At 38.2% G+C, this 121,896-nt stretch overlaps 1 protein-coding gene, 2 long non-coding RNA genes and 1 pseudogene across 4 annotated transcripts; 2 read left to right on the forward strand and 2 right to left on the reverse strand.

Annotated features, from left to right (window-relative positions):
• The first annotated feature begins 2,515 nt into the window (after positions 1-2,515).
• On the forward strand, positions 2,516-69,244 carry LOC109256106 (glyceraldehyde-3-phosphate dehydrogenase-like; annotated as a pseudogene).
• On the reverse strand, positions 7,097-73,749 carry LOC109256110 (uncharacterized). 2 transcript variants are annotated; one of them, XR_002075513.2, is made up of 3 exons: positions 73,657-73,749; positions 28,314-28,413; positions 7,097-7,816 (listed from the first exon to the last, which is right to left on the reverse strand). It is a non-coding gene; the product is annotated as an uncharacterized LOC109256110 (long non-coding RNA). The 2 variants fall into 2 exon arrangements; XR_008418792.1 differs by lacking the exon at positions 73,657-73,749 and adding an exon at positions 39,631-40,125.
• LOC109256125 (uncharacterized) lies at positions 70,237-73,489 on the reverse strand. Its single transcript, XR_002075515.2, has 2 exons — positions 73,362-73,489; positions 70,237-70,481 (listed from the first exon to the last, which is right to left on the reverse strand). It is a non-coding gene; the product is annotated as an uncharacterized LOC109256125 (long non-coding RNA).
• On the forward strand, positions 73,677-120,614 carry DHX40 (DEAH-box helicase 40). Its single transcript, XM_019431095.2, has 18 exons — positions 73,677-73,788; positions 74,629-74,796; positions 76,067-76,212; positions 78,262-78,381; positions 78,575-78,802; positions 79,035-79,101; positions 80,052-80,183; positions 89,881-89,980; positions 92,200-92,286; positions 92,429-92,611; positions 96,607-96,687; positions 97,621-97,778; positions 111,315-111,429; positions 112,509-112,617; positions 113,319-113,413; positions 117,097-117,166; positions 117,632-117,860; positions 119,303-120,614. Exons 1-18 carry the CDS (start codon positions 73,677-73,679, stop codon positions 119,440-119,442), a joined length of 2,340 nt encoding a protein of 779 aa, XP_019286640.1. The 3' UTR covers positions 119,443-120,614.
• Positions 120,615-121,896: the final 1,282 nt, after the last annotated feature.

A 121,896-nucleotide genomic window follows, 5' to 3' on the forward strand; every position in this document is an offset into this window, starting at 1 on the left:
GGGACCTATATTCAGTTAGCAACTTAAGCTGACTAGCACGTGTGTTGAGTAATGTTTAAATCGTCAGAGTGCACATGTAGGAATTTAACATCACAGAAATTTATTTTTTCCCCATTCGTCCTTTCTAGACATTTCCTTTTTTAACTAAATTATGCAAACAACATTCAAAAAAGCAACTCAATTCAGGCTTGTTTGATAGAATCCTGTAGAATATTGATCATTAGAACTTCTCTTTTGCCACCAGACATGGACAAAGAGTCCTCTGTTCTAAGTAAATTAATCTAGGGCAAAGAAATTTCCATATTGCTTGCATTTAGTTTGGAGTTTTCCTTCTTTCTCCAAAGGCACCGTTATGTGTGTGTGTGTGTGTGTGTGTGTGTGTGTGTGCATGTGTGTATACATATACACATTATATATGGAATCATATATAAAATATATAAATATATTTTAAATAGTATGTATTACATTTTTTAAATGTAAGCAATTTAATCTTGTTTTAAGAATTAAAAATAACTCTGAGGTAATTGAAGGAGTTGCAAATTCTACAAAGTAAATAGCAAAACCATGATGTTCTGGAAATATATGGAAACATGCAAATAGTAGAAAATGTATTATTATGATAGCCAGTGGCTAAAGGTCTGACCTAAATTAATTTAATCCCTCACTAACTACTTTGTAAAACCTCAGGTCCAATGCTAACAATAGCCCTCACACAAATGCAGCAGAGGCACAAATGTATTAGACCTAAATGCCCTATAAAATGGTTTGAGACCTAGAAGATCTGTGCCCTGATACTATTTTAAAAAATTATGACTGATAAGACATTCTCAGCTTGAGAAGCCTTGAAAGAAAAATGACTCATTCCATAAAGGCATTTTTATAAGGGAAGTGGATTTAGAATATAATGGTGACATTTAGTCATTATAAAGCAGATAATTTCACGAAGAATAATTTGATATTTATAACAGCATCATTGTCAATTAAATTTTGTAAAGAGTAAAAGTGAATCAAAGGTCCTTGGTGAGCAAGGAAAGAGGAAGTGGAAGCTCTGTGATGGGGTGGTTAGCAGTTACGAGGGAAGAAAAACAAAGAAGTGATTGTACTAATTATTGCAGTTTTTTGTTTTTAATTCCACTATCTTTTAGGTCGGCATCATAGCAGAATCAAATGCCCTTAGTATTATATAAATGTATATACATCCAGGTTTCTTTTTTTTTTTATTTTTTTAAATGTTTATTTATTTTTGCAAGAGAGAGAGAGAGACAGAGACAGAGGGTGAGTGGAGCAGGGGCAGAGAGAGAGGGAGACACAGAATCTGAAGCAGGCTCCAGTCTCTGAGCTGTCAGCACAGAGCCAGATGTGGGGCTCAAACTCACAAACCATGAAATCATGACCTGAGCTGAAGTTGGATACTTAACCGAATGAGGCACCCAGGTGCCCCTATAAATCCAGGTTTCTAGATGGCCAAATCTTCTTGTGGATTTCATTGTCTCCTTCCCCCACCCCACTCCCCCTCTGGATTACTCATCTAATGTACTAGTTTCTCTTCTGCAAGGCTTCCTTAAGATTTTGTTTTGTTACAATTTTTGGTTGCTAACCCGGTCCTTGAAAGACGGTTGTTTACTACATTCTAAGAAAGCCACAAACAAGGAGTGTCTCCATTGTTCTTTGGTTACACATTCCAGTCTATTCAAATTGTGAACCAACTTGTTTTTTTTGTTTGTAGTCTATAGCCTCATATACTCTGTATTACCTCCTGAAGACAATACAGGTATTTTAAATGTCAGAAACATGCGTAAGTAATCAAACTCTATTGTATAATATATTGTGCCAAGAATGTATTTTCACACATGGTGTGTTAGTGAAGAAATAAAACCTTTAAAGTAAAGTGTTTTCTATTAGGCTACTTAATATAGAAATGGTTCATGCCCTGAGGCAAAAATTAATTGATGTGTAGGCATAACTTAGTGATTTTTAATTGAAACCTTTTTTAATTGAAACAAGTGTAAATCTGGAAGCCAAATCACATTTTGAGTCTATGGATTTATGGCTAGGATAAGTTTATGCTAAATTAGCTTTCATAAAATGTGCTTTCTTAGAAAAATAGCATTAGCTCCAAAATAAATGTTTTTGGTGGCTTTCTTGCACCCAAAACAAAATTACTGAAATTTGACAATAGCATAAAACATTTATCTTAATTAATAGTAGCACATATTTGAGAATAAAGTATGTTCAATAATTGTTTCCTAAGATCCAGCATCTGGAAATGCATTCACAACATCACCTGACCAGCAAACAAATATTTCATTTTTAGGACAGAAAAGATGAAGCTTTATCCCGTATTTACAAAGGCTACGTTTTACCAAAACTATTCATTAATCCCCTGCCCCCTCCCTTATCTGGGGTTTTGTTTTCTGCCACTTCAGTTCCCAGCCCCCCCACACACCTCCACCCCCACAGTCATCTGTGGTCAGGAAGCAAATGTTCCTTCTGACTCTCAGAAGGTCCATAGCAGCCTAAGGCTAGGTCATTTACCGCACTTCATCTCATCACATAGGCATGTTATCTCACATCATCAGGAGAAGGAGGGTGAATATAGTACAATATTTTGAGAGAGAGAGAAGGACCACATTCACGTAAGTTTTATTACAATATATTATTACTCTATTTTATTATTAGTTTTTGTTGTTAATCTCTTACTGTGCCTCATCTGTTGCTGTTTTAAGTTTATTAATTTTTGAGAGAGAGAGAGAGAGAGAGAGAGAGCACAAGCAGAGGAGGGGCAGAGAGAGAGGGAGAGAGAATCCTAAGCAGGCTGGGCACTATCAGCACGAAGCCTGATGCAGGGCTCAGGGCTCCAACTCACAAACCTTGAAATCATGATCTGAGCCAAAACCAGGAGTCAGACGCTTAACTAACTGAGCCCCCCAGGTGCCCCTGGGCCTCGTTTGTAAATTAAACTGTGTCATAGGTATGTATGTATGGCCATAGCTCATTTTATTGTGCTTCACTTTATTGCGCTCCATAAATAGTGTGTTTTTATAAATTGAAGGTTTGTGGCAACCCTGCAGGGAACAAATCTATTGGTTCCATTTTTCCAATAGCATTTGCTCACTTTCTGCTCTGTGTCACATTTTAGTACTTCTTCCAATATTTCACACTTTTTCATTATTATTATATTTGTTATGGTGATCTGTGATCAGTGATTAACCACTCACTGAAATCTCAGACAATGACTAGCATTTTTTTAGCAATATTTTAAAATTAAAGTATATACATTGGTGTGTTTTTTTAGACTTAATGCTATTTCACAGTTAATAGACTACAGTATAGTGTAAACATAACTTTTATATACACTGGGAAACCAAAAAATTCATTTGACTTGCTTTATTGTGATATTTGCTTTATTGCGGTCGTCTGGAACCAAACCTACGATATCTCCAAGGTATAGGTAAAAACAGTATATATAGGGATCAGTACTATCTGCAGTTTCAGGCATTCACTGGAGGTCTTGGAATATACCCCTGTGGATAAGGTGGGGGGAAGGGGGTGGTGGGGGAGAGGGGACTACTGCAGTATATTGTTATAAGGTCTATTTTCTTTGTGAACATCTGCTTTGTATTTCATTCATTCCTTGGGGTTTGTAGCTTGGTAAAACACAATTGGCAAATATATTTACCTAAAAAAAATTTTCTCATGACTCTTCTAACTCCCCAATTAGAATTTTAGATCAAAAAGAAAGTAAGCGATAAATGCTATTTATTTATTTATTTATTTAATGCTTAAAGGATAAAAGAACAGAATGCCTAGCTCATTTACTTCTATTAAGATGTGCATGGGGGCACCTGGCTTCAGTTGATTAAGCATCCGACTTCGGCTCAGATTATGATCTCACTGTTCATGGGCTCGAGCCCCACCTCAGGCTCTATGCTGACAGCTCAGAGCCTGGAGCCTGCTTCAGATTCTGTGTTTCCCTCTCTCTCTGCCCCCCTCTCTCTCACCGTCTGTCTTTCTCTATCAAAAAAATAAATAAACATTAAAAAAGAAAAAGACCTGCACGAAACCATAAATGGTAATGTGTTTATGTAACCTGTTTAAAATCTATCCATGTCAGAGAAAATATCAGCCCTCACTGGGTATATCAATATACAGTTCTGCAATATAAGAAAAGAAAAAGTGACCAAAATAAACTTCAAAAAGACAAACAAACAGGGGTGCCTGGGTGGCTCAGTCAGTTAAGCGTCCAACTTTGGCTCAGGTCATGATCTCGCCGTTCGTGGGTTTGAGCCCGTGTCAGGTTCTGTGCTGACAGCTCAGAGCCTGGAGCCTGCTTCAGATTGTCTCCCTCTCTCTCTGCCCCTCCCCCACTCATACTCTGTCTGTTTGTCTCTCTCTCTCTCTCTCTCTCTCAAAAATAAAATAAAAACATTTAAAAATTAAAAAAAAAAAGAGATCATGTGGGTCAGTGTATTACTTTGATCAGAGATTTCTGACCAACCAAAAGAACTGAATTTGACATCTATTCAAAATAATGGATCATTTGGTAGCAATGTATACTCTTCTTTCTGGGTTATCTGCTCAGGTACCTGTCACTGCCAATCTCTGTTTTTGGTCTAAAAAATTAGGCTTCTTGGCATCCCCCTCTACTTTTCCCCCACTGCCTGAAATAGTCTCTGTTTGGTAGTATTCAGATTAGACTTTCTAGAAAGTCTTTTTTTAGTTTGGCATTGGACCCTCATTTTAGCTCCTCCATTTGAATTCTCTAATTCTGGTGAAATAGGATTCTCCAGTATTAAATCATGATGTCTCCAGGGTAACAAAGCAGAGAAGTGGTAGGATATGCTAAATAAGGCTCTGAGCCATTTCAAATATTATGTGGAAAGCAACCAGGAATAATCAAAGGCACCATAGAATTTCAAAGAAGGGTATTCCTTGAATGAACATATATTGAAGAAATAAAATGCATGCAGAACAAAAATGGGGAAGTAAAAAATATATTCATATTTTATTTTATTTGCATGAAGAAACACTGGAAGAATAAACCAAAAACAATAAAAATTATTACCCATTAAGGAAAAGAGCTGGAGTGAGGCAAGAGAAAGAGTAGAATCTATTTGTGTATACCTTTTAGTTTGGAATCATGAAAAACAAAGTTAAGTTGAAATAAAAAATACTTGGAAGATCGGGATCGGGATCCTCAGCTCTACTTCCTGAGTTAGTTCTGTTCTATAGTTGCCAGTGGTCTCTGGCAGCTATGGGCAATCAAGACCACCACAACCAATTACAGAAAAAAGACCACCTTTTCCTCAAAGAACTCCAGTAAATGTCCCAGAATTGAGTCTTATGGTTTTTTTTTTTTAAGTTTATTTATTTATTTTGAGGACTGAGAGAGTGGGGGGAGGGGCCAAGAGAGAGAGAGAGGTAGAGAGAGAGGGAATCCCAAGCAGACTCCATACTGTCAGCATGGAGCCTGATGTGGGGCTTGAACTCATGAACCATGAGATCATGACCTGAGCTGAAATCAAGAGTCAAATGTTTAACTGAGTGAGCCACCCAGCTGCCTGAGTCTTATGGGTTTTGATTGGCCTATTTTGAACCATGTGCTCAACTCCCAATCCATCCCTGTAATCAAAGAGATAGCATGCTACCATTGGCTGTGCTGTGGGCACAGGAGTGAAGTGTGCTTCATGGGAAGTGTGATGGTAGAAAGGAGAGAAATAATACCCCAAAGGGAAACTGGGGTATATTGTCAATAAGGGATGATAGATGCTGGGCAGTAAAAACACTAAATATGTCTACCACACTCCCCTCTCAGTAAAGACCCTTTAGGAACTTTACCAGACATCTCCAGTTTTAAGGAGATGACCAAAAGTAGCTTTTTAAAAGAGACCTGAGACTCCGAAATTAAAATGAGTTTCTCAGCCTAAAACAGGCTATTCAGAGGACATGTTACTTTAGGAAGCAGGTCAGAACAATTGCTATTTTAATCAAGAAAGAGCAGCAGTTAAATAAAAATTACTTAAATCCCAAAGACTGAGATTTATGAAACAGCTAATGATGAGCAGTTTAATAGAACTGGCTTTCTTGAGTGAGACAGGACAAGAAACTATTTTTGTATTGTTCTTTTGTTATAAAAGCTGGGTAATTATTTGGGCCTTTAAACCCTCTTTGTATTTCTGAATGATGACCATAGCCAGTTCTTAAATAAATAAATACTCCACAAGGAAAAGACTGAAAAGAGGCATTCTTTGCAGCAGAGGTTCTAGCCTGTTATTCCATGGCTGGTCTCAATTAGCTTTCTGCCGCCGCCACGCATTAGTGAAAATGGCAGTGGGCGTAAAGAACATGCCCATAGGTCTGTGGAAGATTTCCATTTTCTCTTCATTTCTGGCACCACTGTAACACTTCAGCCCAGCACACATAATCAGTTGGAGTGCATGAATAAAACTCTACTATATATAGTATGAGTGAATTCCAGGATGCAAACTATATATAGTCGAGCAAAATAACAAGTTCGGTCTCATGTTACTCAGCTTGGCAGTGTTTAAAACATTAAACAGTTCTTTCCAGTCACTCCTTGTTGAATGCTGGTCTTTACTGGTGCTTCCTTTGTGCACCCTTACTTTCAGCTAGGCTGTTTTTATAAGTCTGTTTCTGGACTTTTGTCAAGTAGTCGCTGTTTCTGTCTGATTTCCATGGACAGACACGGTGGTAGCATTTCTAGGCAGGAAGAGCTCACGCTGGCCATCTGGCTGGGGGGTTGCCTGAAATCTTTTTGGAGGTTACTTGGAGGGTGCTGATGGAGACTACAGATGGAGGGCTAAAGGATTCACCTAAGGCTATCTTTTGGTGCTGCCACTACCATACAGTGTATCTTTTTGTTTTCTTATAGAAACTGCTCATTCTGGCAGGCGCTTATCCAGCCAATTAAGTAAAGCTCATCTAACAGGAAATCTCTATTTTTTTCTCTGAACTGCCGATTTCCCTCAGCAGGGAATTGAGGGATCCGGTGAACATTTATTGGGACATTGGGGACGCCGTTGTTCATGGTCTACACTGGAGTTGGGGTAAAGGGACACACAAAACCAAAAATATATGCAATGACTGGTACTTTAGTGGTGCTTTGTAGAAGTTACATTGTGGGCACAAGGGAAGGTTCCATCTATCTCAGATCGCACTCCCTATTTGTATCTCTTCTCTCTAGTGCAGAGCAGCTCATATGTCATTTCTCGCCCCATCCCATTCACTTGATTTCACAAGTATTTATTGAGTATTAACTCTGTGGTCATTGCTGGGGCTGCAGCTATGTTGGACTTTTATTCCAGTTTGGGAATCAGATAATAAAAAAGTAAACAAGATATTATATAGTAATAAGACAGGCTAAGGGATAGCTAGGGACCGTGGTGGTGGTAGGGGGCATAAAAGGGGAAGGGTTGCAATGGTAGGCACAGAGATCACAGAAAGCCTGTGTGGGGAGGTGACATTTAGCTGAGACAGGATTGGTAAGAAGTAACCAGCCATAGGGGGATCTGAGGAAAAGCATTGCTCTCAGGTAAACTAGAAGGGCAAAGGCTGTAGGCAGGGAACATTTTGGAGTGTTTCAGAAATGGAAAGGAACCAGTGTGACTACAACTTACAGTGAAGGGGGGCAGTATTGGGAGTTGAGCTTGGAGAAATCAGTAGTGGCCAGATCACAAGGTCTGTGCAATCTTGGTGGGGTTTGAATTTTATCCTCAGCGCAACTTGAAGAAGGAAAATATACTTTTCCAGTTATTGGGGTATATGTGTTTCTCATCCAGGGTACTCTCTTCAGCATCTGAAGGAAACAGAATTAGTAATTACAATATTGGCTACTTGGTGAGCACAGAATTAGAGCAAAAATAAATGAAAGGTTTTGAGAGATATTTTGCATAGGCTATGGACGGGTCCGTACCATTGGGGATTTGCCCTTTTGAATGTCTGGATATTTGTGAGCACCTGATGTACTACATACCCTTGAACGAATTTTCATTCTCCAGGTCGCCTTGATTTTTAGGGTTGACAGGAATCTCTTGTCCACACTGTCCCCTTTCTTCACTTTCACAACTTTCAATACATTGAGGATCCTCAATTTATTTATTTATTTTTAAAACATTTTGTTTGTTTGTTTGTTTGTTTTGTAGTCTTCACACTCAGCATGGAGCCCAACGCAGGGCTTGAACTCAATGACCTTGAGATCAAGACCTGAGCTGAGACCAAGAGTCAAATACTCAACCAACTGAGCCACCCAAGTGCCTGGATCCTCAGTTTATAAATAATATTTAATCACCTCAAGAATCTAATCCAAAGCCTATTATATAATGGACCTTCATCGGAAGTATGTAGTTATATAATATCCCATCCACAGTTAGTGAATGATTGTTAGAATCAGTCCTAAAGAGTGAGACTTCCAGACTTGGTCTTTTGTTTGGGGGTGAGTCTTCCTTTTAGGCTTGTCACCTATAATTACTGACCATAATATGAATATGCTTTAAAAAAAATTTTTTTAGGGGTGCCTGGGTGGCTCAGTCGGTTAAGCGGCCGACTTCGGCTCAGGTCATGATCTCGCAGTCCGTGAGTTCGAGCCCCGTGTCGGGCTCTGTGCTGACAGCTCAGAGCCTGGAGCCTGTTTCAGATTCTGTGTCTCCCTCTCTCTGACCCTCCCCTGTTCATGCTTTGTCTCTCTCTGTCTCAAAAATAAATAAACGTTAAAAAAAAATTTTTTTTTAATTTTAATTCCAGTATAGTTAACACACAGTGTTATATTAGTTTCAGGTGTAAAATATAATGATTCAACAATTCTATACATTACTCGGTGTTCATCATGATAAGTGTATTCTTAATCTCCTTCACCTATTTCATCCATCCCCCACCCACCTCCACTCTGGTAACTGTTCTCTAGAGTTAAGAGTCTGTTTTTTGGTTTGTCTCTTTGTTTCCTTTTTTGTTTTTATTGTTTTTTAAATTCCACATATGAGTGAAATCATATTGTGTTTATTTGTTGTTCTCTAACAGACTTATTTCACTTAGCTTTACACTTTCTAGTTCCATCCATGTTGTTGCAAATGGCAAGATTTCATTCTTTTTTATGTTTAATATTCCATCATATATATATATATATATATATATATATATATATACATACATATTCTTCTTTATTTATTCACCTATCGCTGGACACTTGTTTCCATAGTTTGGCTTCTGTAAATTATGCTGCAATAAACATAAGGATGCATATATCTTTTTGAATTAGTGTTTTTGTACTCTTTGGGTAAATACCCAGTAGTGGAATTGCTGGATCATATGGTCGTTCTATTTTTACTTTTTTAAGGAACCTCCATACTGTTTTCCACAGTGGCTGCACCAGTTTGCATTCCCACCAATAGCGCATGAGGGTTCCTTTTTCTCCATATCCTCACCAACACTTGTAGTTAAGATGTATATGGTTTTGATGTAAAATAGAATCTTTACCCAAAGGATCTGTCCACCTAGCAATTTAAAACCCAAATAAAATAAGTAGTGTTTCTTCTTTTTGGAACTCGTCTGCTCATTCATTCAAGTACATGGAGCTCCAGGCGGTGCAATGGGCACAGGGGATAGAACAGTTGCATGATGTACTCCCAGGCCCCGGGTCTGAAAAAGCTTTTAAGTGTATTTCCGGTCCTTAGAATGAACAAATTGTCCAATTACAAACTATATACTTATAACTGCCTGAATTTATAGGGTATGTTCTCCATTCAGCTTACAAATATCTGTCTTTAATTATCTTCCCAAGACTAACAGCCACCACACCACAGCTCCTGGTTTCTCCACTCGCCTCCCTCTTCCTTCTTCCTACCTCCAGAGCTCTTGCTGCTGTTGCCATGACAACCGGAATGAAAGCCTTGGAACCTTATATTTTATTATGGGTGCCTCCCCATAAGGACATTATTGTACATCTGCCAAACTGGACTCTGGAGGCTCTTCTTTAAATATACCATTAAGTCATGTTAAAATAGGAACTCTAGAGGCAAGATTATGATGGTGTTTAATCAGGGACCTAGGAATTCTCAAATCTTGTTTTCAACCAGCCATTTCCTTCTTTGAGGTTTTCAAAGAAAATATGTACACTAATGACAAAGCAAGATCTAGGCATGCTTTTTACTAAATGGGGCTTTACACCTAAACCCCATATGGCTTTCTAGTGACTACATCCAGGCCTGGTGGAGATCACTTTTGGCCTAAGCCAGGTTGGCCTGAGGAATCTACTTGACTAAGAAACAACTCAAATCTGTCCTCAGAGCCCCAGGCTCTGAGAGCCATCTGCCTGCTTGACATTTACCTTTGGGTGACTCTTAGACATGTTCACCGTACCAATCTTTCCATCCCTATTCTTCCCCTAGTCTTTCTCCTCTCAGTTAACATCTCCACCATTCAGCCAGTGGCCCAAGCCAGAAACCTGGGAGTCACCTTGAGTCTTCACTTTCCCCGGCCTCACCCCATTCCTAACCGTTCCCTATCAAGTCCTGTCAGCTCTATCTCCAACATGAAACTCGAAGAGGTCTGCTTCTCTACATCTCCACTCCCACCTCTTTACAGCAAAACATAGTCATCTTAGTCCTGGATTGTAATAGAATTCTGACTCTTCTCCCCAGTTCCACTTGTTTTCCCCTGAAGCCCTTCTCCGTAGAGCAGCTAGATTGTAACACTTTTTTTGTTTGTTTTTTTTTAATGTAATTTATTGTCACATTGGCTTAGGTACAACACCCAGTGCTCATCCCAACAAGATTGTATCACTTTGTACTTTGGAACTCTTCATGGCTTCCCATTATACTTGGAATAAAATCCATATTCTTCATGCTGGCCTACAGGGCTCTGCCCTGAGCTCTCTGAGCAAACTTTCAAGCCTCATCTTGTGCCATTCTCCACCTGGCCTCTACTCCAGTCATACTTTTCTTTCCTCAACCCCCCATGTGGCTTGCAAATATCTGTCATCAATTTCCTTCGAAGTCAAATAGCTGCCATAGGTCCTGGTTTGTGGACCACGTTCGTTCCTCCCACCCATGCCTTTACACTTTCAACAACTTCTGCCTGGAACACGTCTTCTCCACCCTTTGCCATCTCTTCTCCTAGTGGCTGTCTCCTCTTCAACCTTGAGGTCTCAGTGAAATGTCACCTTCTCAACAAGCCCTTCCCTGACCACCCTATCCAAAATGGCCCTCCCTCCTCAATGATCCTCTATCAGTGCATCCTGTGTATTTCCTAAACTATACTTCCCAGAATATATAACCATTTTGTTTACTTGTTTGTGTATTTACTAAGTTTGTATTCCCAAGTAGGAATGTCAATTCCTTGAAGGCAGGGACTAGATCTGTTTTATTCACACTGAATGGCACATAAGAAGAGCATAATTAGTATCTCTTAGATACATGAATGATCCTGCTTGAAATTCTGGCAGCAACATCTGCACCCAGCAAAGAAATAAGAAATTCTTTTTCCCATTCATCCTTCACTGTCCTAGTCAGGGTCTTGATGGATCATACAAATGAAGATATTTTAATGAAGGAATTATTTCTTTAAAAAAATTTTTTTATGGTTTTTTTTTTAATTTTTTTTTAATGTTTATTTATTTTTGAGACAGAGAGAGATAGAGTATGAACAGGGGAGGGTCAGAGAGTGGGAGACACAGACTCTGAAACAGGCTCCAGGCTCTGAGCTGTTAGCACAGAGCCCGACACGGGGCTCGAACTCACAGACCGCGAGATCATGACCTGAGCCGAAGTCGGCCGCTTAACCGACTGAGCCACCCAGGCGCCCCTATGTTTATTTATTTTTGTGAGAGAGAGAGACAGGGAGACACAGAATCTGAAGCAGGTTGCAGGCTCTGAGCTGTCAGTATAGAGCCCGATGAGGGGCTCGAGCCCATGAACAGCGAGATCATAGCCTAAGCAGAAGTTGGACACTTAACCAACTGAGCCATCCAGGCACCCAAAGGAATTATTTCTTTTTTTTAAAAAAAATGTTTATTTATTTAGTTTTGAGTGAGAGAGAGAGCATGAGTGTGGGAGGGGCAGAGAGAGAAAGAGAGAGGATTTCAAGCAGGCTCTGCACTGTCAGCCCTGATGTGGGACTCAAACTCACAAACCGTGAGATCATGCCCTAAGCCAAAATCAAGAGTCAGATGCTTAACTGACTGAGCCACCCAGGTGCCCCTAATGAAGGAATTGCTAACTGAGACATGGGCAGGGTTATGAGAACCAACACAGGATGTTGAGACACCAAAGACTGGCATGAGCATGGAGCGATTATACCCCCCAAAAGGTGAGGACAAAGGAAGCAAATGAATGGTGTCCCTATGGCCCAGTAAGAGCTGCAGCTTTGGAGGAAGGGCCATCCAGCTACAGATGTAGTCTGGAGAAACATAGCCACTGCCAGATTGGCAACAGCTAAGCAGGATAGGAATAGCCAAAGAAATACCCCATCCTGACTCTCCTCTTACTCTCTCATCGATGATCCATGCCCTTTCTTGGCTAAAACCAAGTAAAAACCAGCCTGCAAGGAAATGCAGGTGAATGAATACATTTGTAGCCCAGCCTTTCAAAGCACAGAGCAGGTGATAAATGGAGAATGATCAGCAGAGATGTGACTCCTAGAAACCGGAACTCAGACTGGTCTTACTCCTGTGATTTAGAGGTCAATCAAATTTGGGGTTTATGCTTGGAATATAACTACCATTTATACCATTGTGTCTAAGGAAAAACCATTTGGATTTTTTACGTAACGAACTTACTAATAAACTTGGGAACATAATTCACTAGGGCATTTATAGTGCCTTTATAGTGAACGAGTGGGTGAGGTGTTTTTATTATTAATAAACATAGCACAGCCTGCTCAAAGAAAGAAAGAAAGAAAGCTCCCATAATCTTATTTGGCTACCTCATAAATTGAATTATGAAGCATTTTGGTAATATACATAGTATCCTCACAAAATACATGGGACCAGTATCTGGCAAATTGGATTTCTAGGTCCTGTCAAACCAGTTACAGAGAAAATATAGCTAGAATTTTTTTCTGAGTCAAAAACCTTAAAGTCTTTGAGTTCCGGTTTTCATCCTGCTCTCAATAGTTGCTATGTGAGAATGTCCATTTCTGGTTCATGTTAGTCTGTAAATACAGAATTGCACCCTGTTTATTTCAGGGATATTGGTCATCTTGGAGTTTTCACAAGGTTTTACAAACTATGCTGGAGGAAATAAGAAGTGAAATGCAAGTCTTCCTAACAGCTGACAATGCAGCTTTGGGGAAAATGCCATTTCATCTTTGTAAATTTAGCACTGGGAGTTGGGGCTGAGTTGCATGGCTAGGGGAATAACCATGTCAATATACAATTCCTCTCTAAAAATCTTTGTTTTACAATATGACTTGAATGCTCAGACAGCTATATTGAATATCTCAATAGGAGTAGAAGGGCATTAGGATAAAGAGGCAGCTGCCAAATATATTGTATCTTTGTTAATTAAATGCTAGATCTGTAAATGGGGCTCCATAATAGCAAACAGCAACCTCATTTCCAATTCATTTCTCTCTTTGCTTAAAATTCTCTAAATATTGGAAATAAGAACCACCAATATTTAATAAGAATGTCCCCCCCCACCTTGTCTACTCTCTGCATTGTGTAGCCAGAAAGAATGCAGTATGTTTATTGTGTTTATTGATTTATTTACACTTACAAAAATAATAGAATGCTAGTTTAAGACAGGCTTGATTTTATCTTTCCACTGTGTAGAAAAGAAGCAAATTATTCTAGGGCTTTAAATGTTTGAAATACAGAGGCTTGTGAGGAAAATTCAAATCTGCCTCTGATTTCCCTCTGTTCTGGGATTCTGCAAACAGAAAATCCTCTCCTAAAAAAAAAAAAAATATATATATATATATATATATATATGCACACAAACACATATATACATATACATTTATATAAATATATATGTATATATATATATTTATAAACTACCTGGCACATAACCCAAGAAAAGCGAAGCAGGGTAGATGGCAAAGTGAAACATAAACGCAGTGGAAAAATGTTTGGAAAGCCACTCTTTACCAATAAATATCTTAATTAAATCATCTAGGACCTTATTCCGTAATGATATGCACTAGGTGTCTCTGCCTCCATTTAATCAGCTCAGCATTATTCCCCTTTCAGAAATGATACATACTGTTGAGGTGTATCCAGCTGAAAGACACATCAACACAAAGTGCAATGCAATTCAAATGTGGGGTTTTTTTCAGTGTATATTTTTAAATGGCCTCATTTCTTCCACTATCTATAGACTGATCATAATGGATCACCCAGGTTAAAGGATGAAGTAGAAATAAGGCACTACCACATTTATAGACACGAAAACACAGTAACTGTAGGTTTATGGAAACTAAGCTTAAGAAATATGCAAGGCACTTACTGGTTTCTTTCAGAAACCTCTAAGATGTGGGAGAAATATGTGTGAGATTTGGGCTTTCGTTTATTCAAATATGAGGAATTTGTCCGCTAGAGTCAACTGACTGATAGTAGATGGGAAGGATTAGTGTGGGTCTTATTTGGCAGGCTTCTCGGTAGAAACCCATATGCTCTCTGACATTGATTATAATTATTTTTCCATCATTCCCAGGTTAAGTTCTTAGCAGGAATGTGAGCCAACTGTCTCCCTACGAAGGCTCCTGCTGTGAAACCATTTCTGGCAATGAATCTTTAACAAAAGATCAGGAACTTGACATTTCTTTTTAAGCGCGAGAAGAAAATGTGTGCAATGTTGGAAGCAAATATAGGGATAGAAAGAGCTTCTAAACAGTCACAGGGAGGAGCAGTGAATCAGGAAGAAACATTACATGATATGCCAGTGGCTTTATTTTTGCGAAACAGCAACTAATGACTAGGTATGGAATATGTAGACTATATATTGTTATGCTTCGGTGTCTTTAAAGTAGAAGGAGGGACGATGTGTTTAATTGTTGTTTTGGACCAGGTGTATCTTTATGATTTTATATTCAACTGATCTTCAAGGAGATTGTTAGGACAGTGGTTGAAACAGAAATTTAGGATAATATTTTAAGAAACAGAAAAGGCAATTATTTTTGTTCTAATTGACTAGACCCGCAGAGTTAAAAAAATTTTTTTTTCAGAAATGATGTGTACATTTGTGAATTTATTAATCTGATTTTCAGGGCGAGTTCTTGGGGGAAAGGCTAAATAAAGTACCAGGATGCTTCCAGGGTGAGAATTTTTCATCCTCACAGTGTCCATCTACAGTAAGAAAATTGCTTCAAAATTAATTTGAACAGCAACAGATGCAGAAAATGGCATGGTGATAAAAAAAAATTTACCAAATTAAACATAAAAGAGTGTCAACTTCTCTCCTAAAGGATGGTAATTCTACCTCATGGCTTAGTGCATTGTAATGATTGGTTTCCCCATTAAAATCAAATGCAGAATATAATTAAGTAAATCCTTCAGCTTACATGTCTTTTGAAATTCCACTAGCATGGGGTGCCTGGGTGGCTTAGTTGGTTAAATGTCTAACTCTTGATTTTGGCTCAGGTCATCATCTCACAGTTCATGAGTTTGAGCCCCCTGTTGGGCTTTCTTCGAAGAGCCTGCTTGGAATTCATCTCTCTCCCTCTCTCTCTGCCCTCCCCCACTTGCACTCTTCTCTCTCAAAGTAGATAAATAAACATTAAAAAAAAATTCTGCTAGTGTGATGGGTACTAAGGAAGGAACTGGTGATGAGCCCTGGGTGTTGTATGTAAGTGATGAATCACTGAATTCTACTCCTGAAACCAATGTTACATTGTATTTAAATTTTTAAAAGATTGGCTCAAAAAATGAAATAAAATAAAATTCCACTAGCCGAGGGACTCACCAGAGGAAGTAATAAGTACTTTATTTATTTATTTTTTTTTATAATTTTTTTTAACGTTTATTTATTTTTGAGACAGGGAGACACAGCATGAACGGGGGGAGGGTCAGAGAGAGAGGGAGACACAGAATCTGAAACAGGCTCTAGGCTCTGAGCTGTCAGCACAGAGCCTGACATGGGGCTCGAACTGACGGACCGTAAGATCATGACCTGAGCCGAAGTTGGATGCTTAACCGACTGAGCCACCCAGGCACCCCAATAAGTACTTTAATGAATGCCTTTCACCATAAATGTAGTTCAGATGAGACTTAAAGTCAGCTCAAATAACATAATAGGCACTTTTAGCCACTGGACTAATAAACTTTTTTTTTTTTTTTTTGCTGAATTAGACTCTTCTAACCTTTTGGATAAAGTTCCTATTGGTATTCCTCTTCCTACCTTTGTGAAAACTGTAACCAAAATAGATGTGTACATGTTTATACACGAGAATGAGATTAAATGAAAAGTTTGATTTAAAAAGGACACCACATATTATAGAAAACCAAAATGTATCACAGCAGTGACCCCATGCATGTTACATCAAAATTCATTGCAGGAGGATAAATCATCCTTGTTTTTAGATATGGAAAATGCATATTGTTCTTCCTGTTTTAACATGTAAATTTACATTCAGTTACAAAATCACAATTCAATTTCTATCTCAAATTTTGACTGTCATTATTATATTAATAAAAAATCACATTTCTAGAAACAATTATAATTACGTATCTTTCGGGTCTATTGTTACTGTCTTGATTTGGCATAACCAATACTTCTCACTACAGATGAAGATGTTAATCATACTGGGGGAAAAAACTAATAACTATTCTCCAGTGCTAGGAAAATGAACATATCTGCCTGGATGGGAGAAACCTAAAAAATTCCAATAGTCTGCCTTATCTCTTCTATCAGCATAACAGCTAACATTTATCACATGTGCAAGACTGCTGGACATTTTACATGCATTCTCTCATTTAATTCTCATAAATCTCTTAAATATCACATTTAAGCCCCCAACAACCCTATGAGAGAGGTACAAATATCCTCATTTATACTGAGAAAACTGAAGCATAGAGAGATTGAGTGGCTTGTCCAAAGTCATACAGGCAGGAAGCCATCTTTTGTAATCCTCTGTATCAGTTGCATCTTCCAGGAAGCAGACACTGAGATGGAGTTAAGAGTGTAAGGAGTTGATTTTGGTGAAATGCCTGTAATAGAAAAAAAGGGGGAGGAGGCAGGATAGGACAGGTAAAGCCTCTGGACCCTGGTGTGGATCTGCCACTTGTGAAAGAAAAGTAGGGAGGAAAAAAGATTGAATAAGGAGATGCTTAGAACAAAGTTTTGGCCAACTCACTTGGAAGCTCTGGAGTAAAGATTGACAATCAGAGGGTATCTCTGTTGGGCAGAACTAGTCAGGCTCTCATATTTCCATCCTGTTCAGTTATTTTCCAGGGAAAAGCATGGCCTCAGCTCAAAAATTGAGTATAGTCTGAGACACTGCAGCTGGAGATCATCTGCTAATTGCTCCCCTTGCAGCTGGATGTAAGTTCTTTCTTGAAGGGGGATCCAAGTAGTACATCTTCCTGACCGTCACAGTCCACCCTTTCACCATCCAGATCCACCACTTCACATTTGGGGATCAGCTCCTCCAGGACTGTGGTGGGTCTTTCTTCTTGCAGAGAAACTTACAAGAGGGAGGTTAGTAGGATGAACTATAGTCCTTGTCACTGCAGTGGCCTTGGGGCCACAAGTGGTACTAATTCTCTCCCTTCTCCACTATCTATTCTAAATTTATTTGCCCTTATCTATTATCTCTATTGGTCTCAGTGACTTACCTGGTGGTGAAACACAACCTTCATTTCTGATGGGTCTGAGCCACTGGTGACCATACCTTTCTCAGGCTTTGGTTGCTGTACTTGTCCCTATACATTCTTAGTTGGGCAAGGAGATACTATATAAAGCACTCAGTGGATCACCTGAGTCCCATACATATTCCTCCTTCCCGCCATTTTGTAACAACAGCCAATTACTTTTGCCAAGATGGTGAGTCTTGCTTGCTCATCCGTGGACACGGGGATTAAAAATGTCCAGGCAGGAGCCATAACTTGTAGTTCAAATGGAGTTCTTGCTGGTTCCCCAATCATGACTTTTTTTTTTAAGTTTATTTATTTATTTTGAGAGACAAGAGAGAGAGAGAAGAGAGATAATCCCAAGCAGGGTCATTTCTGTCAGTACAGAGCCCCATGTGGGGCATGATCTCACGAACGGCAAGATCATGACCTGAGCCAAAATCAAGAGTCGCCCACTCAACCGACTGACCCACCCAGATGCCCCAATCATGGCTTTTTATTGGGCAACTGCTCTCAGCCTTGTGCTCTCCATCCCTGCTTTCTTTGGATGATGTATGTTAAGCAATACCCACATTAGCTGCCTATCTATTTTGCCCCTTAGGATTCTATTAACCATCTCCACAGCTTTCTTTGAGTCAAGCCCCCTTGGCTGCCATTCCACTTTGCTGGTCATGGCAATAATTGTGGGATCCCCGCCCACCCCCGCCTTGGCTTATGGTAGTTAGGTGCTGCCCCCTAGTCTCTACTGCTTCAGGGCCCCATCAGGCCCATTTTTGTCAGTGGGCCAAGCCCTATGACAGTCTCTCCTACTGGTAACCCTAGCCACCACTGAAACTTTAACTGATGCTGGTGCCTCTCTCACTAGCATATTCCTGATAGCTTTGACAAATGTAGTATTGTCTGGGTATATGTAATATACATACATGTAGTATCCTTTGGTAGGTCATCCGGCCTCACAAAATATCTATTCCAATGTGTTTACTTCTCTCGCTTTCTTGATTCTTTCCTCTACCATCTGTCAGCAATTCAGATGTTTTGACTTCATTCAGAGTGGACCATCACTTTCTCCATGTTTCTAAGAGCTGCCCTAGCAGTGAATTTGCACCATCCCCTGGGGTTCTTGCTCAATATTAAATCCCATATCCTGGGAGGGTAGAGATATGAGATTTCAATAAACTGTACTTTTTCCAGTGTTAGGTTTCAATAAACTGTACTTTTTCCAGTGTTAGGTTCTGGCTCCCTTGATCAAGCACCCTCAAAATTTCATCCCATGAGTACTCTCAGGCTCCTACTGGAACATGCTGGCTCATTTTTACAGCTCCATTTGGGAATAGTCCCTTTCCTCCTTTTTCAGACCCAGCTCAATGATCTAGAACCCAGGAGAGGAGCTGAGGCAGATGCTGATGGGGATCCCTGTTGTCTTGTGAGGTTGAGCCTTCTCTGGTGTCTTTTCACACCTGACTGCTAGCTTTAATAGAGAGGGGGCACCTCTGCAGTCTCTCAGGGTTCAGAGGAGCCCAGTGCATCAAAATAGGGGCATGTGCCAGATGGCCCATCCCATGTGTCATGGTCCCAAGTTTCACACACCAGGGATGGACTCAGCTGAGCACTCAAACATGTTTGAAGCTCTACAATACAAATTATTAAATCTGGAGTTTGTACTGTTGGCTCCACCCTCAGCTCTAGGAGGGGTCATATGACTGGCATCTGGTTAACCGAAGTGTTGCATTCTCAGCCACAGTGATTCTTTTGTGGGGAACATGTGAGCAATCCAGGCCAGTGCATGTCAGGACTTTAGATTGTTGGGAATGGGAAGTTTCTTTTTGTCCTTGGAGCTATAAGGACATTAACCTGCCACTGCTGGTCACCATCTTCCTACCATGAAAGGAATGTATGCTTGGAAATAAAGCCAGCAGAGAGATAGGAAGATCAGAGACATCCAGAGAGCTGTGGTCCTGATACCATCGTTTAACCCCTTGACTCCAGATGTGCCTGAAACCAGTATATTCCCAGACTTTTTCGCTACTTAAGCCAATACCTTCTTTTTTGGTATTTATTTATTTATTTATTTATTTATATTTTGAGAGAGAGAGAGAGAGAAAGCGCTCAGGGGAAGGGGAATCCCAATCAGGTTCTGCACTGCCAGCCCCGATGAGGGGCTCCAACTCATGAATGGTGAGATTATGACCTGAGCCGAAATCAAGAGTTGGACGATTAACTGACTGAGCCACCCAGGTGCCTCACCTTCTTTTTTGTCTTTTTAGATAATTTAGGCTTGGATTTTCATCACTTGAAAATAACTGCCTCCTGATAGTCATTCATCCAATCAGTATTGGCTGTGTGTCAGACATTGTTCCAGTGTAGAAATATAGCAGTCAACAAAATAGGCATCTCCTTGTCGGCCTACAACTTATATTCAGAACTTACATTCTAGGGTAAAGAAAAGAAGAAGGGAAAAAAGCAAATATGCAAACATTTTATATCAGTTGGTGACAGTTTTGTGGGGAAAAAAATAAGGCTGGGTAAGAGGAAGGATATGTTGTAGGATACTCAGGGAAGGACTCACTGCTACGGTGACTTTGAGGAGAGACTTAAGGTATGTTAGGGGAATGAGCCATGAGATAATCAGTAGGAAGTTTCCAGGAAGAAGGAGCAGCAAGTTCAAAGGCTCTGAGGTGGACGTATGCTTGCAGAGCAATGAGGCCAAAGTGTTGGCAATATGACAAGGAAGGAGGTGAGAATAGAATATGATGTCAGAGAAATAGCAGGTTGAAACCATCGAGGCCCTTGACAGCCATTTGAGCTTTGTAGTTTTACTTAACGTGGCATGTGAATCCATTGGCGGGTTTTAAGAAAAATAATGACACAGGCTAACTTTTATTTTAAAAGAATTAATTGGATCGTTGAATGGAAGGGGCAAAGGTAGGAGCAAGGAATCCAGTTAGGAATCTGCAATAATATAGATGAGAGTTGATGGTGGCCAGGGCAGGGTGTCCAGTGAAATCAGAGAGAAATGGACTGATATGGGGTAGACCAGACAGGATTTGCTCACTAACTGGATGTGGGGATAGGAGAAAGAAAGGAGTCAAGGATGACTCCAAGGTCTGTGGCCTGAGCGATTGGAAGTTTGGGATAAAATTACAGTCATTTTCTGTTAAGCCTGAGATCTCTATCAGATATCCCAGATCTGACACTCACACATTTAGGGGAGAGGTCTAGAATAGAGATATATGTTGGGGAGTCATCAGTGCATAGATGGTATTTAAACTGTGAGACAGAATAAAACATGAATATAGACCAAGAAGAGATATGAGGGCTGAATCCTGCAACACTTCCGTATTTAGAGGTCAGAGAAATGAAGAGGACCAGTAAAGAACACTGAGAAGGAACAACCGTTGAGGTAGTTGATTTTGTATATAGTGAAAAAAATTCTTTAAGGAGGAAGTGATTGGCCATGTAAAAATTACAAAAGGTGTTGATTTCTAGGACAAGAAAAACGAGGGCAGGAATTTTATTACTGGGCAATGTGGAGCTATTTTAGCACTTACTGCCGTCTTACATACTGACAACTGACATGATCATTTTCACTCTCCTCCCATTTAGATATAAGCTTTGCATCATTGTTTTGTTCATGAATGCATTCCTAGTATCTAGAAAAGTGTCTGGTATATGGTAAGTGTTCAATAAATATTTCTCAATAAATATTTCCTGAATGAAAAAATTTTGAAAAATAAGAAATAAATATTTCTCAATCTCTTTTACAAAAAATATCTTGCATTTTATATTTTGGTAGAGGAAGTGATTGTGTAGCACTAGATTTTGAATTATGTTGAAAATTTGAAAAGAGATTTAACCTCACCAAGGTTTTGTTTCCTTATCCATAAAATAAGCTGAACAAAAATAAGGCATGTTTGAGAATGTACCCAGAACGTAGTAGGTACTCAATGAATGCTTTATAAATCTGGAAAAGATGGCCAGACCACACAGTGGCATGCAAATGTATTCCAGATAAATAAATCATTTGACATGGTGTCATTGATTTGAGAAGTGAGTCGGAAAAAGAAAAGTAAGTTGCATTTCCAACTAAAGGTACTTGAGTGCATCTCAAAGTGAAATAAGGGCCATAATACATTCCGATTCATGTTGCTATTATGGTTGTTTCACATTAAAATACATTAGCTTTGAGGTGTGTGGGGTGTGTGTGTGTGTGTGTGAGTGCACATGTACTTTTAATCCTCTTTATCTATTTCTCACCCATCCCCCCTCCCACTTCCCCTCTGGCAACCAGTTTTGTTCTCTGTATTTAGGAACTGTTTGTGTCTTTTTCTTTGTTAATTCATTTGTTTTGTTTCTTAAATTCCACATATGACCGAAATCATGTTGCCTTTCTCTGACTGACTTATCTCACTTAGGTCCAATAATGTTGTTCCTAATGCCAAGATGTCATTCTTTTTTATGGCTAAGTAATATTCCATTGTATATGTATACTTCTACTTCTCCTTTCCCTCCATCTCCCCCACTCCTCCTCGTCCTTTCTCTTCTCCTTTTCCTTCTTAATATCACATCTTCTTTATCCATTCATCTATCCATGGACAACTGGGTTGCTTCCATATCTTGGCTATTCTAAATAATGCTTCAATACATAAAGCGTACACATATCTTTTCGAATTAGTGTTTTCATTTTCTTTGGGTAAATACCCAGTAGTGGAATTACTGGATTATTATGGTAGTTCTATTATTAACTTTTTCGAGGAAACTTCATACTGTTTTCCACAGTGGCTGTACCAGTTGCATTCCCACCAACAGTGCCCAAGAGTTCCTTTTTCTCTACATCCTCGCCAAAACTTGTTATCTCTTGTGTTTTATTTTAGCTATTCTGACAGATGTAAGGTGATATATTACTGTGGTTTTGATTTGCATTTCCCTGATGATTAGCGATGTTAAACATTTTTTATGTGTCTGTTGGCTATCTATATGTCTTCTTTGTAAAAGTATCTATTCAGTTTCTTTGCCCATTTTTAATTGGATTATTTGTTATTTTTGTATTTAGTTATATAGGTTCTTTATGTATTTTGGATATTAACCCATTATTAGATATATCATTTGCGAATATCTTCTCCAATTTAATAGGTTGCCTTTTTGTTTTGTTGATGCTTTCCTTCACTGTGCAAAGGGCTTTTTTTTTTTTTTCCTTTTTTAGTACATTGTGTCTTATTGTTCATTCTGTAGTTCGTTATAGATCTAGGATGGGTAGATTTTTTTTTTTAAGTTTGTTTTTAATTTGAGTGTAGCTGACACACAATGTTACATTAGTTTCAGGTGTGCAACATAGTGATTCAACAAGACTATACATTATTGACAATAGCCAAATTATGGAAGCTGCCCAAGTGCCCTTTCATAGATGAATGCATAAAGAAGATGTGGTATATACAGACACATTGGAATATCATTCAGCCACACACACAAAAAAAAGAAATCTTACCATTTGTAATGACATGGATGAAGCTAGAGAGTATAGTGCTAAGAGAAATAAATCAGAGAAAGACAAATACTACATGATTTCACTCATATGTGGGATATAATCAACAAAACAAATGGGAGAGAGACAAACCAAGAAACAGACTCATAACTATGGAGAACAAACTGATGGTTACCCGAGGAAGGTGGATGGGGAAGGGCATTAAGGACTGCACTTGTTATGATGAGCACTGGGTGATGTATGGAATTGTTAAATCACTATATTGTATGCCCGAAACTAATAGAACACTGTATGTTAACTATACTGGAATTAAAAATTTTTAAAAACCACGACTCTATACATTATGCTATGCTCACCACAAGTGTAGGTATCTGTCATCTTACAATACCACTGACTGTATTTCCTATGATACCTTCTATTCCTGTGACTTATTCATTACATAACTGAAGCCTAGATCTTCCACTCCCTTTCAACCATTTTACCCATTCCCCCACCTCCCTCCCCTCTGGCAACCATCAGTTTGTTATAAATAAACCATCAGTTTATGTATAGGTCTGGTTCTGCTTTTTGTTTGGTTGTTTATTCATTTGTTTTGTTTAAATTTTTTTTTTAATATTTATTTATTGTTGAGAGAGAGAGAGAGAGAGAGCAGGAGAGAGTCAGAGAGAGAGGGAGACACAGAATCTGAAGCAGGTTCCTGGCTCCGAGCTGCCAGCACAGAGCCTGACGTGGGGTTCGAACTCACAAACTGTGAGATCTTGACCTGAGCTGAAGTTGGAGGCTTAACTGACTGAACCACCCAGGTGCCCCTGTTTTGTGTTTTAGATTCCACATATAAATGAAATCATATGATATTTGTCTTTTCCAGTCTGATTTATTTCACTTAGCATAATACCCTCTAGGTCTAGGATGGGTAGACTTTGGTGAGACCACTTTCCCTACACCTACACCTTCCCATAGATTACCCTGATCTGAACCTTACAAAAAACACCAGAGTTCAGTGGAGCATATATCAAGGCTTGGAAAAACTACAAATTTGTCGAGATCAAAGTGTTAACCTCAAAAGGTTAACTAGGAAGCTCCTCATGGTAGGTTTAAAGTAGGTAAAGATTATATTTTAAAGGAGATTGGCCTTTAGCAGGGGAAAAATGTGCTGAGTGAGGAGGTTTAAAAGGGGATGGGATAATTACTTGGAGTTGAGAATTATTCTGGATTATCACTTAAGCACCCTGGGCATGTAGCCAAATCTCTTGGGTTAATATTTCTTTTCTTTTGTTTTCCAGGATTAGGCAACAGCATAGCCTTCTGTCATTTTGCATTTCTTTATCTATTAAACAGTCAACAGGTGATAACCTGCTGTCTCTTTGGACCCAGAATATTTGGCTATCATCATACCCTTAATAGATAACCATAATCAAGAACACGTTGGTATCGATGTATTAAAACTGGACATCTTGGGGTAGGGGGATGGCAAGATGGTAATTAAAGTTCTGATCCTTTGGAAATCAGGTCTCATGGCCAAGTACTAGACATTATAAGATCCTAAGAATTTGAAAGACAAATATTTAGAGAAAACCTCCAAGGACAGACTTCCAAAAAGGGACAAAGTTCATATTAGTATGCCACTCTTATAGCTCTCTTCATAAAATTATCTTTTGCCATGATATGTGGGTTATTACAACAATAGGGGAAGAGAGGCTGAATCAGAAAGGATTTTGAAATGAGACAACTGGAAAAGGGATTTTAAAGTCTTAAAGTGTACCCCTCAAGGAAATGGCTCAAAGCATCACATTGTAGATTCCTTACTTGTACTTGGACTTCACAGAGGCATAATCACTACATCTAACTGGTCTTGGGGGTGCCCAAGTGGCTCAGTCTGTTGAGTGTTGGACTCTTGATTTCCACTTGGGTCATGATCTCATAGTTTGTGAGTTCGAGCCCCACATCAGGCTTTGTGCTGACAGAGCAGCGTCTGCTTGGGATTCTCTCTCTCTCTCTCTCTCTCTCAAAATAAAAAAAAAAATTAAGGTTTATTTATTTATTTTTTGAGAGAGAGAGAGCAAGCAGGGGAAAGGCAGGGAGAGAGGAGACAGAGAATCCCAAGCAGGCTCTGTGCTGTCAGCACAGAGCCCTACATGGGCTCGAACTCACAAACTGTGAGATTATGACCTGAACTGAAAGCAAGAGTCAGACGCTCACCCACAGAGCCACCCAGGCACCCCTTTAAAAAAATTTTTTTAATGTTTATGTATTTATTTAAGAAAAAAATTTAAATGTTTATTTATTTTTGAGAGAGAGAGACAGACCATGAGCAGGGGAGGGCAGAGAGAGAGGGAGACACAGAATAATCCGAAGTAGGATCCAGGCTCTGAGTTGTCCACACAAAGCCTGATGTGGGGTTTGAACCCATGAACCATGAGAGCATGACCTGAGCTGAAGTCAGATGCTCAACTGACTGAAACACCTAGGTGCCCCAATGTTTAGTTATTTTTGAGAGGGGGCACACATACAGAATCTGAAGCAGGCTCCAGACTCTGAGCTGTCAGCACAGAGCCCGATGAGGGGCTTGGACTCATGGACCATGAGATCATGACCTGGACCAAAGTCTGACGCTTAACCAACTAAGTCACCCAGGCACCCCAAATAAATAAGCTTTAAAAAAAAACCTAACTGGTCTTTGTTATTATTACCTCATTTATTTAGCACTTTCTTAATATTAGACATTGTGCTAAGTGTTACATATATTATTCCATTTACTTCTCATAAAAATACCTATGAGATAGGCACTATTAACATTCTCACTTCATTCACAGAAAACTGAGGCTTAATCCCAGCATAGTAAGACCTTGGTAAGTAGCACCTGGATAATGGGAAATAAGTGGCTAGCTGAGGCACTAAGAAGCACAAACACCTTTTAGAGCAACTTAACCAAGGCTAAAGCATAGTTGTCATGGAATAAGAGAATGCAGAAGTCAGAAAACTGCTTTCTTAATGTTTTTAGGACTCTTACAAGAAATAGAGTAGATTAAACATTTTTAATTAGATTTTCTCATTTATTCATGATTTGCTCCCTTCCATGAGTTGGGCACTGTATTGGGACTGGGAATATAATAATGAACAAATGCAGTTTGCAGGCTATTGAAAGACGAATCATTCAAACAATGGTAATATGAGAAGCGCTATAATATAGAGTAATGTTTCCAAAACTTTTCTGCCAATGAGAATTCCCTGGGTGACTTGTTTAATAAACAGATCACCATGCTTTTTCCATGGAAGTTCCGAGGTCCTGGAATATGCTTTTTAATAAACACTGTAGATGAATCTTCTATTCAGGAAACTTTAGGTGTGTGCCCAAATGTTTCTAGTGATCAAAGGTCAGGTGTCTACCCAGGCTGGAGAGTTAAGGGTGGCTTCACAGAGGACGTGATAGCTAAATAAGAGTGTAGGGACAGGAGCCATTTCATTCTCCAGCAAGGGGACCCTCGTGCTCCCAAGTGTGAAAGTGTGAGCCAACACTGACCTATTTAGAATAGCAATTAGACACCACTGGAGCACAAAAGATGCAAAAGGAAATAGCAAATGTTAGGCTGGGGAGAAAGTTGGTGGTCAGATTATGAAGATTCTGGAATGCCATGTGAAGAATTTAGGAGATTTAAATACTTTAAAAAATGTGTATTTACTTACAAAATATAAGGAGCTCTCTCCATATAAATTAATTCAAAGGAATATTACATGCTCAGACGTCCCCTGCTCCAGGGAAACCACCGCCTTCTTTCCTTCCTCTCTCCTTAGTTCAGGCCCCTCTCCTATGGCCTTCCTTAATATACTGTGTGTGTCTAACATATCGCATATGTATATTTTATGTTTATTATTCCATATTATATGCTTATTTGTCTGCCTCTTCCACTTCGTTGTGAATTATTCTCTGAAGGCAAGGAATGTGATTTATTGTTTTTGTATCCATAGGAATGAGCAAGGCACATAATAAGTCCTTAGTGGTTTTTTTGTTTGTTTTTAATGTCTATTTATTTAAAAAAAATTTTTTTAACGTTTATTTATTTTTGAGACAAAGAGAAACAGAGCATGAACGGGGGAGGGGCAGAGAGAGAGGGAGACACAGAATTGGAAGCAGGCTCCAGGCTCTGAGCCATCAGCCCAGAGCCCAACGCGGGACTCGAACTCACGGACCGCGAGATCGTGACCTGAGCTGAAGTTCGACGCTTAACCGACTGAGCCACCCAGGCGCCCCTATTTATTTATTTTTAACGTTTATTTATTTTTGCGACAGAGAGAGACAGAGCATGAACGGGGGAAGGGCAGAGAGAGAGGCAGACACAGAATCCGAAGCAGGCTCCAGGCTCCGAGCCATCAGCCCAGAGCCCAACGTGGGGCTTGAACTCACGGACCGAGAGATCGTGACCTGAGTTGAAGTTGGACGCTTAACCGACTGAGCCACCCAGGCGCCCCATGTCTATTTATTTTTGACAGCAAGAGAGAGACACAGAGCATGAGTGGAGGAGGGGCAGAGAGAGAGGGAGACACAGATCCAAAGCAGGCTCTAGGCTCTGAGCTGTCAGCACAGAGCCAGACAGGCCTCGAGCTCATGAACTGTGAGATCATAACCTGAGCCGTAGTCAGAGACTTAACCAAATGAGGCACCCAGGTGCCCCATGCTTAGTGTTTTTTGAATGGAAGAAAGAGAGAGGGAGAGAATACTATGTTCACTCTTTTAAAAACATACATATTATTATCAGGACTTTTGACTACTCTGAATTGAATTAAAGAATAAATGCCTTGTCTCAACAAATCAGAAGCCAGTATCTGATGTGGTTTAAAAGCATAAAAAATATCCTGCTCTGTTAGTGTGAAATTAGTTCAGTAATTAAATAGCTACAGTTCGTATACAGCACATTTAAGCTACATGGCTCAGTGAGAATATATAATTTACCATATATGTTTTAAAGAGGACATTTCAGAAGTTCTAAAGGAAAGAAAGGTACACAAAAATAACTGAATTCTAGAAGTTTAACTCACTTGGGGCGCCTCGATCATTTAATTCTTGATCTCAGCTCAGGTCTTGATCTCAGGGTTGTGACTTTAAGCTCCACGTTGGGTTCCATGCTAGGTGTTCAGTCTATTTAAAAAACAAAAACAAAAACAAAAAATTTAGAAGTTTAACTCACTTAAGGTTGTTGTTTTGTTAAGAACAATTTTCACTCGAAACTCATTAGAAGATTTATATGTAAAAATACATAAAAATCTAGAATCAAAAGCAATTACTTTTTATTTCACATGCATCAATTCTCTCATTTTAGATGGAAAGCATTTAAAAATATTTTCCACTTCATCTTTAGTTTGATTTAGCTCTGATATTGTAGTCTGGCCCAATATCCTGTGATTATTGCATCAAGACAATGAAATATTGTAAAACAATCCTTCTTTTACAAAACAATTAGGTTTTTAGAAAAGTAACCTATGTTTTCCTTTTCCTCTGTCACTTTAAGTTTTCATTGTTGAAAACTTTCTAATTGCTTTTAATGTTTACAAATCTATTATTTTAAAATGATTGTATCTAAAAAGGTATTCTACAATAATTACTTTAAAATAAAGACTTGGATTAAAAACTTATTTGGATATTTGTGACAGCTAAAACAGAAAATGTCAGGTTTTAGAAAAAATTGGCTTTGAAAAAGCAATATCTTGCTCAATGTGGACATATGTGTTCTTTATAAGAACAATTTATATTAGAATCTATTGTTATTTATACAAATTTTCATTGAGTGGAGAATTGTACATCTGCCCAGTGAAGTTTTATGAAAAGAAGGAAAAGAAGTAAAACTATTAAACAGAGAAAAAATAATTTAGAAAAGATTTAGTGTAACTCCATTAGCAATTTGGATTCAGGCAATTTATCCAAGGAAGCAGTTATTTATGTTTGTGAAACTGGAGAAGAATGTTAGCTAGAAGTCTTCATTTTCTCTTGTTGGGTCATCTTACTTAGAATTATGGGTGGTTGAAGTAAAACACAATCTCAAACATCATCTGGGTGAGGAGTTCTTGACTTGCATTAGAATTACCTGAGAAGCTTTTTTTTTTTTTTTTTTTTAATTTTTTTTTTCAACGTTTTTTATTTATTTTTGGGACAGAGAGAGACAGAGCATGAACAGGGGAGGGTCAGAGAGAGAGGGAGACACAGAATCGGAAACAGGCTCCAGGCTCCGAGCCATCAGCCCAGAGCCTGACGCGGGGCTCGAACTCACGGACCGCAAGATCGTGACCTGGCTGAAGTCGGACGCTTAACCGACTGCGCCACCCAGGCGCCCCTACCTGAGAAGCTTTTTAATAAAAAGCCCTTACTCAAGCCCCATTCCTTTGCCCCCAGACCCCACCCAGTCTGACTCAATTCATCTGGCAAGGGGCCCAACATCAGTATTTGTGTGTATGTGTATTAAAATATACAAAACATAAAATTCACCCTCTTAACCATTTGAAAGTGTATAGTTCAGTAGTATTAAGTACACTCATAACGTCATGCAGCCATCATCACAATCGACCTCCAGAAATTTTTCATCTTCCCAAACAGAAACTATACCTATTAAAAAATAACTTCCTGTTCCCTCTTTCTCCTCTTTAACCACCATCCTACTTTCTGTCTTGATCAATTTGACTATGTTAGGTACTTCATGTAAATGGAATCATACAATTTTTGTTTTGTTTTGTTTTGTTTTGTTTTTGTGACTGGCTTAGCTCACGTAGCGTAATTGCCTTCAAGGTGCATCTGTGTTGTAGCACCTGTTAGAATTCATTCCTCTTTAAGGCTGCCAGTATCAGGAGTTTTAAAAGCTCTGCAGGTGATTCTAATGTACAACCAGAGCTGAGACCTACTCATCTTTTCCAACTCCCTCCTTTTTCAGATGAGAAAACTGAGATTCAGAGAGAGGAAGCGACATTCATTTATCTATCATCCACTTATTCATTACATATTTACTGCCCACCTACGGTGTTTCCAGGCACCGTGCTGGGTACAGTTAGACTCACACAAGGCCAAGTAAATTTGAACTCAGTTCTCCTGATCTGAAGTCTTTGGGCAGCTTCACAGTTCCTCTTGCTATAATACCCTCTTTTCCTTATGTTAAAAAAACTGCAAATCCCAATAGCAGCAAGATATATTATTTTCTCTGGGGCTACTTGGGGAACCAATTTTTAATATACTTTTATGTAGACTTCTATTTAGAATCACTTTTATTTTCTCAAATTGTAATCAAAGTTAAATATAGTAATCATGAATCAAGCCAAATTATTAATTTAGTTGGGAACAGCTAATTTACAGTATCTTTAAGTTTACCCTCTATACCAAGAAGTACCTGGTAAATAAAAACATAGCAGAAAATCCTTAAAATGCTATTTCTCTAAAAGATGGGTGGGAGGGGCGCCTGGGTGGCTCAGTCGGTTGGGCGGCCGACTTCGGCTCAGGTCATGATCTCGCGGTCTGTGAGTTTGAGCCCCGCGTCAGGCTCTGTGCTGACAGCTCAGAACCTGGAGCCTGTTTCGGATTCTGTGTCTCCCTCTCTCTGACCCTCCCCCGTTCATGCTCTGTCTCTCTCTGTCTCAGAAATAAATGTTTAAGACACATAGACCAATGGAATAGAATAGAAACCCCAGAACTAGACCCACAAACGTATGGCCAACTCATCTTTGACAAAGTAGGAAAGAACATCCAATGGAAAAAAGACAGTCTCTTTAACAAATGGTGCTGGGAGAACTGGACAGCAACATGCAGAAGGTTGAAACTAGACCACTTTCTCACACCATTCACAAAAATAAACTCAAAATGGATAAAGGACCTGAATGTGAGACAGGAAACCATCAAAACCTTAGAGGAGAAAGCAGGAAAAGACCTCTCTGACCTCAGCCGTAGCAATCTCTTACTCGACACATCCCCAAAGGCAAGAGAATTAAAAGCAAAAGTGAATTACTGGGACCTTATGAAGATAAAAAGCTTCTGCACAGCAAAGGAAACAACCAACAAAACTAAAAGGCAACCAACGGAATGGGAAAAGATATTTGCAAATGACATATTGGACAAAGGGCTAGTATCCAAAATCTATAAAGAGCTCACCAAACTCCACACCCGAAAAACAAATAACCCAGTGAAGAAATGGGCAGAAAACATGAATAGACACTTCTCTAAAGAAGACATCCGGATGGCCAACAGGCACATGAAAAGATGTTCAACATCGCTCCTTATCAGGGAAATACAAATCAAAACCACACTCAGATATCACCTCACGCCAGTCAGAGTGGCCAAAATGAACAAATCAGGAGACTATAGATGCTGGAGAGGATGTGGAGAAACGGGAACCCTCTTGCACTGTTGGTGGGAATGCAAATTGGTGCAGCCGCTCTGGAAAGCAGTGTGGAGGTTCCTCAGAAAATTAAAAATAGACCTACCCTATGACCCAGCAATAGCACTGCAAGGAATTTACCCAAGGGATACAGGAGTACTGATGCATAGGGGCACTTGTACCCCAATGTTTATAGCAGCACTCTCAACAATAGCCAAATTATGGAAAGAGCCTAAATGTCCATCAACTGATGAATGGATAAAGAAATTGTGGTTTATATACACAATGGAATACTACGTGGCAATGAGAAAGAATGAAATATGGCCTTTTGTAGCAACGTGGATGGAACTGGAGAGTGTGATGCTAAGTGAAATAAGCCATACAGAGAAAGACAGATACCATATGGTTTCACTTTTATGTGGATCCTGAGAAACGTAACAGAAACCCATGGGGGAGGGGAAGGAAAAAAAAAAAAAAAGAGGTTAGAGTGGGAGAGAGCCAAAGCATAAGAGACTGTTAAAAACTGAGAAGAAACTGAGGGTTGATGGGGGGTGGGAGGGAGGGGAGGGTGGGTGATGGGTATTGAGGAGGGCACCTTTTGGGATGAGCACTGGGTGTTGTATGGAAACCAATTTGACAACAAATTTTATATATTAAAAAAAAGAAATAAATGTTTAAAAAACAAAACAAAATAAATAAATAAATAAATAAATAAATAAATAAAAGATGGGTGGGAAACCTGGAGCTTTCAATTTAATGTCATCTGGTCATGGGACATATCCAAAGAATTTATGCTTAAGGCCATGAAATTATAACCTTATTTTAAAGTATATAATACCAATACTCTTAAAATATATTCTTTGTGTAATAAAAATCAGTCAATGAAGTCCAACAGTTTTTTTTAAAGTACACAAATGGAACATTTCATATTTCTTTAAAGATAAAATAATGAATTCATTTTATTTCCATAAATTTTATATACTGATAAAATATATGTGACATAAAATTTACCATTTTAACCATTTTTAAGTGTATAATTCAGTGGCAGTACATACATCACAGTGTTGTGTAACCATTACCACTATCTATTTACAGAGCTTTTTCATCATCCCAAACCAAAACTCTGTACCCATTAAATTATAACTCTCCATTCACCACTCCTCCTTAGTCCCTGGTAACCCATTTTATACTTCCTGTCTATGAATTTGCCTATTCTAGGTACCTCCTATAAATAGAATCATACAATATTTTCTTTCTGTCTAGCTTATTGCATTAGCATAATGCCATCAAGTTTCATCCATGTTGTGTAGCATGTGTCAGAATTTCCTTCCTTTTTAAGGCTGAATAATATTCCACTGTATGGACATACCACATCCACTTACTTGTTGATTGTTTTTTCTACGTTTTGGCTACTATGAAAAAATGCTGCTGTGAATGTGGATGTACAAATATCTGTTCCAGGCCCTACTTTTGATTCTTTTGTGTATATACCTATGTGAAGTTGCTGTATCATATGGTAATTCTATGTTTAACGTTTTGAGGAATTGCCATACTATTTCCCATAGAGCTGTACCATCTTACATTCCTGCCAGCAATGCACAAGGATTCCAATTTCTCAATATCCTTCCCACCTTTAGTAAAATTTCAACCTTACTTATATAAACTTTATTATATAATTCTTGATATTAAAATGTTTTTTAACCCCTCACCTTTAATTATTCTGCATTTCTAGGTTGCATGGTCCTTTCTCAGTCCAACATAAATGTTTCAATTCTTAATCTTAAACATATACCTTCTGTGTTTATAAAATATGTTCTGGGGTGCCTGGGTGGCTCAGTTGGTTAACCGTCTGCCTCTTCATCTTGGCTCAGGTCGTGATCTCACAGTTCACGAGTTTAAGCCCCACATTGGGCTCTGCGCTGGCAGTGTGGAGCCTACTTGGGATTCTGTCTCCCTTTCTCTCTGCCCCACCGCTGCTCTCTCTCTCTCTCTCCCTGTCTCAAAATAAATAAATAAAAATAAATAAACATTAAAATATGTTCTTATTGAAAACCTACAATCCATGTCGCCGATATTTCTCCAGGTTTTGCCAAGCTGAGAGTACTGACAGGGTCACATTAACAGTAATATCTGGGGACTCCTGGGTGGCTCAGTCAGTTAAGTATCCGACTTCGGCTCAGGTCATGATCTCGTGGCTCCTGAGTTTGAGCCCCTTGTTGGGCTCTATGCTGACAGCTCAGAGCCTGGAGCCTGCTTCCATTTCTGTGTCTCCCTCTCTCTGCCCCTCTCCTGCTCATGCTCCGTCTCTCTCTCTCTCTCCCTCTCTCTCTCTCTCTCAAAAATAAATAAACATTAAAATTTTTTTTGAAAACCAGTAATATCTGAAATTTTACTGCCTCATTTCTAGGCATATCTATCCTCCTTCTCCTCTGGCCCACTTGAGGTATTCCTTCTTACAAGTTATCAGGAAGTCTCCCTATGAGCTTGGGTACAGTCACTGGTGTAATTACTCCGGAAGCCACTGGAGGGCAGCAATTCCCTCTTACCTTTGACCCTAGCCCTGGAGAGGATGCAGTCATCAGGCCCATAGCATTTCTAAAATGGAAAACTCTCCAAGTGCTGCATGGCAACTATACAGAAACAGGGGTATTCCTCTTCCATACTTTTGGTCACACTTTGTCACCTGGGTTTCATAGAGTCCCATGCGGAAACTTGAGCACAAGTCTGAATCCAAGATTAATAACTGATTGAGAAAGTGAAAAAAAAGTCCCTGACAGTTTTTAGCTGGCAGCACATAGCTGGCTATGGTGTTCCCCCACTGAAGATAAACAGAGTAACAATAATTAGACAAGGTCACTTCTGTGACTATGGTAGGAAAAAGACAGTAATCATATCCGAACACGGGCAGAATGAGGACGTTAAGCAGCCAGGAAAATAAGCAAATACTCCCCTGTTCTAGCTATGTGAGTGACTCCAGCCCTCTAGGTAAAATTTAGATATCCAATCATGGAATTGTCCCTGCGTCTTGACAGAACACAATCTAAAACAAACCCTCACTTCTCCCCAAATCAATCAGTGTAAGTCCAAATCCTAACAAGACCCTCCCCACTGGTTCTTAACCTAGACACCCCCAGGTGTTCAAGTGTGCATTCTCCCTTGCTGCGGCAAGCTTACAAACCCAAGTTTATTTGACAATAGTTGTATTATCAGTGGCTTTTGCCTGGCAGACCATCTTGATCACTCTGCTCTCATTGCCTACATCCTCCTGAATCTTAAAAACATTCCTATGCAAATTGATGCCTGTGAAATGGCTGGGTTTTAGCTGAAAAAATTTTGTTTTCTGTATTTTCTGAAAATTTGCAATGAACATGGAATATTTTGAAACAAAACTTTTTTTAACATTTATTTTTGAGAGACAGAGAGTGAGCAGGGGAGGGGCAGAGAGAGAGGGAGACACAGAATCTGAAGTGGGTTCCAGGCTCTAAGCTGTCAGCACAGAGCCTGATGCAGGACTCGAACTCGTGAACCGTGAGATTATGACCTGAGATGAAGTTGGACGCTTAACTGACTGAGCCACCCAGGTGCCCCAACATGGAATACTTTTATAATAAAGGAAAGAACTGTACCTTTAAAGTAATAGAACTCTTTTGCCCACTTCTCCACTGGTAGGGAAACTTTCAAAACCCCTATAATTTTCTCCTTGGCTTACACATCAAAATGAAGTACTATACCCTTTATCTTTCTGTCAGTTTTCTATCTCTTCATTTCTCTTCACTTTTTGCTCTTTATATACTTCTTTTCTTGGTTCACACACCTATTTTCACTTCTTTTATTCCATTCTTCCCTATTTTTTTAAATGTGTATTTATTTTGTGAGAGACAGAGAGAGAAGGGAAGGGGCAGAGAGACAGGGAGACAGAGAATACCAAAAGCAGGCTCTGTGCTGACAGAGTTGGCTCTGGCTCAGTCGGCTGAACATCTGACTCTTGGTTTCGGCTCAGGTCATGATCTTGCGGCTTGTGGGTTCCAGCTCCTTGTCAGGTATGTCGGGCTCTGTGCTAACAGCTCAGAGCCTGGAGCCTGCTTTGGATTCTGTGTCTCCCTCTCTCTGCCCCTCCCCCACTCATGTTCTGTCTCTCTCTCTCTCTTTCTCTCCTTCAAAAATAAACATTAAAAAAAACATAATGTTTAAACATTATGTTTAAAAAACATAAATAAAATAAAATAAAATTTAAAAATATTTTAAATAGATTAGAGGAACAAATGTGTTCATTTTTCTTGATCACTAAACTACTCATTATCATTAGCATGTAAGAAATGATGCTAATTATGAAAAGATCTATCTTATCCAATATAATGAGACCTTTATATAATAAACTGTTTTCCTTTACTAAATATATTAATTCCTAAATTTTTAATAAATAAATTTTACTTATTGAGAACTCAATTAACTTCAACCAATGAGATTTTTGAGAGCTCCTACAGCTACATTTAATATTTCAGAGTCATGCGTATCCTTTTTTATGTCTCCCTAAATAAATCGAAGTTGAAGCTCTTGTAACTTATCAGAGCTTTAGTTCTAGAAAATACACTTCCCAGACTAGCTCAAAGGAATGCATAGGAACCAGTTTAGTTTTTAGCACAGAACCCCATACAATATGACCCCCAGAGACAGTTCAATTTTTCATATCTTCATGTTCCTACTAGCATTAGATTTTTTTAATACCAAGAAGCTTACCACTTCTCTCAGTGTGGGGACCCATATGAAAATCTTTGCAAGTTCAAAGAAAGTGAAATTATCGGGGCGCCTGGGTGGCTCAGTCGGTTAAGTGTCCGACTTCGGCTCATGTCATGATCTCAGCGTTCTTGAGTTTGAGCCCCACATTGGGTTCTGTGCTGACAGCTTGGAGCCTGCTTCGGATTCTGTGTCTCCCTCTCTCTCTACCCCTCGCCTGCTCACACACTCTCTCTCTCTCAAATAAACAAACATTAAAAAAAGTTTTTTTAAAAGAAAGTGAAATTATCATAAATAAAAACCTGTGCACACAAGTGGAAAATATTAATAAGATCAATGTGTCCTCTGTATTGTTGCATTTCTGAGGCATATCTTTATTCTGAACAAAAAGTCTAAAAGTTTCTGAGAGCTACAGGAAGAGAAACAAACAAACCAGTTTTGCCTTTTCTTATTAATTAATTGACCATTAATATATCCATTTATACTTAATGTTGTATATAATCAAAGTAAACATTTATCATAGGTTATCTATGTGCCATGTTCTCTTTTAAGAGTTTCATGAGTGGGACGCCTGGGGTGGCTCGGTCGGTTAAGCATCTGACTTCAGTTCAGGTCATGATCTCGTGGTTTGTGAGTTCCAGCACTGTGTGGGGCTCTGTGCTGACAGCTCAGAGCCTGGAGCTGCTTCGGGTTCGGTGTCTCTCTCTTGCTCCTCCCCTACTCGCGCTCTGTGTCTCTCAAATATGAACAAACATTTAAAAAAAAATTTTTTAAAGAGCTTCATGAGTATTAACTTGTTAATTCAGTAAACAACGCTAAGAGATTAATACTAACCTTATCCCTATTTTAATTAAAAAAAATTTTTTTTGAGAGAGTATATGCACATGTGCATGCAAGCTGGGAAAAGACAGCAGGAGATGGAGGGAGAAAATCTCGACTCAGGGCTCCATCTCATGACCCTGAGATCATGTCTTGAGCTGAAATTAAAAGTCAGATGCTTAACTGACTGAGCCACCCAGGTGCCCCTCTTATCCCTATTTTTAGAAAATATGCAAACTGAGCCACAGACAGATTAATAAATTACCAATGTTACTAAGTAAGTGGTAAAGCTAATATTAAACTCCAGAAATCTGGCTCTCATAGCAATAACCTCTCCTCTACAGAATATAATAATAATAAGTATGCTCTCACCCTCTTCCCTGATTCAAGCGATTCCAACCTAAACCAATTGAACACTCCATTCCTGTAATTCCTGTCCTAAACCATGGGAAATGACTGCAAATATTTGGAGTCTGTGTATCCCAGTTGAGAGGGATCCTGACCATACCACCTGTGCCACAAGCTTTCCCTGCAGTTCGTGCCTCTCACCCTCTAGATCTGCCTTGTTTCCAGTTTGAACCCAAGCCTGCTTTTCCAGCCTTTCTATGGGTTCTGTAAGTTCGTCACGTTAACTTCCAATAAACACTCTTCTGCTTGAGTTGCCAGGGTTAGTTTCTGTTTCTTGAACCAAAGAATGCAAATAGATACCATTGGAAGTTAGGGAAATGTCTGTTATTTCTTTAAATTCTCTCTGTTGTGCTAGGGCTGTACCTAGAGGAGGTGCTTAGTCATTGAGAGAGCTGACTCTGGAGCTCAGCTGCCTGAATTTGATCCTATCTCCACCAATTACTAGTTTCCTATCTTAATAATGAGGACAGGGTGCCTGGGTGGCTCAGTCGGTTAAGCATCCAACCCTGGATTTCAGCTCAGGCCATGATCTCAAGGTGGTGAGACGGAGCCCTGTGGTGGACTCCATGCTGGGCACAGAGTGCCAGCTTAGGATCCTCTCCCTCTCCCTCTGCCCCTTCTCAGGTTGTACACACTTTTTCTCTCAAAAGTAAATAAATAAATGGTAATGAAAAAGGAAAAAAAAAAAAAAAACAAACCAATGGGGATAATAATAGTACCTACCTCATAGGGTTGCTGTGAAGATTAAATGAGAGAAACAAAGTGTTTAGAAGGTATCTGCCATATACAAAGCACCCAGTGAAACTTACCTTCTTTTATTATCATCATCTAGATTTCTAGTCTATTAAAATTATTCCAACTATAAATGCAATATACAGTAATAATTTTACTCCACCATCAAAATTTAATTCTCCACATATTAAGATGTTCATTTAATTTAAAAATCTCCAGAGAGAAAGTTCCTGAATAAATCTATATTTATGAAAATATGCACTTTGGGTTCTGCAACAGCCCCTCATTTTAATATATATTCTATCTAGTAAAATAGCTCTTCTTATTTTAACTACTTTTTGAGAGACAATGCTATGAATATATTAATAGGTTAGTTTCTAGAAGGAAACCTTGTAATAAGTCTTCATTCACGCTGAAAAGATAATCTTGAAATCTGTATAGATAAAACTGCTTCATCTTATTTTGTGTAATTAATGAAGTTTTATTTTAAAAAAAAATTTTTTTAAGGTTTATTCACTTTTCAGAGACAGACAAAGTGTGAGTAGGGGAGGGGCAGACAGAGAGGAGACAAATCTGAAGCAGACTCCAGTCTCTGGGCTGTCAGCACAGAGCCCAATGTGGGGCTCAAACTCGCAAACTGCAAGATCATAACCTGAGCTAAGGTGGGACGCTTAAACATTTAACTGACTGAACCACCCAGGCACCCCTTGTCATGTGATTTTTATACATTCTTTCAAATGCCTGATGATACAAAGAAACTTCACTGATTCCCAAAGTAATCTACTCTAACATCATGCAAGATTAGTCCTTACTTGCAAGCATGTACATGAACTAAATTCTTTCAAAACATTGTCATCAAGATGATCAGAAAATGGGGCGCCTGAGTGGCTCAGTCAGTTAAGCTTCTGACTCTTGGTTTCAGCTCAGGTCATGATCTTGCAGTTCGTGAGTTTGAGCCCTGCATCAGGCTCTGTGATGATAGTGTGGAACCTGCTTGGGATTCTCTCTCACTCCTTTCTCTCTGCCCCTACTGTGTGTGCTCTCTCTCTCTCTTTCTCTCTATCTCTCTCAAAATAAATAAATAAACTTAAAAGATGATCAGAAAAGCAAGTTCATGTCTAAAGTTTTGTGGCTTGATATGAATTCCCTTGTGCTAAATTAAAACTAAGCCCATTAATTTTTCAATCTATTTTATATGCCCTCATTGCATGCAATTCCAATAAGTAGACAATGGAGGCAAAAAGTGAAAATTACACAACACAAAATTGGTTCTCAAATATTCCTCCAATAGAGTAAAAATGAGTAAAGCTTACCTCTGGTCAGTATTCATGTGGTGACCAGGGCTAGCAAGAGTACCATGAGACTCTGTGTGGTTGGATCGTTGATTTTTAAATGTCTGGAGTCTTTCAATGGGAAGTGACAGAAACTCCACTGTCTAATTTAAGCAACAAAGAGAATTGTATAGGTTCCCAGAAATGGGAAGACCAATGAACAGGGCCTGCTTTGAGCATAACTGGTTCTAGAGTGCAAATTATGTCATTAGATCTCTCCTACATTTTTCTCTCTGTCTCTCTGTTTTTCTCTGTGTGGCTTCATTTTCAGGCAGGCTTTCTTCATATAGGAGCAAAGATAATCCAGCAAATAGCCCAGGTTTACTGTATTTTCACAGTGAGCAATTCCAAAGAAAAGAGGGGGACTCTTGCTGCCTCCAGATTTACATCAATCTTTGGAAAGAACTTAGATTATGTCACTTGCTCCATCCTGGACCAATTGTGTGTCTAGGGGAATTAAGTACTCTGATTGGGCAGCCTAGGTCATAAGCCCATGTAACTGACAGACCCACCAGAATCGGAATGGGAAAGCAATAGTTTTCAAATAGAAAGGACGGAAGAAAACTCTTCCCCCCACCAAAAAAAGGAACAGATGGGCACGTGCATGAGATTTTCCCCTAGGAGTCAAAACTCTTCATGATCTAGGAGAATAAGTAAAATTCAATGGTTTTAAGAAAAGCACACTTGAGAAAATTGTCTCTTGAAGTGATGGATGGCTTAACTAGAATTTAATAAGGAAAAAAATTCAACCCACAGCATTACTGGAGGTATGTTTGTATTTTTAACTTGTAAGTAAAACTGAAGACACATTTTTATTCATACATCTTCACACAGAGAGGCACATCTTAGAGATGAATATAAGATCTCAAATTATTCTTATCCAAATGTGCCCCAACATTGTACCTAATATTTATTGATCATGATATTCCCATAGCTCTGGGTGCTTCAAATCAGATGTGGACCATACCTCTTTTAAAAAAATATCTTCCTTGTAATATTTTGATACAGCTCTGGAACTTGATCTGATCAAAACACGTTCACTTAAACTTGCATAGTAAATAATCTTTCCTTGTACCTGTCAGAACCTGCCTGACTTCCCACTTCTAATCTTCCCTCTCCCTAAATAAACCTGGCCCCTAAAATAAATCTCAGCTTCTGAAATGCACTCCTGCTTATCACCCAGGAACTTGGCACAAGAAGTTACAAACACTATTTAGACCAGCTCTAACCTCATGCTCCAACAACGGGTTTCTGAATTGTCTCCAAGACCAGACTTTCTGGTAATCAATTCTTGTAATTACACCTTTATCTGTTCCCTGTGCCTGAATCCCTGACTTAGAAATTTGCTGAGAACCATACTCTCTCTAGACCTGAAGGCACTGCCTTGTTCTTATCAGTCCCTGTTCTTATCAGACCAAGGACTGAAGGTAGGCATTATAATCTCAGCCTAAATACCTCGCAGATAGGTGACTCTCACTATTTGGAAATCTACCTGGAGAAGCATTCAACATCTACCATCTGAGACCTTCCAACTTCTTTGTGTTGGGCCCACGCTTTCTTGGATTGTAGCTTGCGGTCTTTTACTCTACCTTCTGGAGGTAAACTTAGTCCCAAGATCCAGAGCTTTATCTGTCCTTTTCAATGCCTTGTCGGTGGGAACCTACATCCAGTTCTTTCCCTTCTTTACACTTCTGAGGAGAATAAGATTATTTCCTGTCCTGCTGCATTTTCTCAATATCCTGAGTTTTATTTCATGAGAAAGTTACTGTTTGAGAAGAGCAATTTAACTGAATGCTGGTAGAGGAAGGCCATTCTGGATTGGAGTAATTTTTTTTTTTTAACATTTATTTATTTTTGAGACAGAGAGAGACAGAGCATGAACGGGGGAGGGGCAGAGAGAGAGGGAGACACAGAATCGGAAGCAGGCTCCAGGCTCTGAGCCATCAGCCCAGAGCCTGACGCGGGGCTCGAACTCACGGACCGCGAGATTGTGACCTGAGCCGAAGTCGGACACTCAACCGACTGAGCCACCCGGGCGCCCCTGGATTGGAGTAATTTTTACACTTCTTTTGTTGCTGCTCACATAAAAATACTTCATCCTTAACTTTCCTTACTGTTCTGAATTTTGTCATTTTTGTCTTTCTTGGTGTTGGACAAGTAACCCTTGCTAGTTCATAGGACTTTGAGTCACAATACTCTGATAGCCTTGGCCTCATGGGTGGTCCTATGACTAGGATCTGGCTAATTAGAGTCCCTCCAGAGTGATTGGTTCAGAGTTTAGGACTGACCAAGGATGGCCAACCAGAGATCTTCCTTAGAATTTGATGTGTACAAGTTTGGAGAGAAAAGTGGGGTAGATATGCTGTGACATAGGCTTGAGCTACTGGGCTATTCCCTACCACATGGAGAAGGGTGAAAAGCACCAAGAGTGAGGATATGAAGTGAGAGAATGAAGCCAAGCCAAATAGAGATGAGATGTACGAGGCAGAAACTTTTGATTTCACACATACTTCTGTTCTTTCCAGTATGTGAGCCAATAAACCTTTTTTTTTTTTTTTTTTGTTCAAGCTGGTTTGAGTTGAATTTTGTCTTTATAATTAATAGTCTGAACTAATAGAACTCTATTTCAAGATATTTACATATCTAACCAAGATCCACCTGCTGGAGATCTGGGGGCTGATCTCTCCCCCATCTTCCCCTTCAAGTTCCAATCCATTTGAAAACAGATTTAGAGAGGATTTCCTTGTAAACTGTGTGGAGGTAAAGTGGCTTTAGCCTGAGGCTAAATTAAGGTCTCTTTCCCAGGTCTCCTCTTAGGTAGGTCTTCCAACTCCATTCTAGAGACAGTGGGGATCTGCACGAAGGATACTTCCTCAGTCAGCAGTGCATAGGGTCATGGCCTGTCTCATAAACCCTGTCGTCAGCAGAGCATATCACCCATAGTTGATGGTATAAGACTCTAGACCCCTTTTTTCAGTCCACTGCTCCTGTTTCAAATGGTTTGTCCTGACGTCACTAATCACAAGTCACTCTTACTTGATGGTATAGAAAAAGATGGTACCCTCACAGAACCCTCAGGAAATCAATTTCTACAAGTCCTTCTTCATGGAATGTGAAGGAGAGTCACCCTGCTTCCTGGGTTCTTATCTCCCTTCCTGTCTTCTTAGCACCTCACCCTAGTTTCTCCCATATTATTCACAGTACCTTACTGACAGAGGTTGGTTTATGGCTCAGAATGGACCAATCAGAACCCATCTGTCAACTTTCTGAATTGAACTCCAACCTCTTATGGCCCACTTCTCAGGTGCAATAGTCCCCTCTTATCCGCAGTTTTGCTTTCCACAGTTCCAGTTACCCACGGTTAACTTGAGGCTCAGAAACGGATGATCCTCCTTCTGACAGAAAACCAGAAGGTCCATAGTAGTGTAACATTACATCACAGTGCCTACATCATTCACTTCACTTGATCTCATCACGTAAGCATGTTATCATCTCACATTATCATGAGAAGAAGGGTGAGTATAGTACAATAAGATATTTTGAGGGGCACCTGATACTTCAGTCAGTTGAGTGGCTGACTCTTGATTTCGGCTCAGGTCATGATCCTAGGGTCGTGGGATTGAGCCGTGCATTGGGCTCAAGCCTGCTTGAGATTCTTGCTCTCTCTCCTTCTGTCCTCCCTGGCTCGCACCTCTCTCACTCTAAAAAAAAAAAAGATACTTTGGGAGAGAGCACATTCACATAACTTTTATTACAGTACATTGTTATAATTGTTCTATTTTATTATTAGTTATTGTTGTTAATCTTTTACTGTGCCTCATTTATAAATTAAACTTTATCATATGTATGTATATACAAGAAAAAATACAGTATATGTAGGGTTCAGTACTATCTGTGGTTTCAGGCATCCATTGGGAGTCTTGGAATGTATCCCCACAGACAAGTAGGTATTACTGTAATGCCATCTTCAAAAAAGCCACTTTCCTTTCTCAAGCCCATCATATAAGCTCTTCCCCTCGATGGAATGCTTTTCCCTGTCATCTCACTTGACTAGCGTTTTGTCTTCCTTAGACCTCAAATGTGACTTCCTCAACTTAAATATTAACTCCTCAGAGAAGTCTTCCCTGGCAGTTCTATTTAAACTAGGATTGGCACTGTGATCTCCATCTCAGCCCCTTTTTTCACAACAAAAAGGAATAACCACTCTTCATCAAGCCTAGCATAAATGTACTCAAGTCTAACTATTTTTTTGGGTCTTCATTTTTATATGAAGTCTCCCATATCACGCAAAACTTACATTAAGTGATTTTTGTATGCTTTTCTCCTGTTACTCTGTCTCTTTGCCAGTTTAAATTGCAGATGCAGCCGGGGACCCTAAGAGGGTCAAGGAAAACTTTCTCGTCCCCTACACTTGAATAAAATAAACATGAAAGAAAGGATTCCCCTTTGCTCTCTTTAGCCTGTAACATGAACATACCTGACATTCCTTGGCCCTCTTTGACTCCCCACAGAGGCCATTGTCAAATGTCATCTCACCCAATCAACAGAAATCTTACTGCAAAAATATTGGTGAGTAATTATTTTTTACTGAAGCTTTCAAGGGAAACAGAGAAGTGGTCTTAATACACCACTAGCAGCATCTTTAAAAAAATTTTTTAATGTTTATTTTTTAAAGAGAGAGACAGAGACAGAGCACCAGCAGGGGAGGGGTAGAGAGAGACGGAGACACAGAATCCAAAGTAGGCTCCAGGCTCTGAGCTGTTAGCACAGAGCCCAAAACGGGTTTTGAACTCACGGAGTGTGAGATCATGACCTGAGCCGAAGTTGCACACTTAACCAAGTGAGCCACTCAGGTGCCCCAGCAGCATCTTGTAAATATTTTCTTGAACATTTTTCTCTCACTGAAGATACTCAAACATTGGCATTACATGTTTCTCTTTTCTCTGTCTCAAATCTATTCAACTTCCCTCCCTGTCTTTGATACTCTCACTTCTCCTCTTCCTCTTTCTTCCCCAAGATCTTCCTCTTTAGGTCTCGTTCCCTTCCTAAAGTGGAACACATGGTCTTCTTCCGGCTTCTTCAGTTCAGATCCCCACCTCCTTAGCTGGTACTCTGAAGAAAGGCTTTTCTCATGATACACCATTAATAGAAGATGAGAGAGGAAAAGGGATACAATCATTTTCTTTTCTTCATATTCCTTCTGTTTGAAATTGCACAAGGGGGGAAATTATTTGAGTGTGTGGTACAGCACAGAATATACCAAAATTTGAAGGCTGCAAGGACAATCCTTTGTACCTAGACAGAGTGTCTGTTGGGGCACTAAAATAATGAAGTGATTTGCCTTGGCTTGTATACTTCATTAGTGCCAGAATGGTAGTTTTGTCACTAACAGCTCAACTTGTTAAGCCTTCTCTGTATAAGTTCTAAAAGACTGCATCGTGAATGCTCTCTGTGTGACTTTTAACCCACTCATGCTCTCTCACTTAAGGTGTCTTTTATTCTCTATCATATGCAGCCCCTTTTGATTACAAAAAAAATGTACTGCTTAATCTTGCTTTGAATGAGTAAGTGCTCAAGATGCAATAGTCTTCCGGCAGGTCTTCCTTCCTTTGTCACTGGGGGCTGTTATATGAATGTGGGTCTAAGGACACTGAAGAAATTTTCAGCATTGCACCATATACGCAAATGTTCAATGTCCAACCAAATGGCTCATTCTATATGGGACAAAAATAGATGGAAATGTGTTATTTGTGATTCAGCTTGGCTTGCGGTTTTGACTTAGCAACTGATTTCATTTTTATATCCTGCTCTGTTCTCTACAGTGACTTAAAAATGTAGTGTAGAAACTTAAAAAAAAAAAGTATCTGTTATTCTCAGTGGCCCCAAATGGATCTTTAAAAGAGCCTAAAAGCAAAATAGAATGCAATTCACTGTAGATCCATCTGCTTTCAGGTGTTTTGGAGGGGGGCGGGGAGAGCATGTTAAAGAATCGTACTGCTTTCTCACTGGTTATAAAAGCAATATATGTTTGTGGTGACTATAGCATAATGTATAAAGAAGTTGAATCACCATGTTGTACACCTGAAATTAATGTAATATTGCATGTCAGTTATACTCAGTTTAAAAAACTTTTTTTAAGTTACTATTAGACAACTGCATAATTTAAAACAATTTTAATTCTAGCATAATTAACATACAATGCTATATTCATTTCAGGTGTACAATATGGTGATTCAACAATTCTATACATTACTCAGTGCTCATCACAATAAGTGTACTCTGAATCCCCTTTGCCTAGAAAATATGAATGAATGAATAAGGAACAAGTCAATACATTCAAAATACATTGTATATCTCAAGTGAAGCACTATATAAAATGTTGGAAGCTCTTGAAAGTATACATATATGAAATAAAACTCAATTTATGACTATTTTTGTATACTATCATTAATATACATTATTGTTACCATAAATCCAACTTTAACTCCACAGCTAGGCAATTGTGGCAGACTGTTACATTAGTGGCCCTCATAAACTGTATATTTTGGCATAGTCTTGTGTCATCTTGTGTCATGTACTGTCACATCAGCTCAGCTTGGCCATGTGGTTTAGATTGACCAACGTGGTACAAACAGAAGATTGGAGCTCTGAACCACTATGTATAGAAGTCCAGCAACTCTGTTGCAGCATCCACGGGGAAAAACAAGGATGCTCAGTTAGCCCCCAGATGTCTCAGCCATCTCAGGTGAGGCTCCACACATGAAGGAAGAAGCCATTTTAACATTGCAGCCCTATCAGACACCACAGGGAACAGAACAGCCATCTGTGCCCAGCTCTAATTGCAGAATAAGTCAGAACAAAAATTTGTTATTTTGCTTAAGTCTTTATGTTTTGGGGTAATCTTATGCAGCAACAGATAACTGAATCAGCAATATAATTGTTTTATAAGCAAATAGTTGTTTAAGTGCGTTTTCATTTATACTAATTCATTTGCTCACCTTTAAAAGCCTGTATCCTAGTTCCTTCTTATAGAATATTTTTTCTTCTTCATGAAATAGATCCATTTGAAGATTTAAAGAAAGCAAGATATGTTTGCTGTGGAAATTTTTAAAAGAAATGAAATAAAAATCATCAGTAAAAAAATATCATCAATAATGCCAAAACCTGAAGATAATCACTACTAACGTTTTGGGATATTTTCTTTCAGTATTTTTTCTATAAGGATGGCCAGTTTCAAGGGCATGGGACCTGTGCAGGACTCATTCAGAAGCGCCTTACCTTTGGTTTAAGGCTTTACTACTGCTATCTTGGAATTATTAATAATTTTTTTAGTGTTTATTTATTTCAAGAAGGGGGAGGGGCAGAGAGAAAGAGGGACAAAGAGAACCCCAAGAGGACGCCATGCTGTCAGTGCAGAACCCCACATGGGGCTCGATTTCAGGAATGTGAGATCAGGTCTTTTCTAAATAACAGTAATTCACTATAGCTGCACTTTCTGTTTCGTGGAGGAAAGTTTTATTAATTATAAGGGAAAGGGAATATATGGAACTAAACAATTATAGTAAACATAAAGAGGAGAAGTACAGAGAAGAACAAAAAAGGGTTAGTACATTAAATCAGGGACTCAGGGGCGCCTGGGTGGCTCAGTCGGCTGGGTGTCCAACTTCGGCTCAGGTCATGATCTCACAGTTCGTGGGTTCAAGCCCCACATCAGGCTCTGTGTTGACAGTCCAGAGCCTGGAGCCTGCTTCAGATTCTGTGTCTTCCTCTCTCTCTGTCCCTCCCCTGCTCGTACTCTGTCTCTCTCTCTCTCTCTCTCTCTCTCTCTCTCTCTCTCTCTCTCAAAAATAAATAAACATTAAATCAGGGACTCACAACATCCAACCTTCTGGCTGGGGAAGCCCTGCAGATAACAGCCCAGTTGGAGTCCCAATTGAGGGTCCTGGGCAGAGCATCCTCCCCTCAGGTGAGGCTTCTAACTAACTATTCCTGACAGGGCAACATTACCTTGTGTGTGATCTGTGGTTAGTCATTAAGTTTGCCTAAGTGCCATCCTGAGAATCTGGGTGTTTTTCTCTGTTTCTCTTATCACATCTCACAATCTTAGGATCCTGGGTGTCTGCATATTTCTCTTCCCTCCCTGATCCATTCCAGCGGGCCAGCCTGGTTTGGTTTAAGGAGGCAAGTTAATTCCTCTTGGTGTCAGGAACAGAAGAGCCAATTCTGATCCTGAGGCCAGATACGGAGCAGAAGCCAACTAAGCCTTCCATGAGTGTGTATGTGCAACTCTGGCAGAAATGCATGACAAGCCACACAAACAGAACAAGGTCCCGAGCCAAAATCAACAGTCAGACACTCAACTGACTGAGCCACCCAGGCACCCTGAAATTATTAACAATTTTTGGACAAGAGGTCCTGCATTTTCATTTTGCACTGGGCCCTGCAAATTGTGTAGCCAGTTCTGTTTACAGACATTCTTATATACACGTCTATGAATTATATGCATATATGTTTATAATCTATGTCATTAAAGCTCCAAAATTCTTCTTAAATGTTATTTTAAATACTCGCATAATATTTCATCATATGGAAACAATCATGTATTTAATTATGTTTCTATTTTTTTTATATTTATTTATTTTTGAGAGACAGAGAGACAGAGCACGAGCAGGGGAGGGGCAGAGAGAGATGAAGACACAGAATCTGAGGCAGGCTCCAGGCTCTGAGCTGTCATGGGGCTTGAACTCACAAGCTGTGAGATCATGACCTGAGCTGAAGTCGGACACTTAACCGACTGAGCCACCTAGGTGCCCCTATGTTTCTGTTTTGGCACCTAGATTGTATAAAGTTTTATACTGTTATGATGAGGATGTCTTTTTATATTATTTTAAAGATCTATTTCTAATTATTTCCTTAACATAACATCCCAGAAATAAAACTGAAGGGATAAAGGTATTTGAATACTGCTGGAACCTTGTATTTAAATTGCCAAAAAGCTTTCCAGAAAGATTACTATTACCAGCAGAGTATAAGAAACTCCTTCTTCATACCCTTAGCAGCAGAGAATATTCTAATTAAAAAGTATTTGGTAACTGAATACATTAAAATATTATCCAGTTAATTTGCATTTCTTTGACTACCAATAAAGGAAGCTTTTAAAATATATGTTTACTAGTAGTTTTTATTTCTTCTTGGAATTGCCTAAGATGCAAACTTCTCAACATGTTTTTTAAAATTTTTTTTTAATGTTTATTTATTTTGGAGAGAGAGCACAAGTGGGGGAGGGGCAGAGAGAGAGGGAGACACAGAATCCAAAGCAGGTTCCAGGCTCCGAGTTGTCAGAACAGAGCCCAATGTGGGGCTCAAACTCACGAACCCTGAGATCATGACCTGAGCCAAAGCCAGCCGCTTAACCGACTGAGACACCCAGGCGCCCCCCACACATGGTTTTTAAGGCCCTTTGTGTCCACCAGTCTAGCTTTATCTTATCTATTCCCTTCCTTCTCACCCACCCCATTCTATTCTAATTTCCGGCCATACTGAATTGTATTCAGTTTCTAGAAGTTGTCATGCTTTCTCTTGTTTCTGGACCTTTAAACATTCTACATACATACTGTTGTGGATATATGCCTATATCCCTGTTTGGTTAACTTCTACTTGTCCTTCAGCTCTCAGCTTAAATATTCCTTTCTTTGAGAGCTTTCCTTGACCGTCAAATTAGGTTGGGTGCTCCCAAATCACTCTGCTCTTCTTCTTTTTCTCCTCCTCCTCCTTATTTTTAGTAAAATTTTTATTTTGGGATAATTTTATATTTTCAGAAGAGTTGCAAAGATAGTACAGAATTCCCATATATCCTTTACCAAACTTCCCCTAATATTAACATGTTCATAACTGTGGCACATTTGTCAAAACTAAAACTGAACATAGATATGCTGCTATTACCTATACTATACTCTTTATTTGGATTTCACTAATTTTTCCACTAATGTCCTTTTTCTGTTTCAGGATCCAGTCTAGGATAATACACTGCATTTAATCATGTCTCTTCACTCCCCTGTACTTCTTATGTTTTATTCTAGTTGCCTCCCCTTCTAGTATATAAGCTCTGTGACAGCAGGGACTACGTACTTTTCACCATTGCATCCCTAGTTCTTACAGTACCCATAATAAGCAGGTGGTGTATGTGATGGCATATAAGGCAAGATTTTTAAAAAGCATCTCTCAAAAAGGAGAGATCACCTTCCATTTCATTTACAAAAACTCTTATGGTACATTTTCTCAATTATTTTATTTAGAACAAAATAACATTCAAAGGACACATATTAGCCTGAAATGACCTCAGTGAATGCCTGGAGGCTTGTGGAGATCATCTGTTGGAATCAGTGAAAATGGAGGCAAAGACATTGAAAAACATTTAGATACGTGCATTTTAGGGGTTGTGACCTCACAGTTGTAAGGGCTGGATGTCCTTATAAACAAGGCTTTTAAAAAGAGATGGGGGGGGGGGGAAGAAAGGAGATGGAGACAGAGGGAGAAAGGCTTATAAAATTCACTTCATAATTTTTTTTAGTGTTTATTTTTGAGAGAGAGAGAGAGAGAGACAGCACAAGTGGGGTAGGGGCAGGGAGAAAGGGAGACACAAAATCTGAAGCAGGCTTCAGTGTCTAAGCTGTCAGCACAGGGCTGGACACAGGGTTTGAACTCATGAGCTGTGAGATCATGACCTGAGCTGAAGTCGGCCGCTCAACTGACTGAGCCACTCAGGGGCCCCCATAAAAGTTCACTTTAAAAAGCCATTCATTGGGGTGCCTGGGTGGCTCAATCGGTTAAGCATGCGGCTGAGGCTCAGGTCATGATCTCAGGGTTCATGAGTTTGGGCCCCACATCGGGCTCTGTGCTGACAGCTCGGAGCCTGGAATTTGCTTTGGATTCTGTGTCTCCCTCTCTCTCTCTGCCCCTCCCCTACTCACTCTGCCTCTCTCTCTCTCAAAAGTAATAAACACTAAAAAAAAAAAAAATGTTTTTTTAAGCCATTCAGGGGAGGAAGTGAAGTACATCCCTAGTCAAAGCTATTGTCTCTTGCCTGGAATTGCTACCACAGCTTCCTAAATGGTGTTTCTGAACGCTCTCTCTCTTTTTTTTTTTTTTTAACGTTTTTTTGTTTATTTTTGAGACAGAGAGAGACAGAGCATGAACGGGGGAGGGTCAGAGAGAGAGACACACAGAATCTGAAACAGGCTCCAGGCTCTGAGCTGTTAGCACAGAGCCTGACGCGGGGCTCGAACTCACGGACTGTGAGATTATGACCTGAGCCGAAGTCGGCCGCTTAACCAACTGAGCCACCCAGGCACCCCTGAACGCTCTCTTATCCATCTACAATATTCTCTCCATCAACATCGAGTGATTTTTTTTTTTCCAAAATTCAAGTCTCCTACTTAAAAAATTACAATAGGGGGCACCTGGCTGACCTAGCCATTAGAGCCTGCAACTCTAGATCTCAGAGTTGTGACTTTGAGCTCCAAGTTGGGAGTAGAGTTTACTTAACAAACGAACAAACAAACACACTTGCAATGATTTTCCAACTGGTCTTAGAAAAAAGACCAAAATCCTTAACAACCAATAAATTCTTGAGTGCTCACTCTTCTGCTTACTCTTCCCCCCAAACCCCCACCCCAGCCTACACATCTCAGCCTAAGCCTCACTTCCCATGTCTATCCTCCAGGTACATACTTTCAGCACTCAGCTGAGTTTTTCTTAATGGCCTGTGTTAAGGTTATAATTGTAATTACAAACTCCATGAGGCCCAGCTCAATTTTTGCTCACTTTTGTATCTCCAACAGCTAGCAAAGTCCCTGGCTTAAGTAATTTCTAAGCACCTGTAATTAGCTGAAAAAAATGAAGGAGTCCTTTCAGCAAGGGTGAATTATCTACCTAGTGGTCTAATGGGGTAACCTTTAGTATTTGTACTTTTCGGTTTCTGGGCACCCAAACATTACTTTGAGTCCTGACATCATGAGACTTGACCATCTAACCTGGTTAAGACCATTGAGCTCTACAGCTCTGAAATCAAACACATGTCCAACTTAATTGAAGTTTTACTTGGAGATCCTCATTTTTATTTTTTTTAACATTTAAAAAAAGCTTGTTATTTATTTATTTATTTTTGAGGAGGGGAGGGGCAGAGAGAGAAGGGGGGAGAGAGGGGGAGAGAGAGAGAGAGAGAGAGAGAGAGAGAGAGAGAGAGAGAGAAACCCAAGCAGGCTCCACACTGTCAGTGCAAAGCCTGATGTGGGTTTGAACCCACCAACCATAAGATCATGACCTGAGCTGAAATCAAGTGTTGCATGCTTAACCGACTGAGCCACCCAGGTGCCCTGGAGATCCTCATTTTTAATATCAAACCACTCATCAATAATTGACATCTTCTGTCTGATTCTCTGAAGTCTTCCATCTCCACTTAATTTAATTTCAACATAATATTTACCACATGAGAATTCTTCCCCAAGCTCTCTTGGCCGAGTCCTTTTGTAGTTTTTCCAAGTTCCTCCCCTGGTTAAGGACACTTCAGGTACTCTACTTGGAGATGAGGGCTTACTTTCCAGTATTTGTATCTGGCACAAAGAGGGAACATAAAACTGTGCAGCATGCACTGAAATATTCTCAGAGAATAAAGTATTCCTTCTCTGTATCTTATTCAGTTTTGTAGCTCATGTACTTCTTACAGGAGTGAAGAATAATTGGGAGTTATGGGTAACTGTATCTCAGTTCTATAGATGGAACTGTCAGCTCTATGTTGTGTGTACTTCATGTAATATGTTTGTGAAGCAAAACTGAGTTAACAGCAATTGTATCTCCCATGCATGGATACAAATGCTCTGTGCAACGGGTCCTGTCTATAATTTGTGTGGAGAAATTTATTTTAAGAAGTTGTGTCTTGTGGTTGCTAGAGGGGAGAGTGGTGGATGTAATAGGTGAAGGGGATTACGAGGTACAAACTTCCAGGTATGAAATAAATAAGTCATAGGGATGAAAATCACAGCATATGGAATATAATCAATAATATTGTAGTAGCTATGTACGGTGATAGATGTAACTACACTTACCATGGTAGAGCATTGTGTAATATATAGAATTTGTCAAATCACTATGTTATACACCAGAAACTAACATAATATCAACTACACTTCAATTATAAAATTAGGGGCACCTGGGTGGCTCAGTTGGTTAAACATCCAACTTTGGCTCAGGTCATGATCTCGCGGTTCGTGAGTTTGAGCCCCATGTGGGGCTCTGTGCTGACAGCTCAGAGCCTGGAGCCTGGAGCTTCAGGTCCATGTCTCCCTATCTCTCTGCCCCTCCCCTGCTTGCATTCTGTCTCTCTCTCAAAAATAAATAAACATTAAAAAAATTAAATTAGAAGTGCCTGAGTGGCTCGGTCGGTTAAGTATCGACCCTTGATTTTGGCTCAGGTCATGATCTCACAGTTTGTGGGATCAAGCCCTGCACTGAGCATGAAGTCTACTTGGGATTCTCTGTCTCCCTCTTTCTCTGCCCCTCCCCCCACTTGTTCTCTATCTCTCTCAAAAAAATAAATAAACTTAAAAAAGTTAAAATGATGCATCAAAAAGTTAAAGAAAAAAAAATCTGTGTCTTGAACAGAGAAGCCATGATGCTCTACAACCCCTAGGCTATTTCCTTACTCTCTGTCTATAGGCCTAACCCAGAGTTCCAAACCCAGAGAACTCTTTGTTCCCTAACTGCTTCATTCACTTCTTCTTTCTCTTTTTCCCTGAAGGTTCATAGTTGTCTATGCAAAAGATCACTGAATTAAAAAGAAAACCTCCCTTCTTTATTTTTCCATAACATTTATCATCATCCAACGTAATACTTTATTTGTTCCTATGATTTGTTGTCTGTTTCCTTCCCCTCACTAAAATGTATGCTGCATGATGCAGTCATTTTTGACTGTTTTATTCACTATTGATTGTCCTAGTGCTTAGAACAGTGCTTAATGCATAGTAGGTGCTTAATAAATATCTGCTGATAGAATTAATGATTCCCAATCTAAAAAACAAGGGACATTCAAGATTAACTATATCACGCATAGGGCTTAAAGCAATTCTTCATTTCAAATTGCTGAACAAAATTCTCAAAGTTAAAAACAAAACAAAACAACAACCCACTACTTTGGACGAGGATGTAGACATGTGGAACAAATGAGGTTCAGAATTAGGGAATTTAGACTGGAAATAACACCAAGGAGTGAGCACTTGGAGACAGGCTAGATATAGCTACGTATCACACATGTGGCTGGAGCCTTGGCTGCTAGAAATAATTGCCCTGAATAATTTCTGGGAGTTTATGCCATCACTGGCTCTCCTTGGTTCCGCTTGCCCCCAGGTCTTGGCTACTTGGCTTACTTCCTTGCCAAACACACATTAAGAGATGCTAGCAGAGTCAAGGGCTTTATAGCCATGGGAATGGGGTGGGGCAAATTGCTGGCAGTGAGGACTAGGGGCCTCCACAGCAGTTTCAGGAACCTGGTCCACCTGACTGGACCCATGCAGTCTCTGGCTTTCCCAGGGGCTTTTTGTAGAAACCAGTTAGCACAACTCAGAAACACACGGGAGAGGAATGTTTGCCCTTATTCCCTACCTTCCAACAGATTGTTCTAAGATCCATACAGCCTCTCCAGAGATATCTCATATGACTGAGCAACCAGTTGTGTCTCTCCAGGAAGCTGTGGCCCTTTCCTCCTTATTCTTCCTTCTCTGAAATTACACTCATCTCCCCTCTCCACACACCTCCAATACGCAATAAAAATTAGCTCTCTAAACTTTGTCTTAGATTTTGTTTTCTAGAAAACCCAGGCTAACACATAGAGAAGAAGAGTTGTCGCAATTCAGTTTCAGAAAAATTGCATAAAACATAGACATACTTTTGAGTTCAAACTCTTCTCTTGTGTGCCTTACTGCAAAAAAAGTATGTTTCTACTTCAAACAAGTTAAAATATTATTATCTAGCAAAAGTCAAGTAACCATAAAGTGAAAAATTGGTAGACTTTCAAGTGAAGACTAAAAGACATGGAGAGGAGGTATTGCAGTCAGAAAGACCTGTCTAAAATTCATTCATTCATTCATTCATTCATTCAACAAAGAATGTGAAGCACTAACCTAGGTGCTGGAGACACAACAGTGAACAAGACAAACGGACTCTCCCTGAGGAGCTTAAATACTACTGGAGGAGACAAATGATAAACAAATAAGAAATATTTAACAGGCCTGCCTGGGTGGCTCAGTCAGTTAAGAGTCTATATCTTTATTTCTGCTCAGGTCATGATCCCAGGGTTGTGGGATGGAGCCCTGCGTTGGGTTCTGTGGAGCCTGCTTAAGATTCTCTCTCTCTCTCTCTCTCTCTCTCTCTCTCTCTAGCTCTCAGAAAAAAGAAAGAAAGAAAGAAAGAAAGAAAGAAAGAAAGAAAGATTTAACATAATGCCAGATGGCAATAAATGATGAAGAAAAACAGAGGAGGGGATAGAGATTGATAAAATGCTTTTTTAGGTAACATGGTCAGTAAAGGCCTCTCTGTGTCCCTGTGAAGGAAACCTAAGCAGAGACGTGATGAAGTCAGAGAGGTATTCAAGTAAAAGTCTAAGGACTAGCACCCTACAATGCACACACATAAGTTGTTTGTCAGATTAGCTTTGAACTGAGAATAAATAAATAGAGCAAGGGAAGGAGAAAAATCTTTGCATTTCTTTTTCATCTCAAAACCATCTAAGCCTGGACCTCTCCTAAATTCCCCTTGGTGGCTGGTTGCATTTTTAAAATTAATCAACTTAGGGGCACCTGGGTCATGACGTCCGCTCAGGTCATGATCTTACTATTTGTGGGTTCAAGCCCTGTGTCAGGCTCTGTGCTGACAGCTCAGATTCTGTGTCTTCCTCTCCCTCTGGCCCTCTCCAGCTCTCTCTCTCTCTCTCTCAAAAAATACACATTAAAACATTTTAAAATTAATCAACTTAGCAGAAACTGAAGGTATTTCTTCCTTCTTCAGTGCAAGGTTATTTCTATCTTATATTAGCTCTGCACTTTGCCTGGTATTATTGCCATTTATTCATGCATCTCATATCCATGTAATATGGTATGTACTTTGAAAGCAAAGTTTATATATGCTCAGCATTACATTCCCTGAAATATCTGGCACAGTGTCTGTCAGAGTAAGCAAAGTATTATTTGATGAATTAACATTTTTATTTTTATAGTTAATTTTTTTAATGCTTATTGATTTGTGAGAGAGAGCGAGAGAGCGAGAGCAAGGGAGAGAGAGAGAGAGAGAGAGAGAGAGAGCATGAGTGGGGGAGGAGCAGACAGAAAGAGGGAGAAAAAGAAGTCTAAGTAGGCTCCACATTGTCAGTGTGGACCCTGATGCAGGGCTTGAACTCATGACTGTGAGATCATGACCTGAGCTGAAGTTGGACACTCAGCTGACTGAACCACCCAGGCATCCCATACTATAGTTAATTTTTGGACAAAATCATCTAACTCCTCAGAATTCCTAAATTCCAAATACGTGTTTAGCTTAGCCTCTTTGAAACTATATTTATACATGCACTGATTTTTTTAAAAACTAAAATATCTGGTTTTGGATAAGTTTACCTAAACTTTCTGAGCCTTAGTATAGTATAAAAATATACTATACTTAGTATAGTATAGAAATAACAATTCCTATTTGGCAGTACTTGTTTGTGCAATAATTTAAAAAATGACTAAAATTAAAATGACATAGTATAGGGCCAGACGTATAGTAGTATTTAATAAATTATTGGTTATTCAATCAAGAAATTAGGAATTTTCAAGGTTGATCTAAAACCAGGTTATTTGATCATGTAAAGAATGTGCTAGTTATTTGTTAACAGCATGTGTCATTAGTTATTTCTTATATTTTTAATTTTTTTTAGTTTATTTATTTATTTGGAGAGGGACAGTGAACATATGTGCAAGTATAACAAGGGGAGGGGCAGAGAGAGAGGGAGACAATGAATCCCAAGCAGGCTCCATGCTTTCAGCTTGGAGCCTGACCCAGGGCTTGAACTCGCGAACTGTGAGATCATGACCTAAGCCAAACTCCAGAGTTGAATGCTTAACTGACTGAGCCACCCAGGCACCCCATTAGTTATTTCCTATAAAGAAACTATGATATTATCACAAGATTCTTTTTTTAATCAGCATTACTGAGATAATTTACATGCAACAAAATTAATCGCCTATCATTGTGCAATCTTTGACGAATGCATACGGTTGTGTAATCACCACCACAATCATATGTAGAATATTAACATCACTGTAAAAATTCCCTTACACTCCCTTTGCAGATAATTCCATCCTTCCACCCCAGACCTAGCGAACACTGATTTGTTTTCTGCACAAGATATTTTTTATTTATTAAGCAAATATTTATGAAGGTCTTCTATTTGGAAGTCCTTGCATTAGATACTTCATAGAATGCAAAGATAAGTAAGACAGTTTGTGTCCTTAAATATCTTAAAATCTAGCCTAGTTTTATATAATTTTGAGATTATTTGTCTACAGATAATATGGGACTAAATTTCAAAGTGAATTATGCCTACTAACAAGGAATAAAAAGAAAAAGCATTGCAAACTATTCCCTAACTTTTAGAACACCAAACAAAATGATGCAACATCATGAATGCTACTAATTACGATTTCTTTAAAATGGCACAAATTTATGATTGCATGATGTGCCAGATAAATATAAAAAAGTGAACTACTTAAAAAAAATTTTTTTTACATTTATTTATTTTTGAGAGACAGAGCACAAGTGGGGTAGGGGCAGAGAGAGAATGAGACACAGAATCCAAAGCAGGCTCCAGGGTCTGAGCTGTCAGCACAGAGCCCTATGCGGGGCTCAAACTCAGAAACTGTGAGACCTGAGTTGAAGTCGGATGCTTAACCGACTGAGCCACCCAGGCGCCCCTAAAAAAAAGTGAACTACTTTTAAAATTAAGTAACATACATACAATTAAAAAAAGTACAGAAATCCTAAGTGCACAGTTTGATCTTTCCAGGTTATTTAATGCCAACTTAGACTAGCTTTGTTGCCAATATAGTAAAAAAACAACATCCTAAAGCCTTTTGGTTTAGATAGAATGATTATATCATTGGAGGAAAGAAAGAGATAAGAGAATGATGTTCTGAAAGGCTCACACAGAATTGCGGGATAAGTAGTGAGAGAAAGAATGGCACTTTAAAATTCATGAGGAAATGCCATTTAAGTTTCATGAATAACAAAGAGATTGTTATGCGGGATCAGGTTTTTCTTTCATCATTACAGAAAGACACAAAATCATTATCGTGATCTGCCATGTGTTTTCCCTCTGTTATAGATGCTGGGACAAGCCTATTAAATGTTTTGTGTTACCCAGGGGAATGGTCACGGTGGTGAATAATGGCGGTCTCAGTGCACATGGCTTTCTATGGTTCTGATCATAGTAACTGCATTTAGAGGAAAGGAACAAATTAAAAAGAGCAGAATGGCTGGGTGGGCATTTTCTTGTGGTTACAAAGAACTGAACCTATTCTTAACCTTACTGCCTCTTGCTTCATGCTTTACTCCTGCCAATTCCAGAATAGACAAAGCTGGTATTTGCATTTGGAACCTCCTTGGTCAATACAATGGGGACTGCAGTTCATTTCAGAAGGAGTAATACATGCGAATTGAGAAAGGGTAACAACATCAGGACAAAAAACAACCTGGAAAAATACCCCTATAAACATTCATATAGTGGGGTCAAAAATTTTATCCACATTATGATTCCAATATGCAAAGAATATATTCCTCTTTATTTTCTTCGATGAACATAATTTTCCTTGTAAGCTTCCACAGTGGGAGGAAAAAAACCCCTAAACTTTAAGCTTGTCAATTCAAGGCAACAACCTTTTTCAGTTTCAGTAGTCACTGTTGAATAATACATTTTCTTCTGGGTAGGTGCAAAAATCTTCCACATTGATTCCTCCTTACCCTTGTTTCTCTTCAAAATAGTGTCTGGCTGTATTGAAGGATTTGTGATCTCATAGTGTCAAGGAGAGAAGAGGCCTGTGGGGTCTCAGGATGCAAATTGGGCCTTGTGGCAGAATGGCATCTCTGTGGACTGGTAGCCATTGAGGGCCCCTTTGGGATGTGACAGGTCTTACTTGCCCTTCAGGCAGTGTGCTGGTATAATCGCTGGGTCTATGATTTAGGCCAACCTCTCTAAATACTGCAGCCTCTTAGTTTCTGTGAGACTCTTCTCTATTTCTGTCCTTTCTCACCAGGATGCCCTGTAGGCCACACAGGAGCCAGGACCACTGCTTCACACGCTTCTCTTTGTCACTGCTGAACAATCACTGTATTGGATGTTGTACCAAGTCAAATGGAAGCAGAGCAAGCCACTTTCCAACTTCAGCTTTCTCCTCATGCTAACTTACCTCCCTTCTCTAGAAAGTTGCCCTGGGGAAGGATCCTTAAGTCACAGGGACCTCTTTCCCCTTCCAAGGTCGCCCTTCACCCTCTACTTCTTCTTTCCTTCTGAATAGGCTTTCTCCATATCCTCTACTTCACTAGGAGGTGGGCACTGTATGGCTCCATCTTGATGGCTGACAGGGCATCCTGTCTTCCCAGGGGTTTAAAAAATAGTATTCTAGCTTCTTTTTGAGGTAGCAATAAATGCTCTTTTTCCCATGGTGCTCAAAAATTATGACCATCAAGTTAACTGACTTGAAGTTATTATTTTTTAAATAACTTTTTAAAGTGTATTTATTTTGAGAACATCAGAAAGCACAAGCAGGGGAGAGGCAAAGAGAGAGGGAGGGAGAGAGAGAGAGAGAGAGAGAGAGAGAGAGAGAGAGAGAGAATCGCAAGCAGGCTCCATGCAATCAGTGCGCAGAGCCTGATGTGGGACTCAAACTCACAAACCATGAGATCATGACCTTAGGTGAAGTCAGACACTTAACCTACTGAGCCACCCAGGCACCCCGCTAACTAACTTGAATTTAAATAAAATCTTGGAAGAAAAAAAATAAAATAAAAATGGAAAAAAATTATGACCATCAGGGAGAGAAAAAATAAATTTGTGATTTCATATTTTAGGCTGCTCCTCATTTAAGGCCTTATATGAAGACAAAATTTCAAAATGAGTTTCAAAAAAAATTCCTGTCTGAAGCTTGAGATGGGTTACAGTGAGGAAAATTACATTCCAATTCTTACTTGGAGGACTTCGATCCCATTTCTTTTTTATTTGGCCTTGTCCTTTCTTCTCTGTCTTCTCCAGCATTGAGAATTCTCCCAATGACAAAAGACACACATTACCTTGAACATACAGAGAGTCAGAAAAAACAAAACATGGAAGCAACAAAGCTCCCATAAGAGGTATGTACCTTTTATATGGCTTGATTTCTTTCCTTCCTTTAAAAAATACCAAGCGTTGGTAAAGAGAGTGTTTTGGATGCATCATATGGACAGGAATACAGTCTTGGATCTCAAGGGTCTTCTATCTTCAACTTTTCTGCAAGCCGCTAGAGGGTCATAGAGATAACCAGGAAGACCTGTGGTATAATACAGTGGCTTTCCACTGTTTTGGGATTCTCTAATGTAGAGTCAATATTTCAGATACACGGAAAAGTATAGAAAATAACATGATGCTAACTGTCTATGTATCTGACAACAAAACTTAACATGTTGCCATATTTGTTTCAAACTCTTTCAAAAGAAATACAAATTACAAATGTATTTGAAACAACCTTCCCTCATTCCCTTCCTACTTACTATAGGTACCCAGAAGTTAGTATGTATCCCATGTTTCTATAATTTTACTATGTAGGTATGGTCCATGCTATTATTTGTGTTTAAATTTTTATTTAAATGATATCATGCTATAAGTATACTTTTCCAACTTTACTAATATAGTAGAATTTATTTCTACTATTTTATTTTGTGTTTTCCATTTACCATGGTTTTTCTTTTTTTTCTTTTTAATGTTTTAATGTTTGTTTAATGTTTTTCTTTTTTCTTTTTAATGTTTTAATGTTTTTATTTATTTCTGAGAGAGAGAGACAGAGACAGAGACAGAGCAAGTTGGGGAGGGTAGAGAGAGAGGCAGACAAAGAATCCAAAGCAAGCTCCAGGCTCTGAGCTGTCAGCAAAACCCCTGATGTGGGGTTTGAATTCACATGCTGTAAGATCATGACCTGAGTCAAAGTCCAACGCTTAACCGACTGAGCCACCCAGGTGCCCCACCATGCTTTTTCTTTACTTAGTTTTCTATACTTTCCTGACTTCTACTGAATTATTGAATTGTTTTTCTATCATCTTTACTGCCTTGGATGTTATATTAATATATATTAATATTTTTAAAATATTAACCTTTATTTATTATGGGATTAAAAAGAGTTTCTCTGGTAAACAGATGCAGCTTCAAGTTTATTTACATAAAGCTTTATGTGATATAGAAAAAGTATCAGAAAACAAAACTTGCTCTTTTCTTTTTTCTTTTTCTTTCTTTTTTTTAATGCTTATAACATTATTTTTGAGAGAGAGAGAGAGAGAGAGAGAGAGAGTGGGGGAGGGGCAGAGAGAGAGGGAGACACAGAATCTGAAGCAGGCTCCAGGCTTCGAGTTGTCAGCATGGAGCCTGACGTGCGGCTTGACCTCATGAACCGTGAGATCATGACCTAAGCCAATGAACCGTGAAATCATGACCTGAGCCAAAGTGGGATGCTCAACAGACTGAGCCAGCCAGGTGCCCCAAAACTTGCTATTTTCGTATAGGCTTATACAATTTTAAAATTGGTCTTTTCAGGGAGCCTGGTTGACTCAGTTGGTTAAGCATCCAACTCTTGATTTCTGCTCAGGCCATGATCTCACCGTTAGTAAGTTTGAGCCCCACGTGGGACTGTGTGCTGACAGCACAGAGCCTGCTTGGGATTCTCTCTCTCTCTGCCCCTTCCCTGCTCATGCACACGCATGCGCTCTCTCCCACCTTCAGAATAAATAAATTAGCTTAAAAAATAAATAAAATAAAGTTGGTCTTTTCTTCATTGTAATTAGCCATTTAACATTTAAACATTATGGGACACCTGGGTGGCTCAGTTTGTTAAGCGTCTGACTTCGGCTCAGGTCATGATCTCACAGCTCACAGCTCATGAGTTTGAGCCCCACATCGGGCTTTGTGCTGACAGCTCAGGGCCTGGAGCCTACTTCAGATTCTGTGTCTTTCTCTCTCTGACCCTCCCATGTTCACGCTCTGTCTCTGTTTCTCTTTCAAAAATAAGTAGACATTAAAAAATATATATAACATTGGGGTGCCTGGGTGGCTCAGTTGGTTGACCTTCCAACTTCGGCTCAGGTCGTGATCTCACGGTTCGTCGGTTCGAGCCCCGCGTCAGGCCCTGTGCTTACCGCCCAGTGCCTGGAGCCTGCTTCAGATTCTGTGTCTCCCTCTCTCTCTGCTCCTCCTGGGCTCACACTCTGTCTCTCTCTCAAAAATAATTAAAGATTAAAAAAAAAATACACATATAACATAAATAAATAAATAAACATAATTAGACTTTAAACTTTTTTTTTTTTGCTTTCTGAATTTTTCTTTGTTGAGAAGTTCATGGTTGTCAAGTATATTTTCTTCATAGTGGTAAAATTAAGAATTTGCTTCTCTTTTAGATTTATGAAAATATACACTTTCTTTTTATGCAATGTTTACTCTTAAATTTATAGCATGCACACTCAACTAGGTCGAAGATATTGTCAGCCTTTTTTGAACAATATTAGATATTAGAAGATTCACCCTCCCATTATTTATGTTACTTAATATTTTGGTTTCAAAAATCCAATTTTAAAACCAAAATTTGGTTTTAAAAAATCCTTTTATATTTGAAGTATTTATCATTACTGCTTTTTAATACTCAACATTAAATTAGATTTACCAGTATTTTTACTATTCTTTCTGTTCACAGTTAGTGCTTGCTGAAAATCCTGTTTCCTGTATCCAATTTCTTTCAACTTAAAGAAAATACTTGAGTATATTTTAAGCAACAATTGATTATTGGTAAACGATTTTAGCATTTGTCCTAAAAAATCTTGATTTCAGTCTCACTTTCTTCTTTGTTTTAAGTTTATTTATTTATTTTTGTGTGAGAGAGAGCGTGAGCAGGGGAAGGGCAGAGAGAGGGAGAGAGAGAATACCAAGCAGACTCTGCACCATTAGTGTAGAGTCCAGTGTGGGGCTCAAACCCACGAACCACGGGATTGTGACCTGAGCTGAAACCAAGAGTCAGACACTTAACCGACTGAGCCACCCAGGCACCCCATGATTTCAGTCACACTCTTGCATGACAGTTTGAGTATAGACTTCTTGATTGTTTTCCATTAACAGTGTGGTGATGCCTATTATTCTATTGTCTTTTCTCCTCAATTTTTGTTGATGAGAAATCTGCTGATAATGTATTATTGCTCCTTTGCAGGAATTTTTTTTTTTTATCTTGTTGCTTTTAAGATTTTCTTTCTATTGTTGCTGTGTTTCACTTTGTTTAGGTGTACATGATTTTCATTTTTCCTTTAATAGGGCTCAGAGATTCTCTGCTCAAATATTGCTTTTTTCCTACTCTGTCTATTCTATCACTCTGGAACATTTGAACATATAGGTGGCCTTTTCATTACCTTCTCCATATCTGTTAATTTCCTTTTCGTATTTTCCATCTCTTAATGGTTAAGTGCTACATTCTAGGTGATTTCCTTAGCTTTGTCTTCTACTTGGTTACTTTCTCTTGATTTATTTAAACGCCATTGAGTTTTTATTTTATTTATTTTTTTTAAGTTTATTTATTTATTTTGAGACAGAGAGCACACACACACACATGCATGAGTGAGCTGGGGTCAGGGCAGAGAGAGAGGGAGAAAGAGGATCCCAAGCAGACTCCATGTTGTCAGCAAGAGTCCGATGTAGGCTCCATCTCAGGAATGAGATCTTGATCACGAGATCATGACCTGAGCTGAAATCAAGATTTGGATGCTCAACTGACTGAGACACCAGGTCCCCCTCCACTGAATTTTTAATTTCAATGAATTTTTATTTTTGACTGTTTTATTATTTTTTGAATCTGCCTGTTTTTTATTTATTTATTTATTTATTTATTTATTTATTTATTTATTTAAATGTTTATTTATTTTTAAGAGAGAGAGAGAGAGGCAGAGTGTGAGCAGGGGAGGGGCAGAGAGAGAGAGGGAGACACAGAATCCGAAGCAAGCTCCAGACTCTGAGCTGTCAGCACAGAGCCTGACACAGGGCTTGAACCCACAGACTACAAGATCATGACCTGAGCCGAAGTCAGACGCTTAACCAACTGAGCCACCCAGGGACACCTGCGTGTTTATTTTTATAATGTTCTCTTGTTTCATTATGGTTTCTATTCTTTTGTCCTTTTAATACTTTAAAACACTTATTTTGTAGTCTCTTCAAGACTTTCCTATTATTTCTAGTTCTTGGGGTACAGTTTTCCTATTTGCTTGTTTTCCTGATCTCTCTCATGATGGTTTATTTCTTCATCTGACGTGTAATTTTTTTGTTGTTGTGAGCTCATCTTTAGTTGGATATGTTTACTCTATGGAAATTATATTGCACTCTGAAAGCATCCTCACAGGAGACTGTCCCCACATAACAGTTTTTAATTTTTCTATAGATTTGCATTTCCTATCTGTTTCTGGTATCTAGGGATTTTTTTCCCTTAGGTTTTACAAGCATATGTATGTTTTTGTTGCATAAGGCAAGAATAGACCACTCAGATTTAATTAATCAGCTTGTTGAAAGTCCCATGTAGTGAAAAAGATAAATTTTCTGTCTAACTTGCAATTGGATAAGGAGACACAGCTAATTTAATGTAAAAATTATGCCTAAGTGTAAAGTCTTGGAATTATCAACTGAATGTCAGCATGTTAGTAATCCTTAGATTACTAAATTAGATTTGTTTACTTTGCCTAGATTATGTTTCCTTGGTGTGTGTCTATTTACCTTGTCATGATATTTGTAAACACAGTGGCATTGGATAAAGGCTGGTGGTATTTTTTAACTGGGTTTAATTTTGCTTAGTCAAATTTTGTGTCTTAGATGGAAAAGCACTGAAAATGCAATTGTAGATAAAAGCCTACTTTATAGCAAATATCCATATTTAATAAGTAGAAATAAAGTTATGTGACATACACAGTTGGTCTGGAGATTTGGAAAACTACTATGGGCTTTTCTCTGCCTCTGTCTAGTTGTATGACTGTGGGCAACTCATTGAAGATCTTTAAGTCTCAATTTTCTCATCTCTAAAAAAGGGGGTTGGCAGTTTTAAATTCCACAATTCTAGAGAGTGTAGAGATACATAGTGTCATTTGAAAATACGTTGAAATCCTAACACTGCCAAATGAAATAAAATGAGAGGTAGAAGAACCAAGACACAAATTGCTCTTTTAAAAATAGGATGTAATATTTGGAAAATAAAGCTAAAAAAAACTAAAAAGAAAAGTTGAGAAAACTCTCAAACAAGATTATCACAGATTTTAACTGTATAATTTAAAAATGCAAGTCCCGGGGCGCCTGGGTGGCTCAGTCGGTTAAGCATCCGACTTCAGCTCAGGTCACGATCTCACGGTCCGTGAGTTCCAGCCCCTCGTCGGGCCCTGCGCTGATGGCTCAGAGCCTGGAGGCTGCTTCGGATTCTGTGTCTCCCTCTCTCTCTGCCCCTCCCCCGTTCATGCTCTGTCTCTCTCTGTCTCAAAAATAAATAAACGTTAAAAAAATTTTTTTTTTTTTTAAATTTTTTTTTCAACATTTTTTTATTTATTTTTGGGACAGAGAGAGACAGAGCATGAACGGGGGAGGGGCAGAGAGAGAGGGAGACACAGAATCGGAAACAGGCTCCAGGCTCCGAGCCATCAGCCCAGAGCCCGACGCGGGGCTCGAACTCACGGACCGCGAGATCGTGACCTGGCTGAAGTCGGACGCTCAACCGACTGCGCCACCCAGGCGCCCCAAAAATTTTTTTTAAAAATAAAATAAAATAAATAAAAATGCAAGTCCTTTTGCTAAATTTTTCTACTATGAAGTGATGGTGCTTGAACAATTGCACAACTGTGTGAAAAAAATAGAACCTTGACCCATACCCAACTCAACTCAAAATGGCTTAAACCCTAAATGTCAAACTCAAAACTATCAAAACTCTAGAAGGAAACACATGAGAAAATCTTTGTGACCTTTGATTAGGCAAAGATTTCTTAGATACCATCAAAAGCACAATCAAAAGAGAAAATATTGATAGACTGGACTTAATCAAAATCAAGAACTTCTCTTTGGATGACATAATTAAGAAATTAAAAGACAAGCCATAGATTAGGCCAAAATATTTGCAAAGTATATATCTGATATAGGACTTGAATCCAGAATCTATAGGTAACTCTCAAAACTTAATAATGAGAAAATAAGCAACCCTTCCCTCTCTCACACAAGTTGAGAAAAGATTTGAATCCAAGGTATATGGACTATAACTAAATATGTAAAAAGATGTTCAACATCATTGCCATAGGGATATGTAGATTAAAACCATAAAGGACATACCACTACTCATTATTTGAATGGGTAAAACGAAACAAAACAAAAATACTGTTAATACCAAGTCCTAGCAAGGATGAAGGCAACTGGAATTCTCTAGATGGCTGGTAAAAGTGCAAAATGCTCCAGTCTCCTTGGAAAAACAGTTTTGCAGTTCTTATAAACATACATTTATCATTGGACCAGAAATTCCACTTCTGGGTATATACCCAAGAGAAATGAAAATGGTCATTAAAAAAAAAACAAACAACAAACCTGTATGTCAATGTTTATAGTGACTTTATGCATGATCACCAAAAAGTGGAAACCATATAAATATCCCTCAACTAATGAACTTAATAAACAAATTGTGGTATACTTACACAATGGAATACGACTCAATAACCCAAAGAATTGAGTTACTGATATGCATTATAACTATATTCAACTCTAGATGAAACTCAAGGTAATTATGCTGAATGAAAGACCTATATGATTCCATTCATATGACATTTTGGAAGAGGCAAAATACAGAGATAGAAAACAAATCAGTGGTTGCCAGGGCCTAGAGGTGAAGAAAGGGGTTGATCACAAAAGAGCTCAAGGGAATTTGTTAAAATAATGAAGTGTTTTATAACTTTATTATAGCGGTGGTTACAAACCATATGCACTTGTCAAAATTCATAAAACTCACAACTATACACTAAAAAAAAAAAAAGATGAGTTTTGCCATTTGGAAATTATCCTTCAACAAACATGACTACTCTCAAAAGACTTATAAACAATGCTTATCACAGATTTTAATGGTAATACTTAAAAGTATAAGCTCCTTTGAGGGGTACCCCACTGGTTCAGTTGGAGGAGTGTGTGACTTGATCTCAGGGTCATGAGTTTGAACTTTGGGTGAGAGATTACTTAAAATAAATAAACTTAAAATAACAAATATAGTCTCCTTTTTTTCCAATGAAAAAATTGTATCATAACAGGGAATCAATAAGGAACATAAAATTAAAATATCAAAATTAAAAGTATCTGCAATATAAAATGTATATGCTTTAAAATAAGTATACTAGGGGTGGCTGGCTACCTCAGTCAGAGGAGCATACAACTCTTGATCTCGGGGTTATGAATTCGAGCCCCACGCTGGGTGTAGAGAGTACTTAAAAATAAAATCTAAAAAAAATAATAATAAAGTAATAGTAAATATATACGGTATTTAAAAGATTGTTTGTAATTTTTTATCTTTTTCAAAACTTTTTGATTTTATGAAATGAAAAAAATTGTTTTTCAAAGAAATACTACCGTTTCATTTTTCTTTCAAATAATATTGATGATGAAATTTCTCGAATAAACCCAGCTTGCCACCTTCAGGCAAGTGAAAGATTTACAGAGACCATGACCAGAGATAGAACATTAAATTTTGTAGATTTCTCAATAATCCATAATCAATCATATTTTGATCACTGTATTATTACTGCCTTTGTGAAATTTTCTCTATCCAGGACATTTCCCTGGCATTTACTGGAATATTCCCAACTTTCAAAGCTCAGTTCAAATGCCACTAACTCCAAGAAGCCTTCCCTGATCACTCTAGCTAGTTTTTCCTCTAAATATTTTATCTCCTTAAATACATGTAATGTCATTGAAGGTAGTGACCATGTCTTACACATATTTTTATGCCTTTGTATGGCTATTAAAAAGGGTACATATAAGGTTCTCTGCTCCTCCCTGTTCAACAGACAGCCGCATCTTCTGGTGCAGTGCCAGCTGAATCCCAAGACACCATGGTGAAGGTCGGAGTCAACGAATTTGGCCATATTGGGCACCTGGTCACCAGGGCTGCTTTTAACTCTGGCAAAGTGGATATTGTCGCCATCGATGACCCTTCATTGACCTCAACTACATGGTCTACATGTTCCAGTATGATTCCACCCATGGCAACTTCCATGGCACAGTCAAGGTGGAGAACGGGAAACTTGTCATCAATGGAAAGCCCATCACCATCTTCCAGAAGTGAGATCTCGCCAACATCAAATGGGGTGATGCTGGTGCTGAGTATGTTGTGTGGAGTACATTGAGGTATTCAACACCATGGAGAAGGCTCACTTGAAGGGTGGGGCCAAGAGGGTCATCCTCTCTGTCCCTTCTGCTGATGCCCCCATGTTAGTGATGTGCATGAACCATGAGAAGTATGACAACTCCCTCAAGGTTGTCAGCAATGCTTCCTGCACCACCAACTGCCTGGACCCTCTGGCCAAGGTCATCCATGAAAACTTCAGCATCATGGAGGGACTCATGACCACAGTCCATGCCATAACTGCCACCCAGAAGACTGTGGACGGCCCATCTGGGAAGCTGTGGCATGATGGCTTACAGGCTGCCCAGAACATCATCCCTGCTTCTACTGGCACTGCCAAGGCCATGGGCAAGGTCATCCCTGAGCTGAATGGGAAGCTTACTGGCATGGCCTTCTGTGTCCCCACCCCCAATGTGTCTGCCGTGGATCTGACTTGCCACCTGGAGAAAGCTGCCAAATACGATGACATCAAGAAGGTGGTGAAGCGGGCACCAGAGGGCCCCCTCAAGGACATCCTGGGCTACACCAAGGACCAAGTCATCTCCTGCGACTTTAACAGTGACACCCACTCTTCCACCTTCTACGCTGGGGCTGGCATTGCTCTCAATGACCACTTTGTCAAGCTCATTTCCTAGAATGACAATGAATTTGGCTACAGCAACCAGTTGGTGGACCTTACGGTCCACATGGCCTCCAAGAGTAAGAGTCCCCTGGACCACCAGCCCCAGCAAGAGGAAGAAGAGAGAGGCTCTCAGCTGCTGGGGAGTCCTTGCCCCAACTTATCCACCAAAACACCTGAGAATCTCCTGACCTCCAGTTTCCATCCCAGACCCCCTGAAGAAGGGGAGGGGCTTGGGGAGCCCTACCTTATCATGTACCATCAATAAAGTATACTGTATCCAGCCAAACAAAACAAAACAAAAAAAGTGTACATATGAGAGTTGTGTATTCTAATATTTATTGAATGAATACATGAATGAATGGATGAATGAATGAATGAATGAATAGGAAGTCAGAGTCATCACTGAGCCTTCATTTGAAAGAGGGTCTATTTTACTAATAGAATAATGGAATTCTACACATTTATTCAAGATTATATGCATATGTATAAAGCATCAATTTTCATTGACAATGATTAGAAGTGTCTCAATCTTTATTAATCTTTTGATTAAATTATAACATTCATGAGTGATTTAATGACTGCATGGTGAGGATCTTTATGATACTAACTCACATCTTAATATCTGGACAACAGAAACATAAGATTAAAAAGAGAAGAAAGTGTGATGGTTTCTTTTACCTTTGAACTGAAAGATGGATACTTCGCTAAGTTCTAGGATATGTCCGTCTATTTTTCCTCCAAATCTCCAAGTTGCTAATATCTTACAGACATGTTAATAGAATACATAACAGTGGCATGGTGGTGCCTGGGTGGCTTATTAGGTTAAGTGTCTGATTTTGGCTCAGGTCATGATCTCATGGTGCGTTCGAGACCCGCATTGGGCTTTGCGCTGACAGCTCAGACCCTGCTGACAGCTCAGACCCCAGATGGAGCCTGCTTCGGATTCTGTGTCTCCCTCTCTCTGCCCCTCCCCTGCTTGCACTGTCTCTCTCTCTCTCAAAAATAAATTTAAAAACATTAAAAAAACCCACAACCCGCCCCCCCCCCAAAGAAACTGATATGGTATCGATCACATCACTCATAGAAAAATTCCCAACTGTTTCTATCTAGTTCTACCTGGTTTAGGAGTGAGGTTTTTCTTCATGCTTCCACTCCCTCCAGAATGTACAAGCTCCCCTCCCTCTCTTTCAGGGCTACATATCCAAGACTGCTAAATGACAAACGTCATAGGTTTTGGTTTTTTAAAGGAGGAGGGGTCCACATGTGAGGATGGTTCATCTTCTTGAATTCCTTCTATTAGAACTTTCAAGCCTATTTCTCTTGCCCACTTTGAGGGCTCTAATGCCTTCTAGTGCTCCTTATTTTTCATTACATTCTTCCTTCTTTCTTCCCTATTTCTAGGCCCAGTCCTATCAGTCCTGAGAGAGAAAATAACCAGTTCTTCATGTACAGGAGGCTCTAGTCTTGGCCCTCAGGTCAGCAATGTCCTTGAATCTTTGTTTCTACTCGGGTGAGGGCTGAAAAGGAAGAAAGGCCCTTGGTTTACAAGTAGGATAAAAATACAGAGAAACAATCAGATTCATATCTTGGGATACAAATCTGCTACAAATGCAGATTTATGACACTTACCCTGACTAAAAGTTTGTTCTGTCTCTTCCAATCCTGCATCTTTTCTCAAAATGTGAACTTGCTTTTTCTCCTTCATCAGTACCTCTCTTCATCAGTTTCAGCTCTCGAAACACACTTTCTAACTGTTCCCCGATGATTTCATTGACCACATCTTTTTAAAATCATCATATATACACTGTAGCAGTGGCATCTTTTTCTGGCTATCCTTTTCTTTCCCTTTCATTTACCTTGCTTGATTCTAACCAAACATCTCCAAACGCATTATGTATGTTTTCAATTGACTCTCTAATTCTCTTTTCACCCACTTACAATCTGCCTTCTCTCTGCCTCTCTTTACCAAGACAACCATTGTTTTGGTCAAATTTATGAATTAAAAAAAATCCATTTATTTGACACCATTGCTCACTATCTTTCCCTGACTTCCTGTTTTGATTAACTTTCTACATCTCACCACTTGTCTGGTGTTTGTAAATTTTTGGGTTTTTTTGCATTAATTTCTTTGATAATTTTTCTTTCTGCTCCAGTTCTTTCTTTCTTTCTTTCTTTCTTTCTTTCTTTCTTTCTTTCTTTCTTTCTTTTTTTTTTAACATTCATTATTGAGAGACAGAGAGACACAGAGCATGAGCAGGGGAGGGGCAGAGGGGGGGAAACACATAATATGAATTAGGCTCCAGGCTCCGAGCTGTCAGCACAGAGCCCGAACTCACAGACTGCGAGATCATGACCTGAGCCGGTCTGTCACTCAACCAACTGAGCCACCCAGGCACGCCTCCAGTTATTTCTTCTACATCGTAACATTGATTCTGTATTCTCCTATCTTTCCTGGAGATGATTTTAAAATTCTATTCCATTGTTGTACATCTCTAATATTGAGGTTTCTTCCTGTCTTTTGGATGGTCAGAAACAAATTTCTTGGATTCAAGAACATTTTGAAAGACTGCGTATGAGATAATAGCAGCAGGGTGCAATTTATACTCCTCACATTTCTTTAAATATAACTTATTTCAGGTTTTTCTTGTGACCCAAAGGTAACAGGAAGTAGATTCAATGTTGTTTGCAATACTAACCTTTCTTCTTAGATTCAACCCATGTATTTTCTATTTTTATTGTCTATTTGTATCTTGTTTGCCATTGAAATTTGTAAACTAACTCGTCGGGAAATAATTGTTCTTTTAATTTGGAGTAGCCTGGAGCATATGGCTATTAATGGTAACATGTTTTAAATGTCCTTGATTTTAAAATCAACAATGTTAAACAACATTTGAGTTTTTCACTTTTACTTTTCCTTATTCTTGGTTTGCAGGGGTTTTTCCTGGATACTCTCATTAGGTGATTCTCAATCAAGAATGGAGTCATTCCATAATAGTTAACTTGCAAACATTGAAAGAAAATATATTAGGCACCAAGATTTAGATAATTTAGAGAATTCCATCTCCCATCACTGTATAGTGGTTATTAATGTGGCAAATCTTGGTCCTATTACCTTTGTTTTATTGTCTTCAGCAAGTGTGTGAGCCTTGATTCTCTCATGTGAAAATTAGGTATAACAATAACCTACTTCTCTTTTTGTGGGGAATAAATGAAAAAATTTATATTAAATGCTTGACTAGTAAGTGCCCAATAAGTGGTAACTATCATTGGTCTGAAATGATTCTGTTCACTTTTTTATGAAGTGACTTTGATAGTATAGTGCCATATACTAAAATACCATGCCCTGTTATTCACCAGTACTTTGTGCTACAAATGTATTTTTTGCTTTGTTTTCTGACTTGTAAATATTTTGAATTTCTAAGAGAATCTAGAAGGTTGGGAGATTCCTTTAATGGATGAGAGAAATCTGACATATTCTCCTATTGCTAGGTTTATTCCTGTAGCACCCAGGTTTTAGAGCTATAGAGCTGTTAGCTGGATTTCATTTGGTACCATTCAAAATCCAATAAGTTTGCATTTTAGGAGATGTTAATCAGTCCCACCTAAAAGCAGTTGGTACATTTTTATGAGCACAGAAAAATCTTGGGGTCCAATGACATCGTTTGAAGCCTGATCAGATAGGAGCATAGTGGCCTTTAATTAATGGTGAAGGGACAACTTTGAGTTGTCTTGTTTGGCAGGAAGTGTTGGTTAATTCTAACAGTAAGAATAGTTGAAAAGCCCAGGAAACAATCTTCTTCCAGCATTGATTTTGTTACAATTGATACTACTTACAAAATTGGAAGATTCTATAATAAGATTCCCCCCCCCCCCACACACACACAAAGTACCTTTTCTGAAAAAGTCGCCCCACCTCTGTTGTGTATTTGTTTATCCTTTCAAGTATTGTGGTTTCCAAGAAATCCATATCCATTAAGTGAGCTTAAATCCTCTGAAAATCAATAATTCATTCATCCATCCAGAAAATTAAACAAATATTGATGGCTTATTTTGAATTACTTTGCTGGGCCGAAATGTACTGTGGTTTTCTAAAGTTCCTGCTTTTGTGTCTAGTTGTGAGAAAGAGGAAGAAAATAAATTGAAATGCAGGGTCCTATGAAGGAAATGCATAGCGTGTGGGCCGTAGGTTTTGGACACTACAGAACTCGAAGTTCAGCTCTGCAACGCAGTAGTTCTGAAATGAACAGGTGATTACAGACTGAGCAAGGTGAGAATGTGTCCTGGAAACGCTGCACTCTAGAAAGGTTCCAGTTCTGGCAAAGGGTCACATCACAATAGGTGTGTGCAAGCAGAACAGGGTTACACTGACCGCAGTAGCTTAGTAAAGGGATTATCACCTGGCTCTTCTGCGCACAAGTGGGAGAGGGCCCTCCTGGACCTTGGGGCGGCATCAAGGCCCAAGGCGAAGCACACACCCGAGGATGGAGGGAAACCCTCGGGGGTAGGCCCCCGGTTGGGGGCCCGGCCAGGTCGCGGGTGTGGGGAAGCTTTCCGGCGGCAGGGCGCCACGTCACCTAACAGCTCCCCCTCCCCTCGCTCCAAGTCGCACGCGCGGAAGTAAACACCTCGACGTCATCAGGGCGCGTCTTCGCCTTTCCCCTCCCATCTCCCCAGATCGGTGGACGTGCTCACCTCCGCTCCGGGCCAGGTCTATGTCCCGGTTTCCCGCCGTCGCGGGCAGGGCGCCGAGGCGGCAGGAGGAGGGTGAGCGGTCAATAGACCTTCAGGAAGAGCGGCCTTCGGCTGTTTCCATCGCTGATAGAGGTGCGGTCCGCGGGACGCTGCGGAGGCCAGCGGGAGTTTCGGCATGGGGGCTTTTGGGGGGATAAAAGTACGCCTTTGGCGAGCAGAGAAAAGTGGAGAGGAGGCTGCAGCGTTCTTCTCGCCGTCCAAGCCGGAGGCGAACTTTGCCTCCAGTGAGCACTTTGGTTTTGAGGGGGGCGGTCCCAGATCCAAGTTGGGTGAAAACCCTGCTGGGGGACAAAAAAGTGAACCCCAATGCCTAGACGCGTTCTGCTCTTAAACAGGCTCTTAAAGCCTTTGTTCTCTACCCATCCAGCCCCCCCCCACCCCCCGCCCCGCTCGTCGGGCCGCCAGCCTGCCTTTGGGTATGGTATGAAGGGAGCCAGTTTCCAGGAGCCAGTTTCCATGGTTACCCACCACTTGGCCTTCTGGGATATCAGTCACTCTGAACAGGGACCTAACTTGAACCATGAATCAGAAGCAAACACAGGTGGCTTTTTAAAATTCAGCCGAGAGTTTCCTGCAGTGTTCTAGTTTTTGGTCTATTGTTTAATAAAATTGGGCTTTGTGCTTCTGTATGGGTATGCTCGCATATACATTGCCTTGTGCTAGGCCTACTTTGTCAAGTACTCTGAGTCGTGCATTAGCAAATGCTCACGTTGTTAGATTTTACTAAAAAGTTGTTATGGGCTTGTAAACCCTTACATACCAATTTGACAAAGGTGACTTACCTGAGAAGTCATGGATCGATCCATTCCAGCCCCAAAATTCTGTTGTCTTTCTCTATTCAGTTCTGGGAAATTGAGTTAGAGATATCTTTACAGGCCTTTTAATTGCACAATTGTTTTTCTGTTATTACAGAAGAGAAAGGATGCACATCACAGGAGGGAGGAACTACTCCAACTTTTCCTATTCAAAAACAAAGAAAAAAGCTTATTCAAGCTGTGAGGGACAATTCATTCCTTATTGTTACTGGAAATACAGGAAGTGGTAAAACCACTCAACTCCCAAAATATCTATATGAAGCAGGTAATTTTATTCTGGGATAATATTGGGAGTATTTAAAAAATAACCTCTTGGGACACCTGGGTGGGTCAGTTGGTTAAGCCTCTGACTCTTGATTTTGGGTGAAGTCATGATCTCACAGTTGTGGGATGGAGCCCCTAGTCCAGGTCTGCTGAGAGCGTGGAGCCTGCTTGGGATTCTCTCTCTCCCCCTCTCTCTGCCCCTTCCCCTCTCGTGTGCGAGTGTGTGCTCTCTCTCTAAATAAATAAATAAACTTAAAAAAAATCCTCTTAAAAGCTAATAGGACTCTGTATTGCACAAATACCCACCATTTGTTTTACAGTCCCGATTCTTCTATTGACACACCCTCCCTACATCTTTCCTGCTTTTTTTATGGTGTTATTTCACATTCAGGAGTTAATTCAGATGATGTTTTTTCCATTTTTAATTGTCATAATAATCTCAAATAAAATTATAGGTAGATAATGATTCTCTGCTATAGAATGAGGTTGTCTTGCAGTTAACCACTGGGTATTGAAATAATTTTCAGGAGGAAGGGATATAGTGATATCTGTTGCTGACATTAGTATTTCTTGGTTCCTTCTCCAGAGGGTTATCAGGTAAATATTTATTCCCTGATTTCATAACACCAAGCCAACTAACAAATTTCCTACCCTTAAAGTGTCTTTAACTTCAGTATGGTAAAACTTCCTATCATAAGGTTGGTATAGAGCAAAATTATATTGGATGTTATTCATATAAAAGATGAAAATTTCTTCTCTGATATTAACTTATTCTAATCCATTAAATCTGATGTGCCATTTTTTAAAACATGGAATGTCTTGTTTTTGCATACTATTTTTGCAGTAGTATAGTTTTGCATCCTATTAATAAAGAAAAAAAGCATCAATTGTAAGATGCATCTCTCAGAAATACTAAAATGGTAAAAATATGAAAGGTGGTATGTTTAAACTTCTGTGGCAAAAGTAAATCTAGGAATTCTGTGGAATTTATGAGATTCCTAGGGATTAAAAATTTTAGACTTATTCTTTAGTGTAAATCATTAGATTGAAATTGGAAAAAGCTAATTAAAATATGTATATTTTGAATATGTATTTTTATTTTTTTATTACTAAAATTTCCATGGTACATTGGGTAAAACGGTATGTTGTTAATTTGCAGGGTTTTCTTTTGGAAACATTTGAACAGTTTGTGTTGATTGGTCAGAAACAATTAAGCTCTAATTGGAAGCAGTTGTTAACAGTTTTGTGTTTTTTACCTCTGTTTTTGATAGGGTTTTCACAACATGGTATGATTGGGGTGACTCAGCCACGAAAAGTAGCTGCTATATCAGTTGCTCAGAGGGTTGCTGAAGAAATGAAATGCACTTTGGGATCCAAAGTAGGGTACCAAGTTCGTTTTGATGATTGCAGCTCTAAGGTACAAAAGTTTTATTGCTATAAGTCCTGTAAACTTATATATAGACAGATTGGAGAAAGTTATGAAAGAGTTTAACTTCAAATTTGCATTTGTATTTTATTTTATTTATTTTTTAAAGTTTTTATTTTTAAGTAATCTCTACACCCAATATGGGGCTTGCATTATCTTACCACTTTTCCCCTTGGATCTCACAACCCTGAGATCCAAGAATTGCATGCTCTTCTGATTGAGCCAGCCCCTGCATTTATAATTTTAAGAAACAAAGCCTCAGATTAGAATTAATTTTGTTTGTGCACCTGGGTGGCTCAGTCAGTTAAGCATCTGACTCTCAATTTTGGCTCAGGTCGTGATCTCATGGTTTGTGGGTTTTGAGCCCCATTTTGGGCTCCGCAGTGATAGCTTAGAGCCTGCTTGGGATTCTCTTTCTCCCTCTCTCTCTCTCTCTGCCTCTGCCCTGCTCACAGTCTCACTCTCTCTCAAAAATAAACTTAAAAAAAAAAGAATTTTTGTTGCCCATTGTTAATGATTTGTTGCCCGTTGTGAATGAAATAGCTTTCCTATTTTCTCCCTTCTCAGTTAGTTTATAAGTGACATGTTTATTTTTTTAAGGATTCTCTTATTTTTTAGCTGTAAGAACCCTTGATATATAACTTATATTTGCATTCTCTAAAACAATTTTTATAGTATTAAAATATACATAATGTAAAATTTACCATTTTAATAATTTTTAGGTGTACAGTTCATTGGCATGAAATACATTCACAATCTTGTGTATCCATCACCACTCTTTATTTTCAGAACTTTTTTATCATCTCAAACAGACACTATATCTACTAAACATTAGCCCCTCCATCCCCCCTCCCCCCTCTTACTTACTTCAACAAAAGTAACACTCTATTGTGCCACATTTGCTTCTCATAAATAGTTAAGTTTTTAAACCTGATACTGAATGCTCACCAGTCAGGAAAACCAATATGTCTCCAGCCATTTCATTCAAATGGATATTCAAATGGATATCCATGGTCCATTAAGTAAGACTCTTAAGTAAGAGTGTTACTTTTGTTGAAGCTTGTGGTAACTTCTATTCTACTTTCCATCTCTATGAATTTGCCTTTACTAAGTACCAATTATAAGTTGAATCATATACTATTTGGTCCTTTGTGTCTGGATTGTTTCATTTATCATAATATTTTCAAGCTTCATCCATGTTGTATATTTGTATCGCTAAAGTCAATGGAAAATGGACAACTTAGAAAAGTCAGTAAGCAAGTATTTATCGAGTATCTTCTGTATTCATGGTACCAACAAGTTTAAAATTGTTTTCTTTTTAGTAGTTAATGATCACAATTTATATTCCCTCAGGATTTTTTAAATCTTGTATCAGATACAAAACAATCCCTATTCGAATATGGTTCTTAATAGGAATGGCCATCATTTATGGCACACAGTGACTCCCCAAAATACTGTCTTTGCCTTCCTAGTGATCACTCCTGGGGAATTTTCTTTCTTTTGTCTTCCCTTGTTTTATGTTTATATTGCTGTTAACTCGTAGCCTTTGGTTCTTATTCTCACCTTGTTTTAATGCTAGTCGGCTTACATAGTTTTTAAAATAAGAGAGTAGTGAGGGAAGAAGAGAGTGAGAAGAAATTGTGCACCTATTTCGTCTACCTTTTCTCCTGAGTCCTCTAAAACAGTGGCTGAGACGGAGATGGATCGCATTTCATTGCTGCTTCCTACAGCTTGCTCATGTGAAGGCATTGCATTATCTTACCACTTTCCCCTGACTACTTTATATCTCCGTATTGGTCACTTTTGTTGCTTTATCCTAGAATATCCACCTTAGTTCCTTATCTCTGTCCCTGTGTAGGTCACATGTTTTATAATTTAGCATCCTTGTTGTTAGGCTATTTTATGTACTTTTTTATTTAGTCAGATTAGTTAGAATACCTAATTTCTGTACATTTGGGGGAAATTTTAGTCTGTAAAGTAGGGGTGAATTTCTGTAACACTGTATATGTAAGTTGATATACTCTGCTGTTTGAACATTAGGAAACTGCAATCAAATATATGACTGATGGATGTTTACTGAAACATATTCTGGGAGATCCAAATCTTACCAAGTTCAGCGTCATCATTTTAGATGAAGCCCATGAGAGAACTCTAACTACAGTGAGTATTTTAATATAATGGTTATTTATTAGTTTATTTCTTTGGGGTAACTTTTACCTTGTAGAGAATTGTCTGGTCTTACTTACATTTTAATCTGTTGAAATAGGAGTTCTTTGGTTAGGAAAGCAAAATATTTAAAATAAGTTGGTTTTTAGGTATACTTGTGACTTATTAGAAATTTACTTTTTTTCAGGACATCTTATTTGGCTTATTAAAGAAATTATTTCAGGAGAAGTCTCCTAACAGGAAAGAGCATTTGAAGGTTGTGGTGATGTCAGCAACTATGGAATTAGCCAAGCTCTCTGCATTCTTTGGAAATTGTCCAATATTTGATATACCTGGAAGGCTTTATCCAGTCAGAGAAAAATTCTGCAATTTGATTGGCCCACGAGATAGAGAAAATACTGCATATATCCAAGCGGTAGTACTTGACATCCTTTTTATGCCTTTTTTTTATATTCTGATTCCAGTTGATTAAGTAGTTTAGTAATTCATTTGTTCCCTTTTATTTTAATGGCAGCCCTCATAGTTCCTTGCACTTTTGAGAACCAAATTTAATTTTTCTGTGGAACAAGGGGAAATGATTGGGAGTGGGGTACTCTATTTCCACTATATTATATTATAGCATATTATGCTTGTGTTTCTTGCTTTAGATTGTGAAAGTGACCATGGATATCCATTTGAATGAAATGGCTGGAGACATATTGGTTTTCCTGACTGGTGAGCATTCAGTATCAGGTTTAAAAACTTAACTATTTATGAGAAGCAAATGTGGCACAATAGAGTGTTACTTTTGTTGGGAAATCTGGGCTCATATTTAACTCATATTGCCTTTTTATGATTTATCTGAATAGTTGTAGATGTCATGCCTTATATAAGAAATATAATTCTATACTGCCATGAAAACTGCCAGTCTCATTAGTAAACATACATAAAATACACTGACCTTTTAGTAAAAAGATATTAAATGGTAAAGTATTAATATTTTTCTTAGTCTGCCTTATATAGAAGTGTGACCACACTAAACAGTCCTGGATCTGAATGATTAATTCCATTATTTCAAAAGACATCCTACCAGCTCCTTTCTTCTTTGAGTGGTGGGATGGTACTGTGTGATAGCAGTACATGAGGTGTTAAATCCATGTCTCATAGGCCTTTTTTGGAAGTCAAAAATAGATTAGTTAAATCCTAAACTAGTGTGATTCTTCAATTAGCAGCATCCTACTAACAGAAATGAGTCATTTCATCGCTCTCCTCCTACTCTGCCTTGTACTGTCAGAAGTGAGACATTGTAAAAATTGCTGCCTTTTTCAGATTACTTTAAGTATTTTGAAATACACCTAAATGCAGTATCTCTTGGACTAGATACTCCTATATTAATGATTAACTTTACTGAGTCTTTCTCAAATACTGTGTTAACAAGATGAAAGTCTTGAAGATTATAAACATTTTTATTCCTGTAGAGGTTTAAATTGCTTGGGAACTGGTGTTCAGTTTTTAATTTTATTGTTGAGATTTGGTACAGTTTATTTGTTCATCTCCTTTAGATCAAATGAGATTTAAAATAACTATTATGCAAAACTAATTTTAATCTAGAAGGCTTTTTCCCCCCCATTCTTAAATAATATTTGCTGTTCATTTGCTAACGTTATTTTCCTCCCTCATTTCAGGTCAGTTTGAAATTGAAAAAAGTTGTGAGTTACTTTTTCAGATGGCGGAGTCTGTTGACTATGATTATGATGTTCAAGATACAACTCTGGATGGTTTGTTAATATTGCCATGTTACGGATCTATGACAACAGGTAATTCCTCACTAGAATAGATAATTTGACTAATTTTTTAAAAAACTTTATTGAAAAATCACGTATGTACAGAATAGTGCACAGATCCCGAGTATTTAGGTCAATTAATTTTACAAACAACTCATTTTTGTAACCAGCACCTAGATCATAAAACAGAACGTTAAGGGAACCAGCCTTCCTTAGGGAAGGGATTTTCCCTTGAAGTCTTTTAATATTCATTTTTTCAAGAGCCTTGGACAACCCTTGGTGTTGTTTAAGAGTGGACTGTGTCTCTCCCAACAGAACAAAAATATTGTTGGTAATTTTTTTGAAATGAGGACTATTATTTCTTTTTTTCTTTTTATTTTTTTTCCTGTGTGCATGTGCAAGTCAGGGAGGGGAAGAGAGAGGATGCCAAGCATGCTCTGTACTGACAGTGCAGAGCCTGATGCAGGGCTCCATCCCACAAACTGCAAGATCATGACCCGAGATGAAAACAAGAGTTGGATGCTCAACTGACTGAGCCACCAAGGCGCCTGAGGGCTATAATTTCTTGATAAGAGTACCATAAGTCAAACCTAATTTCCCAGTGCCAAAGAATTTCTAGAAACATACATCTAGGTATATCTGAGACATAAACACAGTAGATGGTTTTCTTTTGAAATAGCACATATCTGATTTTCAAGAATGATGATGTTCTTTTGTAATTTCAAAGAGCAAATGCAAACTCTTATCCTGATATTTGTTCATAATAAATAGTGATGAATTAGGTTTAGGATTTGTTTAGTAAAACTACTTTATTAACGGAATTTGATATGTAAAACTAAAGAGAAGTTATTTATAATTTGATTGTGATTAGCATTTAATGTAAAAATAATTTGAGTGTTTTTATGTTTTATGTGTATTTTTGTTTTGTTGAGGAGATGGTTCTTACTCTCTTTTTTTTTTAATGTTTATTATTTTTGAGAGAGACAGAGACAGCAAGGAGGGAAGGGGCAGAGAGAGAAGGAGACACAGAATCGGAAGCAGGCTCCAGGCTCTGAGCTGTCAGCACAGAGCCTGATGCAGGGCTCGAACTCACAGAGCACGAGATCATGACCTGACCCGAAATCGGCTGCTTAACTGACTGAGCCACCCAGGCGCCCCAGTTCTTACTCTTATATTAACAAAAAAAGTTTAGGAATATATATTTTTATAAATAACTGTAGACCACATGCTGGTTTGGAAATCTCTTTTGTGATGATATTAGGCCCTTGCCCTCAATATTGAAATCTTCTTTTAGGTTTTTATATCTTTAAGGGAATTCTTAGGGTCATTATTTGATATTTAAGGTTTTCATTGTTTTCTGGAGATTTGATCCTCTGGCTCCTTTATAATTTACTTTGTTAACTGCTAAGGTAATTCAAAACTCATTATGGTTGCTTTGTTATTTTTTTAAAATTATTTTTTTAATGTTTATTTTTAAGAGAGGGAAAAAGAGAGACAGTGAGAATGGGAGAGGGACAGAAAGAGAGGGTGACACAGAATCTGAACTGTCAGCACAGAGCTGGACACGGGGCTCAAGCCATGAACCAGGAGGTCATGACCTGAGCTGAAGTCAGATGCTTAACTGACTGAGCTACCCAGGCGCCCCACGGTTGCTTTGTTATTAACTATTAATAATATAAATGCATTTTTCTGTATAAATAGTTTCATTCTTTCCTTTGTCATATTGAAAATAACATGCTGAGTCTGCTAGTGCATCTTGTTTAATGTCCTGAAATCCAGTTTTTATACTTTTAAAGGTTGCTAATGACCTATTTCTCAAATCTCATGACTATTTTTTTTTTTTTTTCCATTAGTTTGTATTTTGGTTTTGTGATAAGTCTCCCTGAAATGCTGTCATCTGGGATAATATTTAATTACCTAGTTCTCCTGACCACTCTTTCTCTAGGTGTGCTGCCCTCCCACCCTTCCCAGCCTTTGTTTCTCTTTAAATGTGACTATTGCTTAAGGTTTTATCCTTAGTTTTCTGTTTTCTTAGAATTCTTTGTTTTGGAGAGTTTGGATCCTAGGACTCATCTGTCACTTCTCTATGGATGACTGTCTCTAGTTCAGTCTCACTCCTGAACTCTGGACCTCCTGGTTTTCCTAACGGAGCTTACTGGTCTGCATCATATCATCCTAGATCATTCAATCCAAATGTGACCATGCCTATAGTTGTTTTGTGTGTGTGTGTGGGGGGGGGGGTTGGTCTCTTGTCCAGATCATTCATTCATTCTTTTTCATTTTTCATTGTCATCATTAGAGTTGGAATCTTCAATTTGCTTTCCTAAATTGTTAACATAATCTGCTAATCTGTTTTAATCTTTCAGAAGCACAGCTCTGATTGTGTCAGTTTCTTGTTGGGTATCTTCAGCCATTCCTTATTACCAACTGAATTAAAATACTAACTTAATAACTTGGCATTTATTATCCCTTCCAGTGTGATTTCAACCTACTTTCAGCCTTAATTCCCAGTGTATGAGATTTTCTGTGTTGGTGTGTATGTGTGAATGGTAAAGATATAGAACTGGGTGTCAGGAGAACCATTACTGAAGGGCTTTGTTTGTTTATTTTAGTTTCCCTTCTGGTTCTAAGGACACGATAAAGTTGAGCTACTGGTGATCCATTATGAGCATAGTAATATTTATTGGAGCAATTTATAACAATGCAGAGAGGCATTCAAATTGAGCTAATGAGGTACTGAGTAATGGGTAACGTGAAGTTGGGAGAGAGTGGCAGATTCCTGGGATTATAGGCTCTTTTTTTAAAAGCCTGGTTATTATAATACTTATAATATTTTATTTATTATTGCTACTTTGGGTGATGGAGAGAAACACTATATGTTATTTCTTTTATTTCCCATTATGCTTTAGGAATAGAAAACTTGGACTTGGGAGTGAGGAGAGCAAAGAAGGGTTTCCTGCCTGTGGCCTGTTGTGAGGGGGTTCAAAAATGACTCATACCTAGGTTTAGCGAGTAAGTGAAGATTTTGAGGTGGATATGTTATTTGCTTTTATTTCTGGGCTAGCTATGAGGGTGGCTTACTGTTTTAAAGGGACATCTTAAGGTATCTCTCTAATTGACAAAAAATTCTCAAATGTCAAATGTGAAGAGATGCTGTGGTATCCCTTCTACTGGCAAGATTATATGATGCTGTTCCCTGGGCTGAACTAACCCCCCACCCTTTGTGATGTTCTCTCAAGCTCAAAGTGTAGGCAGTATTTTTTACTCCTTTTCTTTCCACATCTTTTTTGTGGTTGCATCTGCTATTTCCTTAACTTGAACTCCTCCTTTGCCTTTTATTCTCCCCTCTTACTGGCTGAAATCCTGCTGTTTTGTTTCATGAGTGCAACCACCTCCATAAAAACCTCCCGATTTCCCACCTCACAACTGGCTTTGATCTCGTCTTCGTTTAATCCTCACTGTGCTTTCCTGTTCCTCTTGTGACACTTCACACATCTTACCTTGTGTTATAGTCGCCTCATCTCCTTTATGAGATTATGAACTACTTGAGTATTATATGTTGAAAAAGTCCTGATCAGATGTTTGTTAAATTGAGTTCCAGGGTTTTCATTTTCTGCTAGACATTCTGTTGATGTTTTACATCAAATGCTAGCTATGTCTAGAACCTTATTCTTGTTTCCCTCAAACCTTTTTGCTCTTCTGACTTCCCTCTTGCAACACCTGTTCAAAGTTTTGCAGTTTTTCAGGTATACTGAAATATACCTGTTATTTCATAAGTGACAAATATTTGCATGGAATTTGACAGTTATCTAATTCAGTGTTCTTAACCTTTTTTGAGGATGGAGTCTCAGATTCTTTTTAAAAGACAAAGCCATGGTTTCTTTCTCTAGAAAAATGAAAATATACCCATGTATTTATTTTTTGCATAATCAGACTTCTTTATTTTACAGATAGAGACTAAGTGATGTTCCTGAGGTCACAGGGTAAAACTGCATTTCATAACTGGTTATCTATTCAGTAGGGACTGAAAAAATGAGTACATGTTTCCAGAATACATGAAGAAAAGGAAAGGAGATTTGCCTTGGATTAGTGTGCAATATTTTCTCTTCTTTTTTTTAGAGAGAGAAAGAGCACGAATGGAGAGGGACAGAGGAAAACAGAATCTTAAGCAGGCTTCATGCTCAGTGTGAAAATTTTTCTTTTGTCTTGTAAAGAGTGCATAGTTGTAAAATAGAATCAGAAAAGTAAGAAAAGTAATTAAGATTAGATCTCACCAACATGATTAAGTAATAATCACTATTAATATTTTGAGGTATATGAACTTTTTCTTTATATATTTAAATATATTTTTATTGTTTAGTTTTTTCTAACAAAAAATGGCATTATATTATGTGTTTTCTTTTGTTTTTCTCTTCAGCCCTTTGTAGAAATTTTTAAAATATAGAAAAGTGCAAAAACAATCTATTTCCCACTATGCAGAATTAACACACTCTTAATGTCTCAGCATTTTTGCTCCAATATTCACTTAAGAAATATTAGTCAATTAAGGAAAAATGATACGATTTGCATTATAAAGAATTCAAGCAGTGTACAAAATTACAAAGGTGAAAGTAAAGAAATCATCTCAAGTTTGTCCATACAAAAATAAACATCTTTAACATTAGGAAAAAATTTAGATCTGTGTGTGTATGTGTGTGTGTCCATACAGAAGGATAAGTAAATATATAGGCAGGTTGATAGAAATACTTATGCTCTTAGTTGCTTTTTAAAAAAGTATTTAATTTTACTTGAATTTACTTGAAGGAATTGTTAAACTTTGAGTAAATCTTTGCCACATGAGAATATTTTATAGAAGATTGCTTTAAAGTTTAGAAAGACGAAAAGTATTAAGAAGCTGAAGTTAATATCTTCGTTTTAGATCTTACCTGTTGATTGTCTGATTTGAAAGATAACAACTTAAGTACTTTTATTCTTCTGTATCCTTCCCTTCTGATTGTTAGTTATTTTTACACTGTTTAGATGTATCAATATTTATCATCAATCCTTGCACTATGGAAATCCTTTCACCTTTCACTCACATTTTTTTTAACATTTATCTACTTTTGAGAGAGAGAGGTGGGGGGAGGGGCAGAGACAGTGGGAGACACAGACTCCAAAGCAGACTCCAGGCTCTGAGGTGGCATCGAGGAGCCCAACATGGGGCTTGCACTCACGAACCACAAGATCATGACCTGAGCCAAAGTCAGATGCTTAACCGACTGAGCCACCTAGATGCCCCTGGTTTTTCTATTCTCAAGTTACTTTTGGTTAATTTTAGATTGCCTGGATTTTTTTAACTTTTTTTTGTTAATAGATAAAAGGGCTCTTACGTGTTATTTTTTGTTGTTATTTTTTTATGTTTGAGAATGTCCGGCTTTTGCCTTTATACTTGAACTACATCATGGCTGGGTTTTATGTTCTTGGGTCACACTTTCTTTTCCTTAGAACTTGGTAGACGTTGTCCAGTTGTCTTCTGACATTGAATGTTGCTGCAGAGAAGTCTGAGGCCAAGCCTGATTTTTTTTCCCTTCCTTGTAAGTCATTTGCTTTTTCTGTCTGATTGCCTGGAAATTTCTCTTTATTTTTAAAGTTCAGTGGTTTTAATTAGGATATTTTTTTGGTGTTGAGTGTTTTATATTAAAATTTCCTGGAATTTGATGTGCTTTCTTAAAAAAATCAACTTTATTAAGGTATAATTTACATAGAATAAACTATGCTGGTTTTAAATAGACAGTTCAATGAATTTTGACAAACGTATGTACCCATGTAATGACGACCAACCATAAACAAGTTGAACTTTTATGATGTGTTGTTTTAATCTGCAAATTCAAACCTTTATTTCATGGAGACTCTATAGTGTTGTATCTGTGAGTATAATTTTTATCTATCTATTGGTTTCTGTATTTCAGGGATATCAATTACTCTTATGTTGGATTGCCTGTCATCCATATTTTTTAACTTCCTCCTAGTTACTTTTTCAGTTGCATTTACTGATTATCTCAGGCCTTTTTTTGGTGTCGAGAGTTTGATTTTCAGCTGTTAGTGAGAATTCTCAATATTTCTGACTCACCCAAAAATGACTTCTTGGGGGAGGGGTAGAGTTAGAACTGAGCAGTGCTATGCCTCTTTCTTCTCCAGAATCATCATCTTTTCCCCCATTGATTGATGGTTTATGTTTATTACTTTAGGTTATGTTCTTTTCCTTCTCTTTCTCTCCTTCTCTCTCTGTCTCACTCTCAGAAATAGTTCTGGTTTGGAATCTTTTTGGGGGAAGTTGGGACAAGAAATTTTATGAGGAAGTTTCAGTTGGCCTTGACATATAATATGTCATATGCACATATTCTAGGAGTGTTACTCCATTATGAGTATTGAGTGATCTCTCGGTATCTTCATTTCTTGGTAGACTTTGGAGTATCTTTTTTGCCTCTGTGCCAGTGCCCCCCTCCCCCCTTAATAACATCCTAGTACTTTATTACATCCTAATGAAAGTATTCCATTTCCCCTTTCCTTCCTGAAGAGTGAGAATGTGCTTTAAGATATATGTATTTAACTTTTTTCCAAATCTTTATAAACCAACATAAAAGTGGTATGTGTTGGGGTGCCTGGCTGGCTTAGTCGGAAGGGGATGTGACTTTTGATCTTGGGGTCATGAGTTCAAACCTCACATTGGGTGTAGAGATTACTAAAAAAAGTAAACTTAAAAAAAACTTAGTATGTGTTTATCCTTGTGGAATATGGTATTAAAGTGTGTGGGTTAGGCGTACCTGGGGGGCTCGGTTGAGCGTCCGACTTTGGCTCAGGTCATGATCTCAACAGTTTGTGAGATCGAGCCCTGCATGGGGCTCTGCACTGACAGTGCAGACCCTGCTTGGGATTTCTCTCTCTCCCTCCCTCCCTCTCTCTCTGTATCCCTCCCCCAGTTCCACGCACACACACATGCTCTCTCAAAATAAATACATAAGCTTAATAAAAATTAAAGAAAATAAAGTGGATGAAATGTAAATGAAATAAATGTGAGTCTTGTCAAAACAGCAGTTTCAAGACTTTTTAATTGATTATAGTGAACAAAATGGTAAATGAAACTGAAATTTTGCTTGAACTGAACACTTAAAAATTAGATATTTTTAGAAATGGGTTGATTGAAAAACAGATTTGATTAGAGATAAATATGTTCAGAAAGGATGTTTTTAATTTATGTAAAGTTTTGGGGCACCTGGGTGGCTCAGGCAGTTAAGCATCCACTTCGGCTCAGGTCATGATTTCATGGTTCATGAGTTCAAGCCCTGCGTCAGGCTCTGTGCTGACAGCCCAGAACCTGGAGCCTGCTTCAGATTCTGTGTCTCCCTCTCTCTCCCCCTCCCCTACTCGTGCTTTGTCTCTCTTTCTCTCAAAAATAAATAAACATGTAAAAAAATGTAAACATTTATGTAAATTTTTAGGGTAGTGAGGAATTTTAAAGGTAGAAGGATCTTAATTTATTATTTATATAATGCATTTTTAATTTATCAGTTTATTGGACTTTTTTGAGCACTTTCTATGGTCCAGACATTGTTCTATGTAGTGGGGATATATGTCTTGAACAAAAGAAAGTCCTTGCTTTCATGGAGCTACATTGTAGCAGAATAAATAGACCGTAAATAATGTATAAACATATAACTTGAACTACAAAGTAGTATACAACTCGTTTGAACCATCTGGAAGAAATGAGCTACCTAAATCTAATACCTAAAAAATTATTCTTAACGCTTAAGTTTTTTACCAAAAAACTATAAATCTAAAAGAAGTAGATCTTTTTGGAATTATTTTTGTATTCACCTCAAAACTTCCCCACAGATTTATAAGCTGCCTTTCTAGCACTTTTTTTACTTGTGAAATTAAATTCTGAATAATGTGGAAGAAAAGCAACATTACTTGTTTCAAATTTGTTTGTATGTAAATCTTGGCAAGTCACTTGACCTCTCTGGATTTAGTTTTCTCATCTGTAAAATGAAATGGCTGGCCTAGTTCCATGATTTTAAAAGTGTTCATCTGTGCCACTCCTTTTTTTGTGTGTGTGCACTCCTTTTCTCCCTTATCATAGTAGTTTAGCTTTGGTCTGTTACATATACTGGGAATACATGGATCTTTGAAAGATTTTATTTGAGAACAGGTTTTGTACTTTATTATTTCAAAGCAGGTTTTGTTAAGATTTTCTTGGCTACTGAAAGGAAAACAATTTGAGATTGCTCAGGTAGAAAAGGTGACTTTTCTAAACACATATGGGCATATCTCATGTAAAACTAATACAGCCAGGTGTTTAATTTTTTTTTCTTAAGGTGTATGTATATGTACTTATTGTTCTAATATATAATGTACAATAGTAAATACATATAACAGTTTAAAAAGATGTTATAGAAACTATAGGTAGAAATGCTAATAATTTCTTTTCATACCCCAGTGGATTGACTTGTGTACTCAATGGCATAATCACTCCTAATTTTTGGAAATTATTGAAATACAGTGATCCACTCAGATTCCTTGCTTTGGAGTTCCTTGATCTCTATAGTTTAAGTGATCTTTTTCTTTACCCTACCTCAGCCACCCATTCAGAAGCTTCTATCCTAGACTTTATCATTACCATCATTTCTGATCTCAGTTTTAAACATCTTTCTGATGACTACTTCCTATATTTTTGCCAGACACTCCACTGTTTCTAATTCAACAGGTTTCAGAATGCTTTGACACCTGTCCTTTATCAACTGTCACTTATCTTCTTTCACCCATACTATAATCATTCCCTTGCAAACATACTTAACTCTCTTGTCTTATTTTGTGCTTAACCTTGCAAGAGAGCAAGTCTGGCCAAATCTGTCTGCTACTTATTTTACACCCAGTCCTTTTAAGGCCTGGGAAGTGCCAGGAGCCCAGAAGTACTCTCTTGTCAGCTCTCGTGGCTAATTCATTCTTTTCTCCTTTTAGACTTTCTTCCATGTATATTAACCAGTTCTCTATGGTTCACAAGTTTATTTTTCATCTTTGCCAGAGAGTAGCCTAATCAAATTGGCATCTTTTGGACCTTATTCCAAATTCCAGGAGATTCAGATTGCCCCAGCTTGGGGGGAGATGTTTATCTTTGGTGCCATAAACTATGGCTGGAGGAACAAGGTACAATACTACAAGCGTTACTGCTTGGGTTCATCCTTTAGAATGTATGGCTAAGGGGAAGGAGTGTGGTGTTACTTGCTTAGAGAGGTAGCCATGAGTAATCAGAAAGACTCCCTAAAAAGTAAAAACCACCTAGCTAATCAGTCTTTAAGGCAGAGAGAGGTCCTTAATGTGTCATCCATGGATGGGCTTCAGAGAATCCCTGAACACGCTGAAATTATTTGAAATTTTTGTATGTGTGTATATATGTGTCTTTTAATGGAGAAGAGGGCCACAGTTTTTAAAATATTCTCAAAGGGAACTATGACCTACATAAAAGGACCCTGCTGTAGAGTTTATTTTAGCAATTATAATCTGTGATTTAATGGATCTAGAAATCTTAGCAGCAAGAGGTGAGGAGGCAAAGATAAGTTTTGCTATTTTGAATTCAAGATAATTAAAGAAGTGAAGGAAACGTAACTTTTAATGAAAAGAAGTAAGTTTCTCAAAAGTGGAGTTTGACAAATGCATGTTGTAAATTTACATTTTCTCTTTATGTGTATTTTAGATCAGCAGAGGAGAATATTTTTGCCACCTCCACCTGGAATTAGAAAATGTGTCATATCCACCAATATTTCTGCAACATCTTTGACAATAGATGGAATCAGGTACAACTTTTAAGGTTTCTTTAAAAAAAATTTTTTTTTAATCTTTATTCATCTTTGAGAGATAGAGTGCGAGCAGGGGAGGGGCAGAGAGAGAGGGAGACACAGAATCTGAAGGAGGCTCCAGGCTCTGAGCTGTCAGCACAGAGCCCAATGTGGGGCTCGAACTCATGAACCACGAGATCATGACCTGAGCCAAATTTGGGTGCCCAACTGACTGGGCCACCCAGGTGCCCCTAAGGTTTCTTTTAAAGCTAAGGAAGCCACTTAATTTTGTGTTTCCTCCTCTGTGTCATACACTAATTTCCTTCTCACATACTTGTAATCACCTATCACTTTTTTGTAATTATTGATTGCCATGGTTAGAAAATAGAGTAGGAGATACACAGTATACTTTTAGTATACTTTTTAACTACTTTTATTTGGCAATTTGTAGCTTTCTCTTCCAAAATTTAAGATTATACGTAATGTTTCACAGGTTTCATTATTCATTAGATAGAAAACCAAAGCTATTTTTATTTATCTCTGCTCATTATCAGCCTATACCTAAGATGATCTGATATTCTTTTCTCATCTGACACTTTCACTTGGTGGAGTAAGTGTTGTATATCCAAGTGTTTATCTGAAGGTACTGTTTCTCACTTTTCACCTTTTAGTGAAATGAACTACAATGTGAGTCTCTTATCTTTTTTTAAAATGTTTTTTATTTTTATTTTTGAGAGAGAGAGAGAGAGAGAGCATGAACAGGGGAGGGGCAGAGAGAGAGGGAGACACAGAATCTGAAACAGGCTCCAGGCTCTGAGCTGTCAGCACAGAGCCCAGCGTGGGGCTTGAACCCCTGAACCGCAAGATCATGACCTGAGCCGAAGTTGGATGCTGGTAACCAACTGAGCCACCCAGGTGCCCTGCGAGTCTCTTATTTTTTTATGTAATCAATAATACATCAAATTTTTGAGTAAATTTAGTGGAGAAACACTTGGAAAATTTAAATCTAGACTGATGGTTAATGTGAAGTTCTTTTAGACTGTTAACCCACAGCCCTTTTGGATATTTATCTTTAATCTAGTATATTTTACGTCCTTGACTAATATTTTATGTCCTGCTTGCCATAGGAAGGCTGGATGTGAATCTCAAAGATTGTATATATTTCTTTTGGGTAAAATGATCAGATCTGAGAGGCAGTTTAATTTTCTTTGCTTTTCTTCTTTACTTTAAAAATAACGATTTCACTAAGGGCTTAAGAGAGCAGTTGTCTGAAGTAAGTTAACCTCTGCAATTTTCTGTTTCCAGCAATGGCAAAAGTCATTACATAGTGTGTTTTGGAATGTTCCATTAGTGAATGGTAAACCTGCTATTACTCCTAACTTAGTTTTTTACTCGACTTGTTCTCTGTTTAATTGACTTAAATGGTATTGTTGGTCTAGAGGTGACTTTCAGGTTTGTTTTTTAGAGGAGAAATTCACATAATATAAAATTAACAGTTAAAAGTGAATAGTTAGTATTTAGTACTTCTACGATGTTGTACTACAACTAATACTAATTCTTTCTCTTCTAAAACATTTTTATTACCCCCAAATAAAACCCTGTGCCCTTTAAGCAAATTACTCCTCACGCCCTCCTCCATTCTAGCCTTTGGCAACCACCAGTGTATTTTCTATTTTTATGAAATCCTATTCTGGATATTTTATCCATAAGGAGTCATACAATATGTCTTGCTTTCACTCATATGCTTTTGAGAGGTTCATTCACATTGTAGCATGTATCAGCACTTCATTCATTTTTATGGCTGAATAATGTTCCATTACATGTATATACCATAATTTGTTCATCCATTTATCCCTTAATGGCTAATGGACATTTAGGTTATTTCTGCCTTTGGGCTTTTACGAATAGTGCTTCTATGAAAATATGTCTATGAACATTGGTTGAGTACTTGTTTCAGTTCTTTTGGGTATACGCTTAAGAATGCAGTTTCTCGATAATGTGGTAATTCTTTTAAACCTTTAGAGGAAACTTTAAACTGTTTTGCACATTGGCTTAACCACTTTACATTCCCATTAGTGATGTACAGGGTTGCAGTTTCTTGACTTTCAAGTTTTACGTTTAACATAAAAGTCATTATGTAGTTGTTAGTTTGGTAGAAAAGGAGAATACAAAGTGACCAAAATGCAACAAGTCTTTCCTTATTTTCTGAAAACATAACTGTTTTTCATTCCTCTTAGATATGTGGTAGATGGTGGCTTTGTGAAGCAGTTAAATCACAATCCCAGATTAGGGTTGGATATCCTGGAGGTGGTTCCAATTTCAAAGTAAGTCTCTAAAGCTTTTTTATTCAGAGAACAGTTTATTAGATCATTTCTAGCTGGCTTGGGGGTATGATGTTAACTACTTAGGAAACCTGCAGTATGTTTTGGGGACTTTTGTGTTTTGTTTTGTTTTTTCCTTTTAAAGGAGTGAGGCGTTACAGCGAAGTGGTCGAGCTGGCAGGACTTCCTCAGGAAAATGCTTTCGGATCTATAGTAAAGATTTTTGGAACCAGTGTATGCCTGACCATGTGATCCCTGAGATCAAGAGAACTAGTTTGACATCTGTAGTTCTGACCTTAAAGTGCCTTGCCATACACGATGTTATAAGGTATGTAGACAATTTGAAAAAAGAAAAATTTGTTAGGGTGGAGCCAGAATTCTTTTGAAGTATTTGATTCCTATATCACAGCTTTTCACAGTTTACCTAAGCCCAAATAAAAGGCTTCTTTGGGGCACCTGGGTGGCTCAGTCGGTTGAGCGTCCGACTTTGCTCAGGTCATGATCTCACAGCTTGTGAGTTCAAGTCCTGCGTTAGGCTTTGTGTTGACAGCTTGGAGCCTGGAGCCTACTTCAGATTCTGTGCCTCCCTCTCTCTCTCCCCCAACCCACTCTCATTCTGTCTTTGTCTCTCTCAAAAATAAATAAACATTAAAAAAAATTTTTAAAAAAAACTTCTTTGCATTGCTTTCCTGTGATTTGATCCCTTGCTCATATTTTAACGTTGGCTTAATGGGGTGCTTCACACTGAAGTTTATTTGGATCATTTAGTGACCACTGTTTATCTGTAATGAAAGGTATATAATGACCCTTATTCCAATCAGAAAGTGGTTTTCTCATAGCATCTTTTGTATGACTAGCATTGTACCAAGTATTGTGAGAGACAGAATAATACTCGGTAGTAGTATTTTGCTTTCACCAAACTTAAGTTATATTAAGGAAGCAAGATTCGGACACATGAAGCAAACAGTAGAACAACTGTTAAATTACTCAAATGTTAAAACTATATAATCAATTGGTATAGGATGAAATATTGTTGTAGGGGCTTGAAATTTCATATTATATGTGATAGAGGAAATAATGAAGGAAAGTACTGTCTTGCTCTTAATTTTAGTTTTATTTGTCTATGAATGTGAAAGTGTCGGGAACCCTGGGAGGTGACCATGCATTCTGTAAGTTCGTAAGAAGGGAAGTAATTACTAGATATATCCAAATATGTGTTCTATACTCTTGGAAAACCAATTAAAATTTTTTTTGGATAGTGTTAAGACTAGAGATGTTCTAAATGAGAATGTAGATAATTACAAAGAGGAAAGTATATAATATATGAAATTCTAACTGTAATCATGAATGATACCAGTGAGAAAGAAGAATCATCTAAAGAGTTCCATATGGCAAACAGAAAGCTTTCAGATGAGCCCAATTTAAAAACAGTATTCATAGTATTATTTTTGTGAATAATATATAATCACAAAACAGCATACAATCAAGAATAAATATGTATTAGAAAGATAGGAATAATATCAAGAGTGGCATGTAATCAAGAATAAATGTATGTTAGAAAAATAGGAATAATAATTACCTAATAACTTCTGCACTGAGTTATTTTTCCATCTTAAGTTTTAAGACTAGAATGTACTAAAAGTCCCCAAAATGCAAGAGACAAAAAAAAAAAAAAATTCTCTTTCCTCTCTCCCTTTTTTAAAAAAAAAGATTTTGTTTTTAAGTAATCTCTACACCTAACCTGGGGTTTAACTCACAACCCTGAGATCAAGAGTCACATGCTACACTGACTGAGCCAGCCGGGCACCCCTCTCCTCTCTCTTTTTAATGTGTATAGAAATAGAACCAGTATTTGGGATAGATGTTATAGTACTCATAGATGACAGAAAGAAAATGGAGCTTTTCATCTATTGCTTCTTTTTTCTCCATTATCAAGAATGTTTTTAAAACATGAAAGATGAACGCAAGTCTAAATAAAAAGGAATTGATGACCAAGATGGATTAAGAAATGAGATAAAACCTAATGACTATAAATGAGTGTCTTGAGGCTTTAGGAATTATTTCCATGGCACTAAAATAACTTGTAGGTTTTGGGTTATCTATGAGAAATTATACAGAACAGGTTGCCAGAAAATTGTGAGAAATACAAATGTCTTGATTTTTTCATTTAGGAAAAGGGCAGAATCTGTAAACAACTGCCCAGTGTGCTTGAAATTGGTCTTAGCAAATTCTAGCATATTTTTATTAGAAAATGTTTTTAGAGAATTTAATGGTGATTTATAGTAATCAGTATGAATCAAAATGGTTCACAAAGAATATGTCATAATAAACCATTTCCTTTTCAGTTTGAATACAGGACTGTCCACATAATGGGTGCACTATAAGTATTTATTGAATGATAACCTAATGTCTCTTGTTTTCTACACAGTATTTAATAAGATTACATTTGACATCTTTGTGAATAAGGTGATAGGACTGCTGAATAGAGTAGTTGCCAAAGAGCCAAATTCAGAAAGTATTGATTAATTGTGTAGTATATCCTAGATGGAGGATGTGCTGATAGTAAACTGAATTTTGCTCTTTCTTCATAAGCATTTTAAATGCCAGTATTAAGTAAAGATATTGAAGTCATGATTATCAGATTTCTGGAAAATGTCTTGATATCTAATCAATGATTAAAACTGGAAGGTTTAGAATGATCTCACAGGTCAAATCAACAAGGCAAAAGTCTGAAAGGTTACATCTTATATCCTGTGTTTTGGTTGTACATTAAGGAAATTCATGTGGAAAAGATCTAAAATGATCAGATCACCACAACTCAATATGGGCTTGCAATTATTAATTCTGTTTAGAAAACAAGAAAAAATTTCTGCTGGCGTAGACTTTGGTTATGTTAATAGACTGCAAAGTTCAAATGACTGGAATTATAGCATTCCTGTTCTGTGTTGGTCGCTCTACCTTTGGAGTTCAGTTTTGGATATTACCACATTTTATGAAGAGTTTGACAAACTAGAGTGTTTCTAAAAGATAGTAATTAGGTATAGTGGGTCTCTTGGAAAGCAAATAATACAAGGAGTGCTTGACAGAATTGGTAATTGGTATAATCAAGGGAGAAAAATAATGGTAGTTTTTACAAATCTGAAAGGGCTCTTCTACAGAAGAAACAGATGACTGGTTTGGTACTGCTCTAGGACAGGGGTCAAAAACTATGGTCCAGGCTCACTGGCTGTTTTTGTAAAGAAAGTTTTATTGGAACACAGCCATGTCTGTTCATTCATGTATGGCTGCTTTCACTACAATAGCAGAATTGAATAATTGTGACAGAGACCATATGGCCTGCAGAACCTAAAATATTTACTATCTGGCCTTTTACAGAAAGTGTTTGCCGACTCTTGCTCTAGAAGATGCCAGGACTTGTTGGTACAAGTTGTAGGAAAACTGACTGTAGAACAGTCTACAAGATTTTTGTTTATTTGTTTTTAAATAGAGCTGTGAATCCTGGAATGGACTTTTGTGTAAGGTATTGGACCTTTTGTCCTTTGTTGGACCTTTTTCAAGGTGAGAAATTGGAGTAGATGATTTACCATCTCAAGACTTATAGTGGAAAAAGTAATCTAGTGCAGATAGCATTAAGCAATTATTGTTCTAATTAAAACAAACAAATGTATATATGTAATACATATATTCATGTTTGGTTATATGCCACCCTTGTGAATGTGATTGTCTTATGTTCATTAATGGTATTGTGGTTATGTAAGAGATTGTCTTTTATTTTCAGAGGATGCATGCTGAAGTATTTTGGGAGTGAATTGGCATTGTATTTGCAACTTGTTTTCAGATAGTTCAGGAGAAAATAAGAATATACACACAGCAAATATAGTAAAATTAATCAAATATATTTACCATTTTATTAAAAAACATGTTCAAGTGCTCTTAAACAACTTGTAATGTTTGGCCACTTTCAATTAATTTTCTCCACTGGTTTATAAAACTGTAATAAAAATTGTGGGCTAAAGAACAGAGTAGATTTGACATTGACTATGAAGAATGGGGCAGGGTTAAGATAAACAGAGAAGAATGGTGAGTGTTCCAGCTAAGGGGGAATCAAAAAGAAGTGTTTCTTGAATTTAAAGGAAGAGTGTGATTCAGAAAAAATAATTTCCTCTGCTGAATCTGGTTATGATCATAGAATGCTTAGGAAAAAGAAAGAGAGCTTGAAAAATAGGAGAAGTAAAACCTTATAAAGAAATTTTCGAGTCTGTATGAAATCTTAATCATGGTCAGGGAATGGAATCTTATTTCATATCTCATTTAAACACACAGGTTTCCCTATTTGGATCCACCTAATGAGAGGCTTATTTTGGAAGCTCTTAAACAACTTTACCAGTGTGATGCTATTGACAGGTAAAACAACAACAACAACAAAAATTAAACCACAGCAGATGTTAATCTCTTTCTGTTTTATTTTATTTTATTTTATCTTAATTTTTAATTTTTATTTTAAGTAAACTCTGTGCCACATATGGAGCTCAAACAACCCCATGATTAAGAGTCATACGCTCTATTGACTGAGCCAGCCAGGCACTGCAATCTCCTTTTAAAATAGGGTTCCTAATAGTTTCTTTTATCAGCAGAAAATGATTTGTTTGAATTGAATGGATTGTTTTACCTGAAATTAGAATTTTCCCTCAGTTTTTCTTTGCCACAATTCTGAATTTAAAAATTATATGATAAAGGTCTCTGGGTGGTTCAGTCGGTTAAGCATCTGATTCTTGATCTCAGCTCAGGTCTTGATCTCAGGGTTGTGAGTTCAAGTCCCTTGCTGGGCTGTATGCAGGGTGTGAAGCCTACTTAAATAAACAAATGAATAAAAATTTTATGATAAAATTATGTTTATATTTAGTATTATTTAACAGGTAATTTTTGAGTGTCATTTCAGTGCCAGGCATTAATCTGGGTATATCAAAATAATAACAGAGCCAGAGTCCTTGTTCTCATGATTGTGTAATGGGGAAATTTTTGGTAATTATCATTCTCTCATTTCTTTAAGGACATCATCCTCTATGCCTCTGTACCGATTTGTATGGTCTTTTACCATACTACTTTATTCTGTCTCATTGTTTAGTTTTTTGGATGTATTGGCCTTCCAAAGCAGGGAATTTATCGTCTTTATGTTTCTTTTATCAATGACCAGTGTATCATATTTCTTGTATTGAATTGAATTTCTGGAGTTGATTTAAGGTAATATAAATTATATCTGATTTATTCTGAATGATGAACATTTCATTTGTACTCTCCCAAGGTAGAAAGACTTAAGAACCTTTTCTTTCTATTAAGGAGTGGCCATGTGACCAGATTGGGTTTGTCTATGGTGGAATTTCCTCTCCCTCCACATCTGACATGTGCAGTAATCAAGGCTGCTTCTCTAGATTGTGAAGATCTACTACTTCCAATAGCAGCAATGTTGTCTGTGGAAAATGTCTTCATTAGACCTGGTAAGAAGTTTATTGGTGAGTTTTTAAAAAATTAATGGGCTTTATTTTTTAGACCAGTTTTAGGTTTACAGAAAAATTAAGGGTAAGTAGAGACATTTTCCTCATTATTAACATCTTTCATTAGTGTGGTACATTTGTTATTGATGAACCAGTATTGATACATTATCATTAACTAAAAGGATCACTGTATTGTATATTCTTTGAGTTTTGACAAATCTGTAATGACACATTTCCACCATTACAATAATATACTAACTGATTTTACTGCCCTAAATATCTCTTGTGTTCCACCTGTTCATCCCTACATACCTTACCCCAAACTCTCGCAATCACTGATCTTTTTACATCTCCATAGTTTTGCCTTTTCCAGAATGCCAGGTAGTTGGAATCATACAGTACGAAGCCTTTTCAGACTGTCTTCTGTAGCTTAGCAATGTGCATTTAAGGTTCCTTGTCTTTTTGTGGCATAATAGCTCATTTCTTTGTTGCTGAACAATGTTCCATTTTATGGAATTTATCTTTTCACGTGTTGAAGGACATCTTGGTGGCTTTTAAGTTTTGGCAGTTATGAACAAAGCTGCTGTAAATGTCCATGCACAGGTTTTTGTGTTGACATTGGATTTCAATTCACTGCTGAGTTATAGTATAATAATATGTTTATATCTGTAAGAAACTGCTAAACTCTCTTCCAAAGTGTCTGTACCGTTTTGTATTCTGACCAGCCATGAGTCTGAGAATTGCTCTTTCTTCACATCCTCACCAGCATATGGTGTTGTCAGTGTTTTGGATTTTGGCCATTCTAATAGGTGTGTAGTGATATCTTGTTATTTTTTTAATTTTTTTAAATTTAAAAAAAATTTTTTTTTAATGTTTATTTATTTTTGAGAGAGAGAGAGACAGAGCATGAGCAGGGGAGGAGCAGAAAGAGAGGGAGACACAGAATCTGAAACAGGCTCCAGGCTCTGAGCTGTCAGCACAGAGCCCGATGTGGGGCTCGAACTCACAAACTGAGATCATGACCTGAGCTGAAGCCAGACGCTCAACCGACTGAGCTACCCAGGCGCCCCTGTATCTTGTTATTTTAACTTGGAGATCCCTGATGACATATGATGCTAACCATCTTTTTATATGCTTATTTGCCATTTGTATCTTTTTGGTGAGGTATCCATTTAGATTTTTAAATTTTATTTTTAAGTAATTCACTTTGGCTCAGTAATTTGACCTGAGCCAAAGTGGGACGCTTAACCAACTGAGCCACCCAAGCGCCACCAACCCCCTCAGGTCTTTTTAAATCAGGTTGTTTATTTTCTTATTGTTGAGTTTTAAGAGTTCTTGGTATATTTTGGAAAACAGTCCTTTATCAGGTATATCTTTTGCAACTATTTTCTCCCATTCTGTGGTTTTTCCTCTCATTCTTTTGACATGGTCTTTCACAGAGCAGAAGCTTTTAATTTTAATGAAGTCCAGTTTTCATTTACTTCTTTCATGGGTCATGCCTTTGCTGTTACATTTGAAAAGTCATCACTATACTCAATGTCCTTTAGATTTCCTCCTATGTTATCTTCTAGGAATTGGATATCCATTTGTTCCAGCCCCATTTTTCAAAAGGCTATCCTTTTTCCATTGAAAAGCTTTTCCCCCTCGTCAAAGATCATTTAACTGTACTTGTGTGGGTATATTTCTGGGCCCCGTATTCTGTTCCATTCATCTCTTTTTCTATTCTGTCAATACCACACTGTCTTGATTATTAGAGCTTTATAGTAACTCTTAAAGTTGGATAGGGTCAGTTCTTGGCCTTTGCTCCTCCCCTTCAACACTGGGTCTTTTCCCTTCCTACATAAACTTTACAGCCAGTTTGTTGATATCCATAACATAAGTTGCTGGGACTTTATTTGGAATTATGTTGAATCTATACATCAGGTTGGAAAGAACCGACATCTTGACAGTATTGAGCCTGCTTATCCATGTACATGAAGTATCTCTCCATTTATTTATATTCTCCAATAATTCACTGGGCGGTTTTTATTACCATATATTTAGCTCTATGAGACATGAAACTGAGGATAAACGAATTTTACATTTTGTTATCCTTTAACTTAGTTGTTTGAAATAGAGAGTTATAATGTTCTTGGCTGAGAGTCCTTTCACTGGTAAAGAAAGATAGTATGGTGGACCTTTGCCCTGTTATAGTACATTAGTAATACATTAACTTTTTTTCCCCCTAGAAACAAAAGAAATCGAAGTTCAGCCCTTGTACTCTAAGAGAATTGTTTTGAAGTTTCCATGCCTTTAAACTTCTGCTTATTTCCTTTCTTGGTGTGGGACACAACTTACTTCATCCCATGTCAGCTTTACTTTCTTCTAATGGGGGGAAATCACAATTTATTTTCAAATTTAAACGTTTATTTATTATTAAGAGACAGAGACAGAGCATGAGCATGGCAGGGGCAGAGAGAGGGGGAGACACAGAATCCGAAGCAGGCTCCAGGCTCTGAGCCCGACGCGGGGTTCAAACCCACAAACCACGAGAGATCATGACCTGAGCCGAAGTCGGACGCTCAACCGACTGAGCCACCCAGGCACCACCAATTTTTTTTTTAATGTTTATTTTTGAGAGACAGAGCGTGAGCTGGGGAGGGGCAGAGAGAGAGAGAGAGAGAGAGGGAGACCCAGAATCTGAAGCAGACTTCAGCTCTGAGCTGTCAGCACAGAGTCAGATGTGGGGCTCGAACCCATGAGCCATGAGTTCATGACCTGAGCCGAAGTCAGACATTTAACCAACTGACCCACCTAGGCGCCCCTCAAAGGAATTTCTGAGTAGACAGTATATCTTGCCTACAGCCTAGACTAACAATAGTGTGTACTATCATCCTGGTGTTATCCCTTTATAGACTGTGAGCGTTTGGTCCAGATTGGTTTGTTATTGCCAAGATTGTAATGGAGGATATATTTTTCTATAAAAATACTCTGGTTTAATCAGTGTGCTGCCTCTCCCAAGTAGATTGTAGTCTTAAGTGTCAGAATTTTGGTTCTAGTAATACCACTAGCTACAGTAGTTTTTTTCTGGTAAATACCATATGTAATAAATAAGGTTGGGTTGTGGGTTGGTGGATGGGTGAAATTAGTAAAGGGAACTAAGAGAAATGAACTTGTAGTTACCAAATAAATAAGTCATGGAGATGAAAAGTACAGCATAGGGAAAATAGTCAATAATACTCTAATAATGTTTTGTAGTAACTACACTTACATTGAGTATTATATAAAATTGTCGAATCGCTATATTGTACACCTGAACCTAATATAACATTGTATGTCAACTATCCTTTAATAACAAACTTAAAAAATAAGTAAATAAATAAATAAGTTTGGCTATTTTTCAAAGCTAAAAATACTCCTAAAAACTATTGCAGGAGTATTGAAGTAGGAGTCGAGATCAGAGTTCTAACTTGACTCCACTGCAGTCTAATTATCTATTGGCCTAGTTTTTCTGGACTTCATTTTTCATTTGTGAAACCGGGGAATTAGATTAGATTAGGGTGATCCAGTCTAAGGCCAGAAAAAGGAATTGGTTTTCCTCATTGGAATATTTAAATAGATAATACCAGTCTCGTGTTAGCTCTTTTTTATTACCTTTTTTATTGTAATACAATTTCAAATTTACAGAGATGTTGAAAGAATAGTAGAGGAATTCCTTTATACCTTTTACCTAGTTTTAGCAGTTTTTAACATTTTGCTGCATTTGCTTTATTATTCTTTTTCTCTTTCTCTCTTGATATACATATATGCATTTTCTTTCTTTCTTGTTTGAATCATTTGGGAACATTGCTCTCTCTTACCACAAAATATTTATATATATGTATATGTTTACTAAGAATAAAGGCAATCTCTTATTTAACCATAGAACATTTATCAAAAATAGGAAATTTAACAGTGATATAATACTATTATCTAGTCCAGAGTCCATATTCAAATTGTCCATTTTCCCTAGAATATACAAAAGTAGTTTTAAAATTCCTTAGGTATACCATTCTTTGTTTACAGTTTTTGTGTTGTTTTTTTTTAATGTTTGTTTATTTTGAGAGAGAGAGAGAGAGAGAGACAGCATGAGTGGGGCAGGGACAGAGAGAGAGGGAGACAGAGAATCCCAAGCAGGCTCTGCAGTGGGGCTCGAACTCTCGAGTTGTGAGATCATGACCTGAATTGAAACCAAGAGTCAGATGCTTAACCGACTAAGCTACCCAGGTGCCCCTACAGTTTTGGGTTTTTTTTTTAAGGTAAAGTTTATATGTAGTGAAACATAAATCTTACATGTATAATTCAATTAATTTTTCAAAGTGCACATACCATATAACCCACACCCCTGTCAAGATATGGAACAGTTGTATCACTCCAGAAAACTTCCTCAATGCCCCTTCCCAGTCAGATGCTACCCTACCTTCCCTCAGTGAGTCATTCCTCTATCTTTTTTTTTTTTTTTTTTAGATTTGGCTTTTGTAAAACTTTGTATAAATAGAATTATACAATATGTACTTTTCTGTGTTTGGCTTCTTTTGGTCAGCATCATGCATGTGAGAGTCATCCATGTATTTAATCAGTGCTTTGTTCTTTTTATTGAGTAGTAATTCCACTGTATGAACATATTACAATTAGTTTTTATCTATTACCCTATTGATAGACATTTGAATTGTTTCTTATTTGGTGCTGTTTATAAATAGAACGGTTTTGAACATTCCTCTGCAGGTCTTTTGTAGATGTATATTTTTATTTCTCTTAGGTAACTACCTAGGAACAAATTGCTGCATTATTGAGTAGGTGTGTGTTTAACTTTAAGAATTACTGGAGTGGCACCTGGGTGGCTCAGTTGATTAAGCATCCGACTTTGGCTCAGGTCGTGATCTCACAGTTTGTGGGTTTGAGCCCTGCATCCGGCTCTGTGCTGACAGCTCGGAGCCTGGAGCCTGCTTTGGGTTCTGTGTTTCCCTCTCTCTCTGTTCCTCCCCTGCACGCTTGTTCTCTCTTTCTCTTTCTCTCAAAAATAAATAAAACATTTAAAAAAATTATAAAAAAAGAAAAAAGAAATTGCTGGGGCACCTGGGTGGCTCAGTTGGTTTAAGTGTCTCTCTCTTTTTTTTTTTTAAATGTTTATTTATTTTTGAGATAGGGACATAGTGCGAGTAGGGGAGGAGCAGAGAGAGGGGGAGACACAGAATCTGAAGCAGGCTCTGGGCTCTGAGCTGTCAGCACAGAGCCTGATGCGGGGCTCAAACTCATGAACCATGAGATCATGACCTAAGTCGAAGTTCGATGTTTAACGGACTGAGCCACCCAGGTGCCCCTAGGAATCCGACTCTTAATCTCAGTTCAGGTCCTGATCTCAGGGTTGTGAATTCAAGCTCTGGGTTTGCTCCATGGAAACAAAAACAAACAAAATTGCCAACCCTTTTCCCAAAATGGCTATACCATTTTAAAATTCCATCAGCAATGATAGTGCAATTTGCACCACATGTCTTCCTCAATGTTTGATATTGCCACTTTATTTTTTACATTCTATTATGTATTGGTGATCCTTATGGTTTAATTTGCATTTTCTTGGTAACTAATATTTTTGAGCACTTAATCATGATTGTTGGCCATTTATCTGTCTTCCTCTGTGAATTATCTGTTAACATCTTTTATCCATGTTGTAATTTATAAAAAGATTTTGGGATCGCCTGGGTGGCTCAGTCGGTTAAGCATCTGACTTCAGCTCGGGTCATGATAATCACAGTTTGTGAGTTCACCATTGGGCTCTGCTGATGGTGTGGAGTCTGCTTGGGATGCTTTCTCTCTCCCTCTCTCGCTGGTTCTTCTGTGCTCCCTATCTCCTCAAAATAAATAAATTTAAAAATTATTTTTGGACTCTGAGAGTTTTTAACTTACTCTGGATACAAGTTATTTGGTATGTATGAATTGCACATAGTTTTTCCCACTCGGTGGGTTTTCTGTTTGCTTTCTGAACAGTATGTTTTGATGAGGGAGCTTTTGAATTTTGTTAAAGTTTAATATATCAATTACTATATTTTTGTAGTTATTGCTTTCTGAATGCTAAGAGATCTGGAAAAAAACTGGAAAAGCTTTACAGTTTTTAGCTTTTAACTTTAGTACAGTGATCCATCTGAAATTAAGTTTTATATATGGCATGAGGTAGAGGTCTAGGTTACTTTTTTTCTCTGTGAATATCCACTTACTCTAGCACGTTTACTGAGAAGATTTCTTTCCCCCATTGAACTGCGTTGGCACCTTTGTGGAAAATCTATGGACTGTATATATATGAGCCTATTTCTGGACTTTATTTTATTCCATTGATTTGTCTGTCCTTATGTCAGTGCCACCTTGTATTGACTACATAGCTTTATGATACATTTTGAAATCAGGTATTACAAGTCTTTCGACACTGTGTTTCTTTTTTGATACCACTGTGGTTATTCTATATTCCTTGTATTTCTGTATAAACTTTAGAATCAATGTATCAGCTTTTTCAAGAAAAGCGTGCTAGAATTTTGATAGGGATTATGTTGAACTCTTTATTCTTCTGCTTAACATGTCTTTCCTGTGGGGATTATAATATACATCTTTAATCACAGTTTACTCAATGAATATTGCTTCGTGTGAAATATAGGAAACCTTGCAACAATTTAGTTCCATTTACTCCTCCATGGTGTGTGCAATTGTTGTCATATATATTAAAACATAGGAAGTTTTAAAGGAAATATTGTAATACTGTATTTGGGGTTTGTAATATACATAAACAAGAAAGGATGAAAAATTAAGTCTATTCCAGAACTGGATGTAGAAGTCCAGGTATTGGTTTTAAAATTTTTATTTCTAATCTTCTGTCTCAGAAGATTGTTGAGTCAAGTTCTTAGCTTTTTAGGTTTTTCAGGTCTTAAATTTTAACTATGTGTGTGTGTGGTTTTTGTTTTGTTTTGTTTTTAATCAAGTCCTTAAGTTCGTTTTTGGTATCTCAAAGGCCTTTATTTGGGACCTACACTTTAGCAAAACATTATTTGAAAGTGAATTATATTTGTAGGCACTCAAGGAAATGAGAGACTTCCCTTTGTGATCCTAATACTCGGTCTTAGATATCTGTGGACATAAATCTAACTCTTTAGACTATTCAGAGATTATAACCAATAAGAATATGTCTTAGAGTCTGTGCTTTGATTTGGTACTATATTTTTTATTAAGTCTTGCCTTTGTGAAGCGCTTGATGTTGGTCATGTAAATGGATATGAAACATGAATGACCCTGAAAGTACTAAGGTATCTCAGAGATTTATCAGTGTTTCTAAATTCCACAGAATGAAAATGTAGCTATAAAGCAGTGACCTTTTCTATTGTTATGTCAGACACAGGATTGAGGTTTTTTCCCCATAAATACTGACCTACGCCTCTTTTTTCAAAAATAGGGGCGCCTGGGTGGCTCAGTCAGTTGAGCATCCAGCTCTTGGTTTTCACTTGGGTCATGATCTTGCAGTTTGTGGGTTCGAGCCCTACATTGGGCTCCATGCTGGCAGCACAGAGCCCTCTATCTCTGCCCCTACTCCCCGCACATACACTCTCTCTCTCAAAATAGATAAATTTAAAAAATAGATAATACATATACATGAGTTGTTATTGTCAAATATATTTCTATGTTATAGGCCCAACAACACAATTTTTTTTAAGTTTATTTACACAGGGCTCAAACATATGAAATCGTGAGATTCTGACCTGCACTGAAACTAAAAGTCTGGTGCTTAACCGATGGAACTACCCAGGCGCCCCCAAACAACACAATTTTATAGATAATGTTTCATGCAATTTCTTTTTAAATCACATAAGGGGATATGATAGAAGAAATAATTATATTCTCTTTTTTACATACCTACATACTTAATCAATGCTCTTTTTCAGTGTCATTCAAATTATTGTCTAATGTCACTTCCTTTCAGTCTGATTACCTTCCTTTATTATTTCCAGTAAGTCAGGTATTACCACAATGTATTCTTTCAGGTTTTGCTATCTGGGAATGTTTTTATTTTGCCTTCATTTTGAAAGATTGTTTTACTGGATGTAGGATTCTTAGTTGACAGTTTCTTTCAACACTATGAATATATCAACCCACAGTCTTCCAGCATCTATCACTTCTAATGAGAAGTCCTTTGTTAATTTTATTGGCTTTCTCTTGTGTATAATAAGTCATTTTTCTTTAGCTATTCTCAGTATTTTGGCTATTATGTGTTGATGGATCTTTTTTCTTTTATCCTACTTGGAGTTCGTTACTGTTCCTCAGTGTGTAGATTAATGTTTTTCATCAGATTTTGGAATTTTTCTACCATCATTTCATTAACTTTTTTTCTGCCTCTTTCTCTTCTTTCCTTCTGACAGTCCATTATACATCATTTCTCTGAGACTGCTCATCTTTCATCATTCTTTTTTTCTCTGTTCTTTGGTTTGCATACTCTCTCTTGATGTATATTTTGCTGATTCTTCTGCCAGCCCTCGCTGCTATTGAGAGTCAGCTACTCAGCTACTAGTTGGTTGGAGGTTGTACTTAAGACTTAAGCTAGTGATGTTTTTACCCTTTACTTTTGGATCTGTGTTGTGTGGTCTGGAGACTGTTTTCATAGTTCAGAGAGTTAATGAGTTTCTCCTGTGTTCAGCCATAGACCAGAGGTGCAGATGTTGCCTTTCCTTTTGCTTCTCAGAAGGTAAAACCTTGGGCATCTACATAGTCTTTTAGAATATCAGGACAACAATGGGTTTAGTAGGTTCTCTGATTTTTCTGTTAAGATTTGGCCTATCTGCCTAATTTTTTGTTAGTCTGCCTCAAATGGTAACAGATTAAGCTATTAGTCTCCACTGATTGCTTGCTGATTGCTCTGTTTTTGACAGTGTTCTTGGGGCATAAATTGCTCCAAAGTCTAGTCCAGATAAAGTTACCCCTCCACCTTGGCAGGGACAAATTATTGCTGGTTTTTAACAGTGCTTATCTCCATCCTCTCCTGGGAAGAACCTCTGTGCTGTGGAGCAGGAGCTGGGAGTAGATTGGGAATCTACTATTCACTGGCTGCCCCACCAGGATCCTCTCTATAGAGCAGAAGCTTGAAATGAGAGGTGGTGGGAACTGTTGCTTCACTTACCACCTCTGCCCAGTATACATCTTCTTCAGCACAAAGCTTGGTGAGATGGCCTCTGCAGATATTTACCAGCTGCCAAAAAACCCCAACAACCCAGAAACCTGGAATAGCTCTAGAAAACTGGGAGTAGTGGGAGCTACCACTCAGCTGTCGTGCTCACTAGGCCAGCTTTTCTGCGTTACAGAGCTGTAAGGGAATGGAAAGCTGTGATGCACTGTCATTAGCTGTCCCCCCATTCATTAGCTATTTGCACCTGATCCTCCTTACAGAGTAGGAGCTGGAGGTGAGGAAAAGGGTGCCGCTTTCAGGCTGCTAAGCCCTCTTCCACACACAAAACTATGGGGGTTGAGTGTAGTTCCTACTCAGATGTGATGCTGCCTACTGTTCTCACTGAATTCCATAGATTCAGTCAATCTCCAGAGACCTTGAATGATTGTCTTTGGTAATTTTGACTAGTTTAACAAATGTCTATCTGGAAGAGAGGTTTCACCTAACTCCTCAAACTATTCCCCATACATGTATATAGTTAAAAATTCAAACACTACACAAAGTATTAAATGAAAAGTAAGTTCTTCTCTCTTAAACATGTCCTTAGGTCTGATTCCTAGAGGCAACAATTGCTACCAGTTTTTTATTCATACGTAGATACTATGGCTTATATATAAATATACACCTAATTTTTAAACCTGGATCATGAAGAACTTTAGCTGCTGCAAAATGTAGCTTCAGCTTTTGAGATGGTGACTTGGTGAGATCTTGTTATACCCAAAACGTGTATTGGCTTTCCAGCTGCATTTGTAGTCTTTATAAGTTAAGCAGTACTTTCTGGCTTGGGTCTTTATAGATCATCTAATTTGGTTTACTGTATCCTTACTGGCAAAACTGGGTAGTATTCTCAGATCTAACATTAAACAGAGATTATAAACATCAAAATGATCATACTGTCAGCATTTTTAGTAATCTCTCTTTTGCTGTAGTGAACTGTATACAATGTCTCCTAGTATAGGGACTACTTTAGAAGTCAGACAATGGAGTGAGGGCTGTTAAATATTTTCTAGTTGTTTTTTTTTTTTTTAAACCACCTAAAGGCATTGCCTTAAAATGGAACAAATTTAAAATAACAACACTGGGTAGGTTCTAAATCTTTCATTTTAACTGTGATATTTTTAGAAATAAAGGGTATTTTATGTGTATGGGACACTCATTGTTTTATTCTTCTGCTCCAGCTCTGAGGACTGTTATTATTATTGATATCCTCTGTGAAATAGTTTTGCTTTCTGATTGATTGCTATATAGAAAAGTATTAAATTATTTTCCCAAATGGAAAGGTTCAGCTGATATAACCTTGTTTTGCTGCTTCACCTTCTTACAGTTCTTGCCTCAGTAATATCTGCCTATTTGCATGAGATAAAACTGATAATAGAATTTCATCTGGGGAAAGATAATAAATTAAAGACAATGACAGGCCTACTGGAAAGTAATTAAAGATGGCTAGTCAGACTTTTGTTTAGTTAGAGGATAAACTTGCTGAGATTGTAGGAACTGTGTATGATATGGATTGTGACTTTCCTGTACATATCCGGAATTTACTATGGGACTTCTGCGTGTTTTAATTTTAATTAGTCTATTTTGGGGGGAGAGTCAGGGAAAAGGAACAAAAAAATGTTTCTATTCTCTTGACTTTGAGAATAATGAAGGAAAGAGACAGAGACATAGAGAAGGTAGCAATGTGGGATGGACAACCAGGGAAGTGATATGCTCTCTACATTTTTAAAAATGTGAGTGAGCAAGCCACCGCTCTAAACAGCAGGGATCCAACATTAACCACACAGAGTTAATCTTCACAGAATATGAGCTGAGCTTAAAATTTTAATCTACACTAAAATTTGTTGCAGTTATTCTGACATTTTAATAAGAGATAGTAAGCCACCTGTGTAAATTGTGTTAGTAGGTATTACAGCCAAATTGAATGGTCAGCTAGAGGCAGAGAAAGGAAGAACTGAGCCCAGGCAAGAAGTGTCTCTGAAGGTTCATACCCCAGGAGTCCAAGGCACTCTACAATTTTATAGCAGGAAACACAATTCATTGATCCAGGAGCTCCTGTCTGATAGATAGGCTTGTCTCCTAGTGTTGGGAGCCAGGTCAGGGTGATGCTTGAGTCTAGGGCAATTTGACTTTTGTCATAATACCTTTAGGGCAATGGTGATTCAGTGCTTGAAATTAAATGTTTTGGCTTAAAAGTCAATTTCCCTGAGTGGTTCAGGAGATGGGAACTGTATTTTCACCTTGGCAGGGCTGTTTGTATGGCCCGTAATCATATTCTCTCTCCTCTTGTCTCTAACTGCTTCCTTTAGTTGTCACCTAGGTAACAAAGGTCAAAGCTACTTAAAGCCTGGGATGAAAGACTTTTTATCTTCATGGGTGTTTTCTTTAATCAGATTCCCTTCCTCCTAAGACCAGGATCTGCTGCTTTGCAGATTCACTTCATAGTCTATATAAGTACTTCTCTCTAATACCAGGGAACATGGTGCCTATGCTAAATCTAGTTGTGATGGGTTTACTGAAGGAGAACAAACTGTAGTACGATGTGGTACAATGAATGAAGGAGCCCTAGGAAATTTTGAAAAAAAAAAAAAAAAAAAAAGTGGTACTCTGAAAGAAATTTAGCTTGGGCAAAGTGGTATGTAGGGAACTTGGGCAATCAGAGAGCATATCAATCCTGAGTGGGATAGGGTCATTGTCAGTAAGAGATAAATCTCAAAAACAAATGTTGAGCAAAAGAAATCAGACACATGAAGTACATTTATACAAAATTTATACAAAAGCCTTCTGTGGGGTCAGAAGTCAGAACATGGTTTGTGGAAGAGAATAGGTAGTTATTGGAAGGAGAGCAAAAAGAGGGCTTCTGGATGTTAGTAATATTCTGTTTATTGATTTGGGTATTGGGTACATTGGTCTATTATGTTTATTAACATTGAGCTGTACAGTTGTGATCTGGTAGTTTTCTGCATGCATGTTTTACTTCAATATAAAGTTAAAAAAAACAAAAGGCTCGTAGTAGTTCAGTTCTGCTTATATGATGGTCTAATTGCCCATAAATAGGAACTGGATAAATAGGGACTGGTTAAATTGTGTTCCTCAAATGTTCTTATATCCCTGGGGAGTACAATGTAGCTATTCTGAGAATGAATAATTCTACTTGTACTGATATGAAGCCCGTTATTAAATGAAGTTTCAAAACATATAATGGATTTATGTAAAAATAAACCACTGTATTCATTGGCTGGTATACACATAGAAAATAACTTGAACAGGACACCTGGGTGGCTCAGTCGGTTGAGCGTCTAACTTCAGCTCAGGTCATGATCTCATGGTTCATGAGTTCGAGCCCCACATCGGGCTCTCTGCTGTCAGCCTGTCAGTGCAGAGCCAGCTTTGGATCCTCTGTCCCCCTCTCTCTGCCCATCTCCCACTTGCACTCTCCCCAAGATCAATAAATATTAAAAAAAAAAGAAAAAGAAAATATCTTGAAGGACACACATTCATAACAGTGGTTAGCCATGAGGATTGGTTTATGGGTAATGTGACAAAAGTGGGGAATGTTGAACTTTTACATAATTTTTTTACCATGAACATGGGTTACTCTTATGATCAAACTGAACTTAAAAAATAAATTCTAAATACTATTTTAAAGGCAAATGTATTGAGAGAATTAATGTTACTGTTCTGGTTAAATCTCTGAAGTATGGTTAAAAGAAGGAAAGGAGTGGGGTGCCTGGGTGGCTCAGTCAGTTAAGCGTCTGACCTTTGATTTCGGCTCCAGTCATGATCTCATGGTTCTTAAGTTCCAGCCCCAAGTCAGGCTCCATGCTGACAATGCAGGGCCTGCTTAAGATCCTCTCCCTCTCTCTCTGCCCCTCCCCCACCCCTGTGCGCACAAATTTGTGTGTGCACGTTCGTGCTCTTTCTCAAAATAAATAAACAAAAACTTAAGAAGAGTGGGTGGCTCAGTCAGTTAAGCATCTGACTTCAACTCAGGTCATGATCTCATGGCTTGTGGGTTTGAGCCTTGCGTTGGGCTCTGTGCTGACAGCTCACACTGGAACCTGCTTTGGAGTTTGGTCTCCATCTCTCTCTGCCCCTCCCCCACTCACACTCTCTCTTTTGCAAAAATAAATAAACATTTTAAAAAATTTAAAAAAAAAAGAAGAAAAGAAGTTATGGAAGTAAATAGAGCCCTTCCCCAAGAGTTAATATAGTTCTGTCTTATTCCACTGCAGATGGTGAGGCAGATTCTACTGACCTTGAATAAACAAAATGAATGTAGGCATTTGATGTAAAGTATAACTAAATTGCCTCTCAACTTGTCATTTTAGTTGATCCAGAGTACCAGAAGGAAGCAGAACAAAGACATCGAGAATTGGCAGCTAAAGCTGGAGGATTTAATGACTTTGCAACTTTAGCTGTCATCTTTGAACAGTGCAAATCAAGGTATGTGAAATAGTTCTGTGTACTAGAAAGTGTCAGGTTAAATGTTTTTTAAATGTTTATTTTTGAGAGAGACAGAGCATGAGCGGGGGAGGGACAGAGAGAGAGAGAGAGAGAGAAACACCGTGTCTGAAGCTGACTCTGGGCTCTGAGCTGTCAGCACTGAACCCGACCTGGGGCTCAAACCTATTAACCGTGGTATCATGACCTGACACAAAGTCGGATGTTTGACTGACTGAGCCGCCCAAGGTGTCCCTAAACTTTTTTTTTTAAGCTTATTTATTTATTTAGTTTTTTGAGAGAGAGAGCAAGCAGGGGAGGGGCAGGGAGAGAGAGAATTGCAAGCAGGCTCTGTCTGTGCTGTCAGGGTAGAGCCCAGTGTGGGGCTGGAACTCATGAACCCTGAGATCATGACCTGGGTCGAAACCAAGAGTTGGAAGCTTAACCGACTGAGCCGATGCCCCTAGAAAGTGTCAGTTTAAAATATAGCTCCAATATGTATTTACTATGTGACTTTAGACAGTAAGGTTCAGTGGGGATACTGTTGACCTTAAGGCATTTTTGTGAACATTAGTGAGATTTATCTATGTTGGGTGACTATTACTAAGTAGGCATTTAGTTTATAATATTAGTTCTCTTCTTTCTTCTCTTCCTAATTCTTTCTTGAAAATGACCTTATTGAATTTTGATTTGCTAGAAGTACCTTAGATGAGAAAATGATTGGATATTTGTTAAACCATATATGTATAAAAAGAAATTAATTTACAAATTATTTTTAATTCACTCAGAGGCATCTACATTAATTTGTTTCCTCAAATTCCTTAAGTGGCTTTCTCAGTAATGGGACAGGTCTCATAAAAGGGCTAACTGATGCTTATTTGTTTTTAGTTTTGTAATAGAAATGAGAATGTTAGACTGCCTTTTTTTTTTTTTTAAAGTGAACTCTATGCCCAGTATGGGGTTCCAACTCATGACCCTGAGATTAAGAGTCACATGCTCTACTGACTGAACCCGCCAGGTGCACCTGTTAGACTTTCACTTCGAGAGGATATTTTAAAGATACCAGTATTTTTGTTCTGCAGTGGAGCTCCAGCTTCGTGGTGCCAAAAACACTGGATTCATTGGAGATGCTTATTTTCAGCATTTCGTGTTGAAGCTCAACTTCGAGAACTAATCAGGAAGCTTAAACAGGTGATTGCTATAGTGATCTTAAATCAAATTTTGGCAAGATTCTCTGAGTACTGTACCCCAAACTATGCAAATTATGAGGTATTCTGATCTCTGGTTTGTAGGAATAGACCCCATTCCTAACTGTGTGCGTGAGTACCAAGCACTGTTCACTGTTATCCTTTGGGGAAGTTCTTTCCCTGGCCTTGGGTAGTTTCCTCACATTTATATGCTAATTTAGTGCTCAGTTGAACACTGGCAGAGGCCCTCCTGCAGATCTCTGGAGTTCTGTTTCTATCCGAGTTCTCTTCTCTCCTGAACTCTTGGCCTGTGAACTCTAGCCATCTTGGTCTTCCTGGACTCTCAGCTCTGCCTCTTTAGCTCAGGGTGTTCTTCAGGTTCCACTGGGTTTTTCCTTCCCTGACCCTTCATCTAGAATCTCTCTCAAGGTTGACCGTAACCTGGGGCAGTTGTTGGACTTACTTCACTTATTTCCCATACTTCATTTACTTCTCAGAGATCGCTGTCCTTTATTACTTGATATACAGTGTTTTGGAAATCATTATTTCATATAAAACATTTTTTGGTTGTTTCAAGCAGAAGGGTAAATCTAATCCCTCTTACTTCATATGGCCAGAAACAGAAGTCTTTAGAAACATGTAGTTTTCAAAATAAAAGATCATTTCATATTATTCTGTGAGATTACCACTGTATTCTTTCTATAGCAAAGTGATTTCCCAAGAGAGACCTTTGAAGGCCCTAAACATGAAGTACTACGGAGATGTCTTTGTGCAGGCTATTTCAAAAATGTAGCTCGAAGGTAAGCAATAATGAGCTTGAGAAATGGATAAAGAATACTACTGTATTTGGCTACAATGTTGAACTATTTAATATTAAAGATTGGTGGTTTATTTAAGCTCTGTGATTATGATGACATCAATTACAATGACTCTTCATGATTTTCACTTGTGCTGGGGGAACTGCAGTGGTACAGAGTGGGATATTGGAACTTAAGTTTGGTAGGAGGGAATTTGTAGGACAGCTGTCTAGCATGGGATATCGGCACCTAAGTTGAATGACAAGGGTTTTCTTGCAGAGGAGTGAGGCTCTGTGTGGAGTATGAAAGACAAACATGTTGAGCATGGCATCCCTGAGGAAAGATAGGGTGGTGTGGAATGTTAGTAATTGAGCAGGATGGAGAAGGCACTCATATGGGATATGTTTGGTGTTGAGTGTTAGAGTCTGAGTGTAGAGAAGGAGGGCATCTTCTTAGGGAAAGGGGTAACAATGGTGGTGATGGGAGATTCATTATATAGAAAGGAATTAATCACATAATTCAGTGTATTAAGGAATGGTGAAGGGAGTTATAAATACTGAACGGGAGAAAATGAGAATAAACCCTGTGGTGTTGGATTGAAATTTCAGGGTTTTATTGTGAACTTATGGTTTTCAATATAGTTAGATGGATGGATATATACATGTGGGAATGAAAATATATGTTATGGTATATATATGTTATATGTGTTTGTATATGTGTAAATACATACATACAAAAATACCCTAGCTCTCAGATGCACTGGGAGCAGTAACACCGTAATAGCAATAAATATACTCAGTGCCCTTGATCTTGACTTGAAACAGCCATCTGCCACATAAAGGACTTAGAACTGTTTGGAGAAATAGGGGTGGGAAAGTACAAGATGAGCTGAGAACATCTTATTTTGCCAGCAAGCAAGAAGGGATCAATGAAGGTTGAGGCCATGTTAGAAGTACACTGGAGCTAGCTTGAATAGGCTCCAATTGATCAAATATAGGACATATTAAGCATCAGAATAAATAATGATAGTAATAGATTATATAGCCCACTAAATAAAATCTGAAATCATGGGTCTATAGTCATATAAATTACTAAATGAATAAATTAGAAGTTTAATGACAAATGGAATTAGTTGAGCACCTCTCCATAAAATTCTTTTTTTTTTTTTTTTTTTTAATTTTTAATGTTTGTTTATTTTTGAGAGAGAGAGAGCAGGGGAGAGGCAGAGAGAGAGAGGGAGACACAGAATCTGAAGCAGGCTCCAGGCTCTGAGCTGTCAGCACAGAGCCCAACATGGGGCTCATTCACGGACGGTGAGATCACAACCTGAGCCAAAGTTGGACACTTAACGGGCTGAGCCACCCAGGCGCCCCTCCACAAAATTCTTAATTACTAAGGGAAAAAGGAAAAAAGTAACTTTTCATGGAGAAGCCTGGCAGATGCTACCCAAATCAAGCCATCAAAGTGAACACCATTAGTAATGAAACAGATTGAAACCATGTTCTTCCTGATAGAATATAATGAAAAACACAGCTTAACATCTGTGATGTTCCTGCCAAAGATGCATTACCTAAATCTAATCATCCTGAAACAGACAAATTCAAATTGAGGGGTGTACAAAAAATTACTATTCAAAAAGCTGTCAAAGGGTGCCTGGGTGGCTAGGGTCGTAAAGCATCCAACTCTTGATTTTAGCTCATGTCATGATCCCAGGGTCATTGGATTGAGCACCGAGTTGGGCTTCATGCTGAGCATGGAGCCTGCTTGGGATTTTTTCTCTCTCTCCTTCTGCCCCTCTCCCCGCTCATGAGCTCTCTCTCTCTTTCAGAAAAAATAAATAGGGGCTCAGTTGATTGAGTGCCTGACTGTTGATTTCGGCTCAGGTCATAATCTCACAGTCATGGGAACAAACCCCAAGTCGGGCTCTGCACTGACAGCACAGAGCCTGTTTGGGATTCTCTATTTGCCCCTTGGCCACGCACATGCTTGCTTTCTCTCTCTCTCTCTCTCAAAATAAATAAACTTAATAAATAAATACATAAATAAATAAATAAATAAATAAATAAATAAATAACAAAACAACTGTCAAGATCATGAAGGTCAAAGAAAGACTGCCACAATGAGGTAGACTAAGGGGACATGAAACGTAAAGTTAATACTTGATTCTGAGTTGGATTCTTTTGCTATAAAAGATTTTATTAGGACATCTGGTTAAAACTTCAGTGGGGCCTGAGGATTAGATGTTAGTGATGTATTGGTGTTAATTCCCTGGTTTTGATGGTTGTATTATGGTTATGTAAGAGAATGTCCTTGATTATGGGAAATGCACACTCAGATATTTGGGGATGATGGGGCATAAGGTTGGTAACTAATTCAAATGGTTCAAGTAAAAAAGATTTTTTGGGGGGCACCTGGGTGGGTCAGTCAATTAAGCATCCCACTATTGATTTTGGCTTAGGTCATGATCTCATAGTACATAGGATTGAGCTAGGTGTGGAGCCTGCTTGGAATTCTCTCTCTCTCTCTCTCTCTCTCTCTCTCTCTCTCTCTCCCTCCCTCCCTCTCTCTCTCCCTCTCTCTCTCCCTCTATCTCTCCCTCTCCCTCTCCCTCCCTCTCCGTCTCTCCCTCTCTCCCTCTCTCCCTCTCCCTCCCTCTCCCTCCCTCTCCCTCCCTCTGCCTCTCCCTCTGCCTCTCCCTCTGCCTCTCCCTCTGCCTCTCCCTCTGCCTCTCCCTCTGCCTCTCCCTCTGCCTCTGCCTCTCCCTCTCCCTCTCCCTCTCCCTCTCCCTCTCCTTCTCCCTCTTCCCCCCCTTGCTCCTCCCCTGGTTGTGGGTACTCTGTCTCTCTCAAAAAAAAAAATGGTTTTTTGTACTGTACAAATATATATATATACATATATATGTATATATATATACATACATACACACATATACATATATGTGTGTATATATACATATATATATATATATATATATATATTGCATAGTATATAAACAATTATAATGCAATCTGATCTGGGTTATAATGGGAATGTATATAAAGTATTATAGGAAATCATCTGTGGTGATGGTTGAACTAGGGCTAATATTTTGACAAGTTTTTGGAATAACATTTATGTAAGGAACTGTAGAAGAGGATACAAATTTGAAGTTAAGAACATGAATTACAGAAACGATAGGTGCAAAATTCTAATTATCAGATTTTAGAATAGTGAAAATTATCCCTTTAAAAAGAGATCATCATAGAAAGATTTAAATCAGAAGACCTATGTTTGGAACTTGATTTCACCATACATTAACTCTGTGACCTTTGGAAGGCTAGTTGATTTGTTTCAATCTGTTTTGACCTCTTAATAAAAGTAACTTACTCTCAAAACTCATAGGTTGTTTTGAGGATTTATTACAAAATCATTTTAGAAATGTTAAAGCATTAATATTATCAATATTGTTAACATTAATACTTATTAACAAGAAATGTTTGTGCTTAACTGAAATGACTGTTTAAGATGTATCATTATTTAAGATGGCTTGGTAGAGAAGTTATAGTGACAAGTAAGTTTAAACTTCTGCTTATAAAACTCTTTGTGGTAGAACACATTATTATAATTGTACATTGTTAGACTTAGTGCTCTACTTATTTAATTATTTTAGTGTTCTTATCTTTATCATTTGGTTTTTTGGTTTTTAGATCTGTTGGGAGAACATTTTGCACAATGGATGGGCGTGGAAGCCCAGTCCACATTCATCCTTCCTCAGCAGTAAGTGCCTATTATTATTTTTTAAGTGTCTTATTTTTTAATAAAGGGAAGACATTTGTAAAGGTATGGGAATAAGTAATACACAAATGTTTTCTACTTTTCACTTTGTGGTTATGTTGAGTCCATTTTTTTTTTAAGTCCATTTATTTATTTGGGGGGTGGGGGTGGAGAGAGAATCCCAAGCAGGCTCCACGCCCAGTGTGGAGCCCCACCTCACAACATTGAGACCACGACCTGAGCCGAAATCAAGAGTCAGCTGTTTAACTGATAAAGCCACCCAGGCACCCCTAGCGTATATCTTTATTACATAAAGCTGTAAAGGCACTGCTTGGCCCATGCCTTCTGTTTGATTGAAAATTATAGGAATTAATTCAGAAGATTTGGGGCTATTAGTGTTTGGCTGGTCTAATGTGGAATAAGGCAGGTTACTGAGTTAACCATCCTTAAATAAATTCTTTTGTATAGCTTCATGAACAAGAAACCAAACTCGAATGGATCATTTTTCATGAGGTATTAGTTACCACCAAAGTCTACGCAAGAATTGTGTGTCCAATCCGTTATGAATGGGTGAGAGACTTGTTACCCAAGTTGCATGAATTTAATGCACATGATTTGAGCAGTGTGGCCCGACGTGAAGTGAGAGAAGATGCAAGAAGGAGATGGACAAATAAGGAAAATGTAAAGCATCTAAAGGGTGAGTCAGTCATTTGTTCTAGTAACTTAAGTCCAGGGAGCATAAATATCCAAATTCTCATATAATTATGGAAATATTGTATAGAGCTTAGATTCTGGCTCTATCTCCTCAGAAAGCAAAGAGTTGTCATGAGTCTCAGACTTTGATACTTTGACTTCCTTCTTTTCTTCCAGTTAATCATGTTTTCCTTAATCCCTCTGTCCAACATTATTAATAAAAACAATATCTGTTGAGCTTTTACCATGTGCTAACAACTTGCATTAATTACCTCATTGAGTTTTCACAATAACCCTATCTATGAGGGAAGTACACATCCCCCCCTTTATAGATGAGGAAATACTTAGCAATGTATAATAATTTGCTGAAAAATCCCATAGCTAATCATTTGTGAGTCTGTATTTTGAATTTGACCTAAACTCTTAACCATAATGCCATACAGTTTCCCAGTAGTCCATTGCTGTTTTTATTTTGTTTATAAAATTTTGTGACTATTACTTCAGAACATCTTCCCCTCCCCCCCACCCCACCCAGGGGATTTTTCTGTGAAATGTGAGATCCCTAGTTGGGAGGTGTAAACAGTTGTACTGAATGAAGTAGGACAGAAAGTTTAATTCTCAGCTCACATATACAAAAAGCTTTTCAGTAAAGCTTTCTGAGGCTGATTTATGGAGCAAATTTTATGATCCTTTTTTAATGTCATGAAAAATAGATCTGGAAGAGTCTTTAGAAATGTAGTGTTCTATTGCAGTATATAACTATAGTACATGATTAAATTAGGGTCAGTTGTTCTGGCTCTTTAGGCCTCCATGCATTCATTCATTTATTTATTTTAATTGACTTATTTATTTTTTCCATGCTCTTTTTTTTTTTTTTTAAGTTTATTTATTTTTGAGAGAGAGAGTGTGAGCAGGGGAGGGACAGAGAGAGAAGGAGAGAGAATCCCAAGCAGACTCCATGCTGACATTGTGGGGCTTGATCTCACAAACTTGGTCTTGTGACCTGAACCGAGATCAAGAGTTGGATGCTTAACCAACTGAACCACCCAGGCACTGCTCCATGCTCGTTTTTTTTGGTTTTTTTAATTTTATTTATTTTGAAAGAGAGAACGAGAGCGGGGGAGGGGTAGAAAGAAAAGGGAGAGAGGGAGAGAATCCCAAGCAGGCCCCCACCACCAGCTCAGAGCCCAGTCCAGGGCTCTAACTCACAAAATGTGAGATCATGACCTGAGCTGAATTTGGAAATTCAACCCATTGAGCCACCCAGGAGCCGGCATGCTCTTTATTTTTTAACCATAGGCTACATTGTTTCTTTTGAAAGGGCAAATTTTAGTTTTCTTTTTTTCCTCCTTAGCATTGAAAAATCAGGGCATCTCCTTCTCTTAACATTTCTAGTACTGAGTTTCACAACTAAAGTTTAACTGGATTAATTTATAATGTTTTCAGATGGAATCTCAAAAGAAGTCCTAAAGAAAATGCAAAGAAGAAATGATGATAAGTCCATATCAGATGCACGTGCTCGTTTCCTTGAGCGAAAGCAGCAGAGGTCCCAGGATCACAGTGACACACGGAAGGAAACAGGCTAAGCAGTGAATCCTCCAATTCAGGAAGTAGGAAAAGCAGCCAGGAAATGTGCTTCTACTTTGACATTTATATTAAATAGCACTACCAAGAGGAAGGGGTCAGCAGCTGTTATTAGCATATGAGCTAAAAGCAAATCAAAGTTCACCAATACCAATAAATGGAATTTTCAAAGAAAAGATTGAGTTGCCATAGTCCTAGGCAATGATATACAAAACCAATGAAAGACAATACATGTGATATTTTCCTCACTTCAATTTTGCTGGCCTTAACTGGTATCAAATGCTGTCACTGAGGTATTTTCAAAGAACATTGAATTGTATTTAATCAGCGTGTATTCCATTTGCATTTGAAGCATTAAAAATTATTTTCCTTAAATCTCTTTAAAGCCTTCTTGTTGCTATTAGAATAGTATTATATCAGGTTATCAGGTATGTGACCATTTCCTTCAGAAGGCTAAACATAAGAGGTTTTTACTCAGCAATACTTAGATGTCTAACTGTTTAATTGCTACAGAGCTTTATAGATATTTAGAGAAAAGACTTAATCAACTAGTAAATAAGAAAATTGCCTATGGCAAGATTCTTTGTTGAATTATTATTAATCCTTAAATTGATTTTTCTGGGATTATACAAATTCCTTTTTATATAAAAATATATTGTTTAAAACAGTAGCTATAGCCATTAACCAAAGGACAGATGATATATGTATTTTTTTTGTTTTGTTTTTGTTTTTGTTTTTTAGCTGTCCCTACATACTTGTATCAGCACCACGTATGTAGGCATGACAGTTGCAAACAGCCCCTCCACCTGGCCTAGTCTCTTGCCTCCAGCTGCTTGGGTATGACCATTTAAACATCTGTTATGCTGATCTTGAGATGGGATTTTTTTCAAAGCAGCCAACACCAGATCACCAGTGTTTCAAATTGGAACCTTGAGGCTAGTTATGTCACACTCAGGCCACAGTCAGCACTTGCCCCTCTGTTGTTTACTGCCTTGTATTCTAGTTATTTGTGTATTTGTCTGTCTCCCCCACTAGATTATACGCTCCTTGTGGGCAGGGACTATGTCTTTTTCATATCTGTATCTTTCATGGCACCTAGCACAGTGCTTTGCACATAGTAGTCTCTCAATGTTTGTTAAATAAAGCTATTAGTGTCATTAAAATTCAAAAGGCAGTATAATGTGTGTTTTTAGATATTTTTTGTAAAAATTAAGAATCTAAATTTTTTATAGGTAACTATTTTGCAGTTATTTCCTTTGGTGTCTAAACAGTTTTCTGTTCAATTCTAGAAACTTGAGCCTTTATTGAAAAATCACATAAGGACCCAATCTCTGTGTTTGTTCTTTTTTTTTTTTTTTTAATGTTTATTTACTTTTGAGAGAGAGACAGAGATGGGGACAGAGACAGAGCACAGCAGGGAGGGGCAGAGAGAGGGAGAGACAAAGAATCCCAAGCAGGCTCCAGGCTGTGAGCTGTCAGCACAAAGCCTGATGTGGGGCTCAAACTCATGAACCATGAGATCATGACTGAGCTGAAGTTGGATGCTTAACTGACTGAGCCACTCAGGCACCCCTCTCTGTATTTGTTCTTAAAGTAAGGTTAGCGATGATGGTTCCTCTAACATTCCCTGTGTGGTTAATTCGTTCATTGTAATCTCCAGTGCTGTTGACACTGTCAGTACATTAGTCTTACCAGTTTCTCTTCTCAGGTATATTTATCAATGTATTTTCTTTTTTCTTTTTTTAATATTTAAAAAAATATTTATTTCTTTATGAGAGAAAGAGACAGAGAGACAGAGAGAGAGTGTGTGTGAGCCAGGGAGGCACAGAGAGAGAGGGAGACAAAGAATCCAAAGCAGGCTCCAGGCTCTGAGCTGTCAGCACAGAGCCCGACACAGGACTCAAACCCATGAGCCATGAGATCATGACCTGAGCCGAAGTCGGATGCTCAATCAACTGAGCCACCCTAGCGCCCCTCAGTGTATTTTTTTAAATGTGGGGGTATATGTGGATTCTTAGCATGAAAGCTCTTTCATTTTAATAAATGTTACGCACACATTCTAAATCTATAGTCCATACTCAAATTTCATCAGTTGTCCCAATAATGTCCTTTATAAATTTTCCCCCAGTTCAGGATCCCATCACAAATTGTGTATTGTATTTAATCTCTTTTAGTCTGCAAAATGTCCTCAGTCTTTCTTGTTCTTTCACATTTAACATTTTGAGTAACATTTGTGACACTTTTTAGTAATACAGGCTAAGTTATATATTTTTAAAATTCTTTTTAAATTTTATTTTAGAGAGAGCACAAGTGGGGGAGAGGGGCAGAAATAGAGAGGGAGAGAATCTTAAGCAGGCTCCATGGTCAGTGTGGAGCCTAATGTGGGGCTCGATCCCATGACCCCAGGATCATGACTTGAACCGAAATCAAGAACCAGACACTCAACTGCCTGAGCC

The sequence above is a fragment of the Panthera pardus genome, unplaced genomic scaffold (assembly GCF_024362965.1).
Source record: "Panthera pardus isolate Hobbes unplaced genomic scaffold, ASM2436296v1 HiC_scaffold_3, whole genome shotgun sequence".
Classification (NCBI taxonomy): domain Eukaryota; kingdom Metazoa; phylum Chordata; class Mammalia; order Carnivora; family Felidae; genus Panthera; species Panthera pardus.

Excerpts from the sequence above, each read along its gene's own strand:
- DHX40 (XM_019431095.2), top strand. The coding sequence starts at position 73,677 with ATGTCCCGGTTTCCCGCCGTCGCGGGCAGGGCGCCGAGGCGGCAGGAG. Across the intron at positions 79,102-80,051 it reads CATATTGGTTTTCCTGACTG|GTCAGTTTGAAATTGAAAAA; the intron begins GTGAGCATTCAG and ends CCCTCATTTCAG. Across the intron at positions 92,287-92,428 it reads GAGGTGGTTCCAATTTCAAA|GAGTGAGGCGTTACAGCGAA; the intron begins GTAAGTCTCTAA and ends TTCCTTTTAAAG.